The sequence below is a fragment of the Atractosteus spatula genome, chromosome 8, assembly GCF_055471065.1.
Source record: "Atractosteus spatula isolate fAtrSpa1 chromosome 8, fAtrSpa1.hap1, whole genome shotgun sequence".
Classification (NCBI taxonomy): Eukaryota; Metazoa; Chordata; class Actinopteri; order Semionotiformes; family Lepisosteidae; genus Atractosteus; species Atractosteus spatula.
Genome location: NC_142713.1, coordinates 28,579,811 through 28,723,989, shown reverse-complemented (window position 1 = coordinate 28,723,989; position 144,179 = coordinate 28,579,811). Strand labels below are relative to the sequence as shown.

Genomic DNA, 144,179 nt, shown 5'->3' with positions numbered 1-144,179 from the left:
GGATGTTTCCAGAAATAATGGTAAAAGAACTCCTATGGTGATGCTTTTATTTGTATTGCACATACTGTAGCTAGTGTGTGAAGAGGGCATCATTTTAGCCACATGAGGGCGCCAACACCCTCCGTGAAAGAGGGCTCTGGTCTTGTTTTATTTGGGTGTACACATGGTAGTTTCAGTAATGGGAAATGCCTAACATAGGCAACCTAATTAAACTCAGATTCTCCACAATTCAGCTGAATATTTAGGAAGTTTCTAAAGAGGTGAGCCTCATTTTGTACCTAGACTCTGAAAAATAAGACCTCAGGGAAGAAAGAATAATACTAACTGATCCTGTGAGAGGTTATCTAAATGAGCCTTAAACCAAGCAGGACTGGCAGGTTATTGTGTCTCTGGCCAAACAGGTCGAGCAGATTAAGAACATGACTTTTGGAACTCTGTTAGTGGCTGAAAGCACTGCTTTTAAATGGACTGATAGCAGGCCCTGGTAGTGGCAGAGCAAATATAGTATAGGAGGATCCCCTACTACTGTGAATCTCATACTGAGAGAAAAGGGACATGAGGACTATGTTGTAGACTCCTGTGCAGATTGAGAATCCTGCCGAGAGGAATTTTGACGTCGAAGGGATTCAACTACATTGAATGAGTAAGAGAGCTTCACCATTACCTCTTTCTTCCAAATGGGGTCTACGATATTGATCTGTAATCCCAGAGGGTGTTAGGAGATGAGAGACAGAGGTTTACTGTATGAGTCATACCTGCAGTGTAAAACCCACAGAGAGACAGAGGCAGGTAGCTAATGAGGACCTCTACCGAAAAGGAGTGATGGGTAATGAAGCTGAAAGTCTGGTAATGACATGGCCTGGGCTCGGTCATCTTTATTAAATAAAATAAATAATTGCAGCACAATGAATTCCAACACGTACAGAAGCATTTTGTCTGATTATGTACAAGAAACTGCTACCATACTTCTACGTGTTGATGGTGGAAAAAAAGGAAGATGAACACCCCAAGAATAGGCAAGACCTCAAAGTAGTTGCAACAAAACATCTTAAGTGATTACAAAAAGTGAGATTTACCTCTGAAAGTTTAAAAGGTTGAAAGTGGCCCAGTATTTATGGCCACTTTAAATCACTAAGTTAACCCCAAATCATGTTTTGCTTCTAATGTGATAAGATTCATTCATGGAAGTACATAAAAATAAAACATAGTGTATTGTACTTCATATTAATAATTCATTTTAATCTTGTGTACAGCATAAATAACAATTCTGACTTGTGCAGTGCCCTCAAAATGCATTGGGACAACAATTAGTGCCAGGTCAGATCAATTCAATTCAAACTTCACTGTCCTGTTAGGGAAATTTGCTTTCCAGCACGCTCCCAACATAACAAGATAATGACAAAATGTTTACCAACCAAGAAGTCAGTGCAACAGTGTTGCAGCAGGATAAGGGAGAAGATGATTACACTACATTGTTTGAAAGAGATATTGCAGTGGGGATGAAAGATTTCCTGTGTCTATCAGTATTGCACCTGGGGACACAGAGGTGTCTCCCAGACAGGAGAAGTGTGAACTCGCAGTGGAGGGGGTGAGAGACATAATACACTTTATTTTCTTTACCACCTGCTGTTTGTACAGGATATATAAAGAGGTTTGATTTGCCCCAGTTAATTTGCTACTTATTGTGATTAGTCTTTCTAGCCTATTACAATCCCTCGTGCTGATGTTACTAAATCTACAAATGAGACAGTATGTTAAGACACTTTGAATAAAAGACTTGTAGAAAAGTGTTAGGATGGCTCTATCTACCTTAGAATAGCTTAGTTTCCTTAAAAAAGAGTCACTGTGCTTTACAGAATAACAACAACAATAAATAAAAAGAATACACAAGATAAAACACAATTACAATATACAGAGGAGACCGTGGGTGGAGGTACTAAGAAAGGCAGAGGAGTGAAAAATGGAACCAGTTAAGTAAAGGCTCTTCTAAAGAAGAAGGTTTTGAGTCTGGATTTGAAGGAGTTTAGAGAAGGTGACTCTCTGATATCCTTGGGCAGAGAGTTCCAGAGCTTGGGGGCAGGAGAAGACCCTGTCACCCATACAATGTAGACGGGCACAGGGCACAGTTAGGAGACCAGAATTAGAAGAGCAAAGGTTGCGATGTGGGGAGTAGGGCAATAATAGTTCAGACGGGTACTGAGGTGCCAAGCCATGCAGAGCCTTATAGGTGAGCATGAGAATTTTAAAATCCACACGGAATTTGACAGGAAGCCAGTGCAAGGACTCCAGGATAGGAGTAATGTGAACACTTGCACTAGACCTGGTCAGGATTCTGGCTGCTGAATTTTGGACAGCAGTTTGTTCAAAGTAGATTTAGGTACCCCAGCGAGTAGAGCATTATAGTAGTCTATTCGAGAGAACACAAATGTGTTCTTAGAGGCATTAGTCTATCAGGTGCAGTATATACAGAACAGCAGACAAGTCAATAGACAGTAAATACAATAACAATGTAAACCACAAGTGTGGTACCAGTGCAACAGTACCCATATCTGTTAAAAACTCTGCAAAGGTACACACATGAGCAAACAGTGCAAAATGCAAATGCAATGCAAAATGCAGTGCAAATGCAAAAAACAGTGCAGTTATAAATGGTGTTGCAGCATTTGTCCCAGCTCAGGTTTTTGCCTGTGACCAGTCCAAAGTATTTGTAGTCATTGACAATTTCTACAGTTTGACCAATTAATTACAGTAATGGTCAGAGCCAGTTCAGCCCTGTGAGATAGTCCAGCATAACATCGTAAACACTGAGATGTGTGACTTGGTGTTGTTGTACAGTAAGACAACAAGTAGATAAAGCATTCTGGTCATTTTCCAGATAATTGTCTCCTGCCACTTGTCCAGCATGTGACAGTAATTCTTAGCCGAGGGCATCTGGAAGAACAAGAATTGTACCAGAATAAGTGATCTTGCTGCTTTATTTAGTAAAATTCCCTAAGCATTTGTAGAGTACATACAAACAGCAGGTAACAAATAAAAAAATGGCTGCAGTTTTGTATTGTGTATACAGTATATTCAAGGAATTTTGTAAAAGAAGAATGCAGTACATTATCTCCTCTTATAATTATAAATGTTTTGTGTCAATTTAGGCCTCAAACAGCTATTGAGAGAAAACATCTGCGTTGGCTCTATGAGTATACAGTCATTACAGAAGACAACATTATATAGATCAGTATTAATGATCCTAATAAAACAGACTGTATAAATGAATGCTGTGAACACAATGTGTGACATTTATACCACTTTCCAGCAGAGGGCAGGCTATGCCTATTTTGAACACGACTTTGTAAAATTAAATGCATAGTCGGATTTTACCAAGTTCTCAGATGTTTCTTCATGAAATAAATAATTCAAAACTAAACATCCATTTTCTAACTGCTTTATCCAAATCAGGGTAGCAGGGGAGTCAAAGCCTATCCCAGTAGGCGACGGGCGCAAGGCGGGATACAGCCTGGACAGGACTCCAGTCCGTCACAGGGCAGACACACACATTTTACACCAATAGTTTGCCAAAGCCAATTAACCTATCAGTATGTCATTGAAAGAAAATGGTACTCCTGGAGGAAACCCATGCAAACATGGAGAGAACACACAAACTCCACACAGACAGGGTATCTGCAATAGACAGCCATACTAAAGACTGAATTCTTGGGGTGTCTGATATTACTTCTACTTCAAGATAATGGGTGTTTGAAAGATTGGAATTACTCTTGAACAAGGTTATGCTATATAACTGACTGCCCATGGGATATTCTACTGAACTCTTTAATATCTATTTTATAATATCTATCTACTATTTATATATTGCTTCTTGGTCAGATTATTTTCTAAGGGTTATTAGCCTTGGGTCTCAATATTATGTGAATTTATACTTGGACTTATAGACCAGAACACATACTATTACTGCAGTTTCTGCACTTACAGGTGTGTATCTGATATTAAGATAATATAATGAATACAACAGAACTTACTGTGACTGTTTGACTAAACTAAACAACTGACAATATATTTGTAGGCCCTAGATAGCTTCCCAAAGTCAGTGGCTTAAACGTTGTTGACATTTAATGATGCTAAGGTTAAATACTTCGCACTGTAGACGTTGTGTTGACCATGTGTATAACATTGCTCACTTAAGGCCCTTGCTCTATCTGAATGTCAGATATTGATACAGTATGTGCTTTTATTCAGTCAAGACTGGTTTGCTGTATATTGTGGTCCTCCCTTATGTACAGTACTAAATACTTTATCTTAAGGTCTTATTGCAAAAGTATAGTCCAGCTCTTAATCTAAGATCTGCTGAATTAGAATTTCTTGCTATACTGAAAACTAGGCTCCACACTATGGGTGACAGAGCATCTCATATGCAAAACCTTGTCTCTGAAACTCGCTGCCTAAAGCCATTAGAAATTCTTTTTGAAAACTACGATCTATCTTTTCACTAAAGATTAATGTAGAACTTAGCTTGGTTATATTGTGTCAAATTAATTAGCTCTTTTTTCTCTTTTACTTCCGATTTTAATTCTGTTAACATTCAGATCTGAACTATGTGATGTTTTACTTAATAGTTTAGATTAGCATTTTTAGAAGATGATTTAACTGATTTAAAATACCATTAAGCTTTAAGCTATCAATGAATTGGTACCCTAGGGGTTTAAGTGAAAACGTACAAGACACCGGGTCTCTTGAAAACTGCAATCAGAGTCTCTTGCTTTAATGGATCACTTAGTGTTTAATGTATTGTAAGAGTAAGATTTTAGTAGAGTGTGAACATCCACTGCATGGCAGTATTGGACTGTTTTATTAAGGTGTAGTGTAACCGATGCCATACTATTAAGAATAAGCCACGTACTGTATATCTCTGCACACAAGGTAAATGGTTTATTGTCAGGAAAAATAAACGTTTTCCTTAATCAGGCCTTTTGCAAATCCAGAAACAAGTTAAAAAACATGTGCCATAAATTCATCCGTAGAATTACACACATGAGCATGTTGAAAGCAGGACTTTGAATAGACAAATGCACCTGCAAGTGTTCAATGCTTAGTTTAGCAGTTTTGAATTTCATTTCAACTCTCTAAAGTCAACGCATGATGCAGGATCCTTTTTCTTGATACAATGTGCTTGCTTTTCAGTAAACCCACCACATACAAATGTTCTTTTCTGTATTAATGGCTCAATGTTAATACCTCTAGGAGAGTATCACTGAGTACAGATGTATATGTAGTTTTTCTATAGCTCTACAAACAGTTCAATGGACTCTTTTGGCCTTGATTTAATCTATATCACTGTGCCTGCAAATGATATACTGTATTACAATTCCAGGTCTTGCTACGAGATTCTTTTATGAACCATTGAAAATCTACTATCAAGTTTTTGTTGTGGTTTGCAGTTGGAGACTAAAAATGTTTTGGTTCAGGCCTTCAACTTGATTACTCTTGGAAAGGTTGTGACAACATATGAAACCTATTTTTACACATTTCTTAGTTTTTCAGGCATTTATTCATTTATTCTCTACTATGCAATGCAAAGTGACTTTGAAAAGCCAACAAATGCCTTTGTTTCCAATACTATTGTATTGCATTTTTAGTGGCTCTCAGTATATGTGGAAGCTTTTAAACACTCATGTCACAGAAAGAAGTGATTTTGCTGAGCTGATAAAGACCCATCATGGGTTCATTTTTTAAAAAGAGACAGTGTGAAGGGAAAGTACAAGGATGTAGTTGATACCAAATTGCAGACAATGGTTTGTAACTGAAGTAAAGACTACAAATCAAATTTCTTGATCTTAGCATATTAGGTGTTTTTTTTATATGGCAGATTTTTCATTGAAGGATTGTTGTATGATTCTAAAACCTCTGTATTACAGACATCAGTACTGTAGCTTATTTTACTCAAAAACAGTGTTTAGATGTCTAATTAAAAAAAAACAGGATTTAAAAGGTTGGTCACAATCTCATCCTTTGAATTCCTCAAACAGGCACATTTACAAAACACGACTGTGAATACCATAGAATGCAGAACACTTGATGTACAGTATGGGTAGTGTTACAGATAGTATTTTACCAAAATTCGCCTTGTTCCCAAATGAGCAATTTTACATCCGCTTTTACAAATAGAAGTACCATTTAGATACTCAGCACATTGTTCAGGTGTGAACAAGCTGATGTTTGAAGAGAAAAGATGAGCCAGAAACTTGTGCTCAAAGAGTTAAGGCTCAGGCTGGAACAGACTGGGAAATGCCATGTCATCAAAACTGGAAAATCTGATAGAGCAGCTGTCTCAATACTGAACTCTGGAGTCCTCTACTTATTACTGTAGCTTACCACAGGATGCAGGTTCTTCCTTTTGAAGTGTGAAGACACTTTGAATCACTTTGAGATGGTATGCACCTTGAATAGGCACTCCATAAACGTGTTTCTGTACTTTAACCAGTCTTATTCTACATATGTTTACTGTATGTCTGTAGATTTCTGTTAGACAGCTTATCATTCATCCTTACACTTAGATTGAGCTGTCTCAAGGATCCAGGCCCATAAAATGCCACAGTTCACAATGGCAGCAGTTCAATGTGTAGGGAGCTTTATTTCAGAGTAGTCTGCAATTCTTGCAAACAAAAAGACTTTCAGAAAAATCATCTTTGTCGTCGTCACTACGGTATCTTTGTCGTCGTCACCGCCTTCATCTTCGCCTTCGTCTTTCATTCTGAATCCTACAAACTCTGCCACCACATAACACGGTACAAGTCCTTTTTATACTAAACAGACATTAATAGAACCCTTGTGAGAATGTGGACACTAACCCATTCACCAGTAACCTAATGATTAACCAGCATGTTTGCAATTGTCAGAGGGCCTCTGGCTGCCTCTAGGAGCAGTTTGGCTGCTACTGCAATCTCTTAACATCTGTTTTGTTCACTTTAAGACAGTCTAACAGTTTGGTATTTCTTTTCTGTCCTCATATTATATTAAATAATATTGTCATAACGGACACTTTCAAGTTTTTTTCAGTTTTGAGAATGCATGTAATGCATTTGCATCTACAAACTGGAAGGTTGCTTGTGAGAAAGGTAGATTGACTTTTAGGGTTCTAACAACCTTCCTTCTGTATTGTTTTTTAGGTTTCAGCCCTATGGTTTCAGACCACAGACTGGGCTGGGTCACTGAGAACTGTGGTAAGTGCTTACTGGCAATGTTCCGCCTTCACGTTCATTAAATTGCATGGCTCCTTTAAGTGTTGACCTTACAGTAACACAGTTTTTTTTGCAAAAGAAAACCAACTACACTTATCGTCCTATAAAGCAGATAACAAACTTCAAAACACTAATTTCTTAATCTAACATTAAATGGATGTAATAATTCATACAATGGATTGCATTGACATAGGGATTTTCATCCCATAGGATTTCACAGCACTTTTATATAGGAGAGCACCCACTATGTTCTTCACTGAAGTGCAGCCCTCGCTTCAGCTGTATGCCAGCTACTCTGTGCCAGCAGCCCCACTGCATAGCAAATCAGCTAGAAAAGACAGAAGGTGCTTCACCAGATACATTAAGAGGGAACTTTAGCTATGTCAGATTGTGCAGGCTCACAATAGGATTTAACCATGACGTCAGGGTTAACTTTCCTTCCCAACAGTACCAGAGGATTTTTAGTGACCTTGTAGAAGAGACCTCAGTTTAACATTTCATCCAAAGATTGGCACCTCATATACAGTAGCATAGTGTCTGTCCCTGGTCACCATAACTAACCACATACAGGAACAATGCAGTTTTCTTTAGTGGTCTCTAATCCGTATACTGACCAGGTCCAGTTTTGCTTGGCTTATGAGATCTAATGAGGTCAGGCTCAGACCTGGTAATCCATTTCCATATGATGTGTGCTTTGAATGTATGTTCAGAATAATTTTTTGGTTTACAAATATGCACATGGATATTTGAGTTGATTTGCGCCCAAGTTCCAGACAGGACCTGAAATGCTGTTGCTTTGCACCACATATTGTGTATATATTCTTTTTGCCATCAAAATTGCTCTAACTCACAGCTTAATTATATGATACACATGTTGATAGTATGAGTCAGAGTTGAATTAGTCTGTGCCAACTGTGAACAGGAATCATGAGATAACAGGAGGCATTGATTGATTGCTGTCAACCACAAATATGTTAAGAATAATTTCAGAAATGTTCGATGTCAGTGTTGTTTCCAACATCAAAGTTCAAGAGCTTTGCTGGCAGAGGATTGAAATATGCTCCCCCACTGGACATGCAGAAAACTGGTTCGTGATCCTGACATAAATACAAGCTGGACTGTTGGAGATCATCGGGAGAGTTCATCTGGATATAGGACCTTCCAGCCATTTGGGTCTATTTTAGCCCACAGTCTTTAAATATCATCTTTGGTGGTGCCCTTTGTCCTTAAACCCATATGAAGCTGCAAGCTCACATGTGGGGCAAAACAATAAAAAGACCATAAGACAAAGACAGGACTACATTGCACTGGTTTGCCTCCACCAGAACAACCTAAGTGAAACTGATCTGTAGCTGCTAAATGCCTTTCCAAAAAAGGCACCATTTGTGATTTCAGGTTTTTTTTGTTTACCAATAACATATATGCACACTGCACACACATATGAGCTTATCTGAGGTCGATGTGGTGAGTTTTCAATATATGTGCTGGAAATACCCCTGGTTGGCCTCCTGTACCATATTCTGTGTGCTCTTGGGTTCCTCAGAACATAATGCATTTTTTGTGTGGCCTGTTAACTGTAAATCAAAAGCTAAAAAATCTTCAGTCTAGAGCTTTTCAGATGGCCTTCTCAATTGGGACAGAGTGAGGAAGTTCTCAAAAGGGAAACAGGTCAGGGAACTTTATTGTACATACTGATGACAGGACAAATTTTAAGGGTTCGTGGTGCAAGATACTTTACATTAGACACTTAATTATATGAAACTTCATAATGGAGGTTTCATTTCATTTCAAATTTTACTTCAGTGATAAATGGACTGTGCTTTTCAACAAATTCATTCCTCTTCTAGTTTCATCCTTCCAGTGTTGGGTTGCTTCTGTTTTAAATAAAACTACTATTAGATGGTTTTTCATTAATCATGTGAGCAATTCCCAAGTCATTGACTTGTATTTAATATCATTGGCTGAGTGTTGTCTTCTGAAATGTCAGCACTTGGTACAGTCATTTTTTATGCACAAATTACTACAGTATACAGTAAAAGTAAGATAATGCTCTACAGTCTTTTTGATAGGAAAAAGATCAAAGGAAACAAGAGAGTTCAGTAATATTCTGATGCTGACTAACTTTTTTTTCCTGCATGCATGTGCTGGGGGTGATAGTTACCCAGTTCATTATGTATTGGGGGCACCCACACACCTGGCACCTGCCATACTGCATACTGTAAGTACACTTTGTATGGTTTGCTTTCATGAGTGCAGCTAAAAGAGAATAACCACACAAATTAAAAAGTAAAAACAGGGGAAACAGTAACTCATGATTAGACAAAGGCGTGAAAAGCTACTAAAAATATCTGCTTTATTGCATGTGGGAGGTTCTGTAATATACTATTACAAATGAAAAAATGCACATCTTCTTAAAATACATGATACTTTCAGAATTATTCATGTTGCCATGCAGGGTTATGTGCTGCGGTTAAGTCTGGAGCATTTCCACTTTACCGAAACTTTGATTGCACATGCAATTGAAGCCTCGTGTTTTGAATGGATTAGTAGTGTTTCAGGGAGCAGAAAGTAGGCTCGTCACTTTATTGTCAGAAGGTGGTATCAGGAGACTTACAGCATTTGTGCTGAATCAGGCTCATCACAGCAATATCACAGGCTCTTGCTGTGAAATGGCTTCAACTGCTGGTGGCTTCAAAGCCTTTGTGGATGAAGGCAATATATCCAGAAAGGCAAAAATGTACATTAATGTCCTCTCAAGGGGAATTGTGCAATAAATTCCTGGGTCACCCTTGCCATCAATCCAAATTAAAAAATCAATATTTTGGACCATTCTGGTGTAGGGAAAAGGATTTTATGAATTAGTGAATTTGTGTAACAAACCCAGTGCATGAATTCCATGGAATGCCATTTGGTGTGAGGATGCCATGATGCACACAAACTGTACAGTGAACAGCCCAACCCTATGAAAACTGCTTTAATGAGCCCTACTATCTACAATATATGTAAGACTATGCAGCTGATACCTATGAGATACTGGACAGTCACAGCAGAAGTCTGCACGTCATCTTAATGTCCACCCAGCGGCTGTTTTAGGATGACTGGTAGTGTTGGGGATCGTCCTTCTCCTGCTATCCCAAGTGTTGCCACAGCACACAGCAAGACAGAACCAGGACATGGTCCACGAGACCTTTGAATTTGGTTTCAGTCTTTCAAAAGCAGTCATCTGGCATTGAAACAGACCAATTAAGGATGGAACAATCTGAAGATGTGTGGTAGATTGCCGTTTGCTGTGCAATAGGCCTTATCAGGTCCAAATCCTTACTCATCACCATCAGCTTGCATAGCAACATTGTGCAGCAGATGGTACTTTTCACCACCAAAGATGGGAAGATGTAATTTTCTCTGGTGAATCAAGGTAATCTGAGCTTTGGTGATGGCTGACTGTAGCACCTATGACACCAGCCAGAACAACTTAAACAGAAAAGATTGGTGTGAATCAGGGCACATCTTTTATCAGAATGTATGATTCACTCAGGAGAACTGATGGAATCTGTTCTTTTAATGTGTTGGGTTAGTGTATCATTGGTCCTTATGTCCTGTGCTCCAGTCTACCCCTCTGCTGTTCAGCGCTTTGAATCTCGTCACGCAGACAAGATTCCTTGGCAGAGGAGGAGGCAATACCTGTCCCTCTCCTTCCGTGCTCAGAAACAAGAAAGGAAGTGCAGGCTGGATAAGAGTAAAATCCAAGCCATGTAGCACATTTTATTGCTAAACACAGTACTGCATATATAATATAGTCAGAATGAACAAGTCAAAACCTTTCCAAAATAACCACAGTTAGCGACCAAGTTAAAGACTTTAATGCGTTTTATTAGCTTCCATTACTGGCCATTCACAGTATGTGTAATATATTTATTTTCCTAAACTGTTGATGAAGTTCAGAGATCTTATGCTTCTGTTATATTTATGCTTGGCTACCACAATGTCCCTTTAGTTTTAAAATTCCATATTGATATTCCATATTAAGCAAATTTAAACATGCACAGTAGAGAAACACAATAAATGAAGCAAGTGCTTCACTAACATCTAGGGACCACAAGTGCCACCTATGGATCGTCTTTGGCCAGTGAATTATATAATGTAATGCGCCATGTTACTTTTGACGTGTTTGGAAGAAATACCATGCATGCTGAGGGGCTGCATCTGTATCTGTCTCTGTCCCTCAGTGGTCAGAACCAAGAAAGGAAGTGGAGGCTGTTTGGGAGCTAAATCCAAACCTCGCGGACATTTTATTGCTAAATGCAGTGTTATACGTATATCCCTTCCTTTCTGCTAGATGCACTGTATTTGTTTACTAATTAACAAATGAGGGTTAGGCAGCAATTCTATGAGCACTGTAATTCTTTTTCTGACATTCTCAATTCCACGTTAACAGCATTTTCCAGTTATTTTGACTTTCCGAGTTTATCTTAATTTGGGATTCAAGCCCACACAATATTGGATTGGCTTAAAAAAAGACTAAGCCCATTGTTTTCCATCCTGCCCTTATCAGGAAAGCGGCTTGTCCCTGTGAGGATCCATCTGGAGCATCCCGGGAAGCACAGGGATCAAGGCATGATGGAGAGCATGCGGCTCTCCTCACCCAGCGTCCTCACTCAGACTAGCAAATATCCAGCACATTTGAACCATCTGAACATTTACTGGATTAATCTGAGTGATGTGGCATGTAGGGCTTCATAGAAAAGACAAGAGGCACATGCTCTATGGGGAGGAAGAGGGCAGCTCATTTTAAGCTCAGCTCAGTTGGAACAAACTGCCTTCCTTTGTTTCCAAACAATTATTCTAGGCTGCAACCCTGGAAATCCAATACTAGCACCCTTCATTGCCAACACAAGGGATTTCCTGTAACAATTCAGAGTTTGCATTTCAATTGAAACTGAAAGGTATGGGTACAATAGTAGGGGGTTTTGGTGCTGGGAAAAACAGAGGCACCATTTCTTCCCAGTCAGCAGAAGACGATTCACCAGGTGCGTGCTCAACTTTGACATAACCTATTCAAAGCACATAAAATTTCCTGTCTATTCTTTTGCTTTTAATTGCAGTGTGGGCACATTTCTTAAAGTAAATTTCATTATATCATGGGAAGTATACTTCTAGATGGTAATACAACATTTGCCTTTAACTACATCTGCAAAACAAGTTTGTAAGATATTATGAAACTCATTTATATTGTGAAACATCTTTTTTTAAAAACATTTATGTGTAATTTGTCATATATACAGTGCCTTGCAAAAGTATTGAGCCCCTTGCACAGTTATCACTGTTCACTGCATTAAAGCTTAGTCACGACACTTTGAAGCAGCAATTAATATAATTATATAATTTAGCATTTATAATTTGCTAAGTATACAACCTAATCCACACATTTGAAGCAACCAAAAAAGTAAATAGATTATTAGAGAATAATAATTTGTTATTATTATTATTATTATTATTAGGGAAAGTCATTGTATAATTATTCAATCTCTTTCTTGTGGCATATCTGCAGTAAATTATTAAGGTGTTCAAAATTAATTTAAGGAACCACACAGAACATTGAGTGACCTCTGCCTGTGTGCAGTTATAGTGGTTTTCATGGTTTCCGAATAAATACACCTGCAGTGATGTGAAAAAGAAAGGACACTATCTTAAGAGTCTATGGTTTTACATATTAAGACATATCTGATCTTAACTTTGTCCTCACCAAGTCCTAACAGTGGATAAATCTAACCACATAAGACAGATACCAAACATTCATTTTACTTTGTAAACCAAAAAACAGCCAATATTCAAAAGCCTTGCTTGAAAAAGTAAGCAAGTGTACCCTCACTGCTTATGTACCAGTTAAGATGGTAGTTAGAACCAAATTCTGCTAAACAAGGGAACATGATTAGTTGATCATCAGGAAGTGCTTCCACCTGTAGATAAAATCAGAAACTAGATGTTTGGTCTTGAGCATTCACGTTTGTGATAATACATTATGTCTAAGTCAAACTACTGTACAGTATATCTCTGCCGGTCTCAGAGAAAGAATCTTTGCTGCTCATCTCTTTGTGAAGGATTATAAAGCTATTTCCAAACAATATGAAGTCCATCATCCCACAGTGAGAAAGTGATTTACAAATGTTGAAAGTTCAAGATGATTGGCCATCAACTCAGAAGTGGGCATTCCAACACATTCACTCCAAGAGCAGGCTGTATAATGCTCCTAGAGATTGCAAAGAACCCCAGAGCTACATCTAGGAATCTACAGGCCTCTGTCAATGTGATAAAAGTGAGAGTTCATTATTCTACCATGGGGAAAATACTAAACAAGAATGGCTTTTGTGGAAGGGTAGCTAGGAGAAAACTCCTTCTCTCCAGAAAGAACGTTGCTGCATGGCTTAGGTGTGCAAAACAGCTCCTAAATGAAACACAAGACTTCTGGAACAATGTCCTCTAGAGAGATGAGACCAAAGTGTAGTTGTTTGGCTGTAATGCAAAATAACATTGTAGCACAGTGTATGCCAGAGACAGAAGGACAGGGTAGCAGGGAAATGCATTCCTTGCATTCTCATGAGGAAATCGCTGAATTGGTTGCACCTGGAAACAGCAGCTCTTTATAGAAGCTGTGCCTGAAGCAGTAAGAGCTTGTCTCTCACAAAACCCTCACGGTTGTTAGGAACAGTGAAAACCAAAAAGAGACCTAGGGAAAGCTAATGCATTTAAGGAATGCCTTATTTTGGCCACTTGCTCCAATAGAGCATACAAAAGGTTATAACCGGTTAACTGGTAGCAGCCTCGGTCGCTTTCCAGGTCGGGACGCCGGTAAATCAGAAGAAGGTTAATGAGCGTACCTGGCCAACCGGAATCGACCGAGTGGGGTTATTGCCACTGCTACAGCTAGGGAGCTAGACTTTTGGCATCAGGTTTTGTGGCAGAAGGTCTTGTACATGCTATCCTAAAAGGAGAGATCTTTCCCAGACATGTTGGGCAAAAACCAAACACTGCAATCCACCATAAGAACCTCACACCAACCATCAAGCAGGGCGGGGGAGGCGTGATTTGGGCCTGCCTTGCAGCCGCAGGGCCCAGATGCCTCACAATCATCGAGTCGACAATGAATACCTCTCTCTACCAGCGCATTCTACAGGAAAATGGGAGACCACCTGTCTAACAGCTAAAGCTTAGCTGAAAGAGGATCGTGCAACAGGACAATGATTCAAAACACACCCAATCTATGACCTAAAGAGAGCTGTGCATAAACGAATGCTCGAACATCACCATGCTAAAGCAGTTTCCTAGGAAGGAGTAGGGCCAGAATTTTCCAGGCAATGTGAGAGACTTGATGAGGACTAGATGAAGGTTAGATATATCTTAATGTGTAAAACCATAGAATCATAAGAGAGTATACTTTCTTTTTCACGTCACTGTATCTCTGTAAGGTCTTTCAGTTAGGTAGTGAAATTCAAGCCAAGATTCCACCATGAAGACCAAGGAGATTTTCAACAACTCGGAAGCTGTTTTATAAAAGCGCAGATCAGGAGACAGACATAAAAGCGTTTCAAAGACACTTTATCTCTTTGAGTATGATAAACTGAATTAAGATGTGGGAAGTCCAGACAAAGCCTAGATCAGCCCGTCCCTCCAAACTGAACTGCCGGGCAAGAAGGAAAGGCTGAAAGGTGCAACCGTGAAGCCAGAATAGACTTTGAAAGAGTTCAGTAGCTGAGAAAATAAACATGAGTCAACAATAACCTTGTACCTTTAATTCAGCAATGCTGGGCCTGTAAGGGGAGTGGAAAACCAATCTCAAACCCCTTAATGAGTTTGCATCAAAGCATCTCAGTCGTGCCACTATGTGCAGCCATGTAGTAAAAGGTTATATGGTTAGACAAGACAAAATTGCCTTTTTGGTCTAAATCTAAAGTATCACATTTGAAACAAACTCAACATTTTCCATTAGTAAGTCAATACCGTTCCTACTATCAAAGTTGTTGGTGGCAGTATTGTGTTATAGTTCTGCATCTCATCAGTATGGACTGGGAAGCTTGTCAAGACTGACAGGAACTTAGAGGGAGAAAATCTGCTTCAGACCTAAAACTGTGATAAAGCTTCACTTTTCAACAGAGCAATGATCCAAAGCACAAGGCCAAAGCTGCACTGCAGTAGTTTAAGAATAAGAAAGTGAATGTCTTTGTGGCCTGGTCACTGTCCTGACTTGAATCTGTAGAAAAACTAGAAAATGGCTTTCAATAACCAATCTCCAGGCAACTTGAGATAGTTTGAGTAAATCTGCAGAGAAGAATGTTCAAACATTGCACCAAGTCAATTTGCAAAGCTGGTAGAGATTAACCCAAAAAACATGAACTGTTTTTGAACCAGTAATTGCTGCTAAAGGTGCTTCAACCAAATATTGAGTTCATTTATTTGAATATTTTTACAATGAACATATTTCATATACCGTACCTGTATTGCCAAGATACTCAAATCCGCGTACATACTAAACCTGACACTGAGGGGGCTATTTCTGCACTGTCTAATTGCATCTGTGACATAAGAACCTGGATGACTCAAAATTTCCTTCACTTAAAATACAACAAAACTTACGTCATGCTTCTCGGCATCAACTTTTAAAAGCCAATGCAGTAATCCTATCTATGGATGACACTGGAGTTGAAATTCAATCTAAATTGAAGAACTTGCAGATTATATTTGATCCACACTTGACATTTGACCCACATGTGCAAAATATTGTAAAACCATCATTCTTCCACCTCAGAAATATTGCCAGTCTACATCCTATGTTGTTGCTGACTGTGGCTGAAAAGCTGGTCAACACTTTTGACATCTCTAGAATTTATTACTATATCACCCTACTAACCAAGGTATCTAAATCCACATTGAACCAATTTCAATATGTCCACAATTCAGCAGCCAGCATCCTGACCAGGTCATCTGCAAGTGATTGCACTGGCTTCTGATCCAGTTTTGTGTTGACTTCATAATCCCCATGCTCACCTATTAGGCTCTACGTGGCTTGGCACCTCCGTATCTGTCAGACTTACAATCTTTCTGCTCCCCATCTCACAACTTTGTGAATTAAATTTGTCTAATTCTTGTCCCCTATCTGTCCCCCAAGCCTGTGTACACTCTGTGGGTGACAGGACCTGCTCCTGCTGTGCACCTAGGCTTTGAAATTCTATCTCTAATGATATCGGAGGGTCATCTTCCCCGAGCACTTTCAGATCAAGACTCAAAACCTATTTCCTATAAGGCTTTTCTTTAATTGGTTCTTTCTGCTCCTTTATATTCCTACTGCATCCCACACCCTTGTTGTAATTTTGTGTTAATTCTGTTAGTTCTTGTCCTTGTGTGCTTATTATGTAAAGAGCTTTGAGAAGCCACTTTCAAAGGCACAATATGAAATAAAGTTAATTATTTATTATATTTCATTTTTTACTCTTTAGGTTTTGTCTATTTCCTGTAACTGCTTATGTTTTGAAGTCTTCAGTTTGAGCATTTTGTTAACAAAACATTCACAAAATGTGTGCGTCCTTGTGTAATTTCACAAAAGGGAGACCAAAGGTATGTTCTGGCTACCCCCTGCCACCCTGAATGGGAAGAAGCAGTTAGAAAATGGATGGATGGAAACCACAGTAAAGGTCTAAATATTTCTGCAAGGCACAATATATGTATTTGCTCAGCATCATAAAATACATACAGACTTGATGAGACAAATTTCTTTCTTGTAGGTAACCTATCACACAATGTATTAATGTGCATACAAATAATTTATATGAATTCTGTGTATTGTATATTCCTCCCACAGTCCAAAGGCATAGTTTTAAGTTAATTGGCTTCTGGGAAAAGTGGCCCTGCTGTGAGCGTGTACATGTGTCGGTCTGCCCCTTGATGGACTGGTGTCTTGTCCAGGGCGTATCCTGCCTTGTGCCAGTTGCTTGTCAGGATAGACTTTCTCTCCCCTGCAACCCTGAAAATGGACAGATCGATTCCTATTCAATAAAATGTTGATTGCCTGTCACAAAAATACTTTATTTTGCAGATAACTGTTTTTGCAGTTACAGTATAAGAGATAATGCATTATGATGCTCAGTATACATATATAGTATAGCATATATTGTTTTCTGTATGTTTTCCTTCCTTGTTTTACCTACAGATGACATTTTTTCCTGAGTTCCATGATTTAATTCTGTTCATCTAATTTGTTTTAAATTAGATTTTTATTTTCATAGTGAAACATTAGTTTTACTACCAGTCTCCAGGGGCTCATTGTTATCAAACTCTAGCATGTGTCATGACTTTACTAAATTTGTGGGTAGGCTGAATTTTCTGTGTGTAGGACTATGAAGTCACATAGAACAGCTTAAAATAAAACTACAAACTGGAGGAGGTCGTTCACCCAGCTAGTGGATTAACAGTCCTCGGAATCACATTATTAAGGAATTCCACCCTGTCTTCTTCAACGGCTTAGTGTTTTTTCCAGATTTCAGTTGCTGTCTGTGTAAAAATGTCTCCTGTTTGGCCTTGTATTCTCCTAAATATAATTCTCTCCTGTGGTTCTCAGATTGACTGTAATTCTGTTGTCTGTAAGATGTCCCCAGGATGCACTAAACCAAGTTCCCACATGATCTTCTCTTTTAGGCTCAACTTCTTTTAAACAGTGTAAAAGATTATCTTGGCACACTGCTTGTTCTAGCTATTCTGCTACAGTCCTGCCTATTCATATATTTCTTGTATCAAAGCTTTTTCAAGGAAGCTTTGAGATATTTTAAGCAGAACAGACGCACATTCAGACACTTCACATGCTTCTTACAGTCACTACAGTTTATTCTTTCACAAGAACTGGTAGGCAGTCTGTTGCCTCATAGCAAATGAAGGTTAAAAAGTTGTAACACTGAAGTTCATTTCTATGTTTTGTATCTTATATATACATATGTGTTTCCTAGATGATTACTATTGTGATTTTTAGGATTGTAAAAATGCATAATGAATGAGTCCATTGACCATTTTTGTTACATGCAAATACATAATACAGTACATTAAAGGGTGAGATGTAACCCAAGACAAATAAGTAAACAATGAAAGGACAACAATGTGATTTTGATAGAAATGTAAAAGTACTGTAGCTCATGCAATGATGCCTCACACAAGTGCAGAAGTAGGGCACCTAAGATTCCATCGAAGTTTGTGGTTATTCTATACTGTTCTGTTGGCTGCAAATATATAGCATACATTGACCCAATTTGTAAAAAGCATTATGAGCTGTGGTTCAGCATGTAAGCATTAAGATTGCTTCTGTGTTAGAAATCAACCACTGAAAATCATTTCAGTGACTGTTCTACACTTTTCATGTTTTTACACCACACAGTTTTTCATTAAAAGTACGTATGGTAATGATAAGGAACAGGGTAATGCTGATAATGAAGATAATATTATTTATAGTTATAATTAATTGAGTTTGTATTTACATATAAGGTTATGTTTCTGTTTGAGAGATGCTTTGCAAAAGGTAAAAGACGGAGCCAGTCCTTTGTGTCCGATCCATCACGTGTCAAGTTAAAATTGTATAGTTAAATAAAAAAATATTTATAAAGCAGCATTGTGTCTCATGGTGCTGCTGAAAGATGAAGATATAATATGTATTCAGAAAAAGATAACATTATTCAAAATCACAAGTAAAAAGACATAAAGAAAAGGTATTTAAAGAGTTAAAAAATCGGGTGATTTTTTTTAAAAATTATTTTCAGAATCCGAGGGCAAGAAATTGCACACTCTAGGTACATACGATATGAAGTAAAACAACCTGGTTTGAGGCCACAGAGCGGCATGCTGAGTATAAGGTATGAGGGCAGGAAGTTAAAATCTGCAAAGGTACCTGTAATACAGCGGGCATTTTCAGTTTAAATAAAGATACCTTCTGTTTTCTTACAGGGTACCAGTGCTTTGATTATAACACATGGGTGGCATGATTACTTGACAAATTCAGAGAGCATACAAGCTGCACAGTTTTGCACAAGGTGAAGCCTTTCAGTTGATTTGGAAGAGGAGTCAGCAAGCTTATAGTAAGCAATCCCTGACAAAACAGAAAGATATGGACAAGTTGAATGGCATCAGCCACCGAATCTGAGCATTTGTAGCCAATCAAGTCACATAACTAATCTTTAATCAGTAATTAACTTAAGAAAAAAAATACAGTGCCATGTATTCAACTCCTGCCAATAACAGCATATTTTGATGAGTAATTTATAGAATTGTTTTTGCAAATATTTTTATTCAAGACACTAATAAGAGATCACTTTATTGGCCATATACAATTTCTTGCATTAGGAATTTTGTCTTTTCACGTACCCCAGCTTGCTCTCCATGAGACACACAGACAGGGAGAGATGCTTGGGGTTAGAGCACAGGGTCAGCTGTTTATACAGCGCCCCTGGAGCAGTTGGGGTTAAGGACCTTGCTCAGGGGCCCAACGGAGTAGGATTTCTAAGCTGGCCATGGGATTCAAACCGGCAACCTTTTAGCTACAGGCACAGATCCATAGCCACAGAGCCACCGCACCACCCGAATGATTATGAGAAGAAAGCTGAATTGCTGTAAAACATACAAAGTCAGATTTATTGATTGTATAATCATTTAACCTGCAATTTAGTATCTGCTGTATCTGAGGGAACATAAAGAGACAGATGCATTTATTCTGATGTCAAATTAGTCTACTTTGATTACCCTAATTTTGTGAACTTTCAAACTATTCTTTTGCACCTGCAGTGGTTTAGGGCTGCCACAGTGAAGGGGTTGAATACTTCTACAACTGAGAATGTACAAATAATAAAAGTCAGATTTATATAAGTCTTTCAGCATTTTTTGTGTAGATTCAAAATATAAAGTCCTATTTGAGAGTATCATGAATGCAGACAGGGGGTGAATGCATTTGCATGGTATCAGTTATTCAGGATTTAATACCTTGGTATCATGCTGTAAGCAAAGAAACTGCTGGTTGCTTGTGGGATGCATTTGAGTCCATCAGCCTAATAATGACATCCAATGCTAAATTTCTCAAATTTCAAGCATTTGACCTAAAGGTAACATACAGTATACAGCAAAGGAACAAGTAATAGGTTTATTCCATGCTGAAAAGAGAAGAAAGAAAACACAACGTTTCGGCCGTGGAGCCTTCACACACCTGAAACGCTGTGTTTTCTTCTTCTCTTCAGCATGGAATAAACCTATTACTTGTTCCTTTGCAGCCTACGTATGCTGACACAGCTACCCACCTGAACTAATACAGTATTTGTAAAGAAACCCATTAGAGACCCCTGAGGTGCAGTGAAACTAACTGATGTGGTAGAAGTTGAATGACCAGGCAATTGTATGTAAATAAAAATGAAAGCTTATATACAGTATATAAAATTTGTGCTCCAGCTAAATATGCATTTATTTTCATAGAGATGCTTTAGTAGACTTTCTTTCAATGCAACCATGGTTTCAGACTGTGAATATGAAGGGAGTTTGTACTAATAAGCATTTCACTAAATTATGTTGGAATATGCTATTAGTGGCTCTAGGCTTTTAATATGAATTTTCCACTCTTTGCATATGAAAATCAGCTCTGCATAAGCTGCTCTGCTTTAAGATGTTCGTTTAGACAACCTAAAATGTTTCTGTTTTAAAACCTTATTTGTTAAAAGTAACTTTGTTGAAAATAACAAAAATATATATTTTGACAGTAAGAAATCCTAACGAGAGTTTTTGCTGGATAGGACATTTGTGTTCTGTGCAATGAGAAACTATAGCATCTTGCAAAAACTGACAGCTCGTGAATTCTGAACCAAGGGAAGGTGTTTCTGTCATCTTTTTTTTTTTTTGGAAATTCAGATGAATAATCATTTGCTTGGGTTTCAATGCATTTCCCTTGCGTCTGTGTAATTACAGAATGTTCACTCAGCATTTGGTTAGTAAATGCGGTCTTTCACTCCACAGAGTACTTCACCTGATTCATCACTATTTCCCATCAGCCAAGGCAACTTCTACAGTTACATTTTCAGCTGCTGAGAGAAAAGTATCAAGATGAAGTTTATTGCTTGATGAATTCTGAATTTCTAACGAAGCTCGAAAAGCAGAATTCCTTGTTTTCTGTCAATTGCAGATAATGAATAGAAAGTGCTTGTCTCAGATGCACACTCCTGCATGTGCACACACACACTCTCCTAATGAAGCTTTGCAGGGCTGCAGCCTCTGCCTGAAACTGTTGTGCTTGCTGTGAATTCACAGGAAATGACAGCCGTGGGCTGATTGACAAATCTCACATAAAATGTCACTAGTGCTTTCCCCATATGTAAATTTCTAAGCTAATTATTCTACAAAGGGTTCTACAAAGCCCGACTGCCCATTAGATTTACTTTTATTGTTTTTACTCATCAGATAACCAACAGCTTGAATGAGATTTTCAGGCTCCTTTTTGCTGAAAAGTTTGTGTGCGGGGGTGACAGACAAAAAGCTCTACTCCTCTAAAATATCTGTGGCAAAAGGCGCTGCAATCCGCTCCAGTCTGCTCAACACTGTCATTTTATTTTCCTAGAAATTCTAGAAAACTTAGAATTTCTTAGTGGTCTAAATGTAGTTCACAACGGGGTGGGTGTAACAACCATTTCCGGAATTTTCTGTATCCTGCTAGCCACTCCTAAATATGATGGTTTGTTCTTCAAGATACTGTATGGCAAGAAGGGCCATAGGACATTTGAGCCAGCATGCCAACTGATAACTCTTGTATGATATAAGAACATTAGAAAGGTTACAAATGAGAGGAAGCCATTTGGCCCTCTCATTTGTACTGACTGTTGGAAGTTAGTAGTTAATTGATCCAAGGATCTCATCCAGCCTTTTCTTAAAAGAAGACAGAGTATCGACTTCAACAGCATGGCTGGGTAGCTTCTTCTGTTCTCCCACAGCTCTTAGGGTAGAGAAGTGCCTCCTGTTCTCGGTTTTAAATGTACTTTCACATCCAGCTGTTCCCACTGCTTTTCTCTTTCACTGTTCATTTTGGAGATAATCTGCTGGATTGCCTTTGTCAGTGACTTTGAGGATTTTGAATACTTGTGTCGGGTCTCTTTGTAATCGTCTCTGCTCAAGACTCAAAAGGTTCACTTCCTCAGCCTGTCAACGAAGGGCATTCCCCTTAAGACCTGGAATGGAATGACTGATTCCAGTGCTGCAATATCTTTTTTGGTAACATGGTGAACAAAACTGTACACAATGTTGTAAATGATTATCTACTACTGTGTGTTATGCAATTTTAACATAACATCCCTTGTTGGAGTTCTGTAGTTCTGAACGTTTATGGGTCATCATGTCCAAGAAGATGGTATTTTTAGATTTCTAGATTTTATTAGAGCTCCAGCTCATGCTAACTGCATAACACAACAATTGGCCAGGCTTTCTGTCTCAACTGAATGGAAAACTGTCATCACTGATCATGCTATATCGAATAGTGTGGATTCCTGGATAGTCTCTGTTATTTTCATAAACGAAAGATTATTGTTACATTACAAAAAGCAGATTGTGCACAGATTTATTCATATACTGTATAAATAAATTCCTTTATTTTCCTGTTAGTTTGTGGCTAGGGTCTCTTCTATGAGCATTATCCATTTTCACTCCATGTTCATGTGTTTTCTCCAGGTGTGCCAGTTTCCTCCCGTCTGTAAATACATGCCTCCAGGATAACCTAGGACAACTTTGATTGTGTGGTTCAATTACTGTATCCCTTCCTCCATGTCCCTGGGTTGGACTGACAAATACCCTCACCTTGAGCCCTGTATTTACAGTATAATCTCCTGGATGCCATGCTTTCACCAGGACAGTTGGCTTTTGGGAGGATGGGTAATATGAAACAATACATTTTATTTATCAGAACTTTTAAAACACTTAAATGTTTTATGCAGAAGCAAGGGTGACCGTATTGTCCGACTCCATGTTCAACAGGACACTTTGAGACGGGATGAGATTTTAAAAGTATCCCTGGATTGAAAGATGTGAATTTGTAAATCCAGAATTATGTCTTTGCTGAGATGCAAAATTTTGCATGATGCTCATGCACAATAAACATGTATCTACACATGTAACCTTACCTAAAATAAGGCTTCTAAATGTATTGGTAATATTGTCCATCTGTCCACCATCTTATCATTGGCAGTAGTCATAAGCAGTATTACATGTGTAGTGCATTGAGCACCATTTTTTGTCACAGCAAGGCAGTGAGATGTGAATCGGCAGATCTCAGATTAGGAATGAACTCTAACTCCTGGTTTTGCAGGATTATACCATGCAGCGCTGAATACATGAGCAGAAGAAATGTAAGATGTGATTTCATCTTAACAGAAAACAAGTGTAAATTACAGTATATGGAATGATATTTATTTGCTGATGCAAAGCAGTTTTAGTTGGTAGGAGAGCAGAAAAATGTTGGGACAGGTGCCCTTCCAATGAAGTCCCATTTTGTTAAATTAGAAATGATGCATGCATATTTTTTTTTAGAGTGAATACCTTTAATGACCACTTGAATGCTCAAGCAGAACATCTCTATGGAGGAGTAAAGTTAAATGGCAGCAATATTCTCAATATCTTAAATCAGTTGTGTTGCATCCCTATTTTGATATCAGACGGACAACCTTAAAGTGATGGAATGGTCACAGTCTGTTATGATCTACAAGTAAGCAGAGAAATGAACCCTAAGTTAATGAGACCAAAATTCTCACCAAAAGTAAAATGTGTAAATACTAAATAGCTGTGGACAGAAGTCTCAGCCCAGAGCCATGTGGAACACCCTGAACTAAGTGGGAGAACATCAGATTTTACAGGGACAAAATCGCATCCAAGAATCAGATGCTTTGTGAATATCTGAGTATTTTAGGTAGGTTAGTTTCGGCTTAACCTGCATGGTTAAGGGGCAGACCACTGGCCACAGGATGAGTAGGCTTGAACCCCCATTAGGCTGAGGGGTTAACCTAGGGTTTGCTGCAAGGTGGAGATGGGGCATAAGAATGATGCATGAGATAAATGCGAAAAGAGATGTTTACGTTAGAAATATATTGCTAATTTCCTTAATGTTTATGACTAGGAACAGCTGTGCGTGTTTGACTTGTTGTCGCTATGCCTCCCAAGCCTCAGTTAATGACTTAAATTCTGGCTGCTTTAAATATTATCAGCTGGCATCCATTAGCTAAACAGGAGCCGGGATTATCAAGGTAAAACCCCAGGATTAATTTCCTTTTGATTATTATTAATAATAATAATATAATAAGATTGATATCACATGCTTCATATTACTTTGGTGTCTCTGCCAACTTAAGCTGGCACCATCCAGTGTATTCAACACCTGCGGGGTGGGTTTCTCTTCAAGGGGGGCTGTCCAGGTGGCAACGTTCAGCACCATTCAGCCTGGTGTGCAGTCTCAACTTTCAGAGCCAAAGTAAGAGCCAGATTAGCACAGGATCGGTTGCCTGCTCTCTCTGACAGGTCTATGGCACCTGCCCACCCTAAAGGGCTTGAGATGTCATGATAATGCTCATGCAGTCACCTCACCTGCTCCATTAGGTGATTTTGGACCTATAAAATATGTAAAGTTCACAAGCTTCACTTAAATTATAGAAATAACAGCCCTGAGATGTTAACTTTTGAAGCTTGATTACTGAGGAACTGCTCTTGATCTGCTGTATAGTTTTGTGTGATTTTGTAAACATGTGTGAGATTGTGCTGACTGATTGATTGCAAAAGCTGTCATTTTTTTTCTCGTCAAAATTCCTGACAATATTGAGAAACCACTATGTTTCACAGAATTGTCACTGAAAAGTTTAATTTTAAGCTTGTCTTTTTAATTTAACTATAAAACAAATGTTTAAAATGCCAGGTCATTTTATCAACACTTTTTCTTTTATTACTGTGCTCTAAATATCGGAAAGAGGTATTCTTATCAACACTTTTTTTATTTTATTACTGTGCTCTAAATATCAGAAAGGGGTATTCTCCATTCATCATTAAATATTTCAGTTTAAATTGTGTTGCAGCGCAACAAAAAAAGTGTGAGAATTTAATTTCCAATAAATCGTGTCTATAGTTTAGAGGAGAAATATTCACATTGCACAGTTTCCTGTGAGGACAGTCACTCTCTAGATGTAAGCAAAGTGTAAATGGTTAAATACCACAATGATTGCAATTATCGGAATTTTAACTAAGGTGTGGTTTCAAAGATTTTCATTGCCCTGGCATCCCAGACTTTGACACTGCAGTCTCTCTTTATACATTTCTCCTAAGATATACTTATAATGATTCATAAATGGACAACAAAGAAGCAATTAAATCTCATATACTCATTAAAGAGTTTATGTACTCTACAGTGCAATTAATGTGATGCAAGTTCTAAAAAATGTATGAATGAAATTTGCAACACCTAATCAAACATGTTACTGGAAACTGTCAAATAAACCTTAAAGCTGGGCTTTAATATTTTCTTTCATGCATACAACTAGATAATCCACAGATAATACCACATTTTAGGATTGAACCTGTCAAATTAATATATAACATATTCAATATATTCATTTGGAATCCTTTTTGCTTTTTCTGCATCCTGTTGTTTGTAAAAACTAGTTTAGATTGCAAGGTAAATAGCTGTATTCTGACTATATTAAACTTTGTTAAATAATAAATATATTAGAAACATAGAGGCAAACAAAGAGAGTGCAGGTGAAAACAGATGATAAATGTCACTGCAATGACACTAAAGGTAAATCACACACTTTAAGGAACTTTATCAATCCAGTAGTTTTTAAAATTGTTCAAGCATTACAAACATAAAAAGCAGATCCTTTCTTACTAGTATCAAGTCTTTGCAAAGATAGTCAAATGCTTTGCCCATCTCTCACCCAATTTGAAGATTACCATCTCTTGTTATAGATGTTATCATTAAGCAGTAACCTGGTGTATTTTTAACTCATCTAGTCTTCTAGAGAAGAATCACAAATGTTTCAAAAGTAGTTTTTTTTATTTTCTTAACTTGGAAGTCATTTGTCATTCAGAATTAATTGGAGGAGTGACAGTGGAAAGTTCCAAACACATACCATTCATTAATGGCTCTTATGAACCACCCTTGTGACGTGAAGTTTAGCCTTTGATTCAAAATATGAGCATTTGTCTCAGACAATTAATTATGCATTGAAAATTACTTCTGAGAACTAAAAATAAAACATAGTTTAAGTCCTTTTATGAGACTATGACCAAAGGAGCAAAGCTTTCTTCCCAAATGCTGTGTATTTTGAGAACTGCAAAAATGCTGTTCCTCTGGTGATATGACATATGAAAGTCTGCCCAGGATGACTTTCAGACCAGTATGTAACAAAACCTCAGTCTGCCCTAGGAAAGACAGGTTCAGTCCATAATTTATTACAGATCAGAAGTGCGAATAAAGCAAAAAAAAAAATGAAATAGTACCAAATAATAGTAAAACTGAAATGAATCACTTTTTCAACTACAAAGACCTCTAACGTCTATGTTAGAGGCAGGAGCAGAACCTACAGAGAAAGTCATCATCATCTGTTAACAAAAATTTCAAGGCTCAACCTTTTGTGTGTTTGAAATTAAAAATAAGATTAAAGGCTGAAATTAAAACCTAACTTGGCCTGCAGCCTGTTTTATTTTTATAATTCTGAATACCATTACCTGGTTTTATGTACTGCCCTTACTGCTCACTGGCCTTCAGTAATACATACCAGTGATGTGATTTTTATCCTCATTCAGTGCACGTTTTCTTTTGATTGAAAATGGAATGATTGTGTTACTTCAGTTATTCCATGCTTCTTAGCTATAGATTCAGTTTTCTGATAAGCCTGTAGAAACCCACCCTTGAATGATTCTTATAAATAGCATCCCTGATTCTACATGGGTATACACAGGATTTAGCATTTTCAAGTTCTGATTGTGGTTTTATAGTCTACTTGGACACTGAACAGCAGGTTGTACACACATGTACAATACTATATGGGTAAGGTTCTTTGTCTGCTTTGCTTGCTACAAAAAAACAATGTAGAAATTCAGTGTTTTAATTTGCATCCCACCTCTTTGCCTGACAGAAGGTGTTATTTAAAAATAAATACAGATTGAAATGACGGTGTAGGGGTAGAATCAGAAGATTGCAAAGACCCTCTGACCCATTTTCTGAGGAGTGCAAAAGCGATACGCTGACACCCACATGGAAATTTCACCAGTCACCAATCACTCTGCTTGGCAAGCTTACAATAGCTCTAGACCCTTAAAGTTGTATTCTTTATCGGTCCTCTTTTATTCAAACGGATTTCTTTAGGTCTTGTTCTTCTGTTAAGTCCCCTGTCGTTTACAAATTTCAGCACTTGGAGAAGTCCAGGAGTTAATTATTGATGTTCACATGTGAATAATGAGCCAAGTGACCTGTCCTCTTCTGCAGGCCCTCCTTGTGTTTTCTGTTCTCTTGCACTGAAAGGTGGTTGGAAAATGTGACATCATCCCCTTCTTATTGAGCAGCGTTCCGTTTGGGGCACTCTGACCCATTTTAGTGATTGCAACAACTGGGTAACAGCACCAACTTTGTTTGAAGCGCTGCAGTTTTTGAATCGGCCATTTGTAAAGGGACCTTGGCTGGGTGAGGGCAGAACAATGTGAAAGGAATGAGATATTGCTAAGGGAAGGCATATTAAAGCCAAGGGAAACTACACGAGTAACGTTGGAATCTAACTTCCTCAAACAGGAAGAAGAGGTCCTATAAGTTAGTGGTTGCGATACACGCATGGTTTATATCCAAAGCAAAAATTTAAATTCACATGGGGCCACCGTTGAAACCCCTACCTGAGATTAGAGCCGCTACTTTTTGGTGTGGTTATGCTTTCTTTGTTTTCACCAGGTAGGAAGCTGTTACCAATTTGAAGTGAAACAGGGCTTATTTAGCTCTTGTGTCTGTTCCAGAAATTATGTCACCCCCTTGAAACTATAATAGTAGGGAATTCCCCAGCAGGAGAAGGGAGTGACAGAATTTCCCGCTGCCTGGGGGGTGGCTCTGGGTGGCTATAGAGGCCAGAGACGCCTGTGAGCATTGGTGATCTAATCCGGGTGGGACTGGAATCGGACCAGTCGCAGTGTCATGCTGATTTCTGAACCTCGTCTGTTATGCGCACACAGTAATCTTTGTTTTATGTGCATCACACACTCTCGGCTAGTGCAGTGGCTTGAATTACATAGTGTATGCGATGTAAATCACGCAAAGCCTTTGATGCTGAAATCAAAGGTTTGGGAAATTTTGATGAAACTGATGCCAATCTGCTCAGTTACATTCCATGAACACATCAAATCCTCACTTTTGCTCTTAACACAGCCATTGTATCTGAAGCTTATACTGTAGGACAATACAGTTTGCAGAACTTGCCCTTCTATGGCCTGTTTTTTTTTAATTAGAAGAATAAAAAATATTTCTAATGTGTTCTTGAGGGAAAAAAAAAATATTTGAGTTAAGTGCATGGTTCAACTCCATAAAATCATAACTTTCCTCATTAAAATATTTGTGAAGTGTAAGTTGATGAGTTTCTAGTGGTCAAAGTAAGTGCGTTCATCAAAGGAAAATATTACTATTTATTACTAACGGAAAGTTGCTGTGTGGGGTTAGATATAGTGTGTCAGAGCAGTCCTGTGTGGGAGGAACTGCTTCTTTTTCTTTGTTAATTTACAAAACAATTCGTCAGACAGGCCCAATTATCTGTTCAAAAAGGGAAGAAGCAATTTCTCGTTGAATCCCAGTCTTAGTTTTTTGAGTGTTTATCCAAATTTCGGTCTTTGTGATTCAACCTACCATTACCCCAGAGATAAGAGGCTGCCTTTATAAAAATCCTGAACATGAATCACGTTTTACTAAGTGCTGGAAATGAAAGTCTGTGATGTCAGCAGATCATGCTGCAGTGCAACACTAATAAACTGCATTGAAGACAGATGCACTTCTGTGTTAATAGTCAAAATTGCACCCCCAGAGTGTGTCATTCTGAGAAAGTAAGAAGAGATATTGTGGCGATAAGTTACACAATTTTTTTTTGTTTCTGGGTGACTTTAAATAAAATATGAGTAATATAAATTCTGGCAAAGCAGCCTTTTAAATGTCTAGATCTGATGGTCTGATATAAAAGAAGAGCATTTGATATCTTACAGATGAATTCTCTTTCAACTTTATCACAATAGCTACACAACAAGAAAGAGGAAAGCAGAAATATATGCTGTTGCTTATTTTTAATGTTAATACATAAGGATAAGTTGCATTTTCATTTGTTTATCTTCTATTCATGACATGAGTTTACAGTGGATCCTTTTCTTTTGGAACATGAAAGGAAGTATTTGTGAGAACTAAAGAAACTGTTGCAACACTGGGAAATGGGAATAGTAAAAGTCATTTTGCAAGAGAGGAAACTTTCTCAATGGATAAGGAGTCACTAAGATAAAAAGCATACAACCCAAACCCTTTGCTCTAAACTCATTTCATACATTGTGCCTAATGAGTTGTGGCCTAGTTCTGTGGGTCCTGCAACCGTGTACTCTCTGTAAACACCCACACACACAAAAACTTTGGTTCAGTACCAAGCACTGATTAACTGAGGGCTTGGGTACACAAGAGGGTCTCCTAACTTGCATTCTGTGCATGAAGGGTCATCCGTCCAGCTTTTATCACAAATCCTCTTAATCCTGCTACGGGTCATGGCATGTTGGAGCCTATCCAGAACCACAGGATCAAGGAGAAACCACAGCTTGTGCTCACCATCTAGATAATCAGATTAAGCAAACCTGCAGGTCTTTTTGGGAACTTGGACAAGCACCTGGAAAAAAAAACCTGTGCAGACTTGGAGGATGAACATGCAAACTCCACATACAAGGTACCTGGGACAAGACTTGAATCAAGCATCCAAGCATTGTGAGGAACAATTAACTTCATTATCTAGTTGTAAAATAAATTGGACAAATTCAGCATTTTTCTCTGGTCTTGAGGAGTTTGGATTGCAAAATCCTGGTACTGTAAATGTTGGCTGTTGAGTCCTACAGCTGTGAAGGCCTGTACTACTGGCACTGGACACTCCTGTTGGAAGATCTTAAGCCTCTGTCAGGAACTTAAATCTTGTTATTAGCCAGCAGTTAGCCACTGGCTGTTTTGCATTAAACAATTCATTTACCTCCTCTCGGTTATCTTCTGTTCTGCAGATCCTGTGTTTATTCATATCAATACCCTCCTACAAGTCACAGGGTGAACCTGCAGTGACAGACACAGTCTGATCATTTTTAAAGATAAGAGACAAATATCTTGCACTGTGAGTGCTGTAGGTGGATTAAACAGGAGGAAGTGAAACTTCATTTTTAACTAATCTCAGCTGATCATTGTTATGTTTTTTGTTTCCTGCAGACTGCAGTACAAATTCAACTCTAGATTGTGTGTTTTACAATGATATTTCTTTCAAAAAAGATGATAAGGTACCCCATAAAAATCCTGAAATCATGTTTTACAAAATAAGGTAGGGAATTTGATTTTAATAATGTAATAATTGATTTTAATGAATGGTAATAATGTATTCAAATACACTGTGAACAGAGTGGTTACCCAGGAAGAGGAAAAGGCCTGTAAAAGATAGCCTGGTGGGTTGATTTTAATGGTACATTGCATCATGGGTCTTTTCACGCTAAAAAAAGCCAGTTTATTTACAAGATGGCATTTAAATTACCAGGAAATATGAAACTTCATTCCTAGAAAGTTGTTTGTTGTCCACAAGACGATCAACTTTAAGTAGTCAGGAGAGTAGCAACAATGCAGCTCAGCCAGGAAGGCCTTCCTATAACACAAAGGCCTTTTGTTTACTTAAGCACTTCTCATCATGTCTAAGAATCCCACAGCCTTGACACCGGAGCTCTTCCACCAATCAGGCAGAAGTATAGCCACCTCAGAGATGCACTGTGGAAGCCATTCTGTGCCAGCAAAACCACACACTAACTCTATCACCGGAAGACACCTGAATTATACTTTTGAGGCTGGGGCATTTTACATCAAATAATTTTTAGCACTGTGCTGGATTCAGCCACTCGTTTGCTTTCTAGAAATTGCCTAATCGGAAATGTGGCGGTAGGCATGTTGGGTTATAGGTTGCATAGAAAGACCAACAGACACCGAAACAGTGCATACATATTACAGCATCTCAGAACCAGTACAAAAAAAAAGACCAGGAACTGGTCATTCAGAATCTCATTGAAAAGAACTCATTCTCCTTGAACACTTTTCTGCCACAGTACAGTATATTGATCTTTGGTTTAGATTTTTCCCTCAACAGCAGGAGAAATTAGCTAATGTCCATGTGCTGCACATCTAATGAAAAGCTCCTTGTTGGTCGTTATCTCTTAGTTTTCATTTCAGCGTAGCTCAGTGAATGAATTAGACTTTTCTATATTTGTTTTCAGTTGCAAGATACAATGAGTGAATCGCAAAAACTCATGCTATTTATTTATCCAGCAAATAGAAAAACATTTTAGGAAAAAGTCTAAGTGCCTTATTAGCTTGCTTAAAGCAGTGACACAGTGGTTAGCATTACTGCCTTGCAGAGCTGGAGCCCTGGGTTCAATTCTGGACCTGGGGTGATCTCTGCATGGAGTTTGTATTTTCCCACCTTTCAATGGGTTTCCTCCAGGTGTTCCAGTTTCCTCCCGCAGTCAAAAAGACATAATAATAGGTGATTTGCCTTCTGGGAAAAATGTGCTTGGTGTAAATGTGTGCATGTCTGTGTCTGTCTGCCCTATAATGGACTATCCGCCTGTCCAGGGTGTGTCCTGTCTTGCACCTGTTATATTCCGGATAGGCTCATCCTCTGAATTGGAGAAAACGATTGGAAAATAGGTGAATACTGAAACCCAGAAGACTGAGGGATACTGTGGACCGGGGCTAGAGAACACGATTCCAGTACACAAATGAGACCTGTACGGAAGGGCATTTAAAACCAAGAACAAGAGGCACTTCTTTACCCAAAGTGTTGTGGGAGCATGAAACAAGCTACCCAGCCATGATTATTAAGCTGCTACCCTTGTTTCTGGATGCATAAGATCCATCAATTAACATATCACTACTAAATGGGCTATATGGACCAAATAGCCTCCTCTCCTTTGTACAGTAATTGACCAACCAGAAAGCCCTGTACGAAACCAGTCACGTTCACCCTCAGGGATCTAGCTTGAAATTAAACAATATACCTCGGAAAGAAATTCTATTTCAACCTTCAAATGCTTCCCGTGGGCAACAAATGCAGAGTCATTTTAGCCAGCACTCTGCATGCAGGGGATGATCTGCTGCACACACAGGGAGCTGCACATGAAAAACGTCAACCTGCAGCCAGTGTTGAGAAAATGATGTTAACACTGCTCCCACAAGTGTCGGACATCATCCAGCCTGTCAAAAGTTACAAATTTGGTTTTGCAGGAAGTGGCACTGATAAGGAGGCTCATGCTACAGAAGGGGAACCTCCCTTTCTCTGTAAAAACAGTTTAAAATTAGTTTCCCTACAGTACGTCAGTACTAGATCTTGACATTTCTATTGGGCTTTATTAAAATTCACATACAATGCTTTTATATCACCTCTGCAGCACACTATTACTAAATGTGCTGTGTAAGTTGGCACATGTGCATCTAAAACTTCATTCTCCATTTAGAAAATTCATGTTTGAATAGACTAGCTCTTTATTTCAGATTGCAGTGAAGCTCCTGTACAGTATACTGTAGCTTCTATGAATTCCACATGCAGAGCTAGTGTGCTATAAGAATACATTTATTTCCTGTCTTTGTGTAGCCTTCTATATGCAGCGTTTTTCTCAACTGTCAGGCCTGTGGTCTATATTAGTGTGACATCGATATGTTGATTATCGTAAACTAAATATTTACTAGAAGTCATATGGCCAGGGGGTTTCTAAGTTAAGTCATGCACAAACCAACCAATGGTTTAAGAGCCACATGCTAGTCTGAGAAATTATTTTCTGTGCTGAGAGGTAAATTCAAAGACACACCTCTAGCATTCTGCAGAGTAGCAACAGTTCTCTGTGCTAACAATCAAACGTTTTCTTTTTCATCCGGGCTCTGTGCTTCCTTAGACTCAGGTCCTTAAAAGGCAGATTCAAGCAAATGGAATGATTAATGATAATCAAGATTGTTCAATCATTTGCAAAACACTTCAGAAAATGTTAGAAACCATCCATTTTATAAAAAAATATTTGATACAATGAAGAAAAAACATGATTTCAGACATCATTTTAAAGCTTTGTGTCCCAGAGAAATTTGTAAACTATTATTTTAACATTTTCACAGGAGGATACAGGTGCTCTGCAGAAAATAAACACCATCTTAAAATATGTAAGTATAGGAGATTAGCAAATAATTTATGGAAATCACAAGATCAGGTAACTTAGATAAAAATGTTTCAGTATATGCTTTAAGGCTCTTTCTATGATACAGCTCTGTTCACACTAGAGTCTTTTCAGATATTTTTAATCCGTTTACCATCTTAGTTTGGGGTGGGGTAGCATAGTGCTCAAGAGCTCATGGCTGCCATGTTGTGGGTTCAAGTTTCTGCTGCAAATACTGCCATTGTACCTTTGACTGAGGTATTTAACCCCGGTTAAACAGTTCACCCAGCTGTCTTATTGGGAGCCATTCCCTAGTCAATTTAATGCAACAAAAATCAGGATGCGTTCTGGCCTGATGAGATGGTGTGAACTTTTCCTTTTACATTCAAATTTGCTGAAAATGCGATCTTAAAATTGCTCTAAATAACTGGAATATTGTCAACATGTAAAAATGTGGAAGCATGTTGTGAATTTGTATTTGATCAGCTGTAACGCATAGTCAGATTTGCTTGGAGGTTTTCAGGTTTAAATTAAAATGATGCAAAAGACAAGACAGAAATTGAGAAATTGTTTTTTTAAGGGTCTGGCCTGAATAACTAAACAGTACTATTGTGGACATAACAGTGCATGGTAGATAAAGAACACTCTACACAGTTGTAGCCAGAATCTAATGCCCTATGTACTAAAGTAGGCAGATCTTTATTGTAATTAATGTAATTTAGGATTCTTGTGACCCTGAATTGGAAACAGCCATGAGAAAATATGGGTGGATGATTTCGGAACAAGGGCCTCCAGTTTGTGTTTGAATTCCAGCACCAGTTTGTTAACTAATTCAGCATCAGGATCGTGGTCATTGATGGCCTGTATTGACATATTTCATTTTTTCCTGTGCCTACACTGTAGGTCTAAAATAACCATAGAAGCAATCATTTTATGAAATGCAAAGTCCATGTGTATATGTTAAAGCAGATACAATGTCAGCTTCACAGAACAACTAACACGGTATGTTATGTCTCCTTAGCAAGTTCCCCTTTTTCCAATTTCCTGTGCATTTACCAGTCCTGTGCATCTTAAACATAGATTGTGGTTTTCTCTGTCAAATGTACAGTAGCTGCTGACCTGTATAGTAGAGCATACAGCACCGGTGTAACCTGGGAAGGTATTGGTGACTATGTTACAGTATGTATCTTGTGTATCTTATCTCATCCTTTTCCTGCCAGCATTCAGTAATTATTTGTATGTTTTTCCATACTGTAGGTTTATGGCAGGCCTTCATAACATATCATTTGCCTAACTGTATCATTAGTGCCTAACAAACCATTAGTTCATTTCTTCCTGCTTTGCATAAACACATCTAAAAATGCAGTGTGTGTTAAAAGGCAGTTGTTTTTGTGCCTCTACTGTTCCTCCTAACCAAGCCTCGCTCCATTAAATCCTCATTTTCCTCAGAATAATGAGACTAGTAAATAGGATCATACGGTATAAAACAAATAAAGATCATTGAAACCACTAAGCTTTTGCACTAGATATTATGGTATTATTCTCATGGAATCCCCCTTTAGCATATGAAATCTTCAAAGACAGAGTGTACAAGTCCAGCATTCTCTCTAATATCTAGGCACAAACCACTCCCACTGGATAACTCCCGTGAAATGAAAGTGAAAGGACTGGAAAAGCATGATTCTCCCACTCTTAAATTACATCAACATACATTACTGTACAACACCTAAATTAATATGCAACACTTCAGTGTATTATACACAGATGACAGTTTTCATCCAGAGGGAGTATGGTCCAGTTTCAGGCATGATCCCAGCTGAGGTCCACTGCTGTCTGAGTGCAGGGTGGCAGTTCAGGTCTGGCTCACTGTCAACTTGCTTTCTTCACAGCTCTGTGGGTTAACTGCCCTGACACAGCAATATTCAGTGTGCTCCCCTCCCTTCAGAGGGACTGATACTGGCCATTGAGACTCTACAGGCCTTGTGAAATACATACAGCACCGTGGAGCAGGAATCCTACCACAATAAGAGCTGGAGCAACCGGTCCCATAACGGAATAAAATTACAGACTGCATCGCAATGGTCTGACGAAAAAGGGGAGAAGAAGACATGTTATGAACTGGAAAACAAGAAGACTACGGGATGTTATTTAAAAGCGTCCCCCCAAATCCTTTCAAACGGGAGATGAATTAATGTAAAGATGGTGGGGGAACTGGAGCTACAGCAAGCAGTGGGTACTGCAAGGCAGGATACGCCCTGGATGGGACACCAGTCCCTCACAAGGCACACACAGACACAAACACACACACTCCCACCAGGGCCTGTTTTCCCAGAAGCCAATTAACCAACAGAATGGTTTTGGACTCTGGGAGGAAACAGGACCACCCAGAAGAAACCCGTGCAAACGTACTGTACAGACTCCACAGAGATAGCACCCCGGGTCTAATCACTGGACCACCAAACCCTTTCATTAACATATCAATTTTATTTTCAATATTATTTGAGTTGTTTTTGCTTTGGTTTAGTAATTCAACTGTTTTTGGCTGCCTATACAGTAGCTCCCTCTTTCGGTTAATTAGTTCTCGATTGATTTTGCACTAAAACGATTAATTGTGTCAAGATGTTTTATGTTTCGGTTTTGCTGTTAAGGGAAGGCTTTCAACCTCATTTTCTTTCCTGTCCTAAATAAGCTGCGCCAGCTTCGAGACCTTCATCTTTTGGTGTCAGTCGGGTTTCTTAGACTTCTAATACAGTGCGACTGATTCCATTGCACAGATACAATGTAACTGAAGCCACAAATGCAATTACATGGAATTAAATAGGCTGGCTGACTACTCTAGAGGAGTCAATTAAGTAAGGCATTTGTCACACTCTCAATGCATCCCACTGGAAATCAAAATTACAGAAAACAAATACACTTAAAGCAAAAAAACACCATCTAAGGTGGTTCTGAAACCTACAGTATTCCTTTTACGACAGGTTATACCTGAATTATTTTTTAGTATGTTACCCAGCATCCTTACCTGTATCTGCAAAAGCTTTCTGATGAAAGATAATCAGGCATTTGTGTCAGACATTTGATAAGTTCAACCAAGTAACACCTAATTGCCATTTTTGAAATTAATAAAAGCATAATTATAACAGAAATGCTTTCCATCATGAACTATCAATCTGATGTATTTCCCTCTAGGTCTTACATTAGGTTGACTTTGGAACAAAAAATGTGTACTGTCAGGCTGACAGGAAGAACCAAAACATACATTTCTTCCATCTTAAACAGCAGAGTTCAGTATGTTGTCACAGAAGATGGGTTACTATCCACATTGGAGTTAGAATGTCCTGTTTCTCAAACTAAACATTTTACATTTTCTCATTACAATAACTGTTTATTAGAATGGACTAAGCTGCACTATTAATCTAACAAATCACATGCACTTTACATGGTTTCAGGCATAAACACCAGTACTTCACAACGAAACAGTAAAAATTTTATGTTCGATTCATCTTAGACTATGGGTAACTTTGTATTTCTTATGCATCTAAAACCTTGGGGTTGTCAGATCGTGAATTTGTTTGCAAGGCAATTAATTATTAATTTGCATTAGTACTATATTTTATAATGTACTGTAAATGATGAGGAAAACAGCTTTTTTTTCTTTGGAAAGATGAATATTTTTATAATAGAAACGTATAGTGAAGACGAGAGGATTCAGTGCTGCATCTGAAAAATTAATAGTTGATGCATTTTAAAACTGAAGAGGCACAAAAAGCTATGAGCATCTGGAGCAAATAACCCAACAAGGTTGTGGATGGTGACTCTAGACAGCTCCGGTACCATGCAGGCTTAGAATTGTGGGTTTGATTTAATCAACCAAAAATGGCTGTCCAAGTGTGAACACGTGCTTGGCATTTTTTCCCAGGACTGTAAGTTCCAGGAACAATGCAGGATCTGACAGTTGTTTTTTTTTTTCTTATAAGAGCAGAAAAATGAGAAAAATGCAGATAGTCTAAGAGGACAGACTTTATTAAAGGGTGAAAGGAACGAGGAAGGAGCAGTAGATGACAGGAAATAAAAGCAACAATGCACATGCTGAAAACTGAAAGAAGCGAAAGTCTATTTGTTCATGACAGTCAGAGCAGTAAACAAGAACCCAAAGTCCTTTACCAGGCTAGCAAAAATGTTTCTGACAACAATAAACATAATTAAACCTTTAGTTGAAACCTAAAAAGAAGTGAGCTAGAACAGAGATTCCCCTTCCTAGGTCCAGAGTCCTGCTGGTTTTAGTTCCAGCTGGACTCGTTACTTAATTGAATCCTTAATTTAACCAACGTTGATCTTCTTCTTTCCTGTTTGCAGATTTTATGTTATCTATTAAATGCAGTAGTGAAAAAACAGCCTCCAAAATGTTTCAGAGACCTAAAATTAGCTAACAGATTAGCTATGTAACTGAAAGCTCTGCTAAAACAAATACAGTAGGTTTGTGAAGCACCAGGAAATGGGCTTGAGAACCCCAACTACTGTAGGTTTGTGTCTCCCTCCAAGAATGTGCCAGACACGTTCAGATAGGAAATATGTATTATTACTTGTTCACTCCTAGTTTAGGCTTTCATTTAGAAAGCCAAAATAAAATAATTATACATGCATAAATTGAAAGAACAGATGGCGTTTTATTCATTCACAAAGGAGGATATAAAAACCAAGCTTCCCCTCCTCTTACAGATGGTTTTCAATCTATCCAATGAACTGGATGTGGATGCACCTCTATTACAAGGTTTACAGGAGGCTGCATATCAATTTTGTGTCAAGTGTATTTTTATCTGGTTTGCTGGTCTTGCCCCTTTCCAAGATCTTGTATTTCTGGCTCTTCGTTTGAATTAACGTCAAACACTAAGAATATTTTTCCTTCCTTCTTGTTGTAATTAGAATGTGACTGAGCTACTGAAATTGACATTGTTTCAAATACTGCAGCAATCACAGTGCACATCTAGACAATACAATTCAACACAATACATACACTGTATTTCTGAAAACCATAGAAAAGCTTCTCTAAATCAAATGTTTTAGCAAATAAAGCCATTTTCAAATGACCTTTAAAAGAATATATGTGGATACTTCAAATACAGGGAATGTATTTCTTTAATTTGGAATTCTGATAGAAAAACTGTCTTCAGAATAGTTTAGGTGGGTTGCCAAAAAATCTTCACATTACATATTTAGAAATCATGTTGCAATGGAGAGGCAGCGCGAAAAATTGTCTGTATTAAAAGCAATAATAAAAGGACCTCAAACGTCCAATGAAGTCTTTCTGATTGGGAGGTAAAATGTTCAGGTTAATTTAATCCAATATTTGTTCTTGCGGTTTCATGAATGCAGTTATAGTTGTTATTGTAATTCCTGGCTGTTTGTTGTAGCAGTTTCCATCCATCGGGATTTAAAAGCACTTCTTGTCCTTGGAGTGTGCACATTGACGCAGTACAGGTAATAAGAAATCAATGAGCTGAAAAACCAGCCAGTGTTTGGTTCTCATACCTTTAATTGTGTAACATTTCATACAGTAGATCACAGTATTGCCCAAATCTTTCAAATACATGCCAGCTTGTGTCCTGGAATTAGAAAAATAAGCTTAGATGTTAAAATATTGACAATATTTTATCTTTTTTTTTAAGTGACCCACACTGTTATTAAGCACACAATAAGAAGTACCTTATATTCCTATGATGTTTTAATAGTGCTATTTACTGTGCTTGTCCCTTTCTGGTTTTTTGTTCATTATACAGTTTAGCATTTAATTGTTAAGATATATCTGTCAAATGTGATGTGAGTTTGGTGACAGGATTTCCCTAATCACACGGTAAACGGTGGAATGGGGGGGCAGATTAATGTTTACATTGCTGTATAATGTGTTTAGCAAGTTAGGTTGCTATGAACAAAGAGTGTCTTAGGGTACTGTAGATAATCCGTTTCAGAGTTGGCATGCCTTCAATGTTTACCAGTAAATGAAACTTCTTCCTTCTTCCGCAGCTTCTTTGTTGTATACAGTAAGTCAGGCGGAACAACTACAGTATTTACGGATATCAGATGTGGAAGACTTAATGTTGAGGCTCTAAGTATTAATGTTTTGTGCATATTATTTGATATGTACAGTAACTTTATAAATGTTGTATTGTTTTTTGGCACATATCCCTTTAGGCCAGCTTTTTTCATACTATATACATGATCCATCTTGGCTTAAACTGAATATAGTACTACATTTAAAGGCCCTTAATTGAACAAATGGCTTGGATTAATTGCTATACTCCTAATCACTCAACGGGTGATTTAGGGTGACTTCTAAAACATAGTGCTTTGGGGCTCACCAGGACCAGAGTTGGGGACCCTGTGTTTAGGAGGTGCAGGGTATAGTGCAGGGGTCTCCAACCCTAGTTCTGCAGGATCTCCAGACCATTAAGTCTTATATTTTGTCCCGAATCACTTTTTTAAAGATTAGGAGCGCTTGGAAGCTGGTCAATTAAGTGACCTCCAGTTCTCAAAGTCTGAAGAACCTTCGGACTTTGTTCCAAACAGTCTCTGACACATTTAATTCAAAAGGAAACTGATAAAAGTTAATTGTTCCAAGTCTTTAGATTTTTTATTTAATGGCCTGGATTTTTTTATTTAACTTGCTGGATAAGGGATCTCCAGGATCATGGGAGATCTTTGGTGAAGGGTATCATATATGTTCAGTAATAGCAAGTGGAAGTTCATACTCTAAATTTCACCATATACTAATTGCAAGTAATGACAGCCTGTACTTTGATTACATGCTGTACCTTGTACTTGAGACATTGCAGGCTAAAATCTAAATTGGGTCTTTAATCAGCCTAAACACAGACTCACAAAGAGGGTAGCTGTGAACTGGCACCATTATCTGTCCTCCATTCAGTGGCTTACATCTGTTAGGGATGCTGTTGTCTTGCAAAGTAATGGTGTGCTTTTCATAAGACAAGCATGCCTTTTTCAGCACTGAATTCTTTTATCAACTGGTGATGTGGAATTTGGGAGTTAAAAAGTGAAAAACACTACTCTAGTGTTTATCTAGAGTTTTCACTTCCTTGGGCTTTTTCACATTTTACTGTGTCACCATATAGAATCACAACGTATTTATCTGGGATTTCTTTGCCCTTGATTGACACCAACCCTCAATAATGCCACAGTAAAAACAAAAGTCTACAGATCCTCATAAATAAATTATAAATATAAAACCGAAAATAGGTGATTGCATAACTTGTCACTCCCTTTACTATGACACGCCTAAATATGCTTTAGTGCAACCAGATATCTTTAGAAGTCACAAAATTTGTTGGATGGAGGGGAGGGAGGCCACCAAGAGACCTGTAACAACGAACAGGGAGAAACTGTGCATCAGGCAAATGTCTGAGTGCCTCACAGATTTGGGCTTCTTGGGAGAGTGATAAAAAAACTCACACCAAATCTCAACTACACTTTTCTAGACTCTGAGACCAAGTGGAAGGAGATTCTGTGGTCTGACGAGACCAAAATTGACCTTGGCTTCAACAGTAAGTACAATACTATGTTTGGTGCAAGCATAACAGTGAACATCACTCTGAGAACATCATCCCTGCTGTGAAGCATGGTGGTGGCTATGGGGAGGCTTCACTGCATCAGATCCTGGAAGACGTATGAAGACCGAAGGAAAACTGGATGCAGCATTGTACAGGGAAATCCTGAAGGAAAAACTGCTGCAGTGTGCAAGAGACATGGGACGTGGGAGGAGATTCATCTTCCAGGTCGTACAATGAGCCAAGACATACAGCCAAAGCCTCACTGGAGTGGTCACTGGAAAGTCAATGTTCTGGAGTGGCTCAGTGAAAGCCTGGACCTCAATTCAATCAAGAATCTGTGGCAAGATTTGACCAACAGTTCCGCTCCAACCTGAGAGAGTTTGAGCAATTTTGCAAACAAGAAAGGGCTCAAATTGTAATGTCTAAATGTGTAAAGCTGATAGAAACTTATTCGTGAAGATTTACGGGTGGCCAATTTGTCTTTGTAAATAATTCACTAGGATCTGTAGAACTTTGTTTTTACTTTGACGTTACAGAGTGTTTTCTGTCAGTATGTCAAAACTTCCAGGTTAAATGCACCATGATTCCATATTGAAACACAATAAAATGTGACAATATTGTATTTGGCAACTCTAAGTTACATTAAAATAGCCCTCTATCACCTGCTGGATTTTGGCGAAGAATCTGTCATGATATCATTCCTAACAGTAGGGCTGCTCTGAATTTTCTGTAGTCTACACTGGGGGCAGGAAATTATTTAAAACTTTAAGGGGATATTTACATGAGGTACATGTAGTGAAAAATAGCTGTTACTTGTTAGGAATTAACTACTAAACAAGGTTTGGAACACTGGTTGGGAAGACAGAACAAGAATAGACCCGTTGACCTACCTGCACACACATACAGCTCACAAGCCCCCCCTTCACAGACCTCGTCCCCCAGTCTCCCCAGCTACCAAGCGGCCGTCTGACTCATTTCATCTAGTCTTCGTGGGTGGAGGTTCCAGTAGCCTCGTCCTTCTCAGGCAGGCCAAGGCCAGATCTACCTCTCAGATGCCTCAGCCACTGAAATACTAGGAGTTTGTCTTAGGCTGCTGAACCTAAATTGGCATGTACCTTTAATGACCTTCAGTGGGTTGTATTGAAGCTACATTCTTTGATTGAAACTTTTTATGAAAAATGTACCATTTCCAGTATTCAATGGATATAGCTGTTTATGTTATTCATGAAGTTTGACAGTACATTAAATTAAAAAGAACTAATATGTAGAAAAGACCTGAATTGCGCCCCCTACAGAAAACAACACACATTAACTTCTTTGATTTTAGTTAGCTTTAATCTTTCACTTGCATTGTAACAAAATTTCAAGCGTGGCTGATAAAGTTAACATTCCTGAGTTTCTCAAAATAAATAGCTTGCAATTCAAACTTTGCATTAAAAATGTTTTGCGTTTGATTCGTTACATTGGGAAATTGAATACAAAGAAAAAACTGAGAGCCTAACTTTCATTGAAAGTACTGTACATTAGCTACTACAAGCAATTACAAGCGTGCTTCTTTGTAAGATACAGCATCAAAATTATTTCTTTCATTTGCCTATTTTGAAGTAAAGCTACTTTACAATTAGTTTTGCAACATAATCACATTGTGACTCTTACTGCTTAGTTCATGCTGAACATTATTAAAGAGCATATTAGAAAATACAAAATAATGTAACCAGTACAAACTTGTTTCTGTTGTTTTACAAGCATGTACAGTAATACTGTCTTTTGTCTCACTTTTCAAGAGGATTAATGTTTTTTTTATTACAATTGAATGTTAAAATCTACATACTATATTTTTCTAGACAAGGACACATAAACTAGTTAAGACATAGCATAATAAGTTAAATTGATACACATAGCTTATTGTTACAAACACTGAATCATATTCTGCTAAAAAGGAACAGAAATATCACCGTGAACTCCAAAAATGAAGAATTCACATTTTCTCAAATACTTCTGTAAGCCTTTGCAAACACGTTCCAAAGGCAAGAGATGCAAAGCAGAAAAAACACAAGTCTTTACTGCAGATTACGGGATTTCTTACAGAGAAAACCTTTTTGCTGGTCACTGTCAGCTCTGGCAGCCGAAAGCTGTTTGCAACCACAATACAAATCTCAGAATCTGATCAAATATTTGTCCAACTCTCATTACTCCAAGTACTATTAAGTATTATCCATGGAGTATTTTTCATAAGTTTTCATAGATATTATTTGAATAAGTATATATATTATAAGAATATGTTATGTGTTCCACTGCAGAGCTTCAATACACATTCCTACTTGGTAACAGGTTGAGATTTTTCACTGTCATTTTGTTCATCTGTTTGCCAATGTTTGTTCACAATTAAGTGAAGCAAAATTCCATGTGTGACCTGTCACTGAAGTAACAAGAAAGCCCCTGAAGTTCGACAATGGCCTTTTCTTGGATCTTCACATCATTCTTCTATAGGATAGAAAAGGAAAATGACATTAAATTAAGATCATTTATGTCACGATGTGTCCTTTGGTGTGACGAGTATATTTTAGCACTGTATTGGAGTGCCCACTTATAAATCTGTAACTGAGAAAATATGGCAAAAGAATATTCATTTACGAACCAATGTGTGATGTTTTTAATGTCTCTGCACGTTTATAATATTCATTCCTTGCATTGATAAACAGTTTGATTGTATGAAAGAATGGGGCACTACAACGATTTTTAAGTTTACCTATAAAATTAATATTTTAAGATTTTTCCAATCATTTAGACAATGAGCATTTAATTTGAATATCAGTATGGTTTACCTGATGTCTAGCACGCTGAAGCTTCTGAATCTGAAGTTTTGTCACTTCACGTGGCGTCAATGTGTTCACACAGCGAGTCTGCAAAACAATGCAGTGGTTTGTTAAAAATCGTTGATCTCAAAGCAATCTAAATGTATTATTATTTAATTATTATCAAACATGACTAATGATTATTAAAGCAGACTCTGAAATATTTAACACTATGTTTATTAAGATAAACATAGAATACACCTTTATTACAGACACAAGTCAGAAGACATATTTTATAATCGCATTAAAATATTTAAAAAATATTTACTGCTTTTGGTATTTTTAAACCAGAAGTTTAATATACTGGACTTAATGTTAGCAAGACGTTATAAAATGATGTCTGCTTAGATCATGAACATAATAAATCATGTTAATCTACTGTAATTCGTAATGTTCTGTTGTATACATTTCCATTTCAGTTTTAAAATCATTGAATATAATTTTCCACCTTTGTTATTGGGAAACCCAATTCAGAACATTGGCTTCTCAGGTCTCTTAGTTCCATTAACAATAGTCACTGAGCCACTGTCTAGAAGCTATCATTTTCTAGCAGTCTCATCCATTTACCTCATTTACTGGCATCTTCTTTAGATTTTCACAGGGGATCTTCTCCTTATAAGGAACACACAGGAAAATGTATTTTAAACAAAAACTAATGGTTTCAGTAATGCCTTTTTTGTTGTAAATCACAATAACAATTTTCTTGGTATCAAATGCACTTCAATGTTTAATAGTAACAATTTAAGAACCCGCTCAAAGCTCATCTAACAGCTGGTAGCTATCCAGCTACACTTGCTTTATTAGATTAACTTTATGGTGCCAGACATTGCATTTTTGCAGTATTCTGAATATACTCTCTCAAGTTAGTTTGAAACAAATGTTAAGAAACTATGAAAAACAGTGTATGATATTAAAATAATATGGTATAATGTGTTCTCCTATGGTAATATAACTTTATATTACATTATTATGTATTTTTGTTTATAATGAAATGTTGTGATAATGTAGTATTTTACCTTAGAATCTCAAGGTGTTCTGCTACAGTAAAGTGCAGTAAATTTGTGTGTTCTTACTGTATTCATTTTCTTTTCTTTTTCTACCTGCCTTATCCGTCTTTATACAATAGAGGGTCGTTTCCCCAGTCAGTATTTCAGACGTTTTTCTTTGAAAATTGATACCATTTATCAACATGTTTTCATGTTGTAGTAGCAGACGTTTCACTTCCAGTGTGAATGTTTATATTATACTGATTGGTTGATGAAACTGTTAAGCTGACAATGTCCAAGATGGACAGGAGTTCCATCCAGGTTGCAGTCCAGTGCTATGCTTCTCAGATAGGCTCTAAGTTGCCGCGACCCTAATCATGAATACTGTAGGTAGCTTTCTAATAAAGGATGGATGGAGTATTAGAAGATTGCTCATGCAAACAAAATTGATTTTTTTTTATTTGAAGGAGACTCAAAGTAATGGGTATTGTTTGTATTGAAATGAGCAAGTAATATCTCAAAATCACATACAGTACTGCAACACAGAAGGCTAATAGCGGATTTTGATGTTGCTTCAATACCAAGTTGGCCATTCCAATCTGTTAAACATGCAGAATTCCTGAAGGTCTACAAACTTACCACTTCAAAACATTGCTGCAGTGAATAAATGGTGTGCATTACGTCTTCTTGAACTGTGTCAGTGAATGTTTTGTGGCCTTTGTAGTTTTTCAATACCCCTGTGTAAAACAAAATTATTTCCTTCAAAATGCAACCGTGCCATCTTGTCCCCTATGAAGACAAAAAAAAGAAAACAGTGCTTTTAGAATGTTTCAATGTCTCCGGTTTTGCTTATTTCAAAGCAGAATGCTGACTTCAACTCTGTATTGTATTAACAATAGATATTGGTAACCGTGCTAACAGAGACCAGTGCTTAAAGAGAACAGTGGAGTTAAATTAAGTCATAAAGATTGGAGGGTGGACTGTAAGCCAAAGACACAGTGGTCCTCCATGCCCAGGAGCAGATGAGCAGTACTGTTTGACGAACACAAGACTGTGACTCATGCACCATGTTGAACCATGTTGAACCGAAACCTCATGTCAAAGGCTGATGTTTGTCAGGGCTGGCCAACAGACCCTTGGTTCACTGAACCACAGTGGTCTTACCTATCTGTTGGCTTTGCTACAGATGCTGTCACTATGAGAATGCCATGGTGTCTCACTGTGCATTGCTTGCTTATACTCAAGCAGTGATGTGAACCACAGTATACAATACTTTGTCTTTCAAGTATGCACAAACTTACTCTGACTCTGTCAAATATTCCATGGGGAAGAAGAATGCTTTCATCGTGGGATGTTTCCTTAAAATAAAATAGAAACATATTAACATTGAGAAATTTGTATTAATGACACCAGCATTGGTGCAATGATTGATCAGTAAAATGAAGAACATTAACAAGATATCCTAGATTATTTGGTATTTTGTAATCTGTCAGTCTGTGTTTTCAGACACTATTGGCACGGCACACTATATTGTGTCCACAGAAACCACTAAAACTGATTTTGGCCATCCGAGCATATGCACTTGAAAAATCAGTACAGCTTCTGCAGTACATGTAAACCCCTGGCAACGTAGATTTGCATAAAAAATGAATAGGCTTCAGTTTCCTTTCCTTTCTCTGTCCACAAAGAATGAAAGAATTGCTTGTACAGGATTACCGAAAGTAAATACAATTTAATCTTGGCAGAGACGTGGCTAGTCGTTACTAAAGGAGAAGGCAAGGAGAGCAGTGTAATTATTAACATTACTGAACAGAAAGTACTTACTATGCCGTTTGCAATGTCTGCAGTTAAGCGATCCAAAGTCCTCCTTTTATCCGAGCAGTACATGTTTAGTACTTTTTGTGCGCGTGGACATCCACCTGGCTTGATCAATGCAGCAAACACCTGACACTGTACCAGCAACACAAGCTCAAGGATCTGAAGTTGAAGGAATCGATTCATTTCGGTTGCTGTCTTTATCTTCTTTTGCCAAGCACTGAAAATAATCCACTCCTGTCATTGAATTAGAAGCTGGCTTTTTATACAGGTGTTTCCTTGTGATGTCACTTGGACCTTCCTCTTTTCTTTCCTCAGAGAAGTGTGCCATAGTGGAAACAGAGTAATAAACGTGGCCCCACAACCTCCCTTTGCAAAACTTGAAAAAATGGAACCGGACCCTTTATGCGATTTCGGTTTTGTTTCTATTGCTGGAAATATATCCAAATTTCAAGATATTTCCATTTGAAAAATTTGCAAATTTGCATTTGACTTTGTGGTGACTTTACTTGTTTTTGTTTAGAAATGTTATAGAGCATCTTATTTAGGTCATAGCATTTTAATGGGCTTGGTGGTCATGTCCTAGATTCTAATAATAGAAGAGATGCACCAATTTAGGGCATCTTACACTGTCTTTAGGCGTAAAGGAAACTGCCTATTAAATGAGATGCTCATGATCAGTGTTCTTCCTACTCATGCTAGGCTTTGCTAGACTTAGTTATAGATGTGTTGGGGCTAAATGTGATATATTTTCCACAAACTGTTCCAGACTGAAGCATTTTCTTTACTACAGGTTCACTTAAAACATGGTTGAAACTTATAGTCCCCATTGTAATAGAAAAAATGTTTAAAAAAAAACATTGTAACAGAAAATATCAAATTTATTCTCATGGAAGTGTATTTAAAATATAGGGGATGTATGAATTACCTTTACCGCACGTACAATTTCCTGGACATAAAACCCAGTTTACCATATTACAGATATGGACGACTGAGCATTTTTGTAAGATTCCGGGAAAAATAACTATAGTGAATAACATTGTACATAAAATCTTGTAATAATATAAATGGACATTTGTGCTATAGGTGAAATGTGTTAATTGAAAAAGAGATGCATGTTTATATTTGTTATATTCATTCATGTTCTTTACGTTCAAAGTCTGCTTCTAATAGAGCTCCAGGAAACCTTGTGTCGTTTTAACCATATTAGTAATGTTTCATGTTTGTACATTAAACATTTAATGTTTCATGTTATGAGAGGCTGCAAGCAGGTTTCCAACAGCTTCTCACCGGGCTGCTTTGCAGTCTGTGTGCCAGGCATTTTGAAAAAGTTGGTTGAAATTAAGCTTTTTCACCTGCAGCTATTCACAAAGATAAGGCAGGGAAATAGATGTCATCATATTTTTGGTTACCTGCTCAACCTGTAGTTCTAGTCTGTAGCAGAGAACCGGCTCGTCTAAGGAATTTCCTTGTTAAAAGAGTAATATAACAAGCCCAGCCCCAAATGCATTGCATCATGTGCATGAAGTAGCTACATGTACAGCTTACTACTTCTGCTCTCTTGTGCACTACATAATGAATGGGTTGCATCATGAGTACCAGTGTATTGTTATGCCTGGGGCGATGATGTTTTGCTATCAAACATAGAAAGGCTTCAAATAAAGGGTATTTTTTTAGGTGTTGGCCTACCTGTGAATGGCTAAGAGATACTATAAGTAAACACAGATTAAGACTAAGGGGGGACATAATGATATGCCCTAGTTAATTAACTTCAGAGTCCATTATTAGGACCGCCAGAATTAAAAAGAAAAATTCAATAATACTGGCCATTTCTAGGGAGGTCGTTGTGCCAGGCTTCATAGGAATGGACCACAGTACAGGGAGGACGAGATACAAAAAAGAGAGAAAATGGGACAAAAGGAGGAAGAATAAGAGACACAAGAAGAAGAGAAGAAGGATCATTCCCATCACGCGTCTTCCTCTTCTTCCTCCAAGGCTTGAACTGTGCAAGAAGTCCTGAGTCTGAGTGCTTAGACCCCCTGCAGTTTGCATACTGGCGCAACAGGTCCACTGACGATGCTATTTCCCTGGCTCTTCACACGGCCCTGGCTCATTTGGATGATAAAGACATGTGCGCCAGAACGCTATTTTTTTATTACAGCTCCACATTTAACACAATAGTCAGGAAGTTTAATGACCTGGGCATCAACGCCTCTCTATGCAGGTGGATTATGGATTTCCTGACTGGCAGACCACAGACTGTGAGGGTAGATGGAAAACTTTCTTCCACACTGACCATCAGTATAGGTGAATATAGGTGCCCCTCAGGGCTGTGTGCTTAGCCCCCTGCTGTTCTCCTTGTTCACCCACGATTGTGTGGCCAGACACAGCTCCAATTCCATCCACAAATGCTGATTACACTCCCATGATTGACCCAATCACTGCTAATGATGACACAGCCTACAGGGATGAGGTCAGGAACTGGTGTCTGGTGGAGTGGTGTCTTCACAATAATACCTCCCTCAATGTCAGCAAAACCAAGGAGCTGGTCATTGATTTTAGAAAGCAGGGTGGGCACCACACCCCTATTCACATCAATGGGGTGGCTGTTGAGATGGTTAGCAGCTTCAAGTTCCTGGGTACCTTAATCGCTAATGATTTAACGTGGTCCCAACATGTAACTACAGCTACAAAGAAGGAACAACAGCACCTTTACTTCCTCAGACAGTTGAAAAAGTTTGGTCTATCTTCAACTGTCCTTACCACATTTTACAACTGCGCTATTGAGAATGTAATCACATGTTGGTATTACGGTGGGGTTTGGCAGCAGCTTGTTGTCTGACTGGAAGGCCTTACAGGGGGTGATCAGGTCAACCCAGTCCATCATCGGAGTACAGCTCCCCTCTATTTCAGTCTTCGCTTTCTCAGGAAGGCTGGAAGTATCGCTAAGGATACCAGTCATCCTGGTTTCTCATTTTTCTCCCCCCTTCCCTCTGGTAAGTGTTATAGGAGGATAAAGACATGCACGTCCAGGTTCAGAGACAGTTTCTTCCCACAAGCTGTCAGAATACTGAACTCTACCCCTACCACTGGCTCACACTCATGTGTTTTTTTTTTCTAAGATGTATGTTATTTAACTCGTCGTTGCTGCTGCTGGTGTTCTGTGTTTGTTTTTGGTGTTTCCTTAATATCTTTGGAGCATACAGGTACATGCAAATACGCATTTCATTGCACTTATGACAATAAACTGGACTGAACTGATTACCAGTTTATATTACCAAACAAAAATCCACTCAACTGCTAAGTTTCTGATGTTTTGCATGTTAAGTAATAAAAATGACAACAAAAATAGCTACACATTTACATTTGATGGAGTCTGCTAGCAGAATCTGTATGTTACTCCGTACCCATATAGTGGTAGGAGCTGTGAACTCCTTCTGAAGTCACATGCTTCGTTTAACACAGATGCTTCTCCCTCCCTGTACTGATCTTCTATCTTCTGTACTTATCTCCTGATGGGGACTGAATGTTTATACTAAACTCCCTGATAAGAAAAGAATGTTTTGAGTGCTTCCTGGGTCCTGGAGTTTCCTGAGAAAGCTACCTCAAAGACAGCAGGGGGAGGATGCAGAGAAAAGTATATACAGTATAAGCTGTGTAGAGCCATATCTCCTTTGAGCAATACAACGATAAGCCTCAAATGTGTTGTTCCTTGTATGCATACAATGAAGCTTGGCTTGACGAACGGACACTTCAGGTTTGAATCTCTTGGTTTCTACACATTATACCATCATAGAATAATGTGTTAATTCATAGAAAATAATGGAAGCCATTTTAAATTAATACATTCATAAGATACAACTAGAGTAGAAAAGAATGGGAAAAAAACAGACAATAACATCAAGCCCTCTAACTTGTAATTTGTTTTTACAAAACAGGTTTATTGTAAACAATAAAAGTTGAAAGTGAAATTGTCAATTGATTCCAGCTTGAACATGACTTCACAAATGACTGTAAACAATTTTCATGGAGAAATCATGCATGAGGTATTTGTTTGTTTTGATTAGCTTCAATTATTTTGAATGTTTAGCCTTTCCGGCTTCAGTAAGAGAAGATATTCATCTTCACACACTGAAAGTGGTTGAGGTTAAAGGTTTATTAAAAGCCTATAGTAAAAACTGTTTATAGTAAAAAGCCTATAGTAAAATCAGTAAAGACCTGATTTCTCATTATGTTAAGTATAATAAAAACATACAGTATCTGATGGAGGAACACAGAGGCTGGATTTATATTTTGTGATCACTTCACTTTTTAATCACAAGGCTATCCCCATGTCCACTGGACCACAAAAAGCATATGAATAATTAAACATGTAAGATATCTTCATACACACCAAATTAAACAAGTAGAGATTCATAAGGCACCCAGGAAGTTTTTAATAAAAACCTGTTGTTGATCTTCATCTTCAAGAGTACATAAATAACAACTTGTATAACAGGAGCACTACAGGGAGGAATATTAAAGAAAAGAAGTATTACCGATAACATCTGACGTTGCTATGCTGCTTAGAGAAACACATGGAGAACACATTTTAACCCCCCTTCCCTTCTCAGGGAGTTTACATACAGTATACAGTATGTGATGCAAATGTTTTCAGAAAGTGAGACTTGTTTCGAAATGTTTCAATGGAAATTATTTTGTATACAGTATATTAAAATATCTGTAAAACACTTGGGTAGAAAACCAATACACAGCATAGTCTGGTTCTCAATGATTTTCAGTCCATTGATAAGAAAATACATAAGCTAGATATCCCATTAATGTAGGTCAAGAGGATTTCCTTTTTGTGTTCTCGCAGTACCCGAGTACACCACCTGGTAGCGCCGTAAAAAAATGTCCTTGTCATTTCTTGCCCAGTGACAGGGTAATACAACAATAACAGCGACATTTTTAATTATATAGTTATTTTTATTTAATGGTAATTTTCAGTATTCAGCCCCTTAACTGTACAGTTAATTTCACAGACTGAACAACTTTGACATTTTTTAGGATTTTGTTTATGTCCCACTGCAGAGCTAAAAAAAAAGCTAAGTAATGTCATCGTAAAGTCATCTGATACTTAAGCACTAGTTCCTTTCATGCAAAAATAAAACAAAACTTAAAAACCAGCATAGGTATGCACAGTGTCTATTAACAGCTCCTCATCCACTTGTTAACGAAGACACTTTCAGGACGAGTGCTGACGAAAACATTTTAATGTGGTCATAAGCACTCATCTAAGGGTTTAAATAACTTTAGGTTGAAGTACTATAAACAATGGAAAGCAAAATAGAAGACCTAACATTCTGTAAAATACTATGAAAAGATTATTTGGAAGTATTGCAGTGTGTGAAAAGGCCGTGGGTCTGCACACAAGACCGGTCACAATTGTGATAATGAACACACCCTGGTGAGTTAATGTACACAAACAGAGCTAGATCTGTTACGATCCCTGCCTCTCGGCAACGGAGGAGGCAGAAGTAGGCGTAGCCCCTATCCATCAGTTCACCTATCAGTTTTCGCATTCACCACCACACCCCCGTCTCATCCTACTTATACACCTGTCCTTCCCTACCTCGTTGCTCAGTATTGGTTTTCCCTTTCGAGCTTCCTGGTTGCGCTTCTTCTACTCTGTGTTCGTCTTGGCTTTCGGTTTGCGGTTTTTCTCTTTGGACTTCGGCTTTTCGGATCTCGGCTTGGATTGGTTACTTTCGCTCTGTTTTGGATTACTGGCTACCCCTGGATTCTCGGATTGCTCTACGGACTACGACCTCGGATCTCGTTTCGGCTTCGGTACTCGGTCCCCTTCGGATTTCTGGCTTCCCCTGGACACTCGGCTCGTTCCTACGATTACGGTTTGCTTTCGGATTACGACTTGGTTTTGTTTGCTCCTGCAAGTGGGTTCACTCACTGGTTCGGTCCCTGTTACCGAACCCTTAACAGAATACTGAGCCATTTTAACATGGACCCAGCGGAGCAAGAGGAGATTCGCTCGGCTTTGGATCAGCACGGACAAGCCTTACTCCAGCTCCAGGCTTCTGTCCAACAGATCTCTGCGCACCTGTCTGCAATGCCGCCCATCGGCAATCGAGGAAGCAACGCTGGAGCTGCCGCTTCGGCTCCGCCCCCGCCAGCTCCTACACCTGCTCCTCGGCCTCTTCCACTAATTCCACCTGACAGGTTTGACGGCAACCCTACGAAATGTCGGGGCTTCTTAGCACAGTGTACGCTGGTTCTCAGGCTTCACCCGGAGACTTTTTTTTCTCCTCAGGACAAGATCGCCTTCATAGTTTCACGGCTAACCGGCCGCGCTTTGGAATGGGCTATTGCTCTGTTGGATCGCAGGGCTCCTGAAATTCAGGATTATGATTTTTTTTTAGAAAAATTTAAGGGGGTTTTTTGTCGTCCCATAGTTGGCCAAGACTCTGCCTTCCGCCTCTCCTCCATCCACCAAGGGCGTCGGTCTGTACATGATTATGCTATTGATTTTCAAGTAGCAGCAGCAGAGACTCACTGGGACGATGAGGTCCTTATTTTTTTTTTCCGTCAAGGACTTAGTGAAGAAATTAAGGACCATCTGGTAAATATGCCGCCATTGGGCAATACCTTGGAGGAAGTTATTTCGCAGGTACTGCAATTAGAACTCAGAATTCGTCATAGGAGTGCTGAGAGATCTCGGTCCCCTATACTAGAGGCTCCTCGGATATCACCTTTCAGATCTGCCGACTCAGAACAACCTTTGGAAATAGACCGCACCCGGGTAACCCCTGAAGAACGTGAGAGGCGCCAAAGAGAGGGTCGCTGCCTGTACTGTGGGAAATTTGGACACTTTAAAGCGGCCTGCCCTGCTGCTTACTCATCTTTGAAGTGCCGCCCACCTTCTCAGAATCCTAAGGTGAGTGAGAATACTCAATTCCCTCACCTTTCCTCAGGATTTTTTATTTTTTCTACACTATTCTGGGGTAATGAAAGGAGACCTCTACTTGCTTTTATAGACTCAGGGGCGGCGGGTAACTTTATAGACGCCGCCGTCGCTCGAGCTTGGAAACTACCCTTGACCCTGGTGTCTACCCCTCTTCGTGTCCAGTCTATTGATGGCTCCCCCGTATCTCCAGGACTTATTAGGTGGCAAACGGAAATTATAAGCCTGCAGATAGGCGCCACCCATGTGGAAGACATCTGGTTTTATCTCCTTGAGACCCCAACACATCCTCTGGTGCTAGGCTTTCCTTGGCTACAGCAGCATGACCCACACATTTCTTGGTCCCGTAAAGAGATAGTAGCTTGGGGACCCAGATGTGTTAGAAAATGCTGTCGCCTACCAGTGAAGATTGCACTCATGGCGACGTCCCCTTCAGGGGTTCCTACCATACCCCCTCAATACTCTGATCTACAAGAAGCCTTTAATGAGCAGGAGGCCTTGGCCCTCCCCCCTCATCGACCTTACGATTGTGCCATTGACCTTTTGCCTGGTACTATCCCTCCCAAAGGTCGTATTTTTCCACTCTCCAATTCTGAGTCTGAGGCCCTGAAAGTCTATATACAAGATTCTCTGAAGGCTGGGCTTATACGTCCATCCACTTCACCAGCATGTGCCAGTTTTTTTTTTGTGGAGAAGAAGGATGGTGGGCTCCGTCCCTGCATTGACTATCGTGGCCTCAATGAGATCACCATCAAGAATCGGTACCCTTTGCCTCTAATTCCAGCAGCTCTTGAGTCAGTGCATGGAGCCAAGATCTTTACAAAACTGGATTTACGAGGGGCCTATAACCTAATCCGCATTCGGGAGGGGGATGAATGGAAGACGGCGTTTATGACGACCCATGGACATTACGAATATTTGGTCATGCCCTTTGGTTTGGTTAATGCTCCAGCAGTGTTTCAATCTTTTATTAATGACATTTTTCGGGATCTCCTACAAAGATTTGTCTTGGTTTATCTAGATGACATATTAATTTTTTCTGACTCCTTCCAGGATCATGTTCTCCATGTCAGAGAAGTACTCTCCCGGCTCATTAAGAATAAGCTATATGTCAAACTAGAGAAGTGTACCTTCCATGCTTCGAGGATTCACTTTTTAGGGTACGTCATCTCGCCGGAGGGGGTGGAAATGGATTCGAGTAAAGTCTCGGCGATTACTGATTGGCCCACTCCCAAGAATCTAAAACACATTCAACGATTTCTCGGCTTTGCTAACTTTTACAGGAAGTTTATTCGAAATTTCAGCTCGGTGGTCACTCCCATAACCTCTTTGACCCGTAAAGGACCTAAACAAGGCAAATGGACCCCTCAAGCCGAAGAAGCATTTCAGCGTCTGAAACACCTGTTCACTACAGCCCCCATCCTAAAACACCCTGATCCAACTTTGCCCTTTGTGGTCGAAGTGGATGCTTCTGGCCATGGTGTGGGTGCTGTTCTCTCCCAACGTCATGGAGAAAAACAGATTCTTCATCCCTGTGCCTTCTTCTCTAAGAAGCTATCACCTGCCCAAATGAACTACAACGTCGGTAACCGTGAGCTCTTGGCCATTAAGCTGGCATTGGAGGAATGGAGGCACTGGTTAGAGGGTGCTCATCACCCTTTTTTAATTTACACTGATCATAAAAACCTGGAGTATCTGCAGTCGGCCAAACGTCTTTGTCCTCGCCAGGCTAGGTGGTCCCTTTTTTTTTCCAGATTTAATTTCTTGATCACCTACACTCCAGGTTCCAAGAACATCAAGGCAGACGCCCTTTCACGGATCCACGACCCCCCTGAGGCCGAATTGATTCCAGAACCCATCATCCCGTCTGGTAAGTTCCTGGCAGCTGTAAGATGGGACATTGAGGTAATTGTTCGACGAGCCTTGGTAGGACAGACGGTACCTCCTCAGTGCCCTCAGGACAAGTTATTTGTCTCTAATTCCGTCAGATCGGCAGTTTTACAATGGGGACACGACTCCCGCTTCGCCGGACACCCTGGATTCCACCGTACCTTGGATTTCATCTCCAGAGACTTCTGGTGGCCAACTATGGCCAAGGATGTCAAGGAATATGTCCAGGCCTGCTCTATCTGCTCCCAAACGAAGTCTTCCCGGATGAGGGCAGCGGGCCTTCTTCAACCCCTACCCATCCCGGACTGTCCTTGGACCCACCTCTCAGTAGATTTTATTACTGACCTTCCACCCAGCCATGGACACACGACTATTATGGTGGTGGTAGACCGTTTTTCTAAATCTGCCCATTTTATTCCCCTATCATCCTTGCCGACAGCTCGAGAACTAGCGGAATTGTTTGTACAACATATCTTCTGACTGCATGGTATCCCTAAGGATATTGTTTCTGATAGGGGCCCCCAGTTTGTCTCCCGATTTTGGAGGGCCTTCTGTAAGTCACTGGGCGCCTCAGTCTCACTTACCTCAGCTTATCACCCTCAGGCCAACGGTCAGACTGAACGAATGAATCAGGAACTGCTGACCTATTTACGGACTTATATCTCCTCTACCCATGACAATTGGGTGTCCTTGCTCCCATGGGCAGAGTATGCTCACAATTCTTTGTATACCACAGCTACCGGCATGTCTCCCTTTAAGTGTGCTTTAGGTTATCAGCCTCCTCTTATCCCTGACTCCCATCCCAACACAGAGGTACCTTCGGTTCAGGACTACATCTCTAACCTGAAGACCTTCTGGAGGAAGGCCAAGGCCACCCTTCTTCGCACCTCCGCTCAGCAGAAGAAGGTGACTGATCGGCGCCGTCGTATCCCACCCAGACTTCGACGTGGTCAGTTTGTTTGGTTATCTACTCGTAACCTCCCTCTTAAGCAACCATCTGGCAAGCTTGCTCCCAGGTACATTGGTCCTTTTCGTGTCCTCGCCCAGATCACCCCTGTAACTTACAGACTGGCCTTGCCTCCTACCCTTCGGATCCATCCTACTTTCCATGTTTCCCTCCTTAAACCCTTTCACAGATCCACCCTGTCTAAACCGCAACAAAAACCCCCACCGCCTCGAGTAATTGATGGACTCCCTGCTTACACGGTCAATAAAATCCTGGATTCCCGATGGTCTCGTGGAGCCCTACAATATCTCGTCGATTGGGAAGGCTACGGCCCGGAGGAGCGCTCGTGGGTTTCGGAGAAGGATATTCTGGATCCCAACCTCATCCAAGACTTCCACCTTCACTTCCCGGATCGTCCAGTTAGGGCGTCAGGAGCCGCCCGTAGAGGGGGGGGTAATGTTACGATCCCTGCCTCTCGGCAACGGAGGAGGCAGAAGTAGGCGTAGCCCCTATCCATCAGTTCACCTATCAGTTTTCGCATTCACCACCACACCCCCGTCTCATCCTACTTATACACCTGTCCTTCCCTACCTCGTTGCTCAGTATTGGTTTTCCCTTTCGAGCTTCCTGGTTGCGCTTCTTCTACTCTGTGTTCGTCTTGGCTTTCGGTTTGCGGTTTTTCCCTTTGGACTTCGGCTTTTCGGATCTCGGCTTGGATTGGTTACTTTCGCTCTGTTTTGGATTACTGGCTACCCCTGGATTCTCGGATTGCTCTACGGACTACGACCTCGGATCTCGTTTCGGCTTCGGTACTCGGTCCCCTTCGGATTTCTGGCTTCCCCTGGACACTCGGCTCGTTCCTACGATTACGGTTTGCTTTCGGATTACGACTTGGTTTTGTTTGCTCCTGCAAGTGGGTTCACTCACTGGTTCGGTCCCTGTTACCGAACCCTTAACAGATCAAACAGCTCTGATATGAAAAGACTTACTGTACATTACACAAGCAGCACTTTGCAGAGCAGAAAGCATGCTCAAGACTGATCCCAGGGAAGCCCTTTCTAGTCAACGAAAAAGAATCCCTGCTGATGCATCCGAGCACTACTCAGCTGGTGTCTATTAAGCACAAGCAGCTTGCCCCATTTAAAGAAAAACTAAAAGAAAATCGGCACTCTTCCAGGTCTGCAGAGGCTCTACACGAAAATCCTTCTCTGTCTCTCTGCAGCTGCTCTTTTCATTAAAGTGCCCTCGACTTCTTCATAGCAATGAGCAGAGCAGTAGCAGAATTCGCAGTTTAGAATTACCGAACAGTCAAGACTGTGGGGTGTGGAATGGACCAAGAAATAAGGGACAGAAAGAAAACAAAAGAGAAAGGAAAGAAAAGACTGCCAACTATGGTACTTGCCAATTATCATACGATATTAGCCCTACTGTACAAGTCACCATGCAATCCTCATGCACTCAGATCTTTAGGCCTGTGCCTGTGTATACCTGGAATCATTTACATGCTGCTGAAATAAACAAACTTTAGGACTGGCAAACATTAAAAGCTTCGTTTGTTTTCTTATTTTTATTTCATTCAAGTTTTTTGTCCATTTTTATTTTTTGTTTTTTTCCAACCCAGCCAATTTGGGTTAGCCAGTTGTTGCTTTGCAATGTACCTCTTGTACAGCTCATAGCAGTGCTTTCTGTATGGCAGTGGCACTTAAGGTAGGAAGGACATGCTACTCTGACTGGCTACCACTTATCAGAATCATTCATCTTTGAGGTGATACTGTCCCCACAGTGGTCTGCGGAAGAGTTCATACTGATTCAAGGTGTAGTGTATCACAGTGATGTCACTGCAAGCCAGCAGGTAACCAGGAATTTTATGTTTTCCTGTAGGAGCCATGGCAGGCAAACTACTGTACAACCTTGCTGGTTTCCTGTTAGTTGCACCTCACTGCTTAGGGGATTATGATCACAGCTGGCTAGTAACGGGACAGAGAGTCATACAGTATTAGCAGCATTTCAGCAATACAGTTCAGAGCTCTGCCTGAGCTTCTCAGGAGTCAGCACTTTTAACTAAATAATCCAATTTAATTCCGAAACACATTCAGTATTTACAATTCTTTCAGTTCTTATTCAGACTATATACAGGAGCTATAATGGTTTCTACTATGTAGTTGGTCAATTCTGATATGCTGACCAGCTGATATAAATATTTTTTATTTTAATTAACCAGTTCCAGGAAAACACAAGAACCAATTATCTTCAGGAAATGTGTCCATTACTTTTGTAAGATAAGAACAGAACGACAGGAGAATTACCTTTGATGGAAAAAAAAGATAGCAAAAATTATCCCTGCCAACTGGAGTTTCCTGTTGAGTTGTGTTGTCTCTCTGTTTTTCCTCAGTAACAAATATCTGAAATCCACATAAGGTGGCGCAGAAAGAAAGTAATTTCATTTAACCTTTTTTTTTTACACTGCAGTGCAGAAAAAATGTTTTCTACATTTTCTTATAGTGTTCATACATTTCAGTGGGGAACAGCTGTAACGAGATTGATGCACATCTGCGTCTAATGCCTGGACCAGGTTTTACACTGAACCCAGGAGAACATTGTATTGGTGTTGCTATGAGACAAGAGCTGAGTCTCACAACAGATCTCGCGCCGTGAATTTACAACCCATAGTAATAAACTGCTGTACAATTTTTTTTTTACAAACAAAGACAAGACCATAGCAGATAAAAACATCCCACAGAAGATTTCTATTCATCTTAAAACATATCAGGCTTGCCAAGTCTAAGTCCAAAGCCATACCAGTAAGTTAATTGGCGTCTGGGAAAATTGGCCCTGGTGTGAGTTATGTGTCTGTGCTTGTGTCTGTCTGAGCCCTGCAGTGGACTGACATCTTGTCCATGGTGTACCCTGCCTCAAGCCCATTGCTTGCCAGGATAGGTTCCGGCTCCCCTGCAGTCCTCAATTATATGAAGCAGTTCACGTGACCTCTGTAACCTCATGGCTGGGCGAGTTCAAGGGAAGCCCAGTGGTTTGAAGTGAAACTCAGACTTTTCATTTTTCACCGACTTCAAAACCATTGTCTGTCCCTGTGCTCTGCAGTTGTATTATTCTGCCCAGCTCTGTCTGGGATTGTTTTAGAAGTGCCGAAGTGCAGATTCAGAAAACGCTGCTGCTCGCCCGTGAGCTGGAAGCACAGGACAAGTTTTCCTGCGACATGCAGACAAGTAGGTGTTCTCTGAAGCTCAGCGTTCTTGTAGCCTCGGGGTGATGAAGGCAGCACAGTCTGAGAGCCTAATGAGGGCGGTGTCATCTTGAGTAACTGGCTTTGTCTCTCGTCTTTACCAGCAGTAGCTGTTTAATTACGCTCACCTGTCTTATGCGTGTTTTTAGCACCTCTTGTTGTCATGGATTCATGTGCCTTACAGTAATATGTTCACCTGTTTGGAGGCAGACAGGCTAGTGATTTGCTCCATAATCTGCCTGTACTGTATAAAACAAAAGGGGCAAAGAAATGCTGTATAGCAACAGTATTCCTGGTCAGCTAACACTGAGGCCTCAAGAAAATAATTTGACAGATATTTGACAGAAGAACAGCTCCAAACAAGAGGCCATTGAGACATTTTTTTTACATATTTTTTACAGCTTTTAATAAACCACTTAACGTAAAAAATGAATGGTATCCAAGTCTGTGAGAGTATCATAATCACAAGACATTGTTTAGCGTCATGTTACACGGCTCATTTGGCACACGGCCTGTTGTAGAAGGTCACATTGAGTGCCATGGATCCTGCATAACAGTGAATTTTCCCACAGTGCCCAGCAGAATTCCCACTGCACTGTCAGGGGTGGAGCCGTGTGGCCATGACATAATCTCAGCAGGGGCAGAGTTGCATGTGTGTCTGCATTTCACAGGCTATGGAGACCTAGTATAAACTTCCTGTAATCACAAGATCTTCAATGTCTGTAAATTCCTGTGACAGGGGAAAATGCTGTGTGTGTGATTCCTCAGTGTGCACTGTGGGTTTGATGAGGTCCCTTGCAGTGCTTACAAAAAGACCCTTAAGCTATAAACCAACACTTGTAACTTCCTCCTCTTTTACCTGTGTGAGGGATTTTCCACTGCTCTTCAGTGCTACAACACCATTCTTATCTCTGCCTTTACCTAAAGAAAGATCTGCTTTCTTTTTCTTTATAAACCAGGCTACCCTGGGCCTTTCCATGGTGAAAGATCAAAATACCTGTTTCTTAAGGCCTCAGCAAGACTGAATTCCTGAAAGACACTGTATTGAAAACTTACCAAGAAAATGTCCAATCGCTTACAGGAGCCCCCACCCAAAATACAAAAATACCCAAAAGCAACAAGAAATAAAACTATTGTCTCCTGAAAGAAAAGGCCATTTACATAACTACTGCTATTTGATAAGAACAGAATGACAGGAAAATTACCTTTGATGGAAACAAAGATAGCAAAAATGATCCATGCCAGCTGAAAGAATTAATGTTTCTGTGTCACTGCATTTTTTTTAAATTGAAAACCTGTGATTTTTCTGATTGTTTCCTCCACCAGCTCAACAGAGCTTGTAATATTTTACCCCTGAGATGTATTGTACAGTAGGTATCAAACCTATCTCTCCTGTAAGAACAACAAAGGAATTTCATTTTGCATTGCTGAATGCAGTGAAGCTTCCTTCTTGAAAATTCTTGCAGAGCTTACAAATAGGGGCACATTTATTTCCTGAAAAGAGAATCATTTTTCAGTCCCACAAGAACATACTGTAGTTAATTCTTTAAGCAAATAAATGGTTTTCACTAATTCATTTAATTAAGTAGTTTCCCTAAATAAGTTGAATTCGGTCAACTTACAGTAAGTGCACTAATTTAGCAATACTATGTTTTCAAATTGGACAGCACGGAGGTGCAGTGGTTTGAAAATGGATGGATGTTGTCAAACTATGGATTCTAGGTGAAAGGACTCCACAGGTACAGTATCTCGGAAGGTAATGAGAGGGCTGCTCCACTGACAAGACTTGGAAATTAAGATGACAGAGTGGATATGTTGTTTTTTATATACAATTCCATGACCAAAATTTTGCATTTCTTTTCCATGTCATGGCCTGAGGGTCCTTCCATACAAACATCTTCCACATGTGCTACAAAATAAAATCTGTTAGAGACACGGGCGTTTGCCTTACAAAAGTACTGTAGATATCAGGTTATTTCCACATAACAGTGAAGGACCAACTGCCAAATCAGAGTCGATTATGACATTAGTTAGGGCATCGCCATGACACACTGTAACAGTTTCAAAGTGCTCCTCGTCTTCAGGAGGTTTCAGCCTCATTTGAGATTTTTAATAATTTAATAATATGTGAAATTACAAGGGTGTACAACTTGACAAGATACTCAAAATCTGCATCAGGGAATATCTGTACTGTCAATGTGACAAAAAAAAAAACTACTGTCCAAAGGTCTACAAATGTGCAAGTTTACAGGTTTTTAACAAGCTAGCCAGTTAGCTTATCGTGTGGCCCAGTGAATTTGGAACACTTGACAGAACCTAGTGATTGCGTAAATTAAGCATTGCACCTTTTCTAAGATGAATGTCATCGCCTTTCCACCAAAACACACGCAGCAAGTCACAGTTACTCTCTGTTCTCCAGTGTTCCCACCAATCAGACCAAATGAATATGTGGTCACGTGTAATTAATTAAGCAATTATGTATAATTTACTGAAAGATTAATTGACATATTTATTTTCTTTTGTTTAAGGTCAAATTTAAGGTCACATCCTACCTAACAGTGCCCATAGGATTATCAGGGTATATATTATGCTCTTTCTGTAACATTTTTGTTCCTGAAGTGCTACATGGACTTTAATCTCGAATAAGGAGCGTATAACATTTTAAGGAAATTTTAAGGCAAAGCCTTACAGCCTAACTTTTCTAGTCAGTGACAGGTGCTTGGAGAAGCAGTTAGTGCTCTGGATTCCTGATCTCCTTTTGAAACCTTGAGAAAAGTACTTCAATCAAACTGTGCCAAAGACCTGCTGGGTCCCCTCCAGGCTACCATTGTTCTTTGTATTTTTACAATTGTATCGTTTGTATTTGATTTATTGTTCTTTGTATTTGATTAAATAAAGCATTACATATAGTATTTAGTTTCAACAGTTCTTCACAGCAGAAATAGTTGTCCATATACAGTATTAATCTTTGCATCTCAGTTTCCACCTTTGCCAGAGCACCACTGGAGCCTTCTGAATCTACTGAGAGCTCGATCGCTGCACGTCTTATCATAGCATTCAAGAGCAGTGCAGTTTCGTTGTTACCTATTTATAATGTGGCAGGGGTGGATGACTCGACAAATAGGAAATTGCGCTTGATGAGTTTTTTTTTCACCCTTTAACATTTTTTGAGTAATATTATAGTAATAATATAAATCCATCCATTCTAATCGTTACATCCAGTACAGGGTTGCAGCGGAGCTGGAGCCATTCCTGGCAACGGGCACAGACGGGACACACCACTGGATGGGGCGCAGAGCCAATTTTCCCAAAAGCCAATTAACCTACACACAGGTCTATGCGCTGTGAAAGGAAATCAGAGCACCCAGAGGAAACCCATGCGAACACGGTAAGAACATATACTGTACAGGTCCAGAATTAAAGCCAGGGCCCCAGCGCTGCAATGCAGCATATTTCACAACTACATAAATGTATGATCTTGAGGATAGATAACATATACTAAATAACTAAAGTTCTGTGACACTCATTTATGTACAGTAAAAGTACAGTACAGCTCTTTTCAAGAAAAAATGACACGAATGTGTCTACAAGTAAAAAGGCTGTACTTTGTGACGGGAATTAAAACAGGATCACAGTAGCTTCCTCTGTTTTTGTACCACCAACATTTTTTTTTCTCTTTGCTCTGAATGTGTTGTGTTCTGAAGGTCAATACAGTGAATGTCTAAACCATCAACACAGAAGAGTGTAGGTGCCATGCAGACGAACAGCCTTTTCTTGCTCAGTTTCTCATGGTTAAATCTCCAAAACCACACAACAAAAGTATGAGCGTTATGACCAAAACTGCACTCGTATACCTGTGGGAATGTGCTTTGTTTGGTGTGACGACTCGTTTAAAACTTTATTTCAGCTTCTTGTAAGTAACAGAGATTCTTTTTAGCTTTGCCTTTCCCATGATGATAAAGCTTAAAACAATTTCTCTTTATGAAAAAAACATAATTCTCTGGAGACCAGTCGCAAGACAGCAAACACACATTCAACCGATCATACAGTTTCAGTTCATTATGTGGTGTTTGAAAAGTTCAGAGGAATTTAAAAAGATTCTAAGAAAAGATTGCAAGATTCAGCATAAAGAAAGTTTTCTTAACGATTAGTGTTTATTCAGAGTATTGAAATGCACAGTATAAACTCCTTACTGTTTTATTAATGCTCAGGAAAATAATATTTTCAATATGCTAGTGTTTAATTAAAGACTTGGGTAAACTATACGCTCCTTTGTGTCAACTGTTAGTAAATCATTAACCATTCAGCTCATTTAGAAAGTCAGATGTGCTGTACTTATCTTTTGATCATGCAAATAGTCTGATAAATTCTAGCAGTGGTTTAACATTAAGATTTTTTTTCCTATCGATCTGTCCTGTAAAAGCCCTATAGTCTGCACTATAATAATGGGACTGATTGTGTTCCCGGATGAGCTTAATTATGGGTGGTACTTGACTGGGTATGTGTGCACTAGCTTGCAGAGCAATTTGTGAAGGCAGAGTGCAAGATGAGTGTGCCAGTTCCCTGACTGGTGGGGAATTTCCAACCCGTCCAAGTCAAGAGTGGAGTTGAAGTAAGATAGTAGAGCTGGTGGGCCTTAGGGGCTCAGGAAGCCATGCTGTGTGGCTGTGGTTACAGTCTGGGGTGAGGCAAGACTTGCCTGCTATTAAAGGACCGGTGAGCCTTAAGGCACATTTTCCGTCCCCTCCTTACATATGGTTCAGGACCTTGAGCTGCCCTACCCACATTCACTTTACTGCTCCACTCTCTAATACCCTCAGTCTCTTCTCTATTGTGTTCTCTCCTCCTCTGCTGCTCGAATACTCATGCCTTCCACTCTCTACTGCCTACTCCTCTTGTGCTGCTGCCCACCAGGTGTGGGAATAACACCCTACATACAGTATCTTTCACTGCTCTCTGCTCATGCAGTTATTTTTATCTCTGAAGCAAAAAAAAAAGAGGGGAAGCCTGTCTTTGTTGGTGGTAACACTCTTCTACATTGTTTCCTGCATCATGTCAACAACAGCTTTGTACAGGTCAGAAAGATATTCGGTTTCATCTACAGTGAACTGGCCTGCCAAGCTTCCATACCTGTGGTTCTTTTTTTCTCTGAAATGAAATCTTGTGTTTAGATGTCATTTAAATACCTGTATATACCCATTCTGTGCGTGATGTCAACCTCCCTGGCTAAAGGCAGCAACTCATTTATTAAAAAAAGAACATAATATAAGAACATAATAAGGCCACAACCTGAAAAAAGGTAATTCAGTCTGTCTACCCCACTTGGCACTTCAGTAGCTCAATCCAGCTGCTTCTTGTGTATTCAAAACTCAAGCTCTCAAGTCTTTCTGATTTTGTTTTCACATTAATGTTTCCATTGTCTGTCTGTTGTAACATTAGTAACATTAGTTTTATGTTATACCTCCTTATTCCCAGACTCTATATGATAACAAGTGAAAATATACCGAATAACTGCTTAAGAATATAGACCTTGAAAAACTGTGAATCTATAGTGGTAGTAATTTGGGGACTTTTAATATACAGTATAGCTTACTAAAAATAATTTTAACATTGGTTGTTAAGGCAGACATTATTCTTCAATGTTAATTTAGTAGACAATTATTAAGTGATCTCTGAAACAGAAGGTGAACAGAAACAGTTTAATGATGGTATTCTAGTTAGTAAGATGTAAGTGAATAGGAGAATATTCAAACTTTTATATTTTCATACCTAAACTATGTACAGTACACTATGATATCTTCTATTTCCTTGTACTTAATATAACACAACAGGGAAACTTTAAAAAACTGATTCACAATTTCACTTTTATGTATGTGCGGTACTTTTAAATGTTAATTTAACCTGAATACAGTACATACAGTATGTAGAATTCCATATTTACATAAACTTGAGTTTTGCAGTATTATTACCAATTCAAATGCATTCTAAAACAACAAAAATAAATTTCTTCCCGAGTCTCTTATACAGATCTGAACAGCAGTTAAGCCTTTTGTGAAATAAATATTTAAAATCAAATTATATGTACAGTATATAAATCAGTCTTGAGTGTATGTGTCTATTTAATCATCATTAGAGCTTTATCATTGGCTGGGATACAGGTAAAAAATAAAAGAGATAAATGTTCATGCTGCAGTTTTCTAAAGAGTTTTTATATACAGTAACAAACATTCTCCATTATTCCTCCCCATCTGGAGACTTTTGTTTAGCACTCCACCAAGCACAGAGATTGAAAGAAAGCAGTTATCACCAGAATGTTTTTGATATGTTCTAACAGAATTACAGACATCTGAGCAGTGACATGTAAATCTAGGGAAATCTTTTTGCGTTTGAATAAAGATGATCACAGGAATGATCTTTTTACTAAAGTAAGTGTTGTGGTGTGGTACCTAAAAATTCTTTAGTGCAGAGATTGTTCAAGATATTAGCAGATATGGATTTAGATAACTAAGGTATTGCTTAACTAACTTCTTAGAGCATATGATATGAAATATTTCTATGTTCAGAAATCCTTTAATTAATTTTTTCATAATCTGTTAGTTATGGAAAACAAAGAGTACAGTTAAGGAGTGAATGATCAATCTGGAGTGATTAATTGGTAAGTAAGTAATGTAAGTGGAGTGACAAGGATCTGTGTCAGGATAGGAATACTTGTCTTCCTAATTAATATGATTGATTTAGATTCTGGTATAGTTAGTAAATTAACAAGTAATAGGTTTATTCCATGCTGAAAAAAAGAAGAAAGAGAACACAACGTTTTGGCCGTGGAGCCTTCTTCAGGTGTGTTAGTAGTGTGTTCTTCTAGTTAGTAAATTAGTCCTGTTTTTATAACAAAAATTATGAAAAAGGTTTTTATAAAATAGCACACTAGACACCTGGAATCTGACATGCAATAACATAAAATAAAAGTGCAAAATATTACATTCAGGTAGCACAAACATAAACTATACATATTGTGATGCCATGAGGGTCAGCACACAATAGGGGCACAGGTTCTAGGTACCGAAAATTGGCACAACCCGTACATAAATCTTAAAGCTAAACAGTAGTTTACTGGTTGAAACCTACACTATATAATCTATACTGTATCTATACCATATGTGTCTCTATTGTTGCTGGACCCGGAATAGCAAAAGGGTAAACCAGTCTACGGTTGAGGAAAATACCGGTCAGTCTTCAGTCCTGAGGCTGGTTTGGTGAAAAACAGCTGGGGGGTTGGAGCTTCCAGCCTTGACTGTAGTGAAATGAATAAACAGCCCGTGCTGTAACAATGCTTGTGGTAATAGCAGCAACCTGTTCTTTAGCCCTGAGGCTGGGTAGAACAATAAACAGCCAGCACTGTAGCAGGCTGGTGGTGCAAGTGCAGCAAAGCTGCTTGTTTGCCCCTAGGCTGGAAAAAGAATACATTTTAGCCTGGACTGGGGCAAAAGTGAAATATACAGCCTGCATTGTGACAAGGGCTGTTGCAGTAATAATAACACTACTCTTCACCCCTAAGGCTGAGATTGAGTGATGGAAAAACATAAGTGAAAGTCTTTAGCAGAATGTAATCTGGGACAGAAGCTGATACCATGAGAAGAAAGTACTGTACCTGTATTTCTGCTTCTGGTTGCCCCATACTGGTTCAGAGGTCTATTTATCTGGCCTGGAGCAGGGTGTTTAGTTGATGCGTGCTCTGGTGATTATCGATGTCCAGTTTCCTGTGAGCTGCGTGTCACCCTCTTCAAAGCTTCAAGAAAATATAGGAATCCTCAGGGGAAAGTAACGCCCCTCTAGGGTGCCTTTGCGGCATCACAATACAAAATGGGAAAGTACAAACAACTTATCCAGTCATGTTGTTGAAGCTGGTATGGTGGCAGCTTTCAAGAAAAGCAACTAACTACCAGAAGGGCTTGAACAGCTGAATGGCCTCCTCTTGTTTTTAATTTTTCTGACTGTATGTTATTCTGGAAGCAATGAGTGTGTAGAAGCTACTTATGAAAGACTTGTGAAGGCTTGGGTATTCAGGGTAAACAATTCATGTCATCTAGATGATGAAGGAAAGCAATAAAAATGCCAAACAGATTTAGCCTCCTCTCATTTATATCTGGAAAATGTGCAAAAGTCTGTGCAAAACAATGTTTAAAGCAGCATCTTTTTGTGCAATGTTTTCATATAACACAACAATGCGTAGGCAAGATGAGACAGGCTGTTTTTCAAAGAGCTGAGTAATATGCAGAGCTGCGAGATATTTCCTCAGATCAGGTGTGATTTTTCCGCTTCCAGACATTGGCTTTTATTTCTGCACATTGACTAGATGCTGTTACAAGAGTTCATTTGCCACTTTTGTCTAGAGTAGGGCTTAAAAACAGTTTGCAAAAAACAATAAATACCACAGTCAAGCATCATCCTACTGGAAAACACCTTTCATGTGTTAAATTTCTATAGGAATACATCTTTAACATATACCAGGTAAAGACTGATATCTCAATTTGTTTCTGCTTTTAGGTTGCCAACCCCCATATTTGAATGGGTACATACATCCTTTGTTTTAACCATTATTTAATCTTGATCTCCTCTTCCTCAAGGGCAGCTTACTGTGGTTTTAAAAATGTTTTAAATGTCTTTTCATCTAACAAAGGCTGTTTTTTCTGTCTGGGTATGTTCAACCAAGGTCTACCCAAAGCATCCTGTTGCTAAGCTAAAGCCTGGTGAGTCAGAAAACTCTTTCTAAGAACAACTTAAGCGTCTGGTCTTTACAGGCTGTCTGATTTTGTAGATGCTTTTTTAGTCACAATAGAAACTCAGCTCTCACCAAATGAAGATAATGGTCTCCAGTTCCTGCTTCTACTTTGAAAACATGTATATTTTGCATTACTTCGGGCCTCTCAGAGGCTCCTCCCTAAAAATTTTTTTTTAGTATCACCTGATGGTGGGAGTGGCTATAGCTATACCCTGGGCTCATCACTAATCAAGCAAGCCATCTGTGTAAGCAGGTGCCTCAAACAGAGTGACCCAAGGCCAAGGCCTCATGTACTGTATGTAATTACATGAGTTCTCTTAACTGAAATTAGACTTTGACCACAAGCTGAAAGAATAATGATCGTTATTAATTCAATGTTTATTTGATTTGCAGAATACTACCTCAGTGACGATAACTGGCATCATCCTTAGGTAGAAATCATGTATGGGCCAAATGAGTGCACATGGAAAGAAAAAATAAAGAAAGACTTGTTGTCTCCCGGGATAACATTCCATTCAAGTCTGAAGTACTGTACCTCTCTGTTCAGAATACAGTATTGAAAAAATCAGCCCAATCCACTACACTGGTGAAGCCAGCACCTATTACTTAAAACTTGTTTCTTCAAATTAACAAAAGGAATAATGAATGTTTGTAGTTTTTCAGTTGTATTTATAATCTGTTTCTGTTTGTAGCCGTTTAATTAGTCACATCTGTAAATTCATTTTTGATACATCAATGTAGGAATATCCCTCGGTCTATCATTTAGAAGTAATGGATTTCAGTGCTATAATTTTGCATTTTCTGACAGTTTACTAAACAGCTTTCTAAAAATGGATTTCCAGTGGTTGCCATTTAGTTGTAATAAATACATACTTGCTAATTAAATTCACCCCATACAGTAGTAGAAAATAAGACATGTCCGTCAGAACACCAAGCATTATCTATTGAATTGCCATGTCCTTACAGATGTTATTGTATGGAAAGGATCAGAGTGAAATGTAATGCTTTTTTGAACAAAATGTATTTTATATGTTGAAGATACTGATTATTAGAAAGTGTATATTGCCTTGAAAGTGTCTGTCAGAAGTCAAAAATTGAAATTATGTAGAAGTACAAATAAAACTGAGAACAGGAAGCACTTCTTTATCCAGAGGCTTGTGGAAGGCTGGAAAAGGGTATCCAGCCATGCTGTCAAAGTCAGTACCTTGACTCCTTTCAAGAAATGGCAGGCAGAAATCCTTGGATCAATTAGTTCCTATTTACTAAACAGGCTCGATGGGCCAATTGGCTTCTGTTCTTCATGACTGTTCTCATGTACATTGCGTTTGATGTCTTCATCTTTTGTGTTTCAACAAATCCTAACTGACTAAGAAGGCAGTACTGTTTTTCATTATTAAAGATTTTCTTGAAGGCCATAACGATATCATTATTGTCATTTTTCTGTTTCATCTATTTAACATTTAACATAAACAAAACCTCTTTTCTTTGTCTTCATCCTGCACATCCACTTAGCTGTCAAGTGCTTCCTCCCAATGACAGGACACATAAAATGGAGTTTATAGCTGGAGTTTGAGAGGAACGTTGCAACCCATTCTCGCCCTGGTTCCACTGTCCTATGTTCAGTATATTGCCCTCTGACTTTCCTTTTGTGTATTTCTTTCACACCCTCCCGACAACTCATCTCACTCTTGCAGAGGCTCCCTAGCTTATTCCTCGCAAACGTAAATGGGACATTTGGCAGCCTTTTCCTTTTGTCTGGGCTTCCATTTCCTCAGCTAGGTGAGTTGCACCAAATAACCTTTTATACATTTCGTCTTGCTATCGCATTCATTATGATCTAAGCGAACTACAGAAGTACAAGTGAATATTAGTCATTGATAATCAATTAAACATCACAAATAGGTCAGGAAAAAGATCCTGTTCCATCACTGGGGCATCATAAAAAGTAGGTCAACTAAGAATGATGCGAGTTGACTTAAATAAAAATAAGCCACTTGAAAAATTAAATTTCCATCCAGATAAATCCAGACAATCAACTGTAAATCAGTTTTTCTATCCCAATTTCAGAGTGAGATCACTGAGTTGATGTGAAACAGCAGCAAATTTTTCTGAAGCTGATTATAGTAGTCACTGGGAGAAACACATACCTACTGTACACTAAAATCTATTCCTAATCTAATTCCTAATTTCTAACTTTAAAACTAAAATCCATCGATTTAGTAGTATAGTTTGCATAATACATGTCATTGCTTGAGAATCCTTAAGTTTACTTTATCATAGAGTGTGTGGTCTTGCATGTGTTGCTAAGCACACACCTTTTGATATGCCATTTAGATAGTCTGCAACACCTATTACTTTCAGCAAGAAAATTATAATGATTTATGCTTTTTCGGTATGTTTTCAGTTTTTATTAAATTAGTCATAGACCATACATGATGTGATTTATCACAAAAAAGCTTTTCTTTGTCTTAATTTTCTTTCAAGTAAAATCTGTTACATTTTCCTCAGAAAAAACGGCACGAGTTGCATAAATAACTTAAATATAGAGCTGTTTCTTAGATTTTAGTTAAAAGTTATAAATATAAATTAAATAAATAGCTTTAAATTAATCTCAATAAATATGAACAGTCAATGACGACACTGTCAGCATCAAGAATGAATGAATCACTGCATTCTTCTCCTTAAAAGTTTAGCGTGCCGCCTTCTTCTTTGCTTCTCCTTCTTTTCATGCATTTTTCTCCCAACATTCTCAGCTTTCTGCAGCACCTGGTTCAACTCAAAGACTGCTTTGCGCTGAACTACTGGGTCATTCACCTGAAAGTGAAAAAAAAATAGACGTGCGTTAAAATCTGCTGTTCTTCTGACCATTTCTCCAATAACTGTTTTGGAGGATTTGTCGACTTTTTTTAGCACATCCAAAAAAGTGTCTTTCACAGGAATAGTAAAAGTACAAGTTGGGTGAATTTCCCAATTCAAGATTGTGAGCTGTCGTTTTCATATCCTTTCTGCCACAAATAATTGAATGTGTTACGATTGTGTTACATTGAAATGTGACAACCTCCACCTGCTCATGCATTATTAAAAGACAATAAGCTTCATGCCACTTATCCATCTGCTGTCAAAGGAAGCCCTGCTCGCAAGAAAGGATAACTGGCGTGAACTTTCAGCCTCACTGGATGAAAAGTAGTACACAAATGACTGACGCTGCTGCCTCCAGCAGTGTAGATCTGCAAACCCATTGCAAACAGAATTCTACAAGCTTTCTCACACCATGTGCAGTTGGTGCAGTTGGTCCAGGGCTTGTCAAACAAAGCCTCAGGATGCCCAGAGGCTGAGTCACTATGGTCGCAATATGTTGATTGTGCTAAATAAAGGGCATGTTGTGCAGAGGGTCTGCAAACCACAATGAAGAAAGGCATGAAGCAAGACATAAAAAGTATGCAGGCTATAGGAGTGTATGTCAATGTATATTCAGTCTGTGGTGTTTTGCAGTTTCTATGATGAAATGAAGGATACAGCAATCACATACTAATTGGTTTCTTGAGTGACAAGGATTCATAGCAGCAGTATAGGGGGCCCCAAATATTTGAGACTCCTAACCCTGCATGGGGTTGTCCTACAAAAAACTACAACCATGTCTGCCTTAGCAATTCCATGCTAAGACAACAGACAAGAGCTTTAAGACAAGCTGATATTTCCCCCTCACCTTAATGTTCCAAAGCAGTTCAAGTTGCTGCTTCAGGTTGGTTGATGTCTCCTGGAACGTTGCGTTTTTCAGATGACTCAGACGTATCTTTATATGATGGATTCTTTCAGCCAGAGTCTTGTCCTCCTCTACGTTGTTCATGTTGTCAAAGATCTTAATGTACAGATTTAGTATTTCATTCAACAGCAGTTTCTCTTCGCTCTCCTGTGACAGACAGAGGAGAAATGAAATTGGTTTCATGTTGCTCCACCATTCTGTAGCAATTTCAAGTTTCTTAAGAAATCAAGTCACATCAAAAACTTACCTGTTGCTCAAAAGAATTGAGGGCTTTAATGAATAAAGCACCACCCTCAAGCAACTCTGGTCTACTTATGTCCTGGAATAAAATGAGATCAGTCAGTCTAGTGTAATAATACAGCTATTCACCTGTAAGCATTTCAATATTTTTTAATTTACAGAAACATCCATTCTTTTTTCATAACTGATTTTCAGTAATATTGATCAAAAAAAGGATGAACATATTCCAGCACAAATTTTCAACAGAGCTTTTTCTAAATGCTAAAAACCAATGAGACAAATTCAGCTGCAGAAAACAGAGAATGTATATGAATTACTGCAACATTAAGAAATAATTATTTGCTTTTGCCCCATAAACATTTCTGCGGTTCCTCACTCATGATCACATTTTTGCAATTCCAAGGTCTACAACACAGTTTAAATGTTTTGGTCCATTCACACTTTTATATCACCAGGAATATGTTTGAAGTAATTCTAAAATCTGCTAGTGTAAAATGTCACACAGTATGTTTGTTTTGATTTGCTGATGCTGAATTTGGCTCCATTGAACCCTGTTACTGAACCCTTCTCAAGAATTGAACCATTCATGCTGATTGTTACTTTTTAAACAGAAGATCTGATATTCCACCACTATGCTAACTGCGATGCCTTCACAGTGCAAGCTAGAATGCTGCTCAGTTCACTTTCAAAACCCTGTGCAGGGCAATGGCCAGCTGACAGCTACTATATGAATATCATGAAATGAACAGCGACTGTTCTGCATCACAAATAACTGCGGTACAATTACCAATATTCAAAACGAAGATCCAGCCTTTGTTGCCATTTTCGAGATCTGTTGTTTTGTTTTTGCGCAGCAAACTAGATTACGAATGTGATGAAGGTTTTCTAAATTGCTTTTGGTTTCATGAATTATGCATGAAACTTCGTGGAAGATGCCTGAATGTCCAAACCCATACAAAGAGAAGTATGTGCAGTATATGGTCATATAGTCATATAGTGTTATATAGTCACATTCTTTCTCTCATCATATGAATTGCACTGTACAGTATACCACTTCTCAAATACATCACAGCATATTGTATACATTTTATTTATACTTACAAAATGTGTGGCTAGAACTCTGATGTCTTCCTTCACATCTTCTGGCACTAGGTCATTGCAGTTGCCATTTCCAAAACATATTGCACAAAGTCCACAGAAAAGCAGCAGCCTCTGTAGTGAATTCATTAGTTCCTAGTTTGAAGTCTCACGTCTCAAATAGTCCTTAATCAGAATGTAAAGGTATCTGCTTGTGTTGAATCACCTAACTGTCTCAAATTTGCTTGCTCTCTTCTTAACTCAAACTATCTTCTCTGGTGAATGATGCCAGATACTGCATACATGGGTATTTATAGTTTTCATAGTTGAATGTTGTCAGAGGGAAGGTGATGCACTTGGGGTTTTGTGGGCTTAACATCGCATCATATTTCCTTTAAATCACAAAACCCAGTGTCGCGCTGCACTATAGGTGACATCTTCCCCCCCAGATCATTTTTATGGATTCTCCGGAGCATTTCTGAATTTCATCTTAGTGGTTTTTGAGGTCTGACCGTGATGCACGAATACAAGAAGGGTGTGGGGCACCCCGTTCTGATCAGAACGGTGGGTTTCTGCTTTGTCGTTAGTGGCTGATGACGGGTGGAAATTTGGTTTTCTGGCCCTTAGCTTTCTAGTGAAATGAGTGTGTGTGTGTGTGTGGACGGACGCTATAATGAAAGTCACAACTGAATATCAGCCGTAGACCATTGATGAGAAGAAAGAAGAAAAATCTTAACATTCGTCGCTGCCCCAGGCTGTCTAATTCAAAGAAAGGCTGATACATCAGCTTTCTTGCAAAGTGGTTCACACCTAACTCTTTTTTTCACTTTCTGTAATACACAATGTTTGTCCCTGAAATCATATTTAACGTGCCATGTCACATAATACCGATTTATTAATTAATTATTTGGTGATCATTTCTGCAGTACGGAAGTCCTCTTAGAAAGAAATGTTGGCAGCTTGCTTAGTATGAATCACTTTGCATTTTACTTCTCTGCACCCCACAAGCAATAACACGAGTGTGCGATTCACCAAGATTTGCCGTCTTTAAAAATGAGGATGTATTCTTCTAGAAAATTATGAGTATGATATATGTAGACAAAGAAAAGAGACATCTAAAGAGTGCTACTGGTTTATCACTAATTTGTCTCTAGTATGCATCTGCAGAGCACCCCTTCCTCTTCATAAGCAAGGTTTCAGCTTTTTGAGGTTTTCACACCTCTTAACGGCTAAGTGCTTGATTCCTTTTTCTGTAAAGAGTGAAGTTACATTTCTTCACAATACTTGTATTCGTGCTTCAAGCACATCACTAGCAAGTGAAGCTTTGAAATTCAAAGACAAAAGAAAAGGAATGACTTTTAAGGGGAGTGGGTTTGGGGTGGGGGGTAAACTACTATGTAAGCTGCAGACTTTCTGACAGCTACTGTAGGTAATCTGTTATATCTGAGTGCCCATATCTACCATGCAATCACCTCGTTATCTTTATTAAACACCAACAGCTTGCTGTTCCTTCCATTAAAGGTAGGCCCAATACCAAACATATCGAAACCACAGCTTCTTTGACGCACTTTTTAAAGAGACATTAATATTTCCAGCAGGTGATATGCATTCAAGAGTAACTATAGTAATCTAAATATTTAAAAACATTGAAGAACATTCAAGATTTTTCTCCCACAGAAATGTCTTTTGTACCAGTTGACACAATGACAAAACCAGAATGATTTTCTGAAGTCAAAGCCCGAAGCTTCCAGGATTGGCTCCAAGATGCTGTGACCCTAGCCTGAAAAGCCTGGGAGTTTGATAATGGGTGGATCTCTGTTATGTACAGTAGTATCCTACACCAAACAACAGCATGTTTGACACACTTGTTGGGAAAAGCATGCAAAAGCATCTGCAATAATCCAAATAAATAAACAACAAAGATTTGAGAACATCCCAGATATTGCACCCATAGGAATGTGTACAGTACAATGACAAAAAAAAAATGTTTGGTTTACAATTCTAGTGAGAATTGTTTTACAAGTCTCTCTTTTTACAATCTGCAGATTTAATGTGTTAGTACTTAACATTGTCATTGAGTCTGGTAGGGATCAGATTCACAGTAGAGGCTGACAAAATACGGTTTTCTTGTCATATCAATAAATTTAGTTAGGGAATTTATCACAGACAAATCACTGTTTAGAAGAATACTAAACTGACTAATTCCTTCACAATGCCTCTTAGAGTTTAAGAAGCATTGATTATAGCCTTAGAAGAATGTCTAGTTGTAAAGCACGCTTTGGGCAACAATTTAGGGTAAACTCAGGGAAGCTCAATTAAGGTTCCATTTCTACTTATTTATATGGGGGCTTGTCTTACTTGTGTATTTTCACACACTTCAAAGTCAGAACCAAATACAGTACGTGAAATTGCTCAAGTTCTTGTAACTGATGTCTAGTTAGGTTCTGTAGATGCCAATGTCAGGAACATTTGACACAATCTTACACACTTCTTTATTTGTGCCAATAATGGTCTGTAAAACTATCTTTTAGTGATTAAATGAATATGCAAGTTCTGGAAAATGAAAGACCCATTAACAATGAAAAGCATTGTTAAGAGCTCAGTCTGAAGGAAAATGTTTGGCATAGTGTGGAAGACCATCAAATCGTTTTCCAGAGACATCCTGTGGTAAAGTTTACTGCATGGAGCTTCTTAGCACAGAAGATTTCCGTCACAAGAGCGATTTTTGGAATTTCTTTGAAAGGCGTTTGGGCTCTTACCTCAAGTCTTCCTCCGCTGCGGCTGTATGTGGTAGCAGAAACCCCAGGCAACGAGGCTGAGGTGATAACATGACATCTCCGAAGACCTGAATCTCAGCAATATGGGCAATATGGAAACTGAATCCTTCAATATTATGTCATCTTGCCAGTTTAGTCATTTTCAGACTTTTTTGCCTTTTGATTATGATTTATACTCTTTTAGCCGCTTGAGCAGAAAGACGGAGAACACCAATCTTCTTTGTAACTTGTTGAAAGTTATATAACATATACAGTAGTTTTGAACATTTAAGTAGATCTACCATGTTAAATAACTTATTAATTTGCCTCATTTCATAATTCTGTATGAAGACTGTCAACTGCAACACAAGGCACCTTGTGAGTTCTGAATGTGGTTGTTCATTTATAGTGTATTAAAGACTGATATATAGAGTGCTTTAATGGTGTTGATTTTCACACCCTAAGAAATGACTTATCTGCATATCTTCGGTAAATACAGTTCAGTATTTTGTGGGTTTTCACAATGTGGAAACATTAATAAAAATATTTTTCAGTTTTATTTTGTATTTTTTATGTTTATAACAAACAATGTTGCTTTAGAATGTAGAATATAGAAATTAGATAATAGAATACTTTATACTTAGATCTGCTAAAGCATAGACACACTTTCTTCCTTTATGATATATCTATTTTTAAAAGAACACACATATTTGTATAAAAGACTCACTCTGGTAGGTACAATACAAAAAAATTCTATCCTAATATAGTATATAAGGAATTTAATTGCTTTACTTTCTTTTTTTTGGGGGGATAATGTTTCTAAAGACAGGGTTGCAAGTGGCTGAAATATTATGAACAGACATTTATCTCTGGTTTATCTCTGTAGCTCAGCTAGAATATTTTTGAATCTGGACGAAGTGAACAGCTGACAACCAATGGCTGTCAGCTACCTGAGCCCTGCTGGGGATGGACGTGGACTGTTGGGCTTGATTTGGCCCAGGTGTTTTGAGTCTGTCTCGCAGGAGCAGCTCCTGTACCTCGCCAGCCGCCTGTGATCCTGCAGCATTGAAGATGAGAGCAGCCCTTTGGCAGCGTGAAAAAGATGGCTGACGTGCAACTGCACAGACAGTGGTGTTGAGTTCAGCTGATTAAAATATATGAAGGCAAAAAGAAAAAAAATATAAGAACGTATTTTCAATTTAAAAATAATGTACCTCAGAATCCCAATACATTCATTTAGCAAAGCAGTGTTACCTCCTTGTAAACTGATCAGAAGCAAAGTAGGGCTGGGCCTGGACAGCACTGGGAAGGGAGACCTACATCACAAACAGTGTCAGTGGGGCACTAGCTCTCTTCCCCTTGACCCAGAGGACAATGCCTCAGTATTGTGACAGAGGACACCTTGCTGTAGAACTGAGTCCTTCAGATGTGACATTAAACCAAAGTCCTGGCTATATGGTCATTAAAGTAAGCTTGTGAGCCCCAGTGGCCTGGCTCAGCTGTACCCTGCCCTTCCACAACCTGGCCTCCCTCAGGTCCCCCTTTAATTCAACGGATGTTCCGACATGTAGTGAGGATGCTGGAACTAGGCACATTCTTTTAGTCAGAGCATTTAATTGATATTTCAAGCAACTGAAAACCTTCAGACTTTAGCAAGAAAAAGAAGACAAATTAAGATCTCAACCCTGTGATAACGGGACATAAATGTGTTTACGGGTTGGTATATTTGCACCTCACTGTGCTTCATTCCATGCGCTTATTCTTGTTGTTTGATACAACCGAAGTTAATAGCAAACTTCCTAGACTCGTGGGCTGCTTCTGTCATTCTTTTGCTGTTCGGCGTTACGTTGGAAGTGAAAGCAGTGCCCCGTAACGGGACGAAAGTAGTAGCTTTGCCTGCAGTGTAATGGCACCCATCCCAGAGTGAAACAGCACCCAGAGCAATGCGTGAGACGCCAGCAGCAGCACAGAGAGAAAACGACTCTCAGGCGAAACCTGCCCATGACGCACAGTGATGTGATGTGTGATACCTGCCACTGTTTCTTATAACTCCTTTCAGGTAACTCAGTGGAAAAAGCAAATGAAAAGCTGTGGGCCGTTATTCTGCGGAAGGTTCTTGCCCTTCCTAGAAGATGACTACAAATAGATCGTTAGGCAAAAAAAATCCCTTATTTCTTCTAAATAATTATAAATGACCAAATGCAATAGTGCAATTTTAATCATGCCTCTGTGTTCGATTGTTTATCATTGCTAAAATAGTTCCTTTAAAATCTGTCTAATGTGGGTCATTCAGCACCTAATATGGTTCACAAAAGCATTCAAACAGCTATTCCCATAGAAGCAGCTGAAATTCCCTAAATGCATAAATAGAAATTTAAAGTAAAGTAGTATGCAGACCAATTCAGATCTTTTTTTCTATTTACCATTGAACTTCTTCAGCAAAAAAAGGGTAAAAAAATTAAGGCAAACTTCAATATGTTTCTATATTGTTAAATTTTATATTTATACAATACATATTATTATATGAGAGTGGGTGCAGAAGAAAATCTCCTCTTGCAAAGATCTCACAAATGTTGCAGTGTCACACTTTAAAAAAATGTATTTTCACAGTTATTGAATGCATTTCAAATATCAATAAAGAGCTCAGGTAAATAATCACATGTTCTTGTTTTTTAGCCATTAAAGAATAAAAAAGTAAAGATGGTAACATTTTTTACTTCCCAGATTTGCGTGCCCCACTTACTCAAGCAGTACTTGCAATGTCTTTTCAGCCATTATTAGACTGTAAGAAGATCTCATCAGATTCTTATGTCTCTGTATAGCATGATGTGACCATAAAACTTCAATTTTGCAAAGTGCTGTAGTTGGGATTTATGTGAATGGCAGAGATTTTTTGTTGTTCAGAAGTTGTAGTTGAAAGAACTGATCTAAATGATAATGAAACCAAAACACCCATATCAAGTGTTGAGGTTAGATTAGATAGGAGTGATTAGAGGATTAAAGTGATCCTTAATCACCAATTTGAAAGTGAAAACAATGGTACAGTTGTTTATTTACTAATATGATGAGTACTTATATACAGCACACATTTAATTCTCCATTTACCACTAATCTCTGCATATGGTAATGATACCTGTGTATTTTCTCCTTTAAAATTAAAATAAACAGTGCCTTGCAAAATTTATAACCACAGCAAAGGGGAGAAATTATGCAGTTTATTTTAGTTTTTGATTTTTTCTTTACAGTTGTTTTTTAAATTTAACTTCTTTTGTCTACAAGAGTGTTCAGTTTGAACATTCATGTTCTGACTAAAATATTCACTTGAAAATGTGTTCCTCATTTGAAATAGATAAAAAATCATCATTGAAAGGGAATGAATTGCTGCATGTTTGCAAGACACTGTAAGTTCTTTAAGAATCTGATTTGCAAGGGTGAAATCCAACAGTGTCTCAGATGGGGTCTTCTGTGTTTTTTTGTGGCTTGTTACACATGTCATTCCCTGGAAATTATACATTTGTATATATTTTAAAATACTTCTAGGTATCCTAATAGTATTTCTTTTCTTCTTGATTTTAAGGTTTCTTGATATTAAAGTTCTATAGGAAGAATCTACCATCCTCGTTCCAGGCATCCACAGTCCTAATGGGCTTATATCTAGCATTTAATAGCAAGGGTTTCTAAAACCCTAGTCTTCACCATTGGTTTCGGGTGAAAAAGATATTAACCCAGAAATGGCATGTATTAGCCTAATTGATAAATAGTGAAGAATAACCATAATTCCCACCTAACATATACTGCAAGTTAGGCTGTGTAGGCACAATTTTCCTTATTCAGTAACATCAGTCATTTGATGGAGTTTTATTTTTATTTTAATAGTATAAAGCAGACCATAAAAATGGTTACTGTTGTTCTTTCTTTCATGAGTATAAGATTAAGACTGAAGCGTGATTAAGAATTCCAATGTACATGTACATACTGTACAGTATGTCAATAAACTACTCTACTCTACCCTTTACTCTGAAGGTTAATATTGTTATAATTCTCAGGACCAGCTACTGTACAAAGATGCAGAACATGAAACTGAAGGGATACTGATACAACTAGTAGCACTGCCGAGCAGCACCAGAGTATTGTCAGTTTTCGCACTCACAGACCCCTGGGAACTCTCATGTATTGTTTTTCTGAGAACCTTCTGAGAACTTTACCACAACTGCACCCCAACTTGCTGTGTGCGTGCAGCCACCCTATTCATACTGACCTTTCTCATTGATATAGTTTAGGCACTTGCTTTATTTCCTGATAAATCCCATTCCACGGTGTATTAAATTTTTATGAAGCTGTCAATTGAAATGAGATACTTTATTGAGTAGAGCTTTGTGTGCGTATGTTTCTGCCAGATATTCCTGATACATCGTTAGCGGCAAGTACACCTTTGTTAACAAGTGGGTTTTCAACTGGTTCCTAACAGAAACACTGAGGTAAGTCATTTGCAATCCACACCCCCCAGTTTTTAATTAAAACATGTTTCCTGCCACTCATCACAAATTATGAATGTACCACAAGATTAATGCTTTGTGTTTGTCCAACACTTCTTGCAACTACACTGATAGAAAGCTGTCATTAAGCACTGGGTTTGTAACCTGTCATTTAGTTCTGGTTTTCCCAATTACACCAGTCCAGTCCATCGTAGACCTTTATTTGAGCCATTATCTGAACGATGTTACTGATGTTGGCATCAAAAATTAAAATCCATTTGGCCTGAAATCCATAAACGGAGTTACTTGCATGTCTTTTAGATATACAGTAACTTGCTATAGACTTGAATTTACTTCTTAACACCCATAGGAGTAGCCATTGACTCTTCATTTTATATCTGAGGTCTTAATCAGAATAATTACAGTACTTGCCCATTCTTTGTGTTCTGAATTGTCAAAGGTCCCTTGAGGACTGGAGTTGTGTAAAGTGGTACAGTGATATGAAACTCTTCGTTCCCAACCAGGAACAGCCAGCTCCTGTCCCTCAGGGCTGCGGGGTCTTCTGGATTTGAATCTTAATAACTATATCTTAGTCATTCAGTTTAATCATTTACCAACTGTAAAACTTTAAGGACTGTCGGATATGCCTGGTTCTCCAGGCATACTGTATAGCTGGCTGTCACTATCCTAGAAAGAGAATAAGGGTAATATGATATTCACGAATAAATCTGAATAAGAGTACAGAAAACGAATCCTTACAAATTTTGATTAATGGTGTTGTATAACGTACCTTTAGGAGGAGTTAAAGATTCTAAAGTTGCACTTCCTCTGTCACGCCCTCTACAGCTAGAGGGTGCTCCTAGTCTGTCCTGTCCCTAGTTTCCTGTGCTTTACTCGTCCTTCCGGTGTGTCTCTGTCTGGGGCTATATATTTCCGGGTCACGCTTTTGTCCTTGCTCAGCATTGAGGTTCGGATGTCCTGAGACCCACTTAGCACCAGGTCGCTCCACGTCCGTAGCCTGAGGGCATAGGTTTCTATACAGAATTTCCTGAACAGCTGAGCCCGGGCTAACCCCCGTCCCACCGCTACGCATAGGGTCTTTTTCTGCTCTTCTGCCATTCCACGGTTTGTCCCTTCCGACATCCATGACACCACTCCTTTACACATAAATAGCCTCTGACTGCCCACTACTCTGCATGTATGTTTTTTAACACTCAGCATTTTAGTCTTATCGCAGACCAACCCCTACCCACCCTTGGTTGGTGTCCAACTGGTGAAGTGTTGGTCCCTGACATGTTTCCCTCCCATAGCTTTCACCTGTGAAAGTAGCTGATATTTCTTCTCTTTTTAGAATACATCCTCATTCAATCCTAGCAAAATTCAGACAAACTCTCTACTCTTTCCTTCCTTTTTCTGTGTCTGGTTACTCTTCCTGGTCTCTTTTAGATAGATAGATAGATAGATAGATAGATAGATAGATAGATAGATAGATAGATAGATACTTTATTGATCCCGTGAGGGAAATTGCAGAATTTTGCTGTCCAGCCCAGAGTTTTAATCTCAAGATAGCTGCTGCTAATGCTGCTACCTGTTTGGTGACACCTGCATCATTTATGCTTCTCATTCACTTCATTCTGCATGAGTGTTCCTCTAAAACATTGCATATCCAAATCTGCTTGATCACACAAGCTTAATCCTGCATCAAGCACACTTCTCATTTATTCCATGGTGCAACTTTTATAAAAAAAAGCAATAAAATGTGTTTGAATGTACTTTAAAATGGGTATTTAAAAAATGTATGCGTGCTTGAGTTTTGAGTCAAAAACATGAAAACCTGCATTTTCTCATGACTATGGAAAATATTTAAAAACTGTAAATTCTGAGTGATTTTTTCAAAAGTCATACTTGTCATTTTAAGCGATCCTTCTTTCCATTCAATATAGTTAAATGTCATGTATTTTTATGTCTTATATTGTCAGCAATGGCCAATGAATAGCTCAGTAGTGTGCCGTGGAACATAAAGAGATTTATTTTGTTTAATGGAGACACTCAGACCCAGTGATGACTATGATTAAGACAAATGAGACTAGAATATTTAAATATGCTATGAAATTTCACCACTAGTAGAAACAACCTGCTGTATGATGTGGTGATGCTTTATTTTAGGAATAACCTGTAAGTCAAGTGTTAGCTCTTTGTGTGTAGCATCATTAAGGCATACCTTATATGATTCACTAATATGGCATATATTATATATACATTAGTAATTTACTAACATTCAGAAAGCTGTTTTGGTAATAAAATAGTATGGTCTGCCTTACAGTTATATCTAAAATGAAGTCTTATTCTGAACCTGAATGGGCTTTCTGTGTCAGACTAATTAAAGACTTTTTGATTGTATTAGTAATTAATAGCCTTGGTGCCCACGTAAGGCCTAAGTACAATATTAATTTTGTCAGCTCATTCTTTTTTATTACTGATGATAAGATTTCATTCATATCTACTAAAATCTGCTGATGCTGATGTATGGTGCTTATTTTACTACGAAAATATGATTACTCATTTTTATCTGAGCAAATATTATTTCCTATTGCACTGCAACATGAAAACCAGCTTTTCCGTTAAGTAAACTGTGGTTTACATAATGTGCAATGTGTCTCAAGTGTAAAATGCCACTTATGTGATGTGACAAAACTGTGATAGATACAAGCCTTGTGGAAGGTATTCATTACATCCACACAGAAGAAATCATTACCTCACAGAATATTCTTGTCAAGATTCATAGAATGTGACTAATACCTTGGCTTTTAGCTATGTATTAGTATTGTCTGTGAAGATTTTGAAATTACACATATACATGTATACCAGACTCTGTATGATACTAGTAACAGAATATTTACAATATATTAGTGGTGTTACACCTAATAGACTTTACAAGCCACGCTTGTAAATTAAACATTGTTCATTAAACATACATCAGGGTCGACAAATAAAAATATTTTCCCAGTAGTCTTGTTTGATGCATGTCTAATACACTATAAATATTATAGAAATCTATTAGAAATGGCTTTAAAATGATCAAAATGATATTAGAGTCGATAATTCTAATTATACAATAACATACATACATTTAAAACCTCCTGAATAAATCTTTAAACACTTTGTAGCTTTATTTTGGAGTTTTTAAACTATTGTGTGTTCAGAAAATAAAGAAAAATAAATTCACAAGGAATAACGACATCAAAGAATCAGATGCTTTCTAAATGTTGTCTATTGAGTATTTAAGTACTGTACTGTATAATAAGTATAACAAAGTTTACCTCACTTGGTTAAGAGACTAGCGTGAGAAGGCTCAACACCCCCAAGAGGAGATGCTGCATATGTGGAGACAGGACAGAGGAGGGATGTGTACAAGGTGTGTACAGCAAAAGTCAGTAAGGATTGTGATTTAAAAAAGATGGATGAGATTAGTTTGTCTGTTGTTATGCCTCCTAAACTTCCATTTCACAAGGAATAATGTCATCCAAGAATCTAAGGCCTTGTGAATGCTGTCTTTTTAAGTAGTATTTAAGTATTGCATAGTGAATAGTACTCGTATTTAACTATTGCATTGTGTGGAATATCAAGAATACGTTTGGGCTTAACCCTCTTAGTTAATAGGTAGCCTCCTGGCAATAGGATGAGGAGGCTCAACCCCCAAAAAGAAACAAGTGAATCCCAAGCCACCAATGCAGAAACAGAGATGGAGGAACATACAGGCACAGTATCAAAACAGAGTGATGAAGCCAATTCATAGAGGGGGATTATTAGGAGGCCATGACTGGTAAGGGCCAATGGGAAATTTGGCCAGGACGCCGGGGTTACACCCCTACTCTTTTCGAGAAACGCCCTGGGATTTTTAATGACCACAGAGAGTCAGGACCTCAGTTTCACGTCTCATCCGAAGGGCGGCGCCTTATTACAGTGTGTCCCCGTCACTATAGTGGGGCATTAGGACCCAAATGGACCGCAGGGAGAGCTCCCCCAGCTGGCCCCACTAACACCTCTTCCAGCAGTAACCTTAATTTTTCCCAGGAGGTCTCCCATCCAGGTACTGACCAGGCTCACACCTGCTGAGCTTCAGTGGGTTGCCAGTTGTGAGTCGCAGGGTGATATAGGATGTATCATTATGGTCAAGGTCAGAGAGCTCTCTGAAAACTGCAGATAAATGGTCATTGACCTCAAGCTGGGGCCCAATTCTTTTATTCTTATAAAAGACTTCACAAAAACGTCTACTGGTATAGTGGTAAAATAATACGACGATTATTAAATAGTACAACTAGTACAGTTTTAAGTACGATTTCGGCTTACATTCAGTTGTCGGGTATGTAGAGGTGTAGGAGTATAGTCATTGTGCGTACAAGTGAGGTGAGAGTGAGAGAGACGTGAAGACAGATCATAGTATGATGGAAGGAGGCTTTTTCTCCTGGAAGTCCATATAAAGCTCATTAATCCAAGGGAAGGGCTAATTACACACACTGTACTGCCTATTCCTCATGTGGAATCTCACTCCCACTGGATCTGAAAGATCTTATTACACCAGGTATGTCTCATTTTCACTCCAATAGGGTTTTTTTTTAAATCCATCACTTTCCGACTTATACACACTATCTTAAGGAAAGGAAAGTTGTGTGGTCTATTTTGCAGAGCTCCTAAGTATCAATGAAGGTGGTTTGTGCCTTACTGTAGCCAAAGCTTGCATTCGCCAAATTAAACTGCAATGTGACGCAGCCTGCATGGTTCTTGCCTGCTTACATAGGTTCAAGGCTATATTGCAAAATGTCTATTGTAATACGATTAGTTTCAGGATATAGAAGAATAACTGTTCTGGTAGACTTAAAGCAGAATAGTATTTTATTAGGTGGTGTTATTCATTAATACGTCAATTTAAGATAATCGGATGTAATTATCATCAGAATGGCTTCTGAAGGATTGTCAGGAGGGAAGCATAATGGCGCTACTGTACCTCGCAATGGTTCAATTCCTGTTGTTGCTATCTGCATGGAGTTTGTATGTTCAACTTGTGTTCATGTGGGTTTCCTCCAGGCACTCTGGTTTCCTCCCACAGTCCAAAGATATACTGGCAGGTTAATCAGCTTCTGGGAGAAATTGACCCTTTTGTGAGTGTACCCTGCAGCTGGTGTCCTGTGCAGGGTGTACCTTGCCTTGCGCCAATTGCTTGCCAGGATAGGATCTGGCTCCCTCATGACCGTACTGGATAGGGTGAAAGTCAAACAACAAAATGTAGTACAACAGGAGAAACTACCTGAGTAAAACCATTTCATTCTCTACATTTGTGCCCCCCCCCCCCCCCCAGAAAAAAATGGTTTAACGTCAAATAAAAGTGCAATAATAGGTGTCCAACAGTTAAAACAATGAGACAGTGGGAAGCAGTGGGAAGCACCATATTCTTTTTCTTTTTGACACTGCTAAAATGTTACAAATGTTCAATGATTATAAGGAAAAGGACAATAAGCAATTAAAAAAATATATGTTAGGGGTCTCCAAGGTACCTCCACCAGTAAAATCAGTAGCTCAAAGTGCAGGTTGCACTGCTGTTCAGCATGCCCAGTCCTGAACTGTGGATATCAGTTAGCTAACTCTGACAGCCTTGATAGCACAACCTCTCACATACAGTATGGATGAGCACTGGCAACATTTGTCAGCTTTAGTTATCTTTTGCTTGCTGCCTGGGACCAGTATCTGCAGGGTGTCTGTGTACTATCACAATCAAGAGTGAGTGACTTTTCAGTCCACCAGGTGGCACTGCCTTTTCTGTTAGGCTGTAAAGCTGGCAGCAGGTAAAACAGACAGCACTTGAACCAGTGGGCATGTCAGAGGTGGGAATGCATGGTTCCCCACCCCACCCCCATGCTAATGCAGGAGTAGCATTGAGCTGAGCCCATCAACAATAGCTGACTTACAATTTTAAGAATAAGCGAGAAAGCAAATACTTTGATCACTTCAATTACTGGAATACCAGTATTATTCATGCATTTGCAGACACACCCACTGAAGATTTTAACTAATTCTCGAGAAGAAGGGAGAAACATTTCTGACACATCTTCACTCTCTCCTGGCACACATGCACATTGAACACCAGTTAACTCATCCACCTGATTGAAAGCGGAAGGTTTTTCTTCGATATATTGGGCCTTATTCCCAATTTTTTAAATTGTGAAAGACAGCTGGAAGCAGCATCCCATTAAACAGATGTAATAACTGTAACTTGTAGTCACATGAAGTGATAAAGGTGATTTTCATTAAGGTGAACAATTTTTATATAAACTGATGCAATGGAAATAATTAGCAATCTCAGCCTTTGAAGCCTGTGATGCTTAGGTATGATGTCTCAGACTTCCATTACCTTCAGGATTACCATCTGATAAGGAGCATCCTCTTATGCGGAAGTTACACATGACTGTTAATTAAAGGCCTGTAGATATGATTATGACGTGTTAATGATTTCCATTACACAGGTTTGCATAAGTTGCACTCATTTTTGTAAATGCAAATTTACTTATTGTCATATCGCACTCACCTGCCTACACTGATCATTTGTAGACTGTTACGAAATCATTCTGCATGCGGCTTGTCATTTCTTCCAGGTATAGTGCCTCAGTTATTCAATTTCCCATTCTAAAGATCCCACAATGCCAAGAGAAGAAACAATATGTCATTAATGAGGTGGCAAAGGACAAATCCGCCTATGCAGAAATGTGCATTGGGAAATAAAATGTTTGGCAGGATGGATGGCTGTTAAATTGGATAAATACAGAATGAGGCCCAGATGGTCTGAATGAGTAAGTACTCCTCAGAGGTAATGAAATTCCATGTGATAGAAATGAGCTAGTGGGAGCTACTGTAGCTCTGAGTGTAATTGATTATTGCTCTGGACTAACTGAGAGGCCTAAAAAACCTAGGTAGGAGAAAAAGAGTGTCTAGACTTTGGTTAGAAAATGGGGGAGAGCGAGATATCCAGAAGGGAGTGCTTATTCATAACGGATTGAGGTGGATTACAGGCCTGTGGGACTTTGCTACTGCAGTGGGAATTTCCCACTTCACCAAGGAAAATCATGGGTACTGGCCATTTGGTAGTCTTTTTGCCAGACTCAATAAGAATAAAGTCTGGTGCTGAAGAACAGGTTGGGCCAGTTGAACCAGTGCTGAAAGCAGGGGCATCACTTATCAGGGTAACAACTTTCTTCCCATAGGCGAAAGCACTCCAGAATAACCCAGGGTAATTCCAGAATGTCCCTGTATCTTAGCATCAGCAGACAGATGGCTGGACTCCGAGTGTGTGAGATGACAGACAAACCGGCTGCTGCTGTTTCTGGGCTGCAGATTTCGCTTATATAACAATGTCCCTGGCCAAACAGGATCAGTCGGAAATGTTAGGGGTTGTAAGTAAGGATCTGGTGCTTGGTGAAGAGTAAGAGAAGGGATGTGTTGTGAATATTATTTCACAGTGAGGGTTAAGATCAACATTCCAGTATCTCTCTGTGTAAAAAGTAATTAGTGAAGTGAAGATTGAGGAATGGGTTATATGGGGTTAATTTAGTTGAATTCTCCAGTGCCTGCTGATTAAGATCAAGAACAAAGAATATAAGAAGCAGGGTATCATGAAACAAATGTGAATGCTGTAGTACCTGGTGATTATCAAAGAGTTATACTCTTCAAGTTAAGCATCCATATACAGAAGTGTTAATGTTAGCTGTGAGTTATTAGTGGAAACGTGCAAAAAGCAACCAAGAAAGAAAAGGACCGTGCAATTTTCCCTGAGTAGCAACCAACAAGTTAGATCTAGGATTCCAGAGGGGGTCTAAAAGATCTCCTCTGGTGCCTCTGGTGCCCAGCGTTGCATGCTATATCAAGAGATCATAAATTACACAATGAAAAGCAAATTTATGCTACAGATTCTACCATCCCTGAATACAAACTCTCTATCAGCTTGCATTCTGGGTCAGTGGTAAGAAATTAAAAGTCTACGTAGTAAATATTTACTCTTCTTACCAGAAGCAGAACAAAAGTGTGTGCAGTGGAATTTCACACTACCTCTGGCACCGCCGAGAAAGGGCAAGGAACAAAATGATACATAAGAAAGCATTTGTGAGTTCTAACAGGGTATTAAATGTGGTCCAGTAAGCCTTTACTAAATATTATCCTCGATGTAGAAAAAAAAAGGGTCAACATTTATTTCTTTATTATTTATCCTTATTTCGATCACTGTGCTTTGCATTGCTTTTGTTCAGTGCCAGCTTCCCAGTGGGTCTGTACTGCACTCTTGGCTGGTAGAAAGACACCTTAGCACCAAGCCCTCCCACAGAGGAAACTACACTTACACATAATCGCAGGGTGCCAAACACAAACCAGATGATCCTGGCAGCTCTTCCCTTTTCGAAGAGTGACATCTATAGTCCAACCAGGGTAAAGTGAGCCTTGTGTGCCACTTCAGGTTTCCTGAATGCATAAAGAATCTAGGATCATCAAGACTCAAGGGCTCTCAGTAGTACATGACTATATTTTTCTGCCTTTCCAATTTTTGATCTCTCAATGTATTTGATAGTCTGATGAAGTTACTGCAGATTTGGCATTGGAGCCCATATCTGTCCTAAGAATTCTATTACTCTGGGGGAAGCAGTATTATGGGTGGATTAAATAGACCTCTAGTGGTTTGTTTCGTCATGTTTTTGGGAGACAATCATTTAGAAAAATAAATCACTGTCTTTTTTTTATTTGATGTAACTGCGCATCATTAAAAAGGTCAAGGGAATTTCTTTTTAAAGGCAGAAAATTTGAATCTCGTGACAGTGTGCTGCTTAAGAGATAGATGTTACTAAAAGCCTGAATGACCTCTGGCTTTGACCCAGTGATGAGGGGCTTTGCAGCGATAGAAGGCAGCTATTTCAGAATGTAGTCGCGAATGTGTCAAAGCGAAACTCAAGAGGACACAGGGCTGTGCTGCAACTGAGGGTGGCTTGAGCATTCCTGCCACCTTGGTTTGCGGCATTGTGACAGTAAACTTTGAACATGGGGGTCTTACAGCATGCAGCTGCAAACAAATACAACAATCTGCAGAAAGCGGTGGTGCTACACAGAGAGGATGAGACCATGAAACCACTGCAGTTTCCCCGCAAGGGCAGTGTAGCTCTCACAGCCGCTCTGCTCCAGATGGGCATCGTCTGTAAGCAAGTGCCTCTGCAACAACAGCGAGAGATATTTTGGTAACACCCTGCAGTTCTGGGAAGCATCATTCTGTAGCTATGGTAAATGTTTCTGCCTTTAAAAGCGAGGTCAGCTAAAGTTCCCACCTCTTTAAAAGGAAATGGCTATGCAAGACAAAAGAAACTGTCCAAATAATAAAAAATTAGACACCCAACCACTCTGATGCAAAGCTGTTTTGACTAACATCAGTCAGAAATTAATGGAAATTTCAAAACTGCGTAAAGTGATTAATGATTGTGATTAGAACTTGTGATTACTCTTTTGCATTGACATCATCTGTAATTCCTCAGTTCTCCAAGTGCTCTGTCTGTTGGCTATATCAGTTCCCTAGAAGCATTCAAAATAAGAGCAGACCTAAAAATCTGAATGCAACGTTCTTTGCTGTTGCGTAAACATTTGTTTTCATTCGAATATCCACATGACAAGATTATTGTGCAGCTCTTGTTTTTCAGATGCATTCTAAAAAAAAAGCTTATTAAAGCCACGGCATAAGGAGCATCAAAGGAAACTTTGCTTTGCTTATGCAAGTATAAAAAAGTCTACAGATTTGGAATACTAATTGAATGCTTTGGCAACAGTTTGACTTGACTGTGATATATGCAAGTGACTTAGACTGTTGCATAAGCACTAAATGATCTCATCTGAGAGAGCTGATTGGACACTGGGAACGAGTTGATGTAACCTTTTGAATATCAAGCCTGGTAAAAAAGATGAAAAAAAAAACAGAAATGAAGCAATGTGTCCCACTTTATACCACCTGTCGATATGGAGGCTGCACTAAATCACCTCAGGCAGACTTTCCAGCGGTGGAGCTACGTCCTCTTTAACAATGAATCAAGGCTTTGTGTAAAATAGATCACCGTGATGCAAGCTAGATGAAAGTCACATCGACGACTGTGCCGTCAACAAGCCAGTTGATGTAGAGGTCTGAGTGTGATGGTTTGTGCACAAACATCGATTTGCTTCAGATGCTCCTTTTGTAGCGATTGATGGCGACCTGGCTGCACAGAGCTACATTGCTCAAATCCAGTGACCTCACCTGTTGCACGTCCTGAAGGCTCATCCTGGTGCAACAGTACTCCTGCGGGACAAAGCACTTCCTCCTGCTGCTTGTCTTGCAAGAGCTCTCTTGCCTGATAAGAAAGTGACAGTTTGCCATGGGTGCCCCATTGAACATGTGTGGGATGAGCTGGGATGACATTTGGCATCTAGGGCTCAGAGACCAGTGAACAGATACGTGATTATACAGGCGGTATGAGAGGAATGGGGCAGAATCCCACAGGATGGCATTTACAAACTGGTGCAAAACATAGCTTGTATTCAATCCAGCAGTGGCCACACAAACCACTATCCTGGGAAATTCACAGTAAACCCCAGCATATGTAGCCCATTGATGACAAATATACTGTATAGTAAATTTTCCAAATGTCATGTCTGCGCAATAAAATGTTGACGCACCTACTTATGTGTCATGGCAAAAACAGGATTGCACGACGTTCTACAACGCAGTGCCTACAAGTGCTACGTTTCTTTGGATGAGCTGCAGTATACCTGTGGTGAAGGGAGGCATGGTCGTTGGTTTGATTCCATCCTATCTCTGTGATTGCATTAGCTTTTGCCATGTTCTCTGGTTGTTTGGCTTCCTCAGACATACAGGTGAAGGTCTTTGTTTTAGCTCTCCTAATTTGTCCCAGTGAGAAAAGTGATTGGTGACCCCCACCTCACTTATTCTCCAAGAGCGAAGTGACTTTGATGTTTCTCTCCCCTCCAACCAGATGTAATGCACTGCTTTAATATAGCCCTCTGTTACTCACCTGTAAAAATTGCCTAAAAATAAAACCAAGTGTCTGAAAATGCAGTAAAAGTGGAATTGTATGAGTTTCTAAACATGATACTTGTATATATTTCAATAAACACTGTTGCAGAGCTGAAGAAGAATTGCAGTCCCCCTGGAAGAACTCATTGTGCTACTAAACCTTGGAAAATAAATATTTCTGCTTCATAACACTAAGGAACTTTCAAATCTTAATTCATTAGCAGTATTTTATAAATTCAAATAATGTCTTTCAATTTTTGTAAGGTTTTAATAATGTTCGTGCGAATCCAAAATTCTGAAGAAATTTAAAATACAGTGTAGTATCTATAGAAAGCTACCTGTCCCATCGTCTTAAGCGTGGAGTCTGAAATATTTTTCAGGAGTTAGAAAATTGTAAGCAAGTTTGAACAATTTTCAATATCTAAACGCAATTACAAGTTCTGGCCACTAGAGGGAACCAAGTTCAATGGAATGTGCTAACGGCCCGCGCGATGCACTACAGCAGGCGTTTCTTTTAGGGTGTGTGAAGAGAAAGAAAAGTAACATCTGAAAATGATATTCATTAGTAAAAGTAAATATAGTAGATCACCTACGCAGCTACACCTAATATATGATGAATGTCAATCTTACCATATAACAATTTAGTTATTCTAAATTACAAAGCCCATGAACAGCAAGGTTTTCTATAGTAACATCTTGTGCTAGTCAATATATTCTTCAGTTTCTTAAACTATGTTAAGGAAAATTGTATATCAGCTGACTTTCTTATTCAAAGAAATATTTGAAAAATTTGTTTTTTTAAAAGGAAGGGACATAAATAGCAATAACAGAATCTATTGTTTTAAAGGGATGTGAAGGTACTATATTTAAATATAATTCCATAACAATCATGATAAATCAAGGGTCCAAGGCACCTATGGGTTAGTTTACATAATGAAGCTACACATCATGATTTTGAAAATATTTATTTAAAAATAAGCCATACAGTACATTAATAGTGCAACAGGTTTTAAAAATCCAGACTTCTGAACTGTAAGGTATAAATAGACACACTACATCAAACATCTATTTTTTTTTAATTGCTAGACTTCAAGTCCTAGTGCATTCACAGATATTTAGCAACTCTTTTGGTTTTCTTAAATATCATAAAGACTAATGCTTGGATTGTGTCATAACTTCAGTCCACCCAGCAGACACCGAACACAAGCTCTGTGCCTGGCGGTGTTTTTTTGTTTGCTAAAAGTTACCTACCCAGTGGAGACCTATCTCAAGTGATGGGGTTGCTAATGGGTTGAGCTGCTGATTCAATCCAGGCTAGATGTTTTGTCACCATACCCCACCCTTTCTGCAACCCCCACAATTCAAAGTCTCACTGGAGGTTCAGTCAAAAAATACAATATGTAATAAATAACAAAATGCAGTCAAGTCTCACTATAAATAAAGCAGGAGTTACAAATGTGTTCTGCATACTAATAATAAACCAGCAACTTTAAAATGCATTATAAATAGATTTAAAAAGTACAAATATATTTGTTCTGCATCAGTTCACAGTGAAATCGGTATCACGTAACAAACAATACATCTTTAAAGCAATGAGGTACAGTCAGCTACTGAATGTGCTATAATTAAAACCTACTCTGCGGATACTGTGGATGTATCAGGTATAACTTGATATTAATTCCACCTCCCTTTAAAGTGATATTGGCATTCAGAAAATTCAATATTCAATAAATGCTTAAAGAGCATGGACATGTGTTTGAAACCAACAAATACGACAAATACAGATCTCTCTCCAAGCTCCAGAAGGCGCTGCATATAAATATCAGACCAAATTGGCCATACTATTGGAAAGGATTAATTATTTGGACTTCTCTAGCACAAGATTATGCTTTAATTACAACACTTCTGCATTATTGAGCAAATTCATTAAACAGCAGCGACATTCAGTCCTGTTATCACTGTACTATTGCCTGCACCAATATAATTTTTCTGTTCTGTCAGTCTTGTACTATAGGTTGAAGAGGTAACAGTAAGGCTCCAGGGATTTTTTACTGGAGGCTCAACAACTGAGTTCATTACTCAGTCATGTGGCTCACAACATTTTCACCAATGTGGATGAGCACCCAGCATACAATAAATTTACATATTTAAAGACAGTTTCTGTTAAATTAATGACACATATTTTTGTGAGGCTACTTCCTTTTGCTCTGTTTTTATTCCTTCCCTGCGTGCATGTAGGTGTTGATCCAGTCAATCACTGTTTCCAGCTCGCCAATGGCCTTATACACTCCTTGATCTGCCATCTGTCAATAGATAATGACAGGACACACATCTGAAACATGAAACCCACCTTTGATGTAGGACCAGACTTTCTTCTTTTTTGCAAGACACAATAAATTTCCCAGTACTAGTAAATGCCTCCTTCCATAATCTCCTAACATTGCAGGAAATGTGAACTCCTTGTGGTGGTTTTAAAGACTGTATTACCCATCATCCAGTAGGTGTCACTACTAGCCCTTTTATTCCAGTTACTCTCATGACAATTTCAGTTTGAACTGGATCACAGCAAATACAGTCAGCTCTAAAACCCTTAGCTTCAGAGCCAATTATCTCTGCTGTAAGTGACTGAGAAAGCCAACCAGGTACAATCCAATGGCTCCAGACAACAGTCTGTCTCTCAGCTCCTCGAGCACATGATTAAACTTGTGCATTGAAAGTAACCATCAATCATCTTTGCAGAAACTGAGCTCCACTCACCTCCTTGTATCTCTTCTTCATTTTGTTCAGCAGTTTGCGTTCTCTTGAAGAACATATGCTGGGATGTAACCTCAACTGCAAGAGAGACATTGAGTTTTATCATCACCCATGAGTTACCCAGGGGTCTTCCACTCAGACCATTGCACGCAATTGTCATGAACAAGATCATTTGAAAGTCAATCAGACATTCTTAATACATCCATCAGTTTCCTAACTGCTTTTTCCTACAGTCAGTAACTGGGGAGCTGTTACCAATCCCAGCAAGCAAGGCAGAATACACCCTGGAAAGGACACCGGTCCATCACAGCAATCACACAGACAGAGACACATGCACACTTACACTAGGGCAAATTTTCCCTGAATCCAATTAACCTACCAGTATGTGTTTGGACAGATAGGGCCCCTGAAAACCGAACTTAGGGCCCCAGTGCTGCAAGGCAGCAATGCTAACCACTTTGTCACCATACTTAATGCATGCAGTCCTTAAATAAAACTAAGAACAGAGAGCAATGGTGACAGTATTTTCACAGATTGTATTGTCATATTCCTGGTAAGGGCTGTGCCAGGCCAGATCCTATTCCAGAAACACAGGCAGATGCAGCTACGCCTTGGGCAAGACACCAGTACATTGCAGGGCATGAACTTGCACGCTCATGTACAGGGACAGCTTACAGTCACCCATTGACCTAACTGGGTGGTGAAGGGAAACAGAGGTACAAACCCAAAGAGGACATGCAAACTCCAAACATAAACTCCACACACTCTGGAATTTGCCCAGACTTCAAGAGCTACCTGCCACTCCATCTTTAAACTACTGAAAATCAATTGTTTTGTACTGACAAAATAAGAATGGTGACAAAACATTGCCCTGATATTCCCTAGTTCAAACTTCAAAATGAACAACATACACTATACACTACACTGAACTAACTACAGCCCTGGTGTTACTATTAATGTTAAATAGAAGCAAAAATGTTTTCAGTTCTTTCAAAATCTTCAGTTAACAGTAACTAGATTTTTTAACTAAAACAACAGATAATATTTTTAAGGGGGGTTATGTTAAAATAAGTACAGCTGATGACTTCCCAAACGCATACTCACACAGTGTCCAAGATCTTTGTCCAGTCTTGTCAGGTAAATTACCAAATTGTCAGCTTTTAAATCCACTACCTCCACTTTTTTTAAAACATCCTTGAGATAGAAGTCCAATATTTCCTTCAAGATGGGGATTCCATGTGGGTTTGGTCTCTGACAAAAAAAAACGCATCTTTTTAAGTCTGAGGAAGAGATAGAGTTTAGAGATAGAGGTTTCTAAACCTGTAAAATTGTGTCATGAATGCACCAAATTGATTTTATCTTTACCTTCAACGACGGACCAAATTTCGGCAAAAGCTTTCTTTCTTTGATGTTATCCCTCTGCAATAAAAAAACACAAGAGTGAACAGGTGAGGTACTGTATATTCATAAATATCCTCTTTGATGTATTTGAGAAATATTTTTATGTTAATTTAGCGCTACATCAAATCGTGCATTCGCCTTTACTTACGGGGACGGAATATTTTAAATTAAGAGACATTTCGAATAATTCTTTCAGCATCTTTCCAGGCAGGTGATTCTGGAGGCATTTCTGACCGTCGATGCCTGTGCCTTTGGCTTCGCAGATGTGTTGCCACGCCATAGCAGAAAGTATCAGCGCAGCCGCAAAATGCGCTTTCATCCTCTCTGATCTTGTGTCAGTGATGAGGTCTTTGCGGGTTCTGCAGCGCACCGCCAGTCGCCTTGTGTTCTGCTGTGAACTCTTAGGATTAACGGAAGGTACACATCTACCACAGTACAGTACCTTCGTCTTTTTATAGACCTGATTTCGCTTTCTAAAAAAATTCCCACACTTGTGACGTGGTGTTAGATAGGTAGAGTCTCTTACCGGCATTCATCGTCAAAATTTCCAAGAAATCCCCACATGAAGCTGAAAAGCGGCTACAAAAGCCTACGGCTATGGATTTTAGGTTCTTCATTTATAAAGTGTTACGTGGTTAAGTGGTTTGCTTTCTAGTGAAAGCTCGTCTTACCGAATTTTATGTTTGAGTTTAAGTTATCTCGTGAATACGTTTTCCTCAAATTACATAGAAAGTAAATAGTAAATCCACAAGTGAAAGCCAAAACTTCCAATCAAACAAAGTTTTCAGGTGATCTAGTGAAAACTAAGAAATGTTCTGCAGGTTACTGGTGTCTGACACCCAAGTAACTGATTTTACAGTGACAAAAGCAGACATTACAAATGTCTTTCTATCTGAAAAATAAAATCTGTAATTTACTGTAGATCAGTCATAAAGCAAATTCAGTAATCTTTTGCTTCACTACCTCACCTTGTGCTGCTGCGCCTCGCCTAAAAGTTGTTAGCTTTGGTAGTGGATGAAGTGGGACCTCTCCAATATGTTAAGCATTTTAGGATCCTTTTGGATGAAAAGCAATATTTATCCAAATATGAGTTGGAAGAAATTTGTGCTTGTGGATGTCGTAGATGCAAACATGAATCACACAACAAACACGTCCCAGTTCAGTGGCATGCTCTGGGAATGTGGCAGGCACAGCCATTACCAGAGAATCTCTCGTCCCTGAATTCTCCATCACTGCACCCATGATTGACCAGCTCTGCTCATGCAACAACCCAGGTACAGTAGGTCCACCTGAGGGATCCTTTATGAATCATAACAACTAGTTTCACGGTCAATACTGGGCTTCACTGAAGACTCCCTAGCCCAATATCTGTCAGGAGGTAACCTGGGACCTCTGGTACAGTATCCAAGTAAACCTGCAATAGATTCATCGTGAGACTCTCTACACAACCGTCGTTACAACATGGACAACAATCCATCAGAGAGCATCAAAGTACAGTGTTTCCTCACTAATCACGGTTCTGCCATGGCTGAGCACCCTACAGTATATATACAGTATACGAAAAACCACAAAGTGATTGCTAAGAGAACAAACAGCAGGCTGATAGTGCACCAGGGCATTATTGCCAACTTTATGACATGACATGCTGTTTTCAATTTCCCTACATAGTGTTACATTGGCAACATTTTCAGACCTTTGTAGACAAAACATCATGCTTTATTATAGTGAAGCCAGTGTTAGCATAATCACTTCATATTTCTGCATGAATATGTTCATCCCCATTCAAGAGTCACTGGGTAATTCCTGTTTCAATCTGGAATCAATGTCAGACACTGATCCACTGTGTCACCGGGTCTTATCTGATTAAGACATCAGTCCTCTGCCTAGCAGGGTTTTACACTGTCTAGATCTTAGAGCAGGGCAGCGTCACGTCTGTGACTCTTTCAGCACACTGAGCCCTGTTTCACTCTCCCCCTCTAAATTCTTCTTTCTCCTTCCCTCTGTGGCAGGGAGATATCAGCCTGACAGTCTGAGTCACCAGAGTGACAAATCCAGCTCACCCTGCTCTCGCCAGGACTCGACCACCTTCGCCAGCAGGCCCAGGGCACGCATAGCGCCCTCCCTTGACAGCAGATGACCACCAAAGGACCAGTCCTGTGCCTCAGCAGAGTTTTACACTGTCTAGATTTCAGAGGTGGGTGATGTCACTTCTGTGACTCGCTCTGCGCACTGAGCCCTGTTACACATTGGAAAAGATAAATACTTTGTGAGAGACTGATAATTTAAAGGCATTTTATGAACTCAAAAATAGGTTATGTGATATACGGGCTTTGAGATAAGTATGGCTATATTGAGAATAAAGATTTTTAGAATTCATGGAAATTTTGATAGGTATTTTTAAGGAGGGCTATTTTCATTCTTTAAACTGCAAATATTGTACACACTCATCCCAGTGTTTTGTTTTTTGCTGTCAAAGCTTTTAACAAAGTGGTTACAGTGAGGTGCAGCAGAGCAGCAGTCAGCAATATCTGGATGAACGCCAGTGAGATCGACACAGAAACGTGGCAGAAACATGAACACAATTCAGCATTTTTCATCAAAACGCATATCTGGAATTTGCATGACTCATACTTGCATTGGGCTACATTTTGCATTGCAATGCCAAAATGTTACATAACTAGCTTTTGAAGAAGATAGTATGAACTGTTGGCCTTCAATGGGTAATTGAGTAGGAAGCATAGCTAATACCTCAGTAAGAATCTCTAACGAGGTCACCGCTCCTCTTATGATTCATTTGAGAGAGAGGGCTGACCCAGATAATTTAAATGAAGGAATTCATTCCTTTACTTCACTGCGACCTAAAGCTTCTACTCCAGACAGAAATCAACTTCTACAAGTTTGCTCACAAAAGCAATGCAAAAGTAAAAAAAAAAACGTTAGCAAGTGTCAGAGATAATGAAATATAAAGAAATCATTGCAAATCATTCTCAGACCGTGGTACAATCAAAAACAAAATGTTTGCGCTCAGAATCGAGCTCTTCATCAGGAATTGAGCTTACTCTCGGCTTTCACTCAGGTCCTTCGTAAAATTTAGAGGTGAGCTGTCATCCTTGCAACGCTCTCTGGCTTTTGTCACTGTTTCTGTAGCAGTTTGTTTCAATTTTACGGGGTCGGGCTGCTGACCCGACGCCCAACCCTCCTCCTTTCTCAGCGCGGTCTTGGGACCAGCCATGGCGGAGATAGCCACAGGAGAGCAGGTGTTGAAATCGTCGGAAAAAGCAACAAAAACGTGATCTATTAGATGGAAATACAAATAAAACCGTATCTGGCAGATATTCTAAGTGGCACCGATAAAGATGATTGCACACACTTCAGTTCCCTTTACATGTCAGTGTGAGATATAGTCTAGTCTCACATGTTCTCAGCTGCTCTGAGGGACAACACAAGCAAGCAGGTCACTGAACGAATGGGGACCTACTCTGTGAAGAGGTTTGGTAAGGTAAGAAGATAAAGGTTTGTCAATGTGAACTGAAAATGAAAGCATGGCCAGGGATCATTCAGCTTTGTTTCCCTAACTCCTCAATTCAGTCCATATTCCACACTTTTTGAAGGACTTTTTGGCTTGCCTTAAAACGGGACTCTGAAAAACAGACACTGAAATTGCAACTCAGTCCCTCCAGAGGTAAAATGGGTTTGTTTGTTTTTTTGCATCACAACCACACTGTTATAAAACTAATTATCATATGAAAACTTCAGGACCACAGGCCAAAGTCTTCTGTATCAAGGTGAACCTTGCATCAGCATTACTTTTAACTGCAAAAAATTCAAAAGGTTATTAGAAGAAAAATGGACAGATGTTTTTTTGCAACAGATTGACATTTTATTGAACAAAAATGACATATAGTACAGCAGGTAATTTATTACGCTGATTAATACTGTAGTTGTTGAAAGGATCGATCAGCTGTGGGTTCACTGTTGAATCACAGGACATGAGCAGAGTAGCGCTGTGCAGCCAGGATGACCTCAACTGCAGCAGGTGGTGTTCTGAAGGGACAAAACACTCCTGTCCAGACCATCACACTTTGATCTCCCCATTGATTGGTCTGGTGTATACATCAGCTAGAGCATCATACTGCGCTTCTGTGGTACAATAACTGACATCTATTTAGGTCACTTACACAAACCTTGATTCATCCCTAGAGAGGATCTGGTATCACTGCAGGCAATTTTAGTTTTATTGGAACGCCTGAAGTTTTTTTCCAGTACACTGAAGAAACAAAGGCTATGGGGGATCGCACGTCCTTTTTGTAAGAATTTTCTGTTCTTTCCATCTTAGTCTTTCTTGATTTTCAGTGGATTTGATATTACAAAGGTTAAATTTCCTCATCACCTATGCCCATTTGATTCTTTCACGATAGAAGCGATTTAGTGCTTATGCCATGCTACTTGGGCACAGGCCCATAAACTATGAAGATTTGCCACCACAGATTCACAACTCTTCCCCAAAAGCTACAACAAAATATACAGTATCTTCAAAAGTGGTTTAACAGGTCTCATTCCTCTCTATTATTAACTCTTTCTTCACAAATTTCTTAGTTAACCCCTTCATCCTTCATCACAAGAGGGTCACAGCACCATTTATGCTCATATCCCATGTCCTAGTGAACATTTATGCTAATTTTAGGTGATATTATAAGAGCAGTAAGACTGTAAGCTCTTAAAGGAGTGTAGGCTTTGAGAGAGAGTGGCCTGTTCAATTACAGACAACAGAAAACTGAAATTGATGGTGATAGTGTCATTAATACACCACTGTGACTTCCCCCACTAAATCTTTTCATTGAGCACAGAATCTCATCCATTCATCTATGATTGACAGCTTTAGTATTGTCAGGTAAGTCTTTAATTTTTGCATCAGATCTCACTTTACAAGACCATATGATTGCATTGAATTTTGCCTTATTGATATTTATATTGTGAATATTAACAAATCCGGTGTTTTTCTCGTTGTTGATTAGTATTGTCGTTCGCCAGTGTGCATCACAACGTGAAATCCATTGTCCTTCTCAAAATAATTCCTGCTTTGCATGTAGTGTATCAGCCAATGTGACTCTGCAGCTGAAATTTTCTTTGAACTAATTTCTGGAATAAAGAGCAAGGTCTGTCAGAGTGGAAATAGTGAAACAGAAGCAGAAGGAAAAGAAGGGAGCTAGAAGTAAGTGTAAACACAAACACCCAAACGTATTCTCACTTAAATATTGTAACCATATGTACAGGGCATGTGAATTGAATGTCCCCAAAAAGTAGAAAACCGTTAATGGTGGCCTCAAAGGAAAAAATCTTGGTCAAGTGACCTTACTTATCAATTAACCGAATGACTCAGCTATCCTACACCTACAAATATGTGACTCAGGGTAGTGCTGTTCATGCTAACGTACCCATGCGGAAGAGCTGGCCAACTTGTAGGTGGAGCTGGTATTAATCTGTCTTTGATCTATAGGATGTGCAGCCATTGTTGTGGGTTAAGAATACTTTGTTTCCCATGAACAAAGAAATTAGCAGCTTCTTTGATCTGGCAGGAAAGAGAGGCAATGATCATTCCTAGGTTCTTAGTTTTTAACATGCTGGGAACTATGGCAATAAAAAGGAAATGTACATTCTCTTCGTAGATGCCCAAATCATTCCTTCACCATAATTCTAAGGTAAAAGACCAATAGATGAAGGTAATTCAAACCAAATCGAATAGATTATTCAAAGTTTTTCCTTGATACATTCTACATGTATTATGTTGGACTCATGAGCTGTAATATATTGATTTCCAGCCCCGGGCCTGGAGGAAAACTCTGTCTGCTGGTTTTCATTCCAGCTGAGCTACATCTGCACTGCTAACTGATGACTTCATTGATCTACTTGCTTGTTTACAATTTTGTTTTTAACTTGTGTGTTCGGCCATTTCCGAGTTTCACAAATACCCAATCGTGCTGTTTCCAAACAACTTCAGTGTAAAGAATGTTACGCAACTCGCGATTATTTCTCACTAAACAGGTCTCACTTGTTGGTTGAATTACGATGACCAGATCCAGATGGAAATGTATCAGCAACTCCCACAGCGAGAGCCTTTTCCTTCTGCAGAGGTCTAGTCTGTCACATTTCAAACAACACACCCGAATGAGGGCAGTTCTGAAAGTCAGAAACTGGTACAGGGTTGATACCGATTACAAATCCCATTAGAACCTTTAAGAGCTCAAAGAAAAATGTATAAATATGCACCTGTCACGAACTGTATTCCTATGAGCAACTCTCGCCGCCAACACCCGCGCACTTATTAATCAATTGTCATTCCTCATGCTCTTCCCTATTTATACCCTCTCACTCCACTATTGAGAAGGACTCTTCGGCTTTCTCTGGTGCGCACCACAACTCTCGACCTGATTGTTGGCTACCCGACCTTGTTTCCTCCTGCTTCGACTTTGTCTCGCTTCTCGTTTTGGATTTGGAATCACTTGACCTGACTCTTTTGGCTACCTGACCTAGCTCTTTTGACTCGACTACAACTTTTTTTACTTTGGCCTTTGGGATTTGGATGCCAATCGGTAGCAATAACCTTCAGTCTCAGTGCCACATAGGGTCCAACCTGGTGCCCCTAACGCCTTCTCTGACAGCACCAAATGGAAGACTGAAATCAACAAGCTTGTGATTAAGAACTCGACTGGAGCAAGAACCAGAAGACACAGGAATAGATCTGGATCCACTATTGCAATATATTCTGTACCCAATCCTGTGACCTCCTGCTTCAGCAAAAATCTTTTCTTCAGTGTTTTGGATTGACTGCTGTGCTGATCTTGCAGCTTAAATAGAGAAGAACAGAAAGAATAAATAACAGTTGGTTATTTTTACAAAAAAAACTCTTAAGGGGGAACTTCAACTCTATTTTTATATTTTGGGGTTAAAAAGAATCAGCATTGATGAGTTCATTTTGAACCACAAGAAAAGTAAACTGTACACAGTAACTTGTAAAACCTCCATTTGACATCACAAAACAGAAAAAAATTCCAGGTATGCACAGCACCATGTTCTGTGATTCAGAATGAGAAAACATCCAGTGAGGTGTTGCAGCCCTATGGCATTGTAAAGAAGCAGGCTTGTGAATACATCTCTTTTAATCCAATAGAAATGTTGCTTTCAATTTTGAGATGGTTTTGCCGACCAATACTACTAACTTGTTAAATCTGCACACAGATCACATTGGAATGTTTCTGTGGTGAGATATTTGCTGCACAGCCTGTACTTATTTGCTTGTACATTGCATTACATTGGTTATTATCATCCTGCAGCTCACAACTGGCAACCCACTGCAGCTAAGCAGGTGTGAGCCTGGTCAGTACCTGGATGGGAGACCTCCTGGGAAAAACTAAGGTTGCTGGTGGAAGAGGTGTTAGTGGGGCCAGCTGGGGGTGCTCACCCTGTGGTCTGTGTGTATCGTGATGGGACGTTATACTGTTGCAACTATCCGTGGCATCAAGGCATCATGGCCATCTACTGCAACCAAGGAAGTCTCCAGTCGTAACGACTACTTATACCACTGGACCCAGGCTTCTGAGGTTGAGAGAGTGGGGCTGCCCCAGTGCAACGGCTTTCCCACTTCTAAAAGCTCTCCCACACAGGTTTCTTCATGCAGCTCACCTTCCAAACAGATGAGCTGCACAGAGTACAACCGTCATCGTCAGACACAACTGACAACCGTCATCAGTCATTATAGTAACTAGCGAGCAGGAAGGGCCACTTCATGTCACAATTCGTGGGAACTCAAATTCGCAACAACATGGTGACTCACAGTACTTTTATGAAGTTCAGAATTCTGTGTTTAATTTGAAATTTATAAAAAATGTTAATGATAATATTTTGTTACCAAGATTTAATAACCGGTCTGAGAAATTGGGACTGCAGTTCCCCTTTAAGTCAAGTGAAAATTTACATTTCCCCATAGCTGCTCAATCCTTATTGCGTTATTTTAGAATTGCCTGTTCTAGAAATTGTCTTTAGCAAAGGACAGTCCCACAGCATGCAAATATGTAGTGTATGCTACACCCTTCACACACTGAAATTTTCCTGAAGTCAACCAGGAACTGCTTATTGGAGACAGAGAGGCAGGCAGATTATGTAACAGCTCCTTTTAATTCCTGAGGTTTCACACCTATTGTAATATTGAATGGACTTCCTGACTGGGATTTTCTAGCAGCACATGTGCAATGTCCTTGTTTTTTCCTCTTTCATAATACCATCGCAGGCTGTATTCTCTGGACAGTAGTCTTGTTGGAAGATACATGATATAAGAAGAATTTTTTAAATGGAAACTTTTCTTAGAATTGAATGGAGGGAGCAGCACAGTGGCACAGCGCTGGGGCCCTGGGTTCAATTCCACACGTGGAGTACTATCTGTGTGGAGTTTGTATATTCTCCCCGTGTTCACTTGGGTACCTCCCCACAGTCCAAAAACACAATGGCAGGAAATTTGTCCCCAGTGCACAGGGTATATTTCTCCTTGCGTCTGTTGCTTGCCAGGATAGGCTCCTGCTCTCCCGCAACACTGAATTGCTAGAAGTGGTTAGAAAAGTGGAATGATGGAATTGTGGGATGAATCATGTCATTTTACTTCAGATGTTTTGCATTCAATTTATAACTGATACTTCCAAGATATCATTACACATCTTCCTACTGATTTAAAGGTAATCTAGTTACTGTGTTGAGTTACAAAAGTTTATTTTGATTTAGGTGTCTACCTAGTTCAATAGAAATGCCTGCTTCCTTTTTAGCTCTTGTTTACCAGTTTTTCTCCATTTTTCTTTACTAATGAGCTGACATTCCAAGGCATACTGTCCTATTTGATTAATAACAAAAGATCATATCGTATTTTTGGACAATTTGCAATATTTTGTAAAATAATGTACTGTACATATTACATTATCAAAGTATGAAAGATTACATTGCTATTAAGTTTAATGTAGTTATTTTGCTTGAGACTCTCTTCTGCTCAACCATTAATGATGAATGTTTGTATAGTATCTCTTAACATACAAACACTTTTGTTGTTTCCTTTTATTAATCAAGAATGCCATATAGTTTCATTAGAGGAGGTATTGCTTCAGATGCAACATGACCTGCATGAAATAGCTTCTGATGGTCTCTGTTTTATCACTTGGCAAAGAAAATTAACTGTCCTGTAGAATGGCAGTATGTTGCAGTCCAGATCCTGTAGAATGACTTCATCTTTTGTTTTTTGTCTCATAATTAATTAATTAATTAGGTTTTTCAAATGCTTTATTAAACTATTTTCTTTCTTAAGAATTAGGAAAAAATGTTTCAAACTTAATTTCCAAAAAAAGCGTGATGAAGTTAGAAATCAACCTTTTAGCAGCTGCTGACTTTGAGAATTCCTCTGAATTAGGACTGCCTTTCCAGAAACTAGGGGAAATTAAGCAGCTGCACCTACACACATCTAAGTGTTCGTTATTGGTGTGATTGATATACAGTATGGTCAATGTGAGGTGATGGCTGTGTGAGAAAGCCACAATCTTGGCTCATCTTGAGCCAGGATGGTTGATGGTTTATTGAGAGAACCTGTGTGAAAGAGATACAGCTGCTCTGGATGACCTATTAGTCCTCAGATGGAGTGAAATTCCACATGAGGGAACCGAGCTGGTAGGATAGGCCAATGTATAATTGGTCACTCTTCGGGGCTAATTTAGAGGCTTATAAGAACATCCAGGAGGATAAAAAGCATTTTAGAGTTCAGTGTGGAAAGAAGGAGAGTAAGAGAGGGCTAGAGAAGAGGGTGTAATTGTAAAGAGTTTAGCTGGCCTACAGACCTGTGGGTGTTAGTGAGTTAGAAAATGGTTTAAGTCTATACTGAGCACTGTCTCAGGGACAGATCGAGTGGTAGTTCTATTGGGAGGCTCAAAGAGGATAAAATGAGCTGTGGTGGAACGGGGAGGGTCAATTTAACCAGTGCTTTGGGAGATTTTAGGTTCTGAAGAAGTATGGCATAGCTTGTCAATATTGCAGTGTTGCCTTCTGTCAGTAGTTGAGACTGGAGTCCCAGCTGTAACCTGCATCTTCTAATTATTCAATGTGTTAAAGATCTCGACATGTGAATGGAAGCTGCCTGCTGCAGTGTCAGATGCAAGTTCTGATTTGGAAAGTGCTGCCCTGGCTGAACAGAACCAGCTAGAACAGTTAATGATCTGGTCCTCGGTGAAGAGGAACATTGAGTTCTCTGGTGCCTGCTGGTTAAGAGAAGTGGGACATCAGTGTGGAGTGCTCTAGTGCCTGGGGATGGCTGAAGATTATCAGGAACTTTGTATAACTGAGTGGAAAAAGTCATTGTAAAAAGCACTAGTGTTTAGCTGCAGTTCTCAGTGGAAGTGAGTAAACTCCAACTGAGAGGGGAACAGGACCAACTTCTGAGGGGATCAACATATTAGATTTAGGATTCTGAAGGAGAGACCAGTCAAAGCCTGAAAATGTGATTTCTTGGTCTTCTGTGGCTGATTACGCCAGTTTCTGCAAAACTAAATCAGACAAGTCTTTCATCTTTTTATGTCTTCAAACATCTTTTTTTTTTTTTTTTTTAAATAGATGGCAGTATGCAATGAGTCTGTTTCCTGAAGTTTTGAGATTTTAAAACTGGATTTAGCATGAATCTGAGCAGGCTAACACTCTAATTGAATGTTTAACAAACCTCTTCCACAATGCGTGTGTGAGAGAAACCCTATTCTACTGCATCAAAAATAATTAGCTGATGTAGTGAATTTTTTATATATGAATAAATTACAAATCTGGTTTTAAAGCCTCTGTAATGGTTAAATGTTGCCATATATCATATGTTTTTGTGTAGTGTATGTAGTGTAGATACTAATACAATTGTTTGTGGTAGTGATACAGAATGAATTTGAATGACATACAATAGTTACTTCAAGACAATCATGATGCCATAATTATGTATATAATTAGCTCTCTGATTGCAGCTGTGATTACAACATAGCAATGTGAAACATAAACCTGAATTATCCTATTGGTCAGTAATTGCAATAACTGTCACTAAAATGAAGTGCTGCACTTCAGTAACAATTAATAAAGAAAATTGCTTTCTGATATAACGCAATTCCAATGATTTTCACAAGTAGTCAATGTAAATCTGACCACAAGGAACCATATCTTAACTATTCAAAGACATAAGGTTAAAGTTTTTTTTCCCTATGTTCAACCCATTAATGCTAAAGTGTGCCATAGATCCAAGTTTTGTCTTGCTACATTTCACATCTCTTGAATAAGCTCAGTCTAGTGCTTAACCTCTATCCATAAATGTGTAATGGTGTTTCATCACTTTCATGCTATAGTGATTTCCAAGAAACCTGTACAAATGTATTCTGATATTTGTTAATATTATATCAAGCAGGTGGTTATAATTATTTCTTTTTTTTTCCACTGGCATGAAGATTCTTTGACCTTGGCATAATATACCCCGAAAGTACATGATGTACTGAATGTCTTTTCCCATATTTCTTAGTCACTTGTTCTCAGTACATGTACATGCTCTGATTCTCTGAGAGCCTTAGCAAACGCACCTTTTCTTTTTCAGTACAGTGTTTAATATACTGTGAAGACGGAGTGGAGGGAGCCAGAGCTTTTTTACCTCTGGGAGGGACATGCAGTAGTTTCAGGGTTCTGCTCTCAAGAGTATCGTGACATCAACATTGTTGTAGCATTCAAGAGCAAGAGACTATCCGCTTCAAAACACAACATGAAACTTTGCTGCTACGAAATGAGATACCACCTAATTCCATCTTTATGAAGGATTTATAAATGCTACAGGTTTCTTCAATTTCATTCATGATTTATTTAAACATCTCTGAGCTTTTCCCCAAGCATTCTTCCCCCAAAAATGATGGTGATAGTTTTATAAAACATAAAAGTACAAATGAGAGGTGGCCATTCAGTCCATCTTGCCCGTTTGGCTATTAGTCACTTATTGGATGTTAACCCTTGCCTCCTGATGAATCCTAGGGAATCCTCTTCAGGAACATGGATGATCATTTGTTACATCCATGTTTCTGAAGATGATCATTCTTCACATCACCCTTGTTGTGTCTGTTGCTGTTCTTAAGCATCTTGCTGTTGAATACTGACTTTTATGAAGTGTTTGGGGGAGGTCAAACCCTAGTCTCATCTTCTTTCAGCTCTCCCACCTCTCGGTCATCACAGGGGAGTTCTGACAGCCTCGTCCTCACAGACAGGGTGTTGTTCTCTTGGCTGTCTAGCTGAACTATTACAGCCAGTTAATTCAAAACATGCCCCTACTGCAACTTAAATTAGGGTTTAACTGAGCTACTTTTGCAATTTAAAAAAAAATCACAAAAATATTTCTTCCCATTTCTTTAAAATGGACTGTCACTGAATCTTGTGACATTGTCCAGCGACAAAGTAATGAAGGCACAGCCGTCCGACTGGGAGCTACATTTCACTGCAGAGTGAAGTCACATGCATTTGTGATGTTCTTTCTTATATAATCAAGTGCTACAAAAGTGTTTAAATACCCATTAATTTTAATCTAATATTTAATATGTTTCAGTGTATGATTACAGTACATCATTGGAGCAAGTGGGCTATATCTGTCAAACCCTTACCACCACACCACCAACAACTCGGTTAAATTGAAGCACCTCACCTGACATCTGACATGGCCATTTTACAACTGATAGGTGGTTTATAAACTTTTTTTTCTTTTTAAGAAGTGCGGAAATTGGTGCAGCATAAAAATCTTTATTGAATTAGTTTTTTTCAGGCAAAGATGTACAGTATATTCTCTTTATTTGATAGATTTTTCAACAAAGGTTCAGGAGAGATGACTGCCACCAAGTTCTCTTTCATCCCAGCAGCCCTAACTTGTAATCGTCCTGCTAAAAAGAATCAGAGGGGTGAAACAGGCACCTGTGTCCCCAAGACTCCACAGACACTTGGCTGGGATGTGCATTTTGAAATTACAGAAATTGCCACGGTACTTTTTTCTTCTTTTTATGTATCTTTCCGATAAATCAGTACATTAACTCATTGATAAATTGGTTAAATCAATAAAACAACCGTCTCTCCTTCTCCCACTGTCAACTAACAAAACAAACTGCTATTTGCAAACAGAATTAGAAACAAAATACACAAAATCTTCAGAATGTATATATTATTTTTATTGTTACAATATTGTATATTTTATTATTATATTGTTGTATATTTTATTATAAAATATGCAAGTTAGTACAGTAATGTGAAAAAAGTACAACCTCTTAAGATTTTATAATTATCTTCTTAACTGATATGGAAGTAGTAAGGGTGCACTTGCTTTTTTACACAAGGCTGCTGAATTTAGGCTTTTTTGGTTTTTGTTTAATAAACAATGACAAAGCAAAATGTGTGCGTGTTATTCGTCACTTGAGGTTAGATTTATCTACTGTTGGGACTTGGTGAGGACTACAGTAGATGAAGGTCAGATATGTTTTAACATTGTATGTACAATAAAACCATAGAATCGAAGGGTATATACAGATATATACGACTGTATAAGATATATATTACTGTATATTCTCCCCAAGAATTCCACAGTGCAAACTCGTAATCACCCTTTCTCCACACACAAACCAGAAAAACTACTAATGAACAGAACCTACTGAAAATGTATCCAACTCTTCAATTACCAAAGTACTTGTAAAACCACAATTTAGCACACTTTTGCTACTAGTCCAGGATGCTGACCATGTCTGTATTTGACTCTTATGTGTCTCAGAGCAAATGGGAAAAAAAATCTGCACATTCAGTACAGGTGAAATTCAGATGATTTTTATTTCAAGTAGAAACCTTCCTAAGATAATACAGAATCAATTTTCCCTAATTGGAATTATTTTATCATCAGCACTTTCTAATACAATTCCTACAGCACTGATCTCCCCATACAAAAAAATAATAAAACAGTAATAAATATCAATAATAACATCAGTAATAATATCATTAATAATAACAAAAAGATAATAAATACAGGATACCTTTAAATTTCTTAGAATAAATTAATAGAAATAAATACCTCTATGTATGGACAGCATAAATATGTTTTCAACAATGCTTTTATAATGCATTTACTCATGCTTAAAAATAAATAGCTTCAAAGGAAATACATGTAAACACTGAAAGGGTAATACAGTACTAATTCTAATCATGTAAATTAAACTGCCTTTCAAAGCTATATATTTTTAAACCAAAACTAAAACAGAAGTGAAAATAAGCCCACTATTATATTTTGTTTCTTTAAAGTTAAAAAAAAAAAACCATGGTTTACTACTCATTAAAAAATATATTTTTTAAAAAAAATCTGCGATTCATTGCTAGAATTTTCAGTTATATGCAGATAAGTCAGCTGCGTATGCTGATACATTTATATTGCCGGTAACAATAAATTTAACAACAATTTCCTCAAAACCAGCCAGGAGACTTTACAGTACGTATCTTCTTCATTTAGTCCTTTTCTTTGCAGAATCTCGAGAGGTATTCAAACAGAATGTCAATTTCTCCAACTGCCTTGTTCTCTCCCTTGTTTCCAAGCTGTAAGAGAGTTGTCAAAATTACCATACAACCTCACTCTCCAAATCCCTGACATACGTGATATTAGAAGAGCCGTAGTTCGGTTAGACAGAATAAACGAATCGCGGATATGCATATTAATTATTTTTGCCGAATGCCAAAGGTACTAGAGACGCATCTGTCTCTCGATTTTCATATTGCTCTTTTGTGGCTTTGACTTCATGCTCCCGAAGAGCGGATGCTTTGCAAACAATTGCAATGCTGCATGCTCTTGACAAACACCACAACGTTGTCTGGGGTGCTTCCTTATTAGACAGAACTGTAATACAAACGATGAGGCGACTTTCACTGCGCTTACCTTGAAGAACGTCTCTTTGAATGTCTGGATATGCTTATGATTCTCCACATGTTTAACCACCTAGAAAATAATAAAACGTTTCGATAAGCAAAAAAATACAGAACTAGCCCCTAATCCATACATTTTCTAACTGCTTTATTCAGTACAGGGTCAAGGGAGAGCTGGGATACACCCCAGAGAGGATACCAGTCCATCGCAGGGCACACACACACCAGGACCAGTTTTCCCAGAAGGGATTTAATCTACCAGTATGTGTTTGGACTGTGGGGGGAAATCGGGGCTCCCGAAGGAAACCCACGCGAACGAGGGAAGAAGATACAAACTCCAAGCAGGGTCTTTAGCGCTGCGAGATGGGAATGCTAACCACTGCGCTACCGTGCCGCCTCTACAGAGCCACCTTGTGTCATATACAAGCTCTTCTCTTTCAGATACAGATCTTAAAGGGCATGGTAACGCTTTCTATCTAGATTTGTGGTTCGCTTATCTCTGCCGGTTGGCATCACTTTTTATGTTATCAGCTACCAGTCACTGGAGATTTTAGAGCTATCAGCTCATCTTACACTGCTGTACCTCTACAGTGCGAAACCCTGAACTAAAACGATATTGCGAATATTTTTTTCAACTGCACCTGTCCGCTTGTTTCTTAATCTGAATGCTATGCTAGTGCTTTTTAACAGCCGTTTTCTGGTTGTGGCAAACAGGTAGAATATTTTAAAATGACAAAAATAATGCAATAATACTTACGCAACCCTGCTGTTTCAAATCTGTGCTTATCCTGTGAAGATCACTTGTCACTGTGGATAGGTGTGGGTACTTGACTTCTGTGGTCAACACACTCCTCAGGTAGAAGTCAAGAATATTGACGTGTAGGCAGCAAATATACAGGTCCTAAAAGAAATATATATATATACAGTATAAATGTTTATGTGCATTCATTTGGAAAAAAAATTAAACTATTACTCAATAATAATTTAGCAAAACTTTAGGAAATTAATGAAACAAGTATTTATCATTACCGTCATATCTGTGTAGTTAGTTGGGAGATTAATCAGTCTCGTGTCGGTATCTTTATCATGCTTCTGCGCCTGTCAGAAGAATACAGTGCACCCTTAAGCATATTATTGATTATAAAAAGACATCGTATGACAAAAAATATATATTGGTACATCATTATAAGTGTACAAAGTACAAATTTACAGCTTGTATACAAATACAATCCACTTATTGGATGCACATGAACTGAGAGTCAATGCAAATACGACCTCAAAGTAAGCAATTGTGCGTGGCTACAGAAATAACTATACAGAAGAAGGCTGTGATGACGCTCAATGACACAAACTCCATGACACCATGACCATGACACGCTTTCACTTACAGCCCTAGCCATTTCGTTGACGCGCTGTCTCGGCTGCTGTCTATCTAGTGGTGGGCTGCGGACAACTCCAGTCTTCGGGTTTTTTAAATTGTGGGGCGCTGCGCCACACGCCACATAACAGCAAAGCATAACGGCAGCAAATACTAAGCACTTCATGTTTGGTTCAGTGATCTTCAGTGATCTTCCTCAGTGTACCGCGAGAGGACCTGCAAGAATAAACAAATGTTGGAGTAAATGCATAACAGTGGCAATTTTACCAAAACTTAAAGCTTACCTGCCAAAAGATTAATTATTCTGACAACAACAGATGGATCAAAGAGGATTAATCAAAAGACAGAGCAAACGTAAATTGATTTCTCAAGTCAATTCCTACCTGTTAGGTTTGAGTTTTTACCCTTTTGCGATTTTGACCTGTCTGAGAAAGTATTTATATTGTCAAGGCATGGCCCAGATCTCTTTTATAACGTCATACTGCCGCTTGTGGTCTTATCTTTCTCTGAAATTACCACGCGTGGAAGAATACCGCTACCACGTTTACCCCCCAAATTCAGTGTATCCAGGTCAGCAGAAAACAGTGGTTTAGAGCGCATCAGAACTTCAAGAGAGCAAAAAAAAAGTAATATAGGGGTGAAACGGAAGTTCTGGCTGCATCATTATTTCATTTGTATATTTTAATTACCGCATAATTATTAGAATGTGCAGTAACCTATATTAGTTATTCCTGTTACACCAATAACAAGATGTTTGATACCGAATACCGGTTTACCGAAACACTGCTGACTAAGCAAAGTAGCTACCTTCGCTTCTCTTAGTACGATCTCAAAGCATTCCATAAATTTAAATAGTTAATATGAGTAGCATGGTAAAAGTATTTAAGCATTTCAATAACATAAATAGAACAAGGTTTAGAAGTACACATATACAGTAAAACCTTCAAGACTTCTCTATAGTGCAAATATCAGCTTGAATAGGCAATTCGGCCCATCTAGTCCCTTTAGTAAGTAGTTCATTGATCCAAGAACTTCATCCAGCTGTTTCTTGAAAGAACCCAAGGTATCGGTTTCAGCCAAATGGCTGGGCAGTTTGTTCCATATTCCTACAATTCTTTGGATAAAGTGCCTCCCATTGTCAATTTTATGTTTGTGTTCTCTGGTAATTAAAAGTAAGTCTCAATAACATAACTGAAATTATTTTTTCACTAATATAACATATTTGAATATAGTGAAGATTCATCCAGTCGTAACAAGATGGTTAGTGGTGATAAATGCCAACATTAGCTATACTTGTCACTATCGTTATTTGACAAGAAAAAAAGGTCATCAGTAATGAAATGTTGGCTACAACATGTAGTGTCCTCTCTGATGAAAACTTTAAGGTGTCGGTATGAATCCACAAAGTATTTTCTATTTTTCTTTTTTCACATCTTTTGGCATTTATCATTGGCTTTTATGCAGAATTGTTTAGTAAATAATATCTTTTTAACGCATTTCAATCCAGTATTTACATACTGCAGCAGAACACTTAATCACATTAAAAAGGTTACAAAAATGCCATTCAGTCCATCTTGCAGGGTTGGCAGTTAGGAGCTAATTAACCTAAGAATCTCACCCAGCTGTTTCTTGAAAGAAGCCGGGTTATCTGTGTCTGCCACATGGCTCGGTAGTTTGTTCCACAGTCCCATCACCCTTTGGCTAAAGGAGTGTCACCTGTTCTCACTTTTAATTTTGCTTTCACAAAGTGTCCACTTTGTTCTCTTTGTTTGTGTTTCACTGTCCGTTCAAAAGCAATTAAAGGAAGGATGTTCTGTCGAACGTATCAGAAAATCGAAAGTCAGAAAGTTAGAAAATGGACATCCAGTCTCTCCAAATATTATTTTTCTTACTTGAAATGTGCTGTTCATGTATTTGTTAAAAAAAAGTGGTGAATACAGGATGTCACCCGTACCCCGTCAGCATGAGGTCAATTCCAAGACTCGTCAGGTTCGTCTTGTTTGATATTTGACAGGTCTTTCTATCTCATAGGTAGGTGGACTGCAGTGCAGCCCAAGGAGAACACAGCCATCGGAATGGGGGTTTTATTTGTGGTATCATGGTGGGAGACACATACACATGGGTGGGAAGCAAAGCTGCAACTCATCTTTAGCCTTCAAGCTCAACAACACGCAAACTCAACCCCAAAACAGACTGAAACTATGTTTCCCTGAGGGCTTTGGGCTGCTAACTGAGCTCTTGCACTTGACTGAGCCCTCAAGAATAAAGAATGCACTTACAGCCCAGGCTAGTCACGAGCCCCAGGCTGCCACAACATTCACGTTTTATTTGTTAGAGTTTCACAATTTTGCCTTTTCACACACTTCCTTGGCTCATCCTCTTCTTGCCCCAGGAGCCTCCTGGGTGATGGTTAGAGTGGATGAATGCATTTGCACAATCAACAACAGACTCAACAACTGCGAACCATGCTTCATTCAAGAGTACTGAAGAGTTAAAATGCTAAACCCTTTCTATTCTAGGACACATTTATTTATGTAATCCCATTTATGCATAAACCAGCACAAACACCAGTAACTGTGATGGTTCACTTGTGCTTCAATATGACAGAGTCCCCCTAGATACTAGGCAAATGCAACTGCTCCACTCCACACTCTAACAGTGCTGTAGGCAGCTGTGGGGATTGTGCTGTGAAAAATATTGGAGAGCACTAACAACACACATTGTGTTGGAACAAGCTTAGTTTAAGTCTCCCTCTTCTAGGGACTAAACTGGATACACCTGCCTTGATTGACTGACCAGGCAGAAAAGGGCGGTAATTTAAGTTGATTGGCCCTGTGCTTAATTGGACATGCCTCAGGAGCAGGTGCAGTCAATATAACAGCAGTCAGGGGCAAAGGGCAGGGGGCTCTCCATAGTGATAGCTCCTGCAGTTGATGTGAGGGAGAGTGTATGAGTGATATTCTCAATTGTAGGGAGTTAAGATAGCACAGGAGTGTTTATTCAACTCCTGTGCCTTAACATCAGCTGCCAGACTGCAGCCCTCACACCAGTTTTAGGTTTGAAAAGTTAAAGAGTTGATGAAGACTTGCAAGGGTTTGTGGATTGGGTTTAGTAAAGAAAGCTGGATCCAGAGAGAATTTAGCATTTGGTTTTCTAGTATGTACTGTATTACTAGTCTCAGTTGAATTTCCTGTAGTCTCTATTTAATAATAGACTAGTGTTTATAGTTGGGAACTGGGAGTCAGTGGTTAAGTCTGATATGGTGTAACAGCAAGTCTTGAATGAGATGGGGAAATGTTTCTCCCAGTTAAGGGAAGACTGGCTGTGGATGGGAATGTGTCAGGGGTTCCAGGGAATGAAGAACGTATTTTGCAAGGCAGAGAAATGGAGAACAAAGAAGAGTTTGTCTCTTCCAGCACTTCCAGTGGAATAGAGGACTGTAGAGTCCTTCCACAGGAGAAGAGGAACTGTAGATCTTTTTGCTGACTAATACCTCTGTGATGAACTGTTGGTTTTTTTTTGGGGGGGTGGGGGACTGAACAGCCTTTTCTAAAAGGGGACCACTGCTACATCCTAGGAACCTGGAGGTATTCTGCGTGCCAACAGTGACAGACCACCCAAACGTACAGGTGTAATCTGCTGACATGCTAGCTCAGGGTTACAGTTTGGCAAATGAAGATTCCAAAAATTCATCAATTTTTGGACTGATGATTAGAGAACTGTTAATGTAGTACCCATACATGAAAAGGGGCAAGAAAGCTGTAATTATAGACAATTATGTCTTTCTGTTACATGTAAGATAATGAAAACGATAATAAGAACTGATTTACAGGATCACCTACAGTATATGGAAATATACTAGGGAATAGTTAGCATTGATTTAGGAAATGTAGGTACTATATTACCTAACTGACTGAATTCACTGAACAATCAACAACAATGTATAAACATACAGCATAAGATATATGGTATTTAGATTTTGTGAAGGCTTTTGATAAAGTTCCTCTTAAATGATTAATTCCTCAATTGCAGGAGGCATTCAGGGAAATGCAATCGTTTTGATTGAGAGTGGACTATTAAATAGAAACCAGAAAACAGATAAGAGGTTAAATTGGAGTGATGTAATTAGTGGAGTAGAGTACACTAATCTGTACTAAGACTAGTCATGTTTTCAAATGATACCACATCAGGAGGATTTGCAAGCTGTATAAGCAGAAAATTAAATTAAAAAGTTTGTTAAAATTCAAGACTGGCACTCTTGGCAGATGTTTAATGTAGTTTAATGTAGACAAGCATAGATTTTGCAAGCAGGTAGCAAAAGGATAAAGTATAAATACAAAATGAGAAGCAAGTAAAGGTTTATTCCATGCTGAAAAGAGAAGAAAAGAAACAATATTTCGTCTGTGGTGACACCTGACACTTAAAAAAGGCTCTACAGCTGAAGCGTTGTTTCTTTTCTTCTCTTTTCAGGAATAAACCTTTACAGCCTACAGTACACATTCTTCAAAATGAGAAACGCTGAGATAGAAACGTTTAATGCAAAAGACATAAGTGCTTATGTTGATGCATCATTTACATCTTCTAAACCACTGGTTCTCAAACTGTGTTCCGCGCCGTACGCCCACAAGGGGTTCCGTGAGCGCTCATATAGGCTACAAGAAAAATAAAAATTTGCTATCAATAACAAATGTGTTACGATGGCTTTGCGTGGCTCCAAGAAGTCCGAAAAATTAGGCATATCTTGCGAAACGTCGTCTCAAATTCCCTCTCTGAATAAATTTCTGTACTTTCGCTGCCAGAGCCAAAAGGTACCTCGAAGGTGTCGGATGAAATTCCCTCTTCCATCTGCTCTTCTATCTTGTTTGGAGATAAAATGTTTGCCATTTCGCTATCCTGCAAATCTAAAAAACTCTCGCAATGAGAGAAAATAGCGTGTTAGTAGGTAGAAAGATCGCTTAAAAATTACTGCAACCACGAGAGGAAAAAAATGTGAAAAACAATTTAAAAAAAAACTTCTAGCTTCATGTCACAAGAATATGAGAAGTTCATTGACCTGATTTCAGACTCTTCCTTACAATCAGCTTTTAATGAAGCGCAGTTGGCAGTTTTTGGTGCAGCACCTAAAACGAATATCCAGTATTATCAGAGAAAGCTCTCTGACTGCAACTCACATCCATAACTCCAAATATAAAAAAAATTGTAGAAGTAAGAGGCAAACTCATTCATTCCACTGAGATTGTTCTGTTTCTGCTGGTTTGAAGTAAAGGTTGATTAAAAATGATCAGTCCTCTTTTTAAAAAAAAACTCATGTATTGTTGTCTCGCTGTTTTACTTAGTCATTTTGCTACCAACTTTTCTTATTTGCGCCCGGTTAGACCACATAAAGTGTCGTCTGGTTCTATAAATCTATTAGTTGTTTTTTTTTCCTTTGTTAACAATTTTTAAAAATTATAGTCACTATACTGGGGCATTAGGACCCACACAGTCCGCAGGGTGGGCACCCCCCCCGCAGGTCCCACTAACACCTCTTCCAAGCAGCAACCACTGGTTCTCCCAGGAGTTCTCTTAACCAGGTACTGACTAGGCTCAGCCCTGCTTTGCTTCAATGGGTTGCCAGTTGTGAGTTGCAGGGTGATATGGCTGCTAGCCTCATATGATTATAAATGAGTGAAATAAATTCAATGGATTCATACAATGCTTACAATGAAAACAAAAGCAATCGATAGTTTCTTACTTAATAATTGACTAAATTGCCTCTGAATAGCAGTCCTGGAATGCCTTTTGCAGAACACCGCCATAGCTAATCCTGAAAAGTAAGAAAAAAGGTTGCTGGGGATCCGTGACATTATCATCGACAGAAAAGGGTTCTGTCATCAAAAAAGTTTAAGAATCACAGTTCTAAACAAAGCAGGAAAGGAATTAAAAAGGCAAAAAATGTTAGGATATAGTTAAGAGTGTAGAATTTAAATCAAGTGATGTTTTATTAAAATTGTTTAATGTAATTGTATTTAAAAAATCAAGCAAGGAACATAATCTGTCTATGTGAAGTAACTTCATATAACAAAATAATCATACAGGTAATAAACAACTGTACATTACAAAATTAAGGCAAATGAAGCCATGTAACAAAGTTATACCAGTTATACTCAACACGTCATGGAATTTAATAATGTTTTGAAAGCATACTTATAACGTGGCATAAGTTATAACTTATAACACATACCCTACTTATAACGTTCCTTTCTTGCACTATAAGCCACTGTTAATTTAAAAAAGAATATTTTTAAGTGCTTTTTTCCCCAGTGGTGAAACTGTAATGCATATGTTAGGGAGAAAATAGGCTCATGAGTTTTTATTTTGTTGAATAAGCAAAAAACTGTTTTTGCTTGGTTTGATTTCTCATAGACTCTTTGGCATTTAATGTGCAACTGTGAATGTTTGCCACAACTACCAAATTGTCTCATGTTTTGCAGAAATGTTCACTGTCGTCTATAACTGCAGTGTAATATGAAACCTCGATGCGGACACAAGCTAATTCGCATTCAGACACTTGGAGGATGAAAATATTATCAGTATGAACTCAGTCCACTAAAAACTCCAACAGCCCTACCGATGAGTTTTGAATTTTTATTTCTTTCCTTGTAGCACCAGGACACTGTCTTATTTGTTATAAATAAAGAAACATAATACTAAGCAATAAATATACAGATTACTTTTACTACATATTGGAAAAATAACATTTACTATATATACCTGTATATGGTGTGGTATTTCATACTATGCTGAGACAGTTTCAGCAATGGTTTTACTTTGATTTATGAAGAAGTGGAGGTTGAAAAAAGTGTTCGACTCTTATATGCATTTTATTTATGTGAACTCCAGACTTCAGAAAAGTATAGTTTATATATTGTTTTGCCTTCATGAACTTTTCAAATTTTGTAATTTTTGCCTAACATCTGGAATTAAAATCATTCAACTGTGAGATACAGTATGTTAGTAGATAGACTTTAGGGACATTACGCTAATCTTGAGTAGAAGTGAGATAAACGTTTAATTACCATAGCTTTGTCAGTGATTACATTCATATTAAGACTGAAGTGGCAAAAAAACAGGGCGAACCCAAAGCAGAAAACTCTCCTCAATTCCAGAAAAGGTGTCACTAAGAGATATTGAAGGTGTTTTTATCAGCAACCTGAATTTCTAAGGAATTTTAGTGTGATTCATTTACTCTTAAAGAGTATTAGGTTTGTGAATGACAAGTTGTACTATTTAAACTGCAGTAAATCCAAGTTCATTGTAGAATTTCTCATGCCGTTTTGAGAATCAAGGGGGCTTTTCTTGCTGAGTACACCATTTGAGTTCCCTTAAGAGCAGCTGGTAACCCTTGTTCTTCCATATTGATGCTGTCCAGAATCTACTGTAACAATCAAATAACCAATTTGTCATAGCTGCTAAGTCAGCAGTGAGCAAACCTGGCTCTGGAGAACCTGTGTGTCGGCAGGTATTCATTCCAACTCAGCCTTTAAAAAAGCTTAATAAACTCACTATTGGCTTCATAGAACCAATTTAACAGCTTCTCCCAGCTCATCAGGTCATGCCACTACATGGGCTATAGAAGATTTTTCTTTTGTGCTTTTCCCTCTGTAAAAAAGGAGTATACAACTGCAGTTCTGCTGGGACAAAATGCTTCTGGTTTTCATTTAACCTGGGCCCTTGATTTTGTCTTAATTGGAGAAGTGGAAGTCATTCCTCTTGAGAAACTGGAGATTTAAAGAGAACTGCAACACCTGCTTCAAGATCAGAGTCTGCGTCCCCTGTTGTAGAGGAATATTCAAGGCCCAAATGAATCAGATGAATTTTATGTTTATTGATCTACTGTGGTGCTAATATGGATTTTAACACTAGGTGTATAAATACTTACTAGTGGCATCTTTGTGTACAAAATATTTAATGTGCATGAACTAAAAGAAATACGTCAGCTTTAATATTACCTATTTCTTGGTACTGTATATGACCAACTAAATATTTCCATAAGTTGTTCTTTCCATATGCTTACTTTGCAGTGTAAGCTTGGCTGTTTTTACCATTCTTAAAAGCTGGTCCTTGGTATTTAAAAAAAACATCAAACTAAAATTTTGACTTAAAGCATAAGTGAAAGGGAGACATGCCTGCATGGTGGTCAGTAAACATCAAAATATTTAACTGAACACAGGAGCTGTTCAGGTTCTGTGACACATCAGTCACGGAGTGTCCTCATTTTCACTAGGAAAGAAACCTTTGTGTTGAATCCAAATAGCTGTAAAGAAAAAGTTACAAAAGTTTTGTATTTACTAGTTGTGAAAACATTCAAGTATATCCACATTATACAAATTAAGTTTAATTCCTCACAATATTTTACACTAAACACGGAAAAGAACACTGAACAAATAATATAAACAGCATCCACACATTTTTAGGACTTCCTATTGACTCTTGTCCACATTTACTATTCAAAACTCCACTCATAGGTAACAGGATGAAAATAGACCTGAAGAGTATTTTGGCACTTTTAGATTTAAAAAAAGATGCCATCTGTTTATAAAAGAAAGTCATTTACATTTGTAGGAGAGTCCTTTCAATAAGCTATCCCACATACAGTATGGTTACTGGTATCATCTAAGAAAAGTTTATTTGCAATTTTAAGTGTAATATTTGTATTACAGTTGCCCAACATTTCTTGAAGTCTCATCTTGGCACCAGTGTAACAGTGAATTAAATTAATTTAAAAACACAGAGTTCCAATACTGTACTCCACATAGACAAATACCATTTGCTAGGATGAAAGTACATCTCACATATTTTTAAACTGTATGAAAATAAGAACTGTTTAAGAAACTTTAAACTTAACAATTGGAGAACTTCACCAATGAATTCACTTCTTTCACAGTGTACTTACTGTACACCTATCTGCAAATTCGATTCAGAAAAAAACAAAGCCAAAATTGTTTTTTTTTAAAAATCAGAAATTCATAACATACATAATTTGTAAAAATCACACAATGCTAAAACTTGTTTTCAAATTTAAAAAGATCTGTTAAAAAAAAACAATACACAAAATTTGAAAAATAAGTCTGTTTTCAAATGGAGGGAGCAGGCAGAGGCGCAGTAGGTGACCATCAGCTCTTGCCCCAGAAATTCTCTTTTCTCCTCTGAGCTCGTTCTAAAATCTCGGAAGCCAGGGAGCTCGAGGCTGCTGACCGGGAGGAGATCTGTGACATCCTGTCATCTGAACACAGAGAACATCAGCTTGATTAGTGCTGCAAAAAAGGTGCTGTTAAGGCAATTTTCCCACACGTCATACACATAAATACTACAAAAAGCATTTTCCATTATGCCCAAAATAAGACTACAGAAAAAGAGGTTTTTGCTTTGTGATTAATTTAGGTTTTTACTGTGATATGTAACGTATACCACTCAACTGGTTTTGGTCTTAGTAGCACATTCTAACAATTATCACAAATTCCGTTCTCCACTCTTACTACAATTTCTAACTGGTTTTCTACAGTAAGTCTGATTACACCCATAGGAAAAAAATGACCATTTCTGCATTCACATACCCTGTTTTCCCAAAAGAATAACTGTATGTTTCTTGGAACTGCAGCACATTAAATTAGAGGCTGCATATAACGATTTGTTGATGATTCAGCATTTGTAACTGTTATGTATTGATTATGTATTTGTACACAATCTCACCATTGTAAATAACCTTCAAATGAAACATTAGTATCAGTTACTACCGTGTTATTAACAATCAGAATATTCTGTTTATCTCCTGCAAGTTGTAGAGGATTTCCATATGGAATTTTGCAGACCCTAAAAACAAAATTCATAGAAGAACTCGACAGCTTGACCATTTCTCTGAAGGGAAGTGGTCAAACTAAACTGAATTACATTGGACTCATTGTAACTTCACTCCCAAAGCAAGAACATGCAAAATCAAACTGCCTCAGAATTGGAAATAAAATACATATTACATATAATGATGCAGTGATCGGAATGATCAATGAGTAAGACCAGTTAAATGTTAAATGTCCTTAATAGTTAAGAAACTGCTTCATGTTTAAACAAAATAATATAAATTCTTTTAGTAAGCTAGGCTTTTTGTTCAGCACTACTTTCAGTTATTGTCACCAATTATCTTAATGTTAATATGCGAATGTATTGAATTTTGAAGTCAAATATTGTTAATATCAGACATCTCAGATATTCAGCAGTTTTTAAGTGGCATGTTGTTTTTATTTTTAATATTAAATATCAAGTTGTGTCGGTTCTAGAGAAACCATTAAACAGATCCAAAAAAAAACAAAGAAAGAAATCAATGCAATAAAATGTCATGTGCAGCTAGAATTAAACTCGTGAATCTCTTTAGCTCAGAAAAAAGATGGACTTTTTGAAGTTTTCACACATCAATTAAAATCCTTAAAAAGCCCTGACCCTAACTTCACTTTTAAACAACGAAGAGACACATATTTGAGAATCAAATTCAGATCATTTGTCAGGACTGTGATTGGAGGCAACGTTTTAATAAAGAGATCAATTAACATACTGCATCTTATCCACTACATTCCTGGACTTGACTACAATGAAAAGCCCAGTTCCAGCAGCAAAAGGCAGTGCAGTTTCTGCTCAGAGCAAAACACTTTACCGTTGTCAGAGATATCAGAGTCATTGGACGAGAAAGGAAAGAGCCCAGGCCTCAAGTCTCCAAGGTTACCTTGGAAAACAAAACAGAAACAACAAATACTTGTTAATTTCACTTTTGCATTTACAGTAGTGCTATTTAGAGATGCAATGTAGTTAGGTGCTTAAGTCCACTTCTAAGTCATGTTAAAAAAAAACAGACAACATTCCTACACGGGGCCAATCAGACAGTATTTTCATTCAGGTAAATCTAGATTAATGGCATCCACTCATCTGTAGTTCCTCTAATATTTAAGTGTAAGATGTAAAGACTAACATTGCATTTACTCAAGATGTTTAAGGATCTAAATTGAGATCCCTAAATGACTCACATGCTAAGTACTCTGCAACTGCACGTAACTCTCGTCTTCAGTAAACTTCACTGGTTCCCTGGGAAATTTAAACTAGGCTCTAAGGTTCTCCTTCTCACGTATGAGACAATGGATAATCAAGCTACAGATTAATTCTTGAATTTATTCTTAAGGATTTACTACATGAGTGTTGAGTCCAGATCTGAACCTTCGATCTACTGTATGTGATCTTCTTAATCGGTCGCAGACCTAGCTGGGGGACTTGGACCTATGGAGCTCAATGCACAGAATTACCAGCGCAGTGATTCTCAAACTTTACTGCTCCTTCACCCCTTTGGTTCTCAAAATATGTTTGGCTCACCTTATCAAAAACCGTTGAAGTAATTTTGTTTGTGGCGATTTACTTTCTAAAATATTTCTGGCATGTCTCATACCCAAAAAAGGGCATTTTTTTTTAAGTTAAGAACCACTGATCTAGAGAAGATGCAGCTGTTTACAGTATATGGTCAAAACTCACTTAAAGACCTCACTTTTTTTTCCACTAAAGCCTTTAATGTATCACTTTATCTTCTGGTTTCACTACGACAATTTTTACCCTTTTTTTACTTTCATTTTGCCTCTGTTGTGTATTGTGTGCACGTCTGTACAGTGCCTTAAATTTCCTGAAAGCACTCATAAATTAAATAACATAATTACTAGTACATAGCTGATCATATGTGACATAAGAAGGAAAAATTAAACACTTCTTCAGTTTTGAAAAGATCACTTAAACAAGCTTAGTTGGCTTTATTTCTCATTCAGCTCAATACAGCATAAAAAAAAGCATCTTTAATGGTGGATTTGGTAATCCACTATATATTTAACGAAAAAATGCATATTTAACAATGGCAATATATGTTTTATCCCAGAATGTCAGTCTCTTATGCATATATTGTCTCAGTCTGGAAACCCAGGAACTCTTCTAGTATACTGACCAGTACTGCACTGTTCTATATAAAAATTAAATTTTAGCATTATGTCATACAAATTCCAAGAAATGACTTTAAGCCTCTGTGGGTTTATTTCAATGAGTACACTTCACTCAGAATACACAGAGGTGACATTCTGCACTTTGGCCTTAAAAAAAAAGCTTACATTGAACAAGGGATTTCAGGAACTGAACTCAGCAAGTTCAAAACTCAAAGAAACGCAAAGGAAGTCAGGGCAATACAGACAACGCATTCAGTAATCCCAACTATTTATTACAAGGCATTTACTAATAAAAAAATGCAATGGATCACTTAGAACAGTAAGTGTTCTATTTCATTGCTCACAAGCAATATACCAGTAAGTAAAGCAATGCAATCAAAAGTCCCTCTTCGTGAACAAATCAGCACTTTGCTAGTTACTGTACATGTACTTCTTGCTTGGAGGAAGCCAAAAAAAAAACTCCCTCTTTCAAAACCCACAAAATCATTTTATACACGTACTGTAGCAGGACAGAGAAAGACTTGCGCCTGATAAAACCAGCACTGAGAAGTATTTTCATTAACCAGGCCAGAATAACACTACAATGCCTTTGTATAGCTTTCACACAAGTATTTGAAAAGCAAAATACAAAACGAGATGATTTTGCTACCTGAGAGCAAAAATATATGTTAAAAATACACTTGAAAATCAGACATCAGAATGTCTTAGACCAAAGGCATTTCAGACACTACAGACTGATCATCTCTTTTATACCTCAAACAATAATAATACCTGAAAGGGCAAAGACATTCCAGAGACTCTGCACTTTTCACTTCAGGGATTTTCTCACTAATGCAGACTGTTAGTTTTCTTGCCTATGTTGTAATGTTCATTACTGTTACAGAAAGCAGAATGAAACGAAATGAACCACTCCATATCGGCAAAGTGTCATTTCCCCCAAATCACTAAAGAGGTGAATTCACAGGTAACAGAAATAAGAAGTGAAAACGTTTTGGGTTGGTAAAGATATTATATCAGGAAAAGCCCAAGATCATATTTAAAATTAATTGCAGGTTTTCTGCATTGTTGCCAGATGGACGGCTGTATTAAAGGAAAGACCCAGCTATTTCTTCATGCTCTTCTTCCATTATTACAATTCACTCATCAGTACCTTCAAGCAAGAGACACCATCCAATGTGCTTTTGTACAGTACACATTACTGAACCACATTACACGTGAGGTTACACATACTGCAAAGACTATACCTTAACAAAAAGAATTTAAATCTCATTACAAAAACACAGCGGCAGCACCAACTATACAACAGACTCCGTATCAAGCAGGACAGGAATACCTGTGCAAACTCTTCATAAATCAAAAGCCCTTTAGCAAAAACAGAAGGAAGACGTCATACAGGTTTCGAGTCCAGGCTGTGCTGAGAAATAGAGGTTGAATTAAAGAGGTTGGGACCTCCAGGTTGGGAATTCCCAGCGAAAGGAGTATCTGACGTGGAAACTAGCTGCTGAAAAAGCAGAAGCCTCGTCACAAGTGCCCGTGCAGTGAGCGGAACTCCAGGGGCGATACGTCAGGCCTCCCCCCGGCCTGCCAGGTAACAGCCACACACAAAGGTGAATTTACGGTGGAAAGGAAATTATATCATGCACATCAGAACTGCTGAGGTAGCCTCCTCTTCTTAAACTGGCTTTGCCCCTGCGAGGCTGACCTACATACCGTCATTAGTCTGTGCTGTAAGAGGCCGTGCGGTAAATCTGGCTGACTCAACTTTGGGGTTAAACTTCCATTTCAGAGTACCTCATGTTCTCCTTTTACTGTTGTAGACTCTCCAGTTTTGCAACTGTTTTGTTTCCCCGGCGTTCTGCAGCTTTTCCGACCTCACAAAGCAGCAGTACAGGGCTCCGTGAAAGAAAACGCACGTATGGGAAAAGGCTTCTTTTCAGCAGACCTCTTCAATCTGAGACGGCTTGGGTTTCGGCATAGTTCTGTCGTTTATGCCGACGGTACGTCAATGGTTCTGTCAACTTTTTCCACCATCAGAGGGAGAGGCCAGGATCATTCAGTAAAAAGACACGAAAGAGTGCAGAAGCAAAACACGCTTGATGAAGAAAATTTCCATTTTCTTCCTTCTTCTTTTCCTCGTACACTATGTCTGGAGGTATGACTCATTCTTCCCTTTAGAGTCATTCCACACTTGAGAGGGAATGTCACTGAGGGACAGTGACCACCATTGTGATCTTGCCTGGTCTTCTGTAGAGCCTTCAACACAACCTACTAGATGCTAGCTGGGAAATGGCTTTTAAAATTGCATTCAGGGCATAAAAATACAGTGGCTTTAATGTGTTATTCAACCCTCTGGACTTGTTATTCAACTTAATCTTATAACTGAGTGAGCTAACTGAGCTGTACTGTTAGAAACATATTTACTGTCATATAGCCTGCAACGTCAGGAAATTTTAATTTGATATCTCTAAAAAAACAGCTGCTTCCTTGGAGACCACCAGCCAAAATGGGCAGCATACATCCCAGCTGCTCAACCACTAAAGGCGCTTCTTTGAAGTGATGTTGAGCTCTATAGTATCAAACAATGGCGGACCAAGTCTGGGCTACTGCAGGTCATCAGTTAACTATGACCGGCTTTCCCTAAGCAGCAGAACATAACTAGGCAAGGAAGCTGGGCCACGTTCTGCCTGAAGTGATTACTGTGGCTTGCAGAGCACCTGTGAGCTCGCAGTGTTATCAGTCCTCCATTTAATGCTACTCGTGCTGTAGGCCCCACAAAGCTCTCGGCACCAAGAAAGCTTGATGGTTTGCCTTTGCATGTATCAGAGGAAAGCCTGGTCTGTCCTCATGCCTTCTATGGTATCAGGGTTGTAACTATACAGCTACTGTATTTCATTGACAAAGCCTGATTACAAATTAGGGAAAGGGTGTAAAGAAAAAGAAATAACAATTTAAAGTGCAACAAAAAACGACAACACATGTTCCAGTGTGCCTCAAACAGCCGGTGAACGTTAAGGACTACCACGCAGTCCTGGTGTTCCCTACCACCACCCGCACTTACCGTTGTGCTGGAACTCGGGGTCCCTCAGTGCACCCTGGATACGGCAGGCAGAGGTTCGGCCCGCAGGTACTGGGGCGAGGGAGGCGCTGTGTTTCCGGAAGGGTTTGGCAGCCGCAGGGCTGGTCTGGGCCTTGTGTGGGGAGTCAGAGGGCCAGCTGTCCACTCGCAGGGGTATTGGGTCGGAGGTCTTCAGTCCTGCAGCTGGAGGAGACTGTAAGGAGCAGTGCTCCTCGGCCTGCATGTCCAGGAGACGTTCACACATGAGCAGGCACTTACATTTGGCACTAGAGTGCAGTTAGAGTCTCATGCATTGTTAACAGGCTCTACTTATTCAAGTAAAGTAAAAAAAAACAAGAATCTCGTATCCCACAAGTGTTGCTGCTACCACAGTTCTTCGTATCGATCAGAAGAGTAAAGGCACGCTGAAAGTCCCTATTAGCACAAACATTCCTCCTGCTGATCAAATCAGCCATTCGCATTTCATGCCCTGTTAGGAAACAGAAGGAATGGGACACCTTTCCCTGGCAATGCGCCTGTGTTTAAAAGTGAGGAGTGGGCCATACGGAGCTGACCTTCCTGGGGTTCTGGGGCGGTGAGGAGTCCCTGGCCAGGTGCTTGTAGGGAGAGTAGGGCTTGCCCAAAGGGGGCTCACTCTTCCTCGGCACTCTCTGAGGTGAGGGCTTCTGCTTCGGAGGGGAAACTAAAATAGCACCACCTAGTGGACGACAAGACAGCATGACTGCATCTGGAGCCACTTTCTTCTTGGCTTTAGTAATCACTTTTTATAGCAGGTTTAGGTATCACAATGGTATACATCGGCTTGACAAAAAGAGATGAAACACGTGATGACCAAGAGATGAAACACGTGATGCAATTGTTATTTCAATTTTTTATCTAGCCGTACTGTTCCAATATATTAAGGTTCTTCTACAGTATGTTAACTCAAGTCTTTTACTTCATGTAGCACTTCAAAAAAGTGAAAAATAAATGGGGCAGGCGCTATCTGTGTGGAGTTTGCATGTTTTCCCTGTGTTCCCATGGATTTCCTCCAGGAGCTCCGGTTTCCTCCCACAGTCCAAAAACATACTGGCAGGTTAATTGGCTTCTGGGAAAACTGGCCCTAGCGTGAGTGAGTGCATGTCTGTGTTTGTGTCTGTGCATGCTCTGTGATAGGCATCCCAACCAGGGTGTATCCCGTCTTCCACACTTTGCCTGCTGGGATAGGCTCCAGTTCCCCCCCCCCGACCCAGAACCAGATCACATGGTAATAAAATGGATGGATGGTAAAATAATTGTTCACAAAGCCTTGAAGAAAAGGGCCCCGGCTACCGGTGGCTGGTGTGGTGAGGTCGTGGTGTGTCCTCTGGGCCACTCCTGAGGTCTTCATCTTGGGGGTGGGCAGCCGGCCTCCCCCATCACTGCTAGTCTCCGAAGATCCCGCAGTCACGTCAGAGCTCGACCTGGAGGAGGAACGCTGCTCAGTGGCCTTAACCCTGCAAGGAAAAGGACAACGGAATTTGTTTTTACTCTAAAACTAAAAAACAACAAAGTCCAGATGAATCAAGAGGTTCATGAAAGACAATGAAGTTGAATCTCTGGTCGCACACAGGCCTGTTATGATTTCATACAGTATTGATATTAATTCTGACCTTTTTTCTGCATTGCAAGCTTCTTAAGGGTCTTGAATTATACTTCTAGAATCCCTTTAGGCCTGGCACTCAACCTCTGAGCATACAATGTTATTATCTTTCAAAATAATTATCCCAGTGACTCCTGACATACTCCTTCTGCTGTTGTCCTGCCTGGGCATCATCTCCCTTTTTGTTCCCATCAGCCTGCTCCTCTTCCTGTCTTCCCAGGTCTCCAGTGTGCTCTCCTTGCTCCTCCCCCTTGCTCTCAGGCCCACGGTCCTCCTGCTCCCAGGCCAGCCTCCTCTGCACTGGGAGTGTAGGCCTGCTGTGCAGCCCGGCCTGCTCTGTCTCCTCTATGCAGCTCTTTGCATTCCCCACAGGAGACAGGGAGCCAGGGCTCACTGGACTGGGGCTCCTCTTCACGTCTTGTGCCCTGGACACACACAGGAAACAGCTAGAGGGACAACCTGATACAATTATCATTATTCAAACTTATTTTTAGTGAGCTAAAGTTACCAAACTGAGTTTGACCGATGTCATGTTTCTCGGTTATGAGAGGCTGGCACACAGTTTTTATTGTAAACTTATACCCTCTTGTTGCAGCTCTTCTAAGAAGTTACGTTCAAAGAGTTCAAAGAGTGTGTTTCAGTCTGAATCACTGAGGGCTTCTCACAGTGATTTCAACACAAGAACATAAGAATGGTTCAAACCAAAGGAAGCCATTAAGCCTATCTCGCTCATTTGGTTTACAACATGACTGAACCTTTACATTGGTTCTATTATCTATTATCTAGGAGGTAATCGATTAATACTGTGGAAGTTCACCTTAAAGGAACCCACAAAAACAGATACGGAATAAATTTTTACAACTTTACAATTCAAACAGCTATGGTGTGTTATAGCTGGAATTGCACAGTGTAATATACCTGTAGCGTAACTTTGCTGTGTAAGACTAGGACATACACTAGTATTGCAACAAGCTTCATGAATCTTACTCAATGAGTGTGAAGGAGGGAACCAGTAAGCAGCCAGCAAGCAGATACAGTATGTGGATGGGTTAATCTGTAAAGCTGTTTTTATTATTGCCTGTTATTGGGACATCAAACATGGTTGGCTCATTGTGCTGTTATTGACCACGTGAGGGACAAATCCATTTGAATTCATCAATGAAGAGCTTGTACAGTATGAAGCATTTAGAGTTATACCCAGGAATAAACTGAGGCCTTTGTTTTAGATCATTGCCAAAGTTGTTTATGGTACGTTTATGAAAGCGCATTTGCCTCTCGGTTCAGTGATGCCAGAAAAAAGTATATATCCCTATATACTTTTCAAACTGTTCTTTTCATAACACAAACACCTACCTGCACTCCCATTTACCACAGCTTTTGATGTTTTTTTCATGTGTGTACTTGTTAAATTTATTTAATGCAATGTTATATTGTGTTCCATTAACAATCCATACTGTCTTCATTTTGTACAAACAACCTAACCAGTTCAAATATTGACAATATAGACATTTTTATCACCATTTTATTACCATTGTACTCTATTTTGATCAACACTAATTGCTAATAACGTGCAGCAGATCAATAATTCTGAGCTGTGGAAGGCACTCTGGGTTCAAATAAATTCCAGTGATCCGAATGAAATGTGTGCGCTGGCTGTGCTGAATGTTTCCGCGGCGGGCTGCGTACTGTGAAGCTGCTTTTACCTGGCCAGGTCCAGGGCGTTCACCGTGTCGCTGACGGTGTCCTCAGTGACAGTGGAGGACGAGTTCACCTCCCACAGGTGATTCTGTTCCGAGAGGATCTGGCTGAGGTGTTCCCGAGAGAAGTGGGTCCCCCACGCTCTCTTCTTGTAGGCTTCGGCTCTCTCCCGTAGCTCTTTCACCTGAGGAAACAAGTGCGTTCCACACAATGCCCAAAGAGCCCTGCCCTCCATTCCAGCCAGTAAGGCCTCAACACACTCCAAATGACCATCTACCAAATTAAAAATAAGAGGGGACTGAAAGAATGCATTACACCTGTTCTTGTGTCAACAGCACTAGTAAGTAGATTGCTAAATCTACTTGGAGGGTGACTTTCCTATAGTGTGGCACTTCATTACAATACAACATCATTAACTGTCAGCCAAAGCCACAGCTTCTATCTAGTGTTTACAAGTGACACAAAAACCGCTTGGCTGAAGCCATAACCCTGCTTTTTAAAGCCATAACTCTGCTTTATAAATTTGCAAGACATGCAGTTATTTGCAGAAGGATGATGGAAAGGGTGGGAGATTCATATTATTAAGAGGAGGAGACATGAGAAGAGAGTGTTTGGGATCTCATGCAAGATTTCTGAAGACAATGGTAACTATGGAAACCTGAGCTGTGGTATGGATTCCAAGTGATGCCTCTTTGCCACAAGGCAGAAACCAGTCCCTATGGGGTCTGGCACTAGCAAGCACAAACCACTGAAGCACAGAGAACACGGCAAAGAAAAAGGCAGGTAACCCTACAAAGACACATACTGTATGAGCAGGATTCACTGAGGGTTCAATAATTTAGACTAGTTCCCCATCCTGGTCCTCGGAGATCCCTGTCTCTGTGGTTTTTTGTTCCAACTGAGCCGGTAATCACTGGGTCTTATTTATGCCTTTAATTGAGCTGTTTGCACTTGTTGAAAGAGTACAGAATTAGAAAAATGCATGAACAATACTCTCTCTTTCAGCCAACGTAACTCTCTGCAATCTCTCCTCAACATGTCGATCAGGCGCAGGTGGAGACGACAGTGTATCAGACACTGCCGCAGGGAGCTCTCCCATGCTGCAGAGGACCCATTCCTGGCAAAGGACATTAATGAGAGCCCTTCTGACAGTCAGAAATTACAAATCCCTTCAGACCTTTTAAGAGCTGAAAGCAAATTCAGACACATGCCTCAAACAGAAAATGAACATCAATTAAGACTTAAGACTGAATTCAACTGGAACACAAAGCCAAAAGATAGAGGGGTCCCCTCAGAATTAGGGTTTGGAACCACTGGTTCTGATAGCCAGGAGTAAGATGGAATGAAGGAGTAATAAAATCAGTCTGATTCATGGGTTTAACCCGTTAGACTGACGAAACAACAGACATATTGCAAGTACACGAGTACTGGGGACTCCATCCCCATAGTAACCTCTGCAAAGGTGAAATGGAGATAAGGGATGCTCAGTGTCAAACGTGCGGTTAGGTTTCAGAAACCTGACGCTTGTGCCGAGACGAGGCCGAGTGGGCAAGGTTTGGGGCTTTCCTTCTCCTCCTCCCGGACGTCCATGTAAAATCCCATTAAAAAGTGAAAGAAACGCTTCAATGGGCACGTGAGCAGGTTCTTGACAGCCTGTCGACAGGCGAGATGTATGAAAAACCAGAACTGCAACACTAAAATCTCTAGACAAACACCTGCAGAAGTGAGGCATACCACTCTGTTTATGAACAGTACTAGGGTGGGGTTACCAGCACAGACAGCACAAAGACAACAAATTTCAAAGGGACACCAGACAATCCGTATTACCTCATTATACCACATGTGATTAAGGGTTCTTTGAGATCCCTGCAAGGATGAAGGTTAAATTCACCATTACCTTGAGCAGTGTAAACAAATGAAATTAATTAGGTTCATACATTAATTTAGTTTCTGACATGATGTATTAGAACAACAAAACCTATAAATAAAGTACTGCAAGTCATTGTACAGATGACCATTTTGCTGTCAGAGAAAAGATGAGAATATGTATCATACTGTCCATCCCTCACAGAAAATAAAGTAGAAAAGTGCTTTAACTACTTTAGAAAACTTATTGAGTAAAAGACCTGTAATGTTACCCAAAAAGCATTATTGTCATCTTCCTCTTTTTACCCCCAACTAAATCAAAGGCAGGCTTTTTTAATCCTGTGTAAGTTCTTCAGTAAATTTCTCCTGTTGAAAGAAGCATGTCTGAGTCTGGAGTTGAATTTCAATCCTTACCTCTTCTCCCACGCAGGGGCTTTTCATCCATGCGCCGTCTTTGTACCTGTACAGCAGAGGGGAACGGAAATTCGCACTGTACTCCGACTTCTGTTTCCTGGGGGAAACAAAGGGAGATAAACTCAAAAGGTCAGGGAGATGTAAATAACTGAATCGAACAAACTGATGCCATTAACCGAGCCCCTGACGTGAACTGGAGGTAACCGATAGGCAATACAATCTCAATCAACAACTACTGGAATGACCAGGTTCCTGTAGTCTCATTTACGTTTCATTCAAAGAGGGTTGGCAAAAGTTGCTTGCCAAAACAGCAATACTGATGATGCACAATTTACTTTTCTTCTGTTAAATAGCTATATTGAGAAATCATGAGTGCTAGAACAAAAACAATTGTATTCTCTCTTTTTATGGGCAGATATTAAGTAAAACTATTTTAAAAGCCCCTTTCTCAGCCCTTTTGGTAAAAAATGTATTTTCATCAAGTGTTCCAATAGCCAGTTACCGCACACAGCTTTAACCAAAAGGGACGAGGGTTCACACACGATACTGCTAGAGAGACAAGACCGAGGATCGGTGACAACTAAGAATGCAAAGCCAGCAAAAGCTACCGTGTCTATGAACCACAGAAAACCAGAGTCTGCCTTGTGCCCCTGCTGCAGCTCACCCACACCCTCGGTGAGGGAAGAAGGGCCTGTTTGGGTTCTGTTTCCTCGAGACCTGCCTCTCCCGCTCTCTCCTGGGATGTGGAACGCTGGAAGTATTGTTGTGCTTCGTGGATCCCCCTTTTTTATTCTTCTTACTCTGGAACAGAAAAGAAGGGGAGTTGGGTCTCACTAGGCCAGAATGAGCCACAAAAATGAGCCAGAAATACTCTAATTCATTCATGTACAGAGAGTTTCTTTTGTCACATCGGCATACTCTAGTATTTGAATGTAGTTAATAATGAAAAAGTGCTATCCAACGTGTTCCGCTGGGAAAACCCTCGTGTGTTTCTCAGGATGATCCAGCTTGTGTGTGTGTGTCAAGGACATAACACTGTAAGCCTTCTTATTTGCATGTTTCAGGTGTCAGAATTCTATTGTATGCAGGAACTATAAAAACACCTGCGTACATACCCAAAAGATAAAGATCTGGAAACTTTGCGAGATGTGTCTCTAGCAGAGCCTATGGAATGCGGAAGTGATCTCGACTAACCTGAGAGAAATCAGCTCTCATGGGCTGAACGGCAGTTCAAATACAGGACATTACTGCTAGACTGTATTCTTTGCAATTAACACTGATTACGATCACTAACTGGATGTGAAGAGTCTGTAAAAACCATGGAAGCAACCAATGTAAAAGTACATTGACTCACCTTTAGCTCTCCTCAGTTTTGAAATAAAATCACAAAATAAATGAACTAGACACCACCATTGAAAAGACCAGTCTCATTTAGGCCATTTCCTAAAATGAAACATTCGCATTACCCTACAGAAGAAGGTTCCAGTCTTTTACTGTTCATTGCTTTCTTTTATTACCAACTGCAAGGGCTGGGAGGTGAGCTGTACCTTGGGGGTTTTGTCTGGGGAGATATTCTCTGGCTCGTACAGCACAGCCTCTCTCTCCTCCACATCCCTGCGCAGCCTGGGGCCTTTGGGCAGGACTAAGCCCTTGAAGTTTTTCTTGTACTCGCTCTCCAACACCACAGCATCCGACTTGAACGGGGGAACATCCCTGTTTCTGTTGTAAATCACCTTGTTGGAGGGAGAGAAAACAAACAAGCCTGGTCAGCTCTTGGTCTTCCTAACTCAGTCATTATTAACAGTGATGGCAAAGGACTTGTTTGCAATGTATTTCTTTGTCACTTGGTGAAGAGTAATATGTGAATAATTAACAGAACAACTGTACAGATAACAACAGAAATACTGAATAACACAAATGTTTTAAACCTCTAACTACACATAGAAACACTTTATTTCTACTTTCCATCATTGTGCTTAACATTGTGATGAACCACTGTTTTCATACAGAGTTCCTGGTATCACTGCATGTCCCTTAATTTAGAAATGTCACAATTGTGCACACATGACCTAAACCGATAGCACTAAAATAGTCAACAACTGCATTTTCTTTAGTGAGAACCTCTGTGAGATTCGAAGAAGGCGAAACGTCGTGTTTCCTTTCTTCGCTTTTTTTTAGCATGGAATAAACTTTGGCGCCGCTACCTACTCACCTCTACCAGTATTCGTCAACTATAAAATGTTTGAAAACCTGCTTTTAAAACCAACATGAGACTTTGCTGCCACCTGCTGGCAATAAGTTTAATTATGCAGCCACCGGTGACTCTTTTCTCCTTTATTCTTGCGACCGTAAAGAACAAACAAAAAGGAAACACCACAGAATATGTTTCTTAGATACTGTAAATGATTACAGGCAAGAGAAAGCTATTGTGCTCATCTAAAGTGTCTGGCTGCTAAAAGACAACTGATCCAAGGCCCTCATCCACCTGTTTCTTAAGAGAAGGCAGGTCGCAGACTTTGACAATATGACTGGGTAGCTGGTTCCAGACTCTCACAATCTTTTATGGTAAAAGGCGATCTTTCAATTTTAAGTGTACTTTCCCCCAGCTTCCACTTGTGTTTCACTGATTATTCTGTAAAAGTTTCCTGGGTTGACTGTCAGTGCCATTGAGAGATTATGAATACACTCAGTCCTCCAAGTACAGTTGGGTTAGACTCAATTACTTCATAACTTGTTGAAATCTCCACTTTCATTTCAAAAGGTTTTTGCTGTTCTTTTTATAAGACTTCATGTGTTTTTTGTCAGTTTTCTCTTCCTCTGTCATTTTTAAGGGCTATTAACCTTCGAAATAACCACTAAAATACACCGAACAAAGCCAAGTAAATAAAACATGCCATGACTGAGTGATTCACTGTACTCAGTGGCCTTGGGCCTCATCCCCTTGTGATGCAAGTGAGTGAGCCTCAGTTCCCTGATCGTGTATTCCGAGTGCATTCGCTCTTCCACCATCTGAAGTGTTTATTATTTCTTATGGGAACCAGCTTGTAAGCTGACCATATCTTGAACATTCATACCCCAAGGACTAAGTACACTAGAATCAGGAATCCTTGTAATCTTCTTTGTTTAAAAAGGTTCAGCTATGACTTTCCTTTGAGGTTGGGTCTGTTTCTGGTGTCTCTTCTTATCCCAGAGGGGCAATGTCTTTTTTGTACTGTGGTAGTCACAGTCTTCTGAAGGTCTTACTAATGCATCGTGAAATAGCATTGCTTGATGTAATTTCTGTGTTTTCAATTATATATCCAAGTATTTTTTTGCCTTCCCTGTATTGTCTAGAAGATGAAACCTGTTAGTATAAACAATTATGTATTTTTCATATGCAGCTTCAAGCTCACCCATTTCTACTTCATATTTATAGTTGACACTTCTTGCTACTGGCATGGAATATTCATCTGAAGGGGAGTGCGGCATTCTTTTGTGTTCCCATGAATACTAGAATAATTCAAACACCCATTTCATCCATTCATCAACAGAGAACAACAATGTGATATTGGCAGCCTTGGCTTCATACAAAACTTTATTTGTGGGGCTCAGTAAAGACTTGCACAAGAGCACAGTTGAGGTCCAGGCTTTGTGACCATGTTACTAGCTGACTGTAACCAAGATTCCCCAAGTGATAGTGCACAAAACGCACCCAGCAGCAGGGTTGGGATTGGGATTGATTGGCCAGGGCTCTCTCGGCTCTGAGCGATATAGACACTCCTGCTCCTTTTCTGGAGCTTTCAGACTTCTAGTGTAGTGTGCTGTGAGAGACACGCCTCTCCTCCAATCAGCACTGAACCTTCGGTACAGGGTTGCGCAAACTGTGACGTGTCAAAAGACAATTGGCTGTAGAGGGCGTATTGGAGAAATCTGCCTACACTTTCTGTGGGTGCAGGGTTTGTACTCACAAGCTAATATGGGGAACAAGACAGAGGTGGCAATTTCAAATTGAGTGGGTACAGCACCATACAAAAATAACTGGCGAGTAAAATTTAAAAATATTAAATACAGCATATTTTAATGCAAGCTGCCCAGTTTGATTCCCTTGGTATATTGCATGAATCAATCAGTGAAAATCGGCTATTGGCACTGCTCGAAGGAGAATCCCAGGTGATGTGGAGATCTCAGACCAGCATTGTTGTTCTAGTTTTCTTGCCAACAAGGGCAACTCATGCTGACAGAAATAATAATACAGTAGTTAGCAGCTTAATGGTGGCACTTTCTTCCTATATGATATGCAAAGCAGATTTTGTTTTTTCTACTATACACAGAAAATCAAAAGAAACCATTTATAACTGAAGATAATTCACTAAGGCACTAATATAAAATGACAATGTTTTCACAGCGACTTTTCTTTGACTAGATTTGACATAGTTCCCCATGTTAGTTCATTATACTTATTAACACTTATCACCAACAGGATTGATCAACAGGGGGTGCACTTTAAAGTCCGAGGCTGGTAGCTTGTCTGGAGGCAATCCAAGCTGTAAAACTGACACATGCTCTGCACCACCATGCGGACACTCTCTTGTGAAATTCTATCCTATTTGTCTCACACAGCCCAGACAAGCACAGGCCTGTTCACTGGTCACTGAGCACAGGATGCCAGCTCTGGGATGTCATCCTAGTTCATCCACAGATGTAAATAACATGTCCACAGCATTCACATTCTCACCTTGTAAGAAAGCCATTTCTACAAGAGACGCATGAGAACATGCATTGTCCTGCTGGAATATCACTTGGTCTGTTACTACACTACAATTATTATATCATTCTGCACCTCTTGACATCCTACAAGGTGATGTCCTCTTGATAAGCAGGACATAGTTTCCTTTCTGTAATCTTTCTACCTTGATTTTCATCTATACCCTGTGCCCAAATAACTTTGCTTAACAGGTGATTTCTGGCTTATGCAACAGTCAAAGTTACTCAAGCGTAATCAGTCATAAATGATCAACTAATCAAAATGACCCCAATAAAATTTAAATACCTCCAATCCATAATCTATTTCTTCCAAAAATGTACCTGCTAAACCACAGTGAGTTGTTTATTTTGCTGAGTATACAAGCCTTTTAGTCACACTAAATGTCATGATTTAGTGTGTCCGAAGCAACCACTGCACATGCTGACTATAACACTACACATTTTTTTAATTTCACTGTTGGCTTCCCTTCCTCTTCCTCCAACCCTGGTCCTGAATGTCCCAGATTTCTATAAAGCAGCAGCACCTGAAGATCTGGAAGAGGCTTAAACGTTAGTCCGATTAAGGCAGTTACTAGCCGATGGAGTTTTGTGTGTTCTCTCCATGTTGGTGTGGGTTTCCTCCTGGTGCTCTGTTTTCCTCCCACAGTCCAAAAACATACTGTTAGGTTAATTGGCTTCTGGGAAAACTGCCCTGGTGTGTGCGTCTGTGTGCGTCTGTGTGTGTGCCCTGCAATGGACAGGCATCGTGCTTTGTGCCCATTACTTGCCAGTAATGCAGAACATTTATTATTCACAACTGTCCCCCTGTAGAATAACAGACAAGAGCAAACAGAATACCTGTTCAGCAGCCAAGAGAGGGGAGCTAACTGGTGCCGTTTTCCAAGAGAACTGTCTCTGATACTCAGAGTTTTGTGCTGCACTGCGACGTACAGTTGATTTCAGACCAGCTTTCTTCTGCATGACCCGGTGAACCTGAAACAAGATGGCTTTTTACAACACCATGAAGCATTCAGAACACTTACACACACGAAGCTAGCTCTACCCTGAAACTGTCTAAGCACCAAATGTGTCAGAAAAGCCAGGTGAGTGGACACCCTGATCTTTCAAGAAGAAATGCTTTCGTGACTTTGAAGACTCGGAGAGTGAGGATTCTCAAATTCTTAAGACACCAGGTTCCTGTGTTAAATTTATTTCTTCTCAATCGTGAAAAAAAAAAACATATAATATCAAAACTACAAAATACCAACAAGGACCATGGCTCTCCTTTCACTCTCTCCTCTCCTACCGCCACTCACACGAGAGCTTATCCTGAGTTTATTTTTTAAACCTAAAGTTTCAGACACAAGCAAGAAATCAACCTACATACATTCCAAAACCCTGTCCTACATATAACCCCCTCTATTTAGGAAATGCCCCAGTTCTACTTACACTAAATAAGTAAACAATTATATATTAGTATATAGAAAAAAACCGCATGACCACATAGAGTGGTCCCCAACAGACATAACAAATCCCAGTCCTACATTAGTTTACATCCTGACAGTTGTGCTGGAAGAAATGGTGTTATCTGGGGGACAGCTCATTGTTGAGATCCTGGTACATGAGAGCTTATACATAGCTTGACCAAAAAATGATCATTATAGGGAAAACTGGGATACATCAGTCTATTAAAGACATGTGAAAAAAGTACCCATATTTACCTGCAAATTAAAAAACAATATTGTTGGAAGTTGAAAGTAATGGATAAAAAGTATTCCAAATCCAAATTGTGTTTGTTCTGTTACTGAACCTTAAAAGGTTCAATCACAAACCAGAGCTGTTATACTCTCACTCTTTCTTGATCTGCCATGTTCCTCAGCCTTTTTTGACTAAGTCACAGAGCCAGCTACAGTATGTGAGGCAGCACAGGATGCTCGAGTTTCACAGCAGCAAACAAGGCAGGCAAAGAGACCTTGGCACAAAGAATAATCCATCTTTTTTTAGATGTAAATGCAACCTGTTACAAACAGGAGTACACAGACATAGTAAGAAATGCCTGGCTCATCTTAGTTATCCAATTTAAATTGTATAACGGGGACCCTATACTGTAAACAAGCACCATCCTTCGAATGAGACGTAAAACCGAAGTCCTGACTCCTGCAGTAATCCTGAATCCTGGCCAAAATTTCCCATTGGCCCTTACCAATCATGGCCTCCTTATAATCCCCATCTATGAATTGACTTCATTACTCTGCTCTCCTCCCCACTGATAGCTGATGTGTGGTGAGTGTTCTGGCGCACTATGGCTGCCGTTGCATCATCCAGGTGGATGCTGCACATTGGTGGTGGTGGAGGGGAGTCCCCATTACCTGTAAAGCGCTTTGAGTGGAGTGTCCAGAAAAGCGCTATATAAGTGTAAGCAATTATTATTACTGTTCTGTTTTTTTGACAACATTAGAGTGTGACAACTAACAGGCTGAAAAGAGGTTAATTGTGGACACCCCAAATCAGATTACACTTACTCCGTTGAGCCCAGCGTCCGATCTCTCAGCTGCTGCTGCTGTGCGAGTAGGGCAATGCTTATCTGGATCGGAGGAAGGCAAGTTTTTGCCGTTTGCCACTGGGAAAGGCTGTGGATTTAAATTCTCCGACGGAGATCTGGGAAGTCTGGGCACCCGTGGAGCTGGTGGAGTCTCCGTTCTTTCCGGAGACAGCGGCCTCTCCTCTGCGGCGGCTGGCTGGGATCTCTCAGAGCCGCCGCCTTGCTCCCACTGGAAAGACCTGGAGATCTGTGGGCGGTAGAAAGGCACCCTCTTCTTGGAGGTGAAACTGGGCTCCTTCGTAATTCCTAAAACAGACAAGAGGCTCCTCAGGGACAACAGGCTAGTACCAACAGCACTCATGTGAAAGATGAGCAGTAATTCAACTCATAACTTTAACTCTCACACCATTTCTCATCTCAAAATGGAAAAGAAATTTCACGTATAATCAGATCTGCTTAATAGCAGTAATTTTAAAGTTAATCTCTGCTTGCCCTCAAATCGGAATGTCCCAGCTAGACAGTAATTGGATTTTACTCTTTTGCCGATGTTATTCCTGGCATCTTTCAAAATTCTGAAATATTCTAAAACCCAGGAGCCCCGCTGAAAGTTCTTATCACGCTCCCAGGGAGAATCCGCTTCATGATGTATACAGTCAAATTACAAGCTCTATGGAGACAAGGTGTTCACCAGCCTTAAGTCATAATATATTAAAATAACACCAACAAATTAAACTGGCTTCTGGGAAAATTGGCCCTGGTGGGAGCATGTTGGTGTCTGTGTGCCCTGCGATGGAGTAAACAGTGATACAGCATGAGCTGTGTATAAAAAAAGTAATTACATCACCCTGCAACTCACAACTCAGAGCTCACTTAAGCTAAACTGGTGGGAGCCTGGCCAGTACCTGGAAGGGAGACCTCCTGGGAAAGCCCAGGTTGGGACTGGACCAGTAGGGGGTGCTCACCCTGCAGTCTGTGTGGGTCCTAATGCCGCACTACAGTCATGGAGACACTATACTGTACAAAATGTGCTGTCCTTTGGATGAGATATAAAACCAAGATCCCAATTCTCTGCAGTCATTAAAAATTCCAGGATGTTTCTCAAAAAGAGTAGGGGCGTTACCCTGGTGTCTTGGCTACATCTCCCCTTGGCCTTTATCAGTTATGGCCTCCTAATAATCCCCATCTTTGAAATGGCTTCATTATTGTGCTATTCTCCTCCCCATTGATAGCTGATGTGTGTGAGAGTGCTGGTGCACTTTGGCTAGTATTATATCATTCAAATGTGAGTTACACATTGGTGGTGGTGGAGGGGGGTCTCCATTACCTGGAAAGCTATTTTTTTAATTAGGGATTGTATTATTATTATTATTATTATTATTATTATTATTATTATTATTATTATTACTACTACAAGTGTATGAAAGTAAAACCTTTAAAAGAACCTAGCTAAAAACAACAAAACCAGCGCTGATGTTGTTGTGAACTGTGGATTCACGGCTCTACACCTATGGAAGACAATTTAATAGTGACAGTTGAAAGCCAAAAACGGAGTATATTGGGTCTAAAACTTAAATTACAAATAGGAAAGACTGTGCATCAAATGACAGAGAGCTGTGATCTGGAGGTCGCCTCCCTGCCTTCCTTACCCAGCTGGTCTGAGCGCAGCCCCGCACCGGGCGCCCTGAGGTCCGGAGAGACAGGAGACCTCGACCCGTCCTTCCACCCGTATCTCTTCTTGTACTCGGTGACTCCCTGCACGGACACAGACACAGACACGTTACCCCACTGCTGAAGATACTAGTAACTTCTAGTGTTTCTGCATACCACTGCTTTCTCGTTTTACTGTACGTTCCCATTGCTGCTGCTGCTGTTATCCCTGTAAGGAACACTGTTGGTACTTGTTTTTCACACGACTGGGGTATACGGAGGACAAGTTAGGATGAAGCGCAAATTCACAGCTCGCGTCAACAGAAGCAGTCCAGATGATAAATCTTTCATTCTCTCTAAAGTACTGATAAACCATGCAGGTTGCATTTTCTACACAACTGTAAACTTCTTACATCATATTTAAAGTATAGTACAAGCAGGGGATACTGTATTTTGCCTTGGATTCGTGCACATCACTAAAGCACTGCTCAAGGCTGTCAAGTTTTCTGCGCTCAGCGTCATTCCTGTCCATCTGTACAGTACGTGAGGTTTTTGCTTAATCGCTGAAAAAATAATCTGTGCAGTCCATAACCAGATTATACTAATACCGTATTGTCCTTTTCGATGGTCAATGTCGCTCTGCAGTATTTAAATTCATACAGAGGTCCTGTTCTGCGAAAGTGGAAGATACGTAGTGTCTAAATGATATTGCTAGCCTCAAAGAAAGGTTTTGATCGTCAGTGGTGTAATTTTAATGTTTTGATCCAAAACCAGACGCAGCTTTCCTGAATTCTTTACACTTCAGTGTATGAGAGCAACCGTCGCAGTTCAAACTGAAGTGATTTGAACATGAAACGAAAACGAAACACTAAAGACGCAGAATAAGTTTTTGCGTGTGTGTACAGGATTTAATTTAGTCCTGATCTGCCCATATTCGACTGAGAGGGTGCGCACAGGTTACCTGACGGTGAAACCGAGAAAACTACCCAAAAAGTAACCTCCTCCAGTTGAACAACATCACTCTGCTGACGTAACGCGCGATCTGTGTTCAAAAGGAATTGTTCTGCAGTACTGCACTTTCCTGCTGAGCTGTCGAGCAATCGGCTGTTTTAAACAGTACAGAAAAAGAAAGATTACCTTAAATCTGACTGGCATTTTCATGCAGAATGTTTCGTTAACTCAGCTGAACAACCTGCAATGGATTTGTGCTGTCGGCAAAGACCACCCAAAAACCAAGCCAAAGCTGCCGCTGGTAACAGTGTTGCGTTGCCTTAGCAAACTCATCGCGTCCTTCAACAAGCCCAGCGACAGCTTGATCAAGCGCAGACGGTAGGAGGACCCACTTCTAATCCACGACTTCCTGTTGTAGTGGTCATGCACCACGTGGATGACTAGGAGCCAATGTTCTGTGAGCATTCAGTCGGTTCATTGTTTTGATATCGTGTTTCACACGCCTACAAGTAGGAGATTCGAGGTGATCGTTAGTGATGTTCTTTTTTTTTTCGGCAAAGGCGAAGACAATCAAAAACAGCAGGATCTGCGCGGTGCGTCGGACTGAAAAGTGAAGGCTAAGGCTGCAAAGCCGAGCTTGAGCAATAATTTAGAAAGTATTACGGCGGCATTCTCTTCTTGTAAGAAAACGTTGAATACGCACTATATTTCAGTTGTGACGGATCAAGTTTCACGTGACTCTGTAATCTCAGGAGAGAGTGAAACGTGTACGCGATCGAAAATGATCGTCATCTTACTCTGAGCACCGCAAAAAATCAAATAGCCAGTAAATAACCTGTTACAGAATGCACTTGTGCGCTCGAGTAGGTCTTAACAATGTATTCATTATAACAAGTGTTTTAAGTACTTGTTTTAAAACACCCAGTTGATATTTTATGTAAAAGCTATTTAACCTGAGCTCATGAGGTAAAATAAACACTAAACATAAAGCTCTGACTAAGATCTCATGTCTTGCTAAT

General features: G+C 39.2%; 5 protein-coding genes across 10 annotated transcripts; all 5 read right to left on the bottom strand.

Moving 5' to 3' along the window:
* Window positions 1-42,582: 42,582 nt before the first annotated feature.
* LOC148829368 (uncharacterized) lies at window positions 42,583-47,160 on the bottom strand. The gene is made up of 6 exons (XM_088924082.1): window positions 46,932-47,160; window positions 46,409-46,465; window positions 45,747-45,896; window positions 44,689-44,733; window positions 44,092-44,169; window positions 42,583-43,750 (listed from the first exon to the last, which is right to left on the bottom strand). The coding sequence occupies exons 1-6, from the start codon at window positions 47,106-47,108 to the stop codon at window positions 43,652-43,654; spliced, it is 606 nt and encodes a 201-aa protein (XP_088780208.1). The 5' UTR covers window positions 47,109-47,160; the 3' UTR covers window positions 42,583-43,651.
* A 24,243-nt stretch (window positions 47,161-71,403) lies between these two features.
* On the bottom strand, window positions 71,404-74,080 carry ifng1 (interferon gamma 1). Its single transcript, XM_088923851.1, has 4 exons — window positions 73,844-74,080; window positions 72,750-72,821; window positions 72,446-72,649; window positions 71,404-71,553 (listed from the first exon to the last, which is right to left on the bottom strand). Exons 1-4 carry the CDS (start codon window positions 73,967-73,969, stop codon window positions 71,404-71,406), a joined length of 552 nt encoding a protein of 183 aa, XP_088779977.1. The 5' UTR covers window positions 73,970-74,080.
* A 20,024-nt stretch (window positions 74,081-94,104) lies between these two features.
* On the bottom strand, window positions 94,105-96,604 carry il26 (interleukin 26). Its single transcript, XM_088924366.1, has 5 exons — window positions 96,434-96,604; window positions 96,250-96,303; window positions 95,989-96,135; window positions 94,888-94,962; window positions 94,105-94,433 (listed from the first exon to the last, which is right to left on the bottom strand). The coding sequence occupies exons 1-5, from the start codon at window positions 96,602-96,604 to the stop codon at window positions 94,344-94,346; spliced, it is 537 nt and encodes a 178-aa protein (XP_088780492.1). The 3' UTR covers window positions 94,105-94,343.
* A 14,009-nt stretch (window positions 96,605-110,613) lies between these two features.
* il22 (interleukin 22) lies at window positions 110,614-113,042 on the bottom strand. Of its 2 annotated transcripts, XM_088924280.1 has the most exons (6): window positions 113,008-113,042; window positions 112,635-112,840; window positions 112,276-112,344; window positions 112,004-112,147; window positions 111,260-111,319; window positions 110,614-110,922 (listed from the first exon to the last, which is right to left on the bottom strand). In XM_088924280.1, the coding sequence occupies exons 2-6, from the start codon at window positions 112,788-112,790 to the stop codon at window positions 110,836-110,838; spliced, it is 516 nt and encodes a 171-aa protein (XP_088780406.1). In that variant the 5' UTR covers window positions 112,791-112,840; window positions 113,008-113,042; the 3' UTR covers window positions 110,614-110,835. The 2 variants fall into 2 exon arrangements, with proteins under 2 accessions (XP_088780406.1, XP_088780408.1); XM_088924282.1 differs by lacking the exon at window positions 113,008-113,042 and having other exon boundaries at window positions 112,635-112,877.
* Window positions 113,043-120,984: 7,942 nt separating this feature from the next.
* On the bottom strand, window positions 120,985-143,550 carry saxo6 (stabilizer of axonemal microtubules 6). 5 transcript variants are annotated; one of them, XM_088923822.1, is made up of 15 exons: window positions 143,347-143,526; window positions 142,209-142,314; window positions 140,543-140,868; window positions 138,879-139,013; window positions 134,846-135,031; window positions 133,963-134,099; window positions 133,299-133,395; window positions 132,846-132,884; window positions 131,024-131,202; window positions 129,464-129,745; window positions 129,011-129,174; window positions 128,254-128,396; window positions 127,682-127,916; window positions 123,309-123,377; window positions 120,985-121,889 (listed from the first exon to the last, which is right to left on the bottom strand). In XM_088923822.1, the coding sequence occupies exons 1-15, from the start codon at window positions 143,368-143,370 to the stop codon at window positions 121,780-121,782; spliced, it is 2,232 nt and encodes a 743-aa protein (XP_088779948.1). In that variant the 5' UTR covers window positions 143,371-143,526; the 3' UTR covers window positions 120,985-121,779. The 5 variants fall into 5 exon arrangements, 4 of the variants coding, with proteins under 4 accessions (XP_088779948.1, XP_088779946.1, XP_088779945.1 ...); XM_088923820.1 differs by lacking the exon at window positions 132,846-132,884 and having other exon boundaries at window positions 143,347-143,550; XM_088923819.1 differs by lacking the exon at window positions 132,846-132,884 and having other exon boundaries at window positions 129,464-129,766.
* Window positions 143,551-144,179: the final 629 nt, after the last annotated feature.

Coding starts and splice junctions, on each gene's coding strand:
- il22 (XM_088924280.1), bottom strand. CDS start 112,790: ATGAAGTGCTTAGTATTTGCTGCCGTTATGCTTTGCTGTTATGTGGCG. Junction 112,148..112,275: donor CTAACTACACAGATATGACG/GTAATGATAAAT, acceptor TATTTCTTTTAG/GACCTGTATATTTGCTGCCT. Junction 110,923..111,259: donor TCAAAGAGACGTTCTTCAAG/GTAAGCGCAGTG, acceptor ACTCTCTTACAG/CTTGGAAACAAGGGAGAGAA.
- il26 (XM_088924366.1), bottom strand. CDS start 96,604: ATGAAAGCGCATTTTGCGGCTGCGCTGATACTTTCTGCTATGGCGTGG. Junction 96,304..96,433: donor ATTTAAAATATTCCGTCCCC/GTAAGTAAAGGC, acceptor TTTTTATTGCAG/AGGGATAACATCAAAGAAAG. Junction 96,136..96,249: donor AATTTGGTCCGTCGTTGAAG/GTAAAGATAAAA, acceptor TTTTTTTGTCAG/AGACCAAACCCACATGGAAT.
- saxo6 (XM_088923822.1), bottom strand. CDS start 143,370: ATGAAAATGCCAGTCAGATTTAAG. Junction 129,746..131,023: donor AACGCCCTGGACCTGGCCAG/GTAAAAGCAGCT, acceptor GTGTGTGTCCAG/GGCACAAGACGTGAAGAGGA. Junction 127,917..128,253: donor CGCCCCAGAACCCCAGGAAG/GTCAGCTCCGTA, acceptor CTGGACATGCAG/GCCGAGGAGCACTGCTCCTT.
- ifng1 (XM_088923851.1), bottom strand. CDS start 73,969: ATGAATTCACTACAGAGGCTGCTGCTTTTCTGTGGACTTTGTGCAATA. Junction 72,822..73,843: donor GAGTTCTAGCCACACATTTT/GTAAGTATAAAT, acceptor ATTTTATTCCAG/GACATAAGTAGACCAGAGTT. Junction 71,554..72,445: donor AACTGCTTTGGAACATTAAG/GTGAGGGGGAAA, acceptor TTTCACTTTCAG/GTGAATGACCCAGTAGTTCA.
- LOC148829368 (XM_088924082.1), bottom strand. CDS start 47,108: ATGAATCGATTCCTTCAACTTCAGATCCTTGAGCTTGTGTTGCTGGTA. Junction 45,897..46,408: donor GAATATTTGACAGAGTCAGA/GTAAGTTTGTGC, acceptor TTGTCTTCATAG/GGGACAAGATGGCACGGTTG. Junction 44,170..44,688: donor AGAAGATGCCAGTAAATGAG/GTAAATGGATGA, acceptor ATTGTTTTGCAG/ACTCGCTGTGTGAACACATT.